Source organism: Passer montanus, unplaced genomic scaffold (assembly GCF_014805655.1).
Source record: "Passer montanus isolate IOZ18808 unplaced genomic scaffold, ASM1480565v1 scaffold80, whole genome shotgun sequence".
Lineage (NCBI taxonomy): Eukaryota > Metazoa > Chordata > Aves > Passeriformes > Passeridae > Passer > Passer montanus.
In genome coordinates, this window is record NW_024373257.1 from 1,091,194 (window position 1) to 1,235,372 (window position 144,179).

The 144,179-nt window shown below is 40.3% G+C and overlaps 1 protein-coding gene across 5 annotated transcripts; it reads left to right on the forward strand.

Moving 5' to 3' along the window:
* The first annotated feature begins 10,262 nt into the window (after positions 1 to 10,262).
* ZPLD1 (zona pellucida like domain containing 1) lies at positions 10,263 to 111,071 on the forward strand. 5 transcript variants are annotated; one of them, XM_039732770.1, is made up of 14 exons: positions 22,146 to 22,262; positions 29,501 to 29,559; positions 53,420 to 53,540; positions 80,947 to 81,060; positions 89,679 to 89,792; positions 95,004 to 95,224; positions 97,502 to 97,683; positions 98,310 to 98,382; positions 101,420 to 101,517; positions 102,116 to 102,196; positions 103,011 to 103,182; positions 104,509 to 104,617; positions 107,588 to 107,617; positions 109,503 to 111,071. In XM_039732770.1, the coding sequence occupies exons 5-14, from the start codon at positions 89,687 to 89,689 to the stop codon at positions 109,676 to 109,678; spliced, it is 1,248 nt and encodes a 415-aa protein (XP_039588704.1). In that variant the 5' UTR covers positions 22,146 to 22,262; positions 29,501 to 29,559; positions 53,420 to 53,540; positions 80,947 to 81,060; positions 89,679 to 89,686; the 3' UTR covers positions 109,679 to 111,071. The 5 variants fall into 5 exon arrangements, with proteins under 5 accessions (XP_039588705.1, XP_039588704.1, XP_039588703.1 ...); XM_039732769.1 differs by lacking the exon at positions 53,420 to 53,540; XM_039732771.1 differs by lacking the exons at positions 22,146 to 22,262; positions 29,501 to 29,559; positions 53,420 to 53,540 and adding an exon at positions 10,263 to 10,524.
* The last annotated feature ends 33,108 nt before the right edge of the window (positions 111,072 to 144,179 follow it).

Genomic DNA, 144,179 nt, shown 5'->3' on the forward strand with positions numbered 1-144,179 from the left:
TTTCTGAGATATGCTCATTTACATCAAGATGTGCTACCCAATTACTACGGGGTCCTTTTATGGCACTTTCCTTTTTAGATTGTGGTGGATCTTACACATGTGAACTTTTATGTGTGTGTACGTGAGGTGCATGTGTAAACCTTTACTGTGGTATGGGAAGAGGAAATGTATTGTTTGCCCATTTAAAGAGAAGAGTCTTGGGGGTTTTTCCTCATAGGAAGTAATCATGCTTTGTAAGCATATTTCTTGTAAGTAGGTATGCTTGAAATGTTTATACTTCACTTTCAAAAAGTAAACTACTCTGAATATAATATCAGTTATACAACACCTGCGTGACTGCATTATCATTTGAACTGATGTGGAAACTATTTTTAAAATCATCTTTGCTTTCTGGTGCAATAACTTTCTTTCTGAGGTACCTGAGAGATACAAGACTGTTCTCACGTTGGGGAGGTTGAAAGTAACTGAAGAGGAAACAAGGAGATTATTTATATCTCTATTATAGTACTGAGACAGAATTATGAATGAAAGCAATCTGGAAGCCTCCAGAGGATATTTCATTGCCTCTTAGTCTCCTTTCTCTTCTGGAACAGCAGTAAAACTGTATTGTGAGGAAGCTGGCAGGATGTGGCTTCAGTCAACCATTAGGGTAGATGTGAATTTGTGAATCAGAGGCACAGACTGAAATTTTGCTCACTTCTGTTTGGAGACAAGGCTGTAAATGTAGAATAAACTCCTGAGTGACATTGTGTGGGCCTATATTGTCAATAGTGGGTGGCTGTGCTTCTGTCCAGCTGTAGAGGTGTCATCTACCAGAAAGCATTTCCTTATTTCAATATGTTTCTTCTGTTCTGTGCAATACAGCCTGCTGAGGTAGGAAGGAGTAACCTGCCTTTATAATCTATCTACATCTGTGAATGAACTCTATCCTGAAGCTCTTGAGGTGCCAGTCATTTCCTTATAGAAATTACTCTCTTGGCTTTGCTAGCTGACAGCTCCATTCACAGTGTCTGCATGCATTTGAGCTGGATCATGGGGGGTCAGCCTGGTGAAGGGTGGGTGGAAGGGAAAAAAAGCAAAGTATTCACCCCAGTTCAACTGGTACATTAAAAGAAAAGCACAGCCTTGGTTTATAGCCACAGTCATCACCGGTTACAACTGTTGTTAAGAGAAGAATTACATTCAGCCCCTACAATTTGAAGTTAGAACCAGATCCATTTCTTCACCTGATTTTTGGGTGGAAATAAGGTCAGAAACCATGCATGTCTCCAAGAAGCAGTTCTTTGGGTGAGCATGGCCGAGCCATCCCACCTGGAGCCACCCTACCTGGAGCACACATTAACAACTCTCAAACTGTGTAGTTTTCCCCTGTCAGGAAGATGTGATCTCCTGTGGGAGCTTCACTTTCAGCCACCCTGGGTGGCAGTGACAGTGTCACTTCTTCCCCAGGCCTGGTCCTAGGGTATTTTCCCCTGTGATTGAGGGAGGACTGAGCAGAGTGTCTGTAGAGTTCTGAAGCCTGAAGAAACAAATTCTGAATGCCTGCTGAAGTTGGATATTACTGCCCTTCTGAAGCATGACTTTGCCTGGTGCCCTTCTAGACCCATGTGGAGGCTCTTCTGCCTGGGGTGAACTTCTTATGTCAGCTTGCCTTCAAAAACCCCTTCCCTCTTCCTTGAATTAGGATTCAGGATGAGAAAACATGTCCTTTTCCTCCAAATAGATATTTTCTAAGAAATTATTCTTTTTGTTATCTTGGTCTGTCTGGCCTTTCTCATGGTTGGCTTGGCCTGTGTTCCACCACTTTCATTCTGACAATAAAAAGCAGTTATCAGGTTTAAGTTGCTTTATGCCTTTACTGGAGTTTTACACTCTGATCTAGAAGTAAAATCACAAAGCAAACATTGCAGAGAAGGTTACAATAACATTCTGTGGATTTCAGTTTGACACAGACCTATTTCTGCTGCTCATCACAAGATCATCTAATCAACCAACGTCCACCTCTAATCACATCAAATGGATTTCACTGTTTTGATTGCTTTTGAAACAACAGAGCTGTTGTGTAACAGCCTGGGTGTGTGGGAACTGACACTCCTTGAGCACTTGAAGCAGGGAGCAGAAGAAGAGAAGGCATCAGAAACTAGCTTGGTGAAGCCTTCTGTGGTGTAACCAGCAGAGCTCCTGTGGGGAACAGTGAGATACACTGTGAGGGCTGGAAAGTTCAGGGAAATAATGTTTAGCAAAGTATTGTCACTGTCACTTCACTACTCATTAGCTCCTGTCCTACTGGTTCAAGAGGGGACTTCAGTACTAATCTGGCAGGGCTGATCTGGTCAGGTTGTGACCTGCTGGCTCTCCATTTCAGCTGATTCCAACTCCTGTAAAACATTCAGCCTTCTTTTTTGTTTTCCACTGTTAACAGGTGAAGCAAGTTTCTATTTATAACTGTTTTCATGGACTTGCCAAGGGTTTTCTACTCTTGTGGCAAACACAGACTGACCGTGAGCATGAAAGTTGTCCTTTTTTGCTGTGGCTTCTCACCGTTTTAGGTAGAGACATTGTGCAATGCACCTTTTGGACTAAAGTACACACAGGGTTAGGTATTAATCAGCCCAGCCTGTTGTCTCTGCTATCTGACAGAATGTTTTGGGTTGGAACAGACCTTAAAGATAATCTAATTCCAACTCTCCTGCCATGGGCAGGGACACCTTCCACTACAGCAGGTTGCTCAAAGCCCCATCCAGCCTGGCTTTGAACACTTCCAGGGATGGGGTATCCACAGCCCCTCTGGGCAACCAGTTCTAGTGTCTCACTACCTACACAGAAGAGAATTTCTTCTTCATATCTAATCTAAATCTACCCTCTTTTGATTTGCAGCCATTCCCCCTTGTCTGACCATTACATGCCTCTGTAAATGTCCCTTTCCATCTCTCTTCTAGGCCCCTCAGGTACAGAAAGACTGCATTAAGGTTGCTCTGGAGTCTTCTCTTCTTCAGGCTGATCAACCCCAAATTTCTGTCTTGCCATGCCAATTCCAAGCCTTTACATGCCAGGTAAACGGCAATCTAGTTCAGTCAGAAAGATCTGCTTTTAAACCCAAATCCAAGTTTACCACAAATTCATCTGGAGCACATTGGTAGCAGAGGGTTAGGAGCTGACTCCTTGCATTGGCAGGGTGGAGGAGACACGCTCTGCTCCCAGCTCAGCTGCATCTGGAGCAGTGTATCCTACTTTTCTATCAGTCCTGACTGCTGGCCTGCAGCAAACTCTGAATGACATATGCTGAGGTAAGAGAGAGGGAAAGCTTGGATCAAAGCTGTGTTTGAATGTTCTGGTAGGCTCTGATTGTATGTTTCAGAGGGAAAAGGGAGAGCTATGCTTTGTCACAGGCATGTTCAGAGGTAAACCTGCCAGCCGTGTGAAAGGAGATGAGACAATGTGCTTTGTTAAGGAAAACCTGGCAATGTGCCACAGACTCCTGGAGGCATCCTGCTCCCAGTTACAGTGCCACTGGGGAGGATTTGGCCCAGTTTTCCCAAACCCACAAGTGCCCTGCCTCCTGGCATGGTGCTCCCACGCTGCTTTGTGTGAGCCTTGCCCTCCAAACGTGTCACATTTGGGGCTGACATCACCACCAGCTCCCGTGAGAGAGTGAACAATGGCCATGTGCTGGCAAGCAGCAGCCCTGGTGCAACTTGGAAACCCTGTTGTCTAAGAGCCTGCTGTGACTTCAGGCACTTCCCCCTGGCCTTCCATCTTACAGGGGTATAATTTCCTAAGGGAGCAGCAGTTTCCTTCAACACCTGGTGGTGACTGAAATGCATGAACTGGGGCTTTCACACTGGGGGCAGAGGGTATTTTCTGGGTGGTGGTATCACTTCTCCCTCAGCCTGGCACTGCGATGAGGTGAGAGAGCTGTGGGCAGGCACTGCGGGTATGTGCCCTCAGAGATCTGTGTTGTTGCCCTACAGGTTTTGGTCCTCTGCAAAACTGGGTCATCTCCCAAGTCTGTGCCTGAGTTCCAGCTCTGGAAACACCAACGTGTGTTTGGACTTAGAAGAGGCAGGCTGTCTACAGACTTTGGGATAGATGCTGGGGATTGTAACAGAGCCCAATTCCCCTACAGTCTCCAAAATGAGACTTCCTGTTCCAGATCAGGGGTTAAAGGGGCTGTTACAGTGGGCAGGATCACTTTGGCTGGTTTGCTGGTTTCTGTGATACTTCTTTCTGCAAAGTTGTAGTTTCCCCTTTGTCATGGTTCAGCGGATAGCATTTGCCGTTCAACCAATAACAAAAAAATGTTATTGCACTCAGGTATAAATAACAAAGAGCTTAACTAGGATATGATCAGGCCTGTGAGTCTGAATAATGCAAGCTAGAGTGTTATAGATACAGGTTAGAGACATACATAGGGGAAACCAAAGACAACTAAAGTATCTGACAAAATAAATAAACAGAAGGTCTCAGCCAGAATCTAGAGAGCATTGCTGAGTCCCAGAGTGTGCCTTTGGTTCCACATGCTTTTTGCTTTTCTACTTTAGCTGCCAATGTGGTAACACCTAGTTCTGGGGCAGAGGGAAGGAAGGAAGTCCTGTGCCCCCTCAGTTCACAGAGGTTTAACCAGTCTGAGCCACAGGAAGATGGCTGCTTCCATCTCCCACCCCTGCAGGGAACAGTGGCAGAAGCAGGGAGGTGATTTGGGTCAGGACAGGGTGAGGAAGCAGGGCAGCTGCACAGCCCTGTTTGGTGTTAGGTCCATTTCCTGGGGACTGGAGGGGAAGAGGGGAGGGGACCTGCTGGGTCCCTGCTGGGTCCCTGCTGGGTTTTTTGGAGGCTGGGGTGTCCCTCCTCTTGCAAGTTCAGCTGCATGACAATGAACATCTCTTGCACAGCCCTGTTTATAAGATTTTGCAGCAGAATCTTACAAACACCATCAGCTTTAGACCTGCTTGGGTGCCTGGTAGGCAAGCACTGTGGTGTCCTCATCCCAGTGCCCCTCAATGGTTGCTTTTTTCCCCCCTAAACTCTTCTCATCTGTCCTGTGGTAGGTGCCTACATGTCTTGCACATCTGTTTCTCCTGGACACTTAAGGATTTTGTGCAATTTGTCCCCTTTGCAAAGAATTTTGAATGGCTGTGGGTGTGCAAATATCTTTTTTTGTCTCTCATCTCAAGCCTCTGTGGGCAGCAATTGTGTACAGTACAGCACAGATGCAGTCTTTAAAAAATAAACTGGCTACCTGCAGGCAAACAGTTATGCTGGCACACAGGAAATATCATATACTGCAGGATCATCTGCCTTGCCCTGTTGTAAAGATATCTCCTTGTTTGTGCATGGATGAGTGTCCTGTACCCTGGTGGTGCCTCACAGCACGTTTATGAACACCTCTCATTCATGTGAGTGGCATTCCATCAGGAAACAGGAGCAATACTGGGCAATTAAGATAATCAGCTCACAATGGGAAATGTCACAGCACCATTAAAAAAAATTCATAAACAGCTCACAGGCTGTAAATATTTTTCACATTGATTAATTTTAATTTATGTTTCTGACTCATTATGCAGTAAGCATAAGATGAGAATTAGATCACAAGTTAATAAGATCAGGATAAGGAAAATGGAAGAATGTGCAAAATTTTCTCATAATGGATCATACAAACAAGCCTCAGTCTACTATGCAGTGATTAGCATTGGCATATACAATAAATATAAGAAGGTGGTCTGTGGCATGACCATACAATTTGGCAAATCCAGCACAAATTCAGGATAATCCACACTGTCCACTTTTGAGGAGAGACCAGGAAACAGAAAGCGGGAAATGAGGGACCATTAAACCCTAACCCAAATGTCATTTGGCTTTAGATAACAGTGCTGGTATCAAATGTGCAAGATGATTTACTCAGACTTTTACTTTTGGTTTCACAAAGTCTAGGTATGCCTTTAATTTTGAAGGTGGTGGTAGATTGTCAGCATACTGCTCCACCCACAGTGAAAACCACAGTTCAAATGGCTCTACCATGAAATAAACAGAGGCTCAAGATCTGTCTGGATGACTGGTTGATTTCTACAAAAATGATCCAGACCTCAATATGATGATAATGTGACACAGATATTTATAAAATAACCATTGTTGTGCTTGTCTCTGTAGCTCCTTCTTTCTCTGGTTGAGCACCTATTAAAATGTCAGAAACTATTTACTAACTGCTGTGAATCTATACAGTGTTTGGCTTAAAATATTGTTTCTTTAAATTTACCAAAACAGTGTGAAGTTAAGGTCAGTACAACAAGGATGAATGATGTTGTTAACTGAGTATTTCTCAGCCTGTGGATTTTAATCCACGATGTGTAAAGGAAACACTGTATTACAGAGTGACTGCAAGTGATGTTTATTAATTATGGAGTGAGGGGGTGGGGGCTGGAAAATGTGACTGAGTCATAAAATCCCAAGCTTTCCCAAAATTTGGGTGTGTTCAGAAGCAGAGTTTTCATCCCTGTGACTGTACATGAGACAACTAAGATGGTCTCATTTAATTCTGGAGAGACGCTTGAAAAACATCAATATTTTGAACCCAGTTTCTCACAAGGCAAGATGATAAAATCTTTTCATAAACCCCGTCTTACACAGTCCCTCTCCCTGGGCACTGGCCTTTTTATTGCTGAGGCCCATGGAGGAAATAATTGCCCCACACCTCTCTTAGCCTAGGATTTGCCAGTGTGGGATTTGTCAGGCTGGGTAATTAAGGCTGCTCTTCACAGCTGAAGTTCACTTCCAGCTCATGCTGCACAAAAACAGCTGGTGCTCTCCCCGAGTGGACAAGCTCTGGCTGGGCATGATCTTGGACACCTTTGAGGAGTCTCACCCTAAATCCAGCTAAGACCAGCTGGCAGTGCCAAGCTGTTCATCCCTGTGGATGGAGAAGGCACTGGCAGCACCCAGGGCAGGGCTGGGGGCTGCAGGTGCTGCTGACCCCTGGTTGAACAAAGAGTTGCTTTCCTGTGCCAGGCCAGGGGCTGTGGGTTGTTGTGCCCATTGGCAGGAGGTGTGTGTGCTGGATGTCACCTCCCATCTGTGCCTGGCCAAGGAGGATGCTCAGTGCTGTTGCCTCAAATAAGTCATTATTCCAGAGGAGGCTCAGCTAGAGGCTTGGAAAACACCCTCCCATTTTGGCACGACTTGTTTCTATGCTGGGACTTCTCAACATTATGGGGAAATGAAATGAACACGAGCAAAACAAACTCTGAACCTTGGCCACTGCAATCCAAAATAAACAGGGCGTGGGCATAGTGATCCCACTTGGATTTTTTCTGCATCCTCCATTCATGGCTGGGAGGGAAGAATTAACCCCACTCCTGCTAAGCTGCCCTGCCGACCCTTCCAGGCAGGAGATGGGTGTGTTGCTGCTGGCATTGCTGCTGGTGTCCCTGCCAGCCACAGCCACAGGGAAGGAGCTGTCCCCTGGGGTTGGGTTCTCATGCTGCCACCACACTGTGTGAGGTCCTGCTGATGCTGACTGCACCCTGTGCTGTCTCTGAACAGTGGGGAAGCTGCACACTAAATCCTGTTCTGATGCTGACATTGCTGTGCAAGGTCCTCTACTGCCTCTGTTTTGGGCTACTTGCAGGTCCCGTCTCTCCCTTCAGCCCTCCCCTGTGTCACTGGCATAGTTGTTTTGTGATAAGAGAGTGGTAACAGGGCCAAACATTCTTTACAGGTAGGTGTGTAACTCTCATGGTGTGTCTTTGCTGCAGTCCTCCCAAGGAGTGACATCTGCCTTTGCTCTCAATGAGTTGGGTGGCAGATCCAAGCTGCCACCCTAAAACACTTCTCATCTGCAGTCTTCTGGAGTAAGGATAGGGCATATTGCTGTTGGATCCCCAAAACGTGCTAAGTTTGTGCATCTGCTGTTGAGTTTCCTGATCTCTGACTGTGCAGCAAGGGGAGGAGTTGCAGCTGCCCTGCCAGAGCCTCTGGGTGTCCCAAAAATCCCAGAGGTGTGCACCGGCCTGCCCAGAGTTCCTTGGACTGAGATGTTCAGGCTGACCAGAACTATTGCTGATGCTCTCTCACAGCAGGGAGAAATATGACTATTTGTGCTCTGTATCCCCCTTTTTATTTTGGTTTTGCCAAGGTAGGTTACTACTCTAAACATAATGGGTTTAGGAGCTTCACCATCTATTTTTCTAACCTGAGTTATTGCATTTCCACAGGTCCTGATAATGAAAAGCTGCTGATGGCAAGCTCTGTGCATTGACAAGAAAGAGAAATGTGTTTAGGAGCCTAGAAGATTACATAAAAAGAGAGGTAACCCTCAGTATCCCAAACAACAAAGTTCTAATTTAGAAAAATGTTTATAGAAGACAGCCTGTAGGTCAAAGTCCTGGGGGAAGAGGTCCATTTTGTAAGGATTTTCACAAAAGACTGGACAAATGACTACAGAAGGTATTAAGAGTGCCAATCTGGCATTGTGTTGATTGATTGATTCTCATGGAATTATTTAAAAAACTAATAAATAAATAATATAAATAAATAATAAATACAACAGCTGTTAGATGGGCCATGCTGTCCTCTGAGCTGGCTTCCAGGGCAGTAAACAGGATGACCCAAGAGGGAGTTTTTATTTCTGTGCTTTTAATGGCTGTATCAGTGTTTGAGCTGAACTGAAGAAATCCATACTGGAAGAAAAACTAGAGTCCCTGGCTTTTTGCCAGCCACTTCTCTGGCTGTCTGCTTCTCTGTTCCCAGAACTTCCCAGAATTTAAGGGTTTCAGGCCCAGGCTGTGTGAGGGAAGATGTGCCAGGAGCCTGGTGGTGAGGAGCTGATGAGGGGACAGAGACCTGCCCACCCAGCACATGGGGCATGACACAGCCATCAGCCAGGGAGCCCTTGGCTTCCACACCACCAGGGAGTCACAATGCTGAGAGCAAAGGGCCAGCATGGGCAGATGTCCTGCATGGCTGAGGTTTTAAAAAAGTGAATGGACTGTACGTGACAGGAGGACTGGAAAATGCTCGTGCACAATGGCTTGTTCCAATGAATATCAGAGTTTTTCAGTATCAGGCAAGCATGAGCACTCTGTAGCACCAAACCTAAGATCAGAGTGGATTTGGCTGTCCTGTCTTAGGGCTTATGCTTCTATGTATATACTGATTAACACCAATTTTCATGCTGGCTGACTCACACCTCTTAAGCAATCATGTTGTAGGCTTGTTATTTTTTCCAGTGTTTCTTTACCCATGCCTAGGATGTCCAACCAGTAGTATGGAAGCACATCTGGACTCTCAGTATGATGCTTCTTGGGGCAGTTTCCTTGCAATTGGCCAATTCTTATGGGCTAGAAAAACAAACTCTGTAAGGATTTAGGCCTTGGTGTTTGGCAGGGTTTTTTTACAATGAGGGTCGTCAGGCACTGGAACAGGTTTTCCTGAGAAGGGAAATATTCCAGGGCTCTGAACAACCTGTCCAGTGGATGATGTCCCTGCTTATTGCAGGGGGCTTGGATGAGATGACAAGGTGTCTTCCAAACCAAACCCTTCTGTGATTCCACATCTACTTTCTCATTCATGTCCATGTTTAGTTCTGAGCTTTATCAGTGGTGAGTGTATCCCACAATTCTTCCATAACCCAGTATTTCTAACACCAACACACACACATTAGCAGCTGAGCTTCTAAAACTGATCTGAACATACATGTTTTTACAAACTCAGGTTTCACTTGCCTTTGGTTTTGATTCTTAAAAGATACCTGCTTTGAAGCACTTCTGAGCTCCGGGAACTTAATTTTGTTTTAATGAGAGTCCAGATTGTCTTAATTGCATGATACTTGGCACTGCTAAGAAAAACAGTAAGAATCACAAGACCTTTGCCAGAACCTCTGGGTTATTTTTTATGTGTCTTACTCTCCAGCCCAGTTTTCAGGAGTGGCTGACTATTACTGATTTCCAGTTAGTGGACATGAACTTTAGTCATGAGTAACTTTGTTTTCTACATCTGACATGACCCACAGTACCTGGAAATTCTGTTTATTTTTCAGGGATAACATGAGAAACTGCTTTGTCATAGCTGACTCATAGCCTCAGTGTTTATAATCATGGTGCTAAGTCCCATCAGTTCATTTAATGCTCACACGTGAGCACGTGTGTTTGCGGGTACACATTACTGCTAGGAGATTTCTCCTCCCAACCCATGCTAATTACACTGTCCACTAATTCAAAGTCTGAGGGATGGGGGAAGGCAGAGATGATAAGTAATCATGGACTGGAAAACTTGTGCTGTTTAAATTATAATAGTATATGTCAAGAAACAGGCTAATTTTTGGTTATACTCCATCGGAGCAGGATTCAGTGTCTCGTGGAGTCAATGGACTTGGCTTTGTTGACTCCAGCAACACAGGATACTGCTTCTGAAGGCTGACCCACCTCCAGCTCAGACAAAATGGCCCCATCTTTAATGCCATGAGATTTTTCTGCAGGGTTGAGTATTTCCAGGCTCTCTTTCCCATTATTCCAGGGTAATTCCCCTTTGCTGGTAAGTCAGCGGCACTTCTATAAAGGAACTGGAGAGAATGATCTCAAATGTCCCACTTGGTCTTCGTTGGGAGGGAGAGGCAGCAGTAGGGCTGAGGAAATTGGAAGAGACTTTGGATAGTTACATCAATGTGTTGCAGAAGGAAGATTTGCCTTTGAAGAAGAGTTAAGTGGGTTCTGAGATGCCTCCTTTGGGTTATAAAAGGCCTGGAAATGCATTATCGCATTTTTATGTTCTCATCTAGAGGGATGGAACAGTGACAGAAAGATTTGATGGGACCTGCCCCTTATGGCTGTGGCCAAGAGAGTGCTTGTATGATTCTCTTATTCTTGTATGATTCTCTTATTGGCTAAGAGAGCAAGTGGTGACAAAAACCTAGCCCAAAAGGTATGATTATTCCTCATTTCTGCATGTGTTCTTCAGGCAGCAAGTACCTTTTCTTGTGCTGATGCTGTGCAAAATTTTAGTGAGGCCTTATTTATTTTTTCCTGATTTTTTGTGAATCATTTGACTCAGCCGCAGCTTCTTTAATGCCCTTGTTTTTGTTTTTTTTCTAATTCATCCATGAAGAGGTAAATAATTTATATCAGTGTGACTTCAAAGGAATATTTGTTAATTAATTCAAAATACCTCTATTATTTGCCTGTACCCATTGAATTGGTAGTAGCTATGGACAGACATAATGGCCCTCTCTGAGCAATTATAGTTTTATTTCCTTCTGACAAAATCCAGCCCACTTAAAGAAGTGTTTGAGCCTGGGCCTTGGTTTTGCTACAAAAGAGAAGTACTCTTAATATGCCTTAGTTAGCATTTGGTGGGAGCCTAGGGAAGACAAAGCATTTTTGTAGCTGTGACTCTGGATAGTGAGCTGAGCTACTCAGCCTGTTAACTATGGACAGCAGCATGAACGGGACTGACCCTCGAAACCACTTTGATTTTGCAGATTTGTTAGGTCCACAGACCTGGAAATAAATCTTTCAGGTCTAGACAACACATACAGGTGTGAAATAACTTTTTTTTGTGTGCTGCTTGGCTGCAGTTACAAGGAAGTTCTGTTCCTCTAAGTGTAAGCAGAATGGAATTTATCTTATTGATCATCTCTTGTTGAATGCATGTAGCCCTGGCACGCGGGACTTGCCATACATAGCTTAAGAGAACATTTTTTCAGTGCCTGTGCTTACAAAGGTATCCTTTCCTTCCCGCTTCCCAAGTGCATTTCCCCCCTTCTTCAGTGTAATCTGTCCTGCTGCTGCCTAAGGCTTTCATTATCCTAGGAATATGATCTCAGCCTGAAACCCAAACCAAGATGTAAACAAAAGAGCAAGTGGCAGAGCAGTTGGTTTGGGGTTGTTCTGTTTTGTTTCTCCTTAGCCTGTGTTGTCTGTTTCTGGAGAAGTCGCCCTTGTGCTTAGCATCTTGTTTCAATTGCTGAGGCGTTCCATATCTTTGAAGGGTTACCTGCACTTGCTTGTGGTATGCTGCTCCTAATCACCTCCGTTCACTGCTGACACATACTTGGCTCGTTTTATCAGTCTGTGATCTGGAGGTGGGGGCAGGAACCGTGGTGCTTTCCTGCGATGGCAGGTAGCAGTGAGAGCCCGCACACGGCCTGGCAGGGCGAGTCAAGGCTGTGGAAGAGGGGAAGAAAGAGCGTGTTCATCAAGTACAGCTCTGCCCTTAAAGCCACTCTGGAGAGTAACACCGCTGTGGGGAGGACAGTCTGGGTACACTTGTGTGTTGCTGGCCAGCCATGGGGACAGGGTGCCTCCTGCCAGCCCTGGAAGTCTGGGAGCCCCCTGAGTCCCTCTTGCTCCTGTTCTCCCTCTCTCCTCACCTATCCATGGAGCCCAGCCTGGAAGCTGGTTGCACCAGCCCTGACCGATACTCGAGTCGCTGTGGTGTGTTTGGGAGCTGCTTGGGAGCGAGGGCAAGCCCGGGGCACTGAAATGCTTGTTGTTGCAACACCTCCTGTGAGCTGCGCCGGTTCCAGTTCTCGCACTCCTCCCCGCCTCGCTGACAAACACTACAGGAATGTGCCAAGCCAAAGTCTCTGGGTTTCTGTTTAAATTTTCACTTTTATTTTGACTTCTTGAATAAAAGAAGCTAAAGAGATGCCCAGTTTTCTGGGCTTCTAAATAAGACAACACTGTGCCGCTGGTGTATCTTCAAAAATTGGCCATGGAATTTTAGGTCTTCCTATTACTCCAGTTAGAGGGAGCTTCCTTCTCAGAGAGGAGGTACTCAGCTCCTACAGCTTGTGTCCTGCACGTACATTAACAAGAGCAGCAAAATCATTAGCTACTCCCAAAAGCTTGGCCCAAGAATTTAAAATATGCTGTCCAAGAGGATATGAAGGTTTGAAAGACAACTTCTAATGTGGCTTCTAGTGCGGTCTCCTAGGCAGCACAGAAAGGCAAACAACATATGTTATGAAGCTGTCTTGAAAAAGCAAGTGTAATTCATATGCTGTGCTCATGTTCCCGGTGAGATCTTCCATAACTATATTGATGTTAGCTTGATCAGTTACTGAGCTTTCATGAATTGATACTAGGGGATTTCTTTCTGCCTTACAACTGCCTGATCAGTGATTTAAAGTCAAGTGAAGGCTAGGATTTCAGTGTCTGCAAGACATTTTGCACTTGGGAATGTTTTCAGCCATTGCTTCTAGCTTGCATACTTGTCTTCTGTAACCTGGATTAATGTTTTCTTTCTTCAGTCAACACCATCATTGAAGTAATGATGTTAAATTAGTCATGATCCAGTAACTTACAACATGGGATGTTTTGTCAGCACAGAACATTGTATGTTTTAGATTGCAGGGTAGGAATCCACTCACTCACTGTTTTTAATTAAAAAAAAATAAATAGCACAAGTTGGGATGCTTTCTAAAACTAACAAAAATACAGAAAGCAAATATGATTATTTTCAGGGTTCCAGCTCAAAGGGGCAAAGGTTAAAGATTGCAATGGATTGAAGTTATTAATTAACAACTACTTACTGGATTTTTCCTAATTTATGACTTCATGTATTACAACTCTTTTGGTAAAACATCATATACATGCCCAGTGAGTAATCATACAGTATGAATTGACAAAAAAAAAGAGCTTAGAACACAGCAGCTACAAATTAGTAGAGTCTCTTCTTGACTGGAGCAGGTCAGAATTTACTCAACAAAGCCCTTTGTTGAAAGAATGACTTCTCAGTTGTTTTAATAAAATAGAGGAATCACCCTGGGTGCTGGACAGGAGTTGGCTCTGCCAGGGTGTGCTGCCCATGCCTGGAGCAGGGCACAGCTGTAGTGCTGGGGGCTGAAGGACAGCTCCACAACTGGGCCAGAAATCAGCTGCATCCTTATTAGGGACACTTTGTGTGGCTCCCTCTGTGACTCCAGGTGTGGGTGACGGCTCTGGTGCCATGGCTATGCTGAACTGACTAGGACACACTCTGGAGGGACAAGGAATTGCTGGGCAAGGTGGGGGCCCTCATGGGAGACCCCCAAGAGACTTGTGATGAGCTTAAATAAAAGCTCACTTTGTCTGAGCTTTTATTTAAACAGGACTGTGCAATTTGAACAGAATATTAAACCTCAAAATGACTTTGAGAGCATCTGCTTCCCCACGTGTCTGCAGAATTTAGTATTTAACCACCCTTTATAACCAGGGCATCATGAATGTTTGTATCCCCTCTAGCAGGAGGGGAAATGGAGAGGGAGAGAGGGAGGTCTGAAAAGGGAGTGTGGAGTTGGGAAGGTGAAGACCAAAGGGCTCGATGAGGCTTTTTGTCTCCCTGGCATTTGGAGAACTTTTCTGTGCAGGGGGGAACCCACAGTCCATCTTGTTGTGATTCAGCCATATTTCAATAATAGATGCAATTTCAGTGTGAGAGGCTGAAACATGCCTGGAAATCTGTTAGTTAGACAGTGGCCATTTTACTTGTGGGGGTTTGATCCTGGACAGAATCCCCAAGGGATCAGGATCCTGCAGGAGGTGGATTTCCATATCCGCCTGATTGCCTCTCTGCCTCCCTTCATCATGGCTATTTGCAGTCACTAATAACCTCATAACTTGCCTGTAAGGCATTGTCTTTGCCTTATGGATTAGAAGCTGAAGTGCCGCACAGACAAATGACTTGCCCAAGGTCACGCAGGAAATCACTGTGTGAGCCAAGAACTTAAAAACCAGCATTTCTGAATCATGGCTTTAACATCTCTGCACCAGCTTTAGCCTGGTTAAGGCTGGGTCCCTGCACAGAAGGAAAGAGTGGAGAAAAGCCCCCAAAAGCACAAAACATATCAAAGCCCATGTTCACATTCTTTAGTGAGAAACTCAAGCTTTGCTCTTATGATCTGACTCTTCACATTTCCCCAGGTGTCAGTCACTCTGAAAAGCATTTCCCATTGTGTTTACTTGGTCAATGAATGAACCTTCAGGGTCACGAAGCCTTCTTGCCTGCTGCCTCTTGGATTTTTCTTTGTTTTCTTTTCCTTTTGGTGATGTTAGAGGGCAGGCAAGGGAGGGACCTCAGAGGCAGGCAGCCAAGGGTGTGAGCAGTGCCAGGTTACATAATGGCTTTGCTGACATGGATTCTCGTAACTGCTGCCTATTCCTGCCCTGCCAGGAACAGCCCATCAGGCGGCAAGTTTTGAAAGTCTAATCAGTCCAGACCAATAATCTGTTGGCCCATACAGGGCTGCAGGAGAAACCCTGCTCATATGTGTGTGTTTTCTGAGGGAACTTATTAATTAAATGTAATAATATTTAATTATCTTGGTAATAGGTGGCTGGGAGCTACAGCAGTCTGATGAAGCACATGTGAGAGGCTGGGGAGGTTGGAGTGATCACAGTGCAGGAGGGAGGGCACAGGTTGAGCTCAGGGGGGGATGCAGGGGAGCTGCTCCCAGGAGTGCCTGACCCCAGGGGCAGGATACTGGTGATCCCGGGTAAGCAGTGCTTCATTCTGCTCACATCTGCTCAGTAAAGGGTATGATTCCCTTTAATTTTTTTGCCTACCTTCTCTTTTGTTTACTGATGGTCTGCAGGGGTGGAGTTGCAGGCATTTTGAAGTGCCCAAGCAAATCCTCTGTGTAGGTTCGAGCTTTAAAGCCATGTGAACATGCTGGATACACCACTTTCTGATGTCCACAGGATTGGAAACTTTATCTTATTTCAGTAATTGCTTTAAACAGGATGCTATCCTAAATTTACTTCATTAAGCAGTCTAGCTCTTTAACTAACCGATGAAGCAAACCCTGATATCTCATTTCTGCATTTTTCCTGCCCACTTTTAGTTCATTAATTTATCCATGCCTCCTCCTTGTCACAATGTCAGAGAAGCATCTCAAAGTCTAGTGCTCTGAAGGTGACTATTCAAAGGAACAACTTGATGGACATACTGAAGTTTAGATATATTTTGAAGTCTTCTACCAAAAAAAGATATTAGGTTCTGAAAGCCAAAATGTCATTATGGAAATATTTTGGAGAAAATGAAGTTTGTTCATGGACTTTTTTTTTTGAATTATCATATTTGTTGTGATTTGTAGTGGTCTATATCTGTGATAGAGTTGCAAATGATTTCCCTGACTGGGATTCTTTCACAGGCTTTAGCACTGAGCACATCTGTGCATTTTTTCCACATCATTCCTTGGTTTTAAGAAATTTGTGTTTTCAGCAATTTGGCCATAAAACGTGGCCACTTCCATCAGGGTGATGTGAAGAGCAGGTGAATTGTTTGGAAGTGCTCTTGACTCGAGCTTTGCTGGGGCACGGGCCGTTGCACAGGCTCTGAAGTGGGGCTGGACAGAACCAGAGGGCAGAGGTGGAGGTGCTCAGTGGGACTCAGCCCCTTCCTCTGCTGGAACAGACCTCAGCTGCTGTGTCACTGGGGAAGAGGAGGCTTCATCTGGGCCTTTTGTGTTGACACAAAGGAGCCTTGCATTGCTTAACTGCCTTATTTGAGGCAATACTTCACCTCATGGGGAACGTCTCCGACGTGACAACATGATTTGAAACATCTGTTTTGTCTTTGTGGGCAGCATGCTTAGGGATGTTGTCCACTCCTCCTTGGTGTGAAAGAGTGTGCAAGCTTGCCAGAATCCAGCCTTCTACAGACACTAAACACAGTTGCTGTGCAGCACTTGTGGAGAGTATCACAAATCCACAAATCTTAATTTTTGCACTCTGATGTCAACCAACTCATACCCATAAAACCAGGAAGAATAGATTGTAGTTTTTTAGAATTTTCATTTAATCAATTAAAAAACCCTAAACATCTGCTCTAATGAAGATTTGGATATTTTTCAGGTAATGTGAAGAGAAAATACCTGTGACAGTAGGGATGAATTATACTCTAAACACCAGCTGAAATTTGCTTTCGATGTACTTTGTAGAAAGAGCTCCATTCACTGGTAGAGCAAATTTCTAGGCTGTTATTTGTGATGACTCAATCATGAACTAAAAAAATGTCAATTGGAGCAACTACACCAAGAGAAAATGTGACTGCCCTACTGGGAAATTCTGTATTCAGTGCAGAAGGACTTGTTTCATTACTTATTAAAATAAAAAATATTTAATGGTTTACTAATCTCATGCATAGAATATATTGGTTTAGAGAAAAAGTATTTATTGATGTGAAGGGAGTAGGACTGGAAGGTCTTTGAAAGAATTTGCTGTTTGGCTCACTACAGGTATGGCTGATGTATACAGCACACTTTGGTTTCAGTATGACTTAAAAAAATTTCCGCTTTGACCTAGAAGTGACCAACATCAGTTTTGGTTTTTTTTGTCCTGACCAAGTCAGCAATTCCACTTCCTCCTTTGCTCTCCACAAGGAGCAAATGCCATAGAATCATAGAATGGTTTGGGTTGAAAGGGGCCTTAAAGGTCATCTTGTTCCAACCCCCTCTGCTACAGGCAGGGATACCTTCCACTAGACCAGGTTGCTCAAAGCCTCAGCCAGCCTGGCCCTGAACACTTCCAGGGTGGGGGCATCCATAATTTCTCTGTGCAAATCAGTTCTCAGCACCCTCACAGTAAAGAATTTATTGAAATGCTGTCTTTCAATTAAAAATTGTTACTCTCCATCCTATCACTACACTACCTGATGAAGAGTGCTTTCCAGTCTTCTGTTCAGGCCCCCTTTGGGTACCACAAGGTTGCTATAAGGTGTCCCTGGAACATTCTCTTCTCTAAAAGCTAAATAACCCAAATTCTCTCATATGGGAGATATTCCAGCCCTTGCATCCTCTCTGTGACCCGTCTCTGGGCCTGTCTTATGCTGGGGACCCCAGAGCTGGATGCAGCACCGAGGCAGTGGGAGTGGGGGTGTCTCATGAGAGTGGAATAGTGGGGCAGAACCACCTGCTTCAACCTGTTTGCCACACTTTTGATGAAGCCCAGGACGTGGTTGACTTTCTAGGCTGCAAGGCTGCACTGGCAGGTTGTGCCTGGGTTTATGTTCACCTGGTGCTGTGCAGCTGGCTGTGTGCTAGTGGGGCTCTGGGGGGTTTGCTGTTCCAGCAGGCACCAATTACCTCCTTAACAAAAAGTTCACCAGTGATGGTCTGGAGACACTCCAAGTTAAGTATTGTAGGCTTATCCATGACCATACCATTCAGAAAGAGGTCATAGTTCATTAATTACTCTGTCATACATCTAATGCAGGACAGGGCCTGCCTAGTTGCTGGCCTGATGGGGCTGTGTGTGCAGAGATGCCTTGGCTGGCTTTGCAGGAGCTGGTGCTGGCCCTGGAGGCTCTGCTGTTTCAGCAAGGCACTGGAGGGGCTGGTTCTACATGCTGGATGGCTTTCAGATCCCAGCCAGGCAGGACCCATGTGGATGCCTAGGATTCTCTTGGCTCAGGGGTCTCTTTTGGCTGCTCCAAACCAAGTAGAGACAGAGCTGTTTCTAGAAAAAAGAAATGCTTTGCACCCACATAAAATGGTTACAGGGTCATCCTTCTTACTTCACCTGGGCTACTCCACTTCTGCTGACTGTGGACCAGTCCTTCTGGCTGCCTCAGTCTGAGACTGGCCAGCTTGCCTGCTGCATGGCTGCTGGGTAGGAGGGTGTAAGAGCGAGTGGTGTGCCTGTATGATGCTGTGGTAGTGTCTGGTGTGGCCCCAGTGTCTTGTTCTTCTTGGCGGCTCCTGGGCTAGCAACTCTGGCTACATGGCCATGCAAGCAAGCATATGGTGGAGATATAAATTATAGAAACAAATTCTATCTGAGCTTGAAATAACTGTGTCATGCTTCAGGGCATCCAAGTCACAGTCTAAATCTGATTGGATTTACTGCCAGTCATAAGAATTGATTCTGGCAGGAATAATCAATACTGCCTCTTAATTCTCTTGAATGGTGTCAACACATTCGTGCCTAAGAGACACATTCCTCGTATTAAAGCATGGCAATCAAAATAGTTCAGTGCTGAATGAACATATTGAGGGACCTAAATATACAGATCTGTGTGCTTGCTCAACCATGATGAGAATATGATCTGATTTTGGTTCTGGAGTGAAAACACACCCTTCTCAGAGGCAGATGGTCTTGTCAGTGCAGGTAGCTCTAGGCAGAGCAGAGGTGCTGTGTGTATGTTTGTGTTACCTAGCACGTGGTGGCAAGGAGAAGCTGTGCTGGTACCTTGTGGCCTGGATTCAACTGGGAGAGATGGAGCCCTTTTAAACATGGAGCCTCTTGTAGCCATACTGTTTAAACCTGCCTTGTCCATGTGTTGGTCATAAGGAGCTCGCTTGAAGCTCAGGTTTGGAGACCCTTTGGGCAAGTATGTTCAGCAGTGCCATGGTGAGCACACCTGAAGAGCTGCACCAGTTTGTCTGGACGCTGTCCTCTCTCCAGGAGTGGCCAGGTAAACAGGCACTGTGGTGGAAGGCAGAGCAAGGCAGGTGTGCATGTCACTGCTCCCCTCATGAGGGGATGTTCACAGTAACTTCCTGAAAGTCACCCAAGGATTTCTGTCATGCATTTGGTCAGGGTTTTTACAATATTATGTGATCATGTGGTTTTACAGTTTTCTCTGCCTTCACGGGGAACTCCCCGTGAGTCAAGGTCTTAAACAGCACATAACCTCTATGAACAATACAATGTTTCCCACTTCCCTTCTCTTCACTTTGTGCCCCGACCCTCAGAGCTGGGTTGGCAGTGACAGGAGCCTCAGCTCCTGGCTCTGATGCAGGCTGGCCAGGGGCTGCACAAGAACTTCAGTCAGGCCCAGCATTGCAAATGATGCAGTGCCTTCAGGAGGGGTTTGGGACAGATAAAGAGGAAACTTCTGCTCTTAGATATTGCTGCTGCTCTGTGCTATAGATCTGGGACCTTGCTGTGCTAAGTGATCAACAAACAAATGTCCCAGCTCCTGGCACGCTGTAAGCTAAAAGAATTCTGCCATGAACTCAGGTAGGAATCCAAACATCTACGCTCTCTGGCTTTGCAAGCAATGATTTGCCAAGTCACTTAAGGAAGTGAAGTAGTTTCCAGAGATTCTGCAAAGCTGCTCTGGCAGATATTTTATTAGACATCTTTGCCAGGAAACTGAAGCAATACCATGATATGGTAAGGACACTTAACACTCTTCCAATATCAACATAGTATGAACAAATAGCCAACTGACACAGAGCTGTATGAAAAGATACACATCAAATATATGCTTATGTGTAATGGATGACAGATACTTGTCATAACCTTAAGCATAAAAAAATATGTTGCTATCTGGACCAGAATAATTGTTAGAAAAACTCTTCAACTGCATTCTGAGTATTCTCCATTTCAATGCTGTTGAAAGCCATACTGTAACCAAGATATGAATATTTTAAATGATTTAGCTTTACAGATAAGAAAAAGATTGGAGTCATAAAATGAAATTCTTGTTATTTTCCCCATGTCTTCTTGAAGTAGTACTGATCAGCATTTTGTCAGCTTATAAGTTTTGTATAGCATTAAGTGAAGACTTGAAATTCTACTAGAAATTCCTTTTTAAAAGGAACAGATTTTAAATTAAAACAGGGGTGCAGAGCTTTATCTGCTTCAACAATTGATGTTAGTAAGTGGAAACAAAAAGTCACCTGAAATTTCTTGCACTACTTAATTTGCATTTCTGGGATTTTTATAATAACCAAATATGCATCTTGTAAGGTGTAACTGAATTCAGTTCATGCAAAGAACATGGTACAATTTTTTTGTTTTGCAACTTTCAAATTTGCTGTCTTTCTGACAGAAGCATATAATTTTTCACATTAAGATAGGCCCTCTGCTCTCTTCATTGTCTAAATAAAAGGCAGAAGCTGACACTTGTGTATTATGATATTTATATTGATGCAGCTTTTGATGCAAAACCATTTTCTTTCCCTACTTAACAGGCAGCTTCCTTTATGTGGTACTGAGAGCTAGACAGTGAACCCCAAGTGATTGTAATACTCTCCAGACACTTCAATTATGTCACTTTTTTAGATTTCTGATGTGGAACAGGATCATCCAACCTGCTTGAACAGCCATCCTCCTCCCTTTCACAACATTTAAAAAGTTTTCTTGAAAGGTGAACTTGTTTCAAATGCTGTAAATGTTGAACCAAGAATGTCTGGGTAAATCAAATAGCAGAGATGCCTTATTTATCATGAAGTGAAGGAAGTTGTGATGGATTCTTGTATCATGAACAAACTGGTTGTCTTCCCATCATCCTGGAAGTGCCCTAATTTCATAGCATATACCTCTGGGGCAGAAGGAATTCAGCATGTGAAAGCTGAATGTGTTGAAAGTTCATTTGTGTTTTTAACTCAAAAAAAAATGTTTGTGGAAGAGCTGTTGAACATACTCTGATATGAAGGAATGATTAGCAGTGGCCAAGAATACAAAGGCCCTTTGCCTTTATTGCCTGGCATAATTGTGTACTGGAGCTCTCCAGGAGAGCTGGGATCTGCCTCCAGGGCAGATGCCACTCATTTATTGGAAAGTACACCTGCCTGTTGCAGAACTGTGGAAATTAAGCATGCTAGCTTTGTTTTTTGAGAAATGGTGGGGCTGCAGGGAAATGACAAGGCTTTATAAAGCACTGTGTAAAGTTGAAATCAATGGGTAGTCTGGCACTGTGGCACCCAGAGCCTCCAAGGATTGTAATTCAGTCCCAGCTGCAAGCTGGCACCTGTGGGGTGGTGGTCAGGACATGGACATCACTCCTGTTCCATCACTCTGGCTGAAAGAGATGGGAGCAGCTGTGCTGTCATGCCTCACCAGTACTGGTGGGATATTGAGGGGAGGATTCTGACAATGAGCAGCACCCAGGCTTGGCCCCCTCCTGCCTCATGTCACTTAACCCAGTTCTTCCACCTCCTTGTATGCTCAACAGAGTAGACTCTGCACAAAGAGCTCTATCTGAATTCATATTGATTTTCTTCCAATATGGGCTTATCCCATCGTGTAGAAAGAATAGATGTTTTAAATTGAAGAAATAGAAAAGAATGTGGTGGTTTCATTTTCAAAGCTATAGGAAATGTAGATGTGGTACTAGGACAAACAGTGTTGCAGCTGGTCATTGTTGGTTGCAACACTGAATGAGACCCAGCTGGGTTAAAGCTCTGGCTTTTCCACCAAAGCAGGTGCCTTTTGCCCTTGCATGGTGGGCAAACAGGCTGGGAGTGTTGGAGACTGCTGTTGGCCAGCTCTCTTTAGCACCTTCCTCCCTGAAAGCACCTCTTTTGTTAAGGCACTGGGGAATATAATGAGGAAGTGAAACAGGTAAATATATCTTTACTCATCCTCCTATTGCTGTGAAGGGAATTTGAATGCACTTTTGAAATCTGCGTTGACACAATTCCACAGAGTCTGAGGTAACAGGGGTCAACTTCTGTTGTGCTAGCATGTGAGTCTTGAGATCAGCATGGCTGTGAGCCGTTTGAAATATTTCACTTGGTATGAGGAGAGGTGAATACCAGGGTTGTATGGCAGGTCTAGCTGAATAAGGACTCCAGTTAATATCTGCTGAAGATTTTCAAAGGGAAGTATTTATCCTTGTGCCAAATGTCTGTACCTGATATGTCTGACCTTGGGTGTTGTGTATTTCTCCTCTAAAACACGAGTTTTGAAATGCTGCTGTTCTGATTTTCTAGTTCTTTTTTGCCTGAGAAGAGCAGGTGTGGGTGTACTTCTGCTCTGTTTCAGTGCACCACAGTGAGAAGTGAAGGCAAGCAAAGCAAGGCCCTGTTGAGGGGTGAGAGAGGGGAGACAAGTGTGGTTCTGCCTGGAATTCAAGTTACAGCTTCTAACCCTGGAGTGGCTTTATTTGGGTAGGTCAAGGTGTGTGCAATTGGCCTGCCAATCAATCCATCTCAAATGCATTAAAAAATGCAAGATAGAACTCTTCCACCTAGAAATTGTTCTTATAAAAGTGTGGACATATACACAGAGAAATAAAAAGTTTTGGGCAAAAAGTCTGTACCTGCTGGATATCACAGTAAAAACCAGAAGTGCTCAGTCTCTTTAATTTTTATTAAAAAAATAAAGAAGCCTCCGTTTAACAGCGTAACAATGTCCTCAGAATTCTTTAGGTTATGGTCTCAGAGCAGAGGGACCAAATTATTGAAAACTTTAGCTTTGCTAGAAGCAGAGAGTGTGGCTCAGCCGGTGGGCTACTGCAGACCTTATCTCTCGCTACAGCAACCTGAAAGGAGGCTGTAGTGAGGCGGAGGTTTGCCTCTTCTCCCAAGTAACTAATGATAGGATGACAGAGAATGGCCTGAATTTGCACCACGGGATGTTTAGATTGGATATTAAGAAACATTTCTTGATGAAGAGGGTTGTCAGGGAAGTGGTTGAGTCATCATTCTTGGAGATATTTAAAAGATGTGTAGATGTAGCACTCAGGGACATGATTTAGTGGTGGACTTTAGTGGCAGTGCTGGGCTAATGGTTGGACCTGATGATGTTTAAAGGTCTTTTCCAGCCTAAATGATTCTATGATTCTAGTTCTATGCTCTTTCTGAAGGTTTTCAACATTTAAGGAAAAATGAGGGAAGTGTGTGTACATCACAAAGCTGAAAGCAAGGTCCCAGGGAAGGGAGCAAGAATACACTTTGGATGTTCTTACTAGACAATTTTGAACTTAGAAACATGGTGGGCAGGAGGATTCTGTTTTGGAGGAAAAAAAAATCCTTATTCTCTTCTTTCATGTAATCCAGATCAAAATTTGTAATGACCTATGCTGAAAACAAACCCAAGTATTGAGGTGAAAATGCACCATTCTGTGGGGTTTCCTTGTATGTAAAAGCAGAAAGTTTGAGTTGATTCTTGGCATGCAAAGCAGAAAGCAGAAACAAGCTGTGAAGGGGGTGAGAGTCATGAGATGGCTGAGCACAGTTTTGCTGAAACTCTGTAGTACTGGTAGAATAAAGAGTAGGGGGCTTGACATTCTTCATGAAGTGATCCAAGCAGGCTGTAAAGAGTCTCAAAGAAAAGGTTGCATCAAAATGAGAAGTGAAAGGGTGGATGTGTACACACTAAAGAAAACTTAAAAAAACATGGTTAGAATGAAAAGGAAACTAATCCACATACTTTGATTAGGAATGGAATTTTCTGCTGTTTCCCAGACAATGCTGGCATCATGTGGCCACTTTATTTAGCTTGCCTTGTACTAAAATATTTCTGAAAACTCATTGCTTTCTCAGCGTCTTTCTGATTGGGATTCCTTTAAAAAAAAAAGCTCATGAACACTCACAGTTCAATGCTCATGGTGTGACTCCTGGGGATGTCCTGTTCAGGGTGATGAGCTGGACTTGATGATCCTTCCAACTCGGAATATTCTGTGACTGTGACTGCTAAACTCAGCTGTGTGCCTTGCCTGGATGTCCTGTGACACCATCTCCATTTTCTATGAGGAAATGAGAAGTCTTCAATTGGTCATTTGGGGTCTTTTACTTTCTGACCACTGATCATTTTTAAAGTGATCAGTCACCCTCTTTCAACACACAGAACAGTTTTTAGTTGTGCTTGGCTTTTGAATCTAAATGAGAGGAAGAAATTGCCATGTGCATGGCAGGCTGTGCTGGGAGTGTTTTCCCACTGTGGGGACGTTTGTAAGGAGAGGGAACAATGTTAAAGAACAGTAGGTTTGCAGGAAGGGAAAGAAACTGACACAGCAATTCTTCCCAAACAGGAAGAGTGTGGGGTGTAAGAAGAGAAGTGAAGCTCGTTTTTGAAAGCCCAGGAGTAGGAGAGATGATGCAGGGTCCAGGACATAGCCACACAAGAAAAAAGGAGTTAGAACAAGGAGGAAAGGGAGCTGCAGTGATGCTTTTAATGTGTTCTCTGCAAAGGAGTAACATCCTGTTTAAGGATCTTAGAGGAGTCTTCTGTAACTGCTGTGAGAGAAAAAACTGTGCATGTAATTCCAAGCTGAGCTGATTAGTTAAAAAAATCAGGATATATGGGAGTATTTTTACATCAGTACTACTGGTATTTTTGAAGAATGGAAACCTGAGTAGAACAGCATCTAATACTACTTGAAGTAGAATCCTCTTACACTGACCATCTTCAAAGAACTTTGCACAAGTGGTCCTGAAGCTCAAGTAAATAATGCTTGGGTAGAGTAGCTTTAATCCATGATACTAGCAGCTTATTAATGTGCATATCAAGTAACCTGGCAGAAACAGAATCTATTTGGAGGAGTTCCTCTTTGAAGTTCTGTACATCCAGATAAAATGGAGAACTTGTCAATAAACATAAACAGTTGGAAAAGTATTTCTCCCACTTGAGTTTCAGACTGTGTAAGAGATGATGCAGCAATATTAAATGTATTATGAGACAGAGCAAATGTATAATTGCACACATGTACAGGGTAGTGGTGCATGCTTGTATATATTTCTGTATTTATAAACACTTGTGTGTGCATATATATATATGTGCACAGACAAATTCTTTTATATGAAGTTTTCTTTTAAAAAACCTCATACAGGTAAAAAAAGAAATGGAAGTATAATATGTAAAATGACTAATAGAGCTGTTCAACCTTGTAAAACCAAACAAGTCTTGGTCACAAATAAGTGCATTGTGTCTGGATGTCTGATAGCAGCAAGTGGAAAGTCAGTTACTAGGAAACATGTGCCTCATTCCAAAGTATGCAGTGCTTGCTCTATAAATGCAGACATTTGTTTAAGTAAATATTGACTACAATTACGGCGCTGTCTTAATGTCTTTTATGAACTTTTTACTATGTGTTTAGGTGACATGAAATCTTTAATCTGGATTGATTGAGATTTAATGTTTAATCTTGTTCAGATTTGTTGCTCTTTGTTAAGATATTTAGCTTGGATTCTGACAAGACTTCAGCCGGGAGTAGGATACAAAATTCCATAATTCATGATAATAGACTTACTTGGGCATCTACCCTGTGATAAGTAAATATTTTTGCATCTAGGTGATGATTCAAAGCAGAGCACTAAATTTCTTCTCCTTTATCACTTGGAATATAAGTGCAGTTTCCTGGGAAAGCTTTCTTTATCTAGAGTAGACCCAGGAAAATCAGACTAATTGAATTCAGTACTGCAGATCCATGAATGTAGGCTCTGCCTTTCTGCGGCAGATACTTTTGTGCAGCTCCTATCTAAAAGGGAAGACACTTTTAATTCTTTGGCTATACATGGTTAAATATAAAGAGCAATATATGCACATACCTATTCTGTGTGAGGTTTGCTAGATCATTTGTTCATAAAGGCTGCTTTTTCAGCTCTGGTTCTTAGAAGTTTTGATAAAAAGACAGTAAATGTGTGTGCTGTTTTATGTGCTCTTTCAGTGCAATTTTAATCAGGAGACTGTCTGCACTGTTAAAAGTTGTTGGGCTGGATACAAATTGAACTCACCAGTATGTAGAGGTATTACTGTCAGGAATATGACTTACTGGAAGCTATTAAATACATTTTACTGACTGTTTTGAAAGGGTATAAACGGCTGAAAAGGAAAATTAGAAAATAAGTGTGGCTGGGGAGAAGATAACAGGTTCTTCTGCTTAAATGTGGAACTAGGGAAAAGGTGAGCTTTTTGGTAGATTATGCTTTCTCTAACAGTAGCTTCTCAGTTCTCCTGGTTTGAAGAATTAGAAATTCATTCCTTAATGTTTTAGAGGCTTTTGCATAGCTCTGTGGGTGAAAGTGGGATGTGTCATTTACAATGACCTTAATCATTTTGGGCCACAATATTCCTGGTGTCTGTGTAGTTTTACCAGAGCCATAGAGAGCAACCCCTGGCATGTGGACGTGAAGTGCATCTTCACAAGGCAAACAGGCTTACACCTCTTTCTGCCACAGAATGAAACTTCCTTTGGTTGTGAAAGAAAAATAGTGAGCTGTTTGAGGGTTTTTCTAAACTGTCACTTCCCCGTTTCACTCTGGTTTCTCAGTGGGGGCAGAGCAAGTAATAGCTTAAGATACCATCAAACATGATAGCAAGGCATGCTTTATGTTCTCCAGAATATTGTCTATGAGTATGCCTTGCAAGAAGGACTGATATATCCCATGCAATGAAAAAGCATGGCCAGAAATGGACAGTATTAAAATGTTTGTTGTTGCTGATTTTAAATCTAAATCTATTTTCAGGGAAAGAAAAAAACTGCTATTTTTTTTTTTCCTTTTCAAGGGGAGGAAGGAGGAGACCTTCTTAGCTAATTCAGATCATGGTTTCCTACCTAGTTTGTTAAAGATTTAAAGCCCTAGGGGGTGCGCCTCCAAGTATCTTTGGTGACAGAACTCAACAGAGAGCTTTCAGCCCTAGTTTGTGAATGAGAAACATCACAAGAAGTAGAGCAATCACTGAGTAATCAGCTCAAATGCCCCATGGAAAATTTGACTAAACTGGAAATGATGTCAGATTCCCCCATGAACTAAACTACTCTTTCCTTAAACTTCTAAAGAGGTCAGCACCCTGGCAAAGGCAGGAGAGTGAAATTGCTCTTGCGATAAAAAAAACCAAACCAAAAAATCCCCGAGCCCAAAGAAATCAGGATTTGTAAGACTGCATTGCTGCAGGAATTGTGGGTTTTACTTTTTGGGGGAGAGTGGATGAAGTGGTAGAAATTCAAGATCAAAGCATTATTTAAGGATAACTCTGTGGCTATACATTCAGGCTGAATACCCCTATTTTCCTGCGTTGTATCTGTTGTTACCCTGTTCAAAAGCAGGCAGGGAGGAAGGTGGTGCTCAGTTAAGTGTCATGAGAATTTAACAGCCCTGATTGAATACGTGTGAGCATCAGCAGGAAGGAGGATTGCACTTGACTCAGGCTGGCGCTATGCTGACAGAATGCTGCCTGCTCAGGAGACGATGAATAGTGAGATACTCCCTCAGCTCTGGAATGTGGGAAAGAAAGGAGTATTGAGGGAACTGTGTGACTTTAAGCAACCATTTAGACAGGCTCTAGGTTTTAGATCTCATATGAAAGGTAGAGACTGGCAGAAACATGATGCCTGTCGTTTGTTGCACTGCTCTGGAGTGGCAGAAGAGCAAGCAGGTGTTAGGGCTTGGGCCAGCTGCTTTCTGGTAGCCCTACTGGTTGCCTTGCTACAGGTGGATTTGGTCTGTGGGACTGGAGGCTGATGGAAAGGCTTGCTGGGCTGCTCTGTAAAATGCAAAATATGTACCAGCCTGAGGGAGAGAGTGTGGGAACTATTCCTCAGTGGTGAGGCTTGGGAGTAAGTGAAAACAGGTAATACCACAAAGGGTAGCAGGTGTCTTATGGATCCTGGCTGTGGACTGACTTAGTGCTGTTGGAAAGTATTGGAGGGAGAGTTTAGCATTAACAAAATCCACCCTGGTTTTCTGGTAGAGGCACACAGGATTTTTTTCTGCTTAATGCATCCTTTCTCTTTCCCCTTCTCTAGCTGTGTTTCTACCTCATTAGCAACTTACAATATATTTAACATTTTTAAACTTTCTTTTGTGTCCTTGCCATGGCATGTGCCCTTTTAAGCAAGTCACTGTGAGCTTTGTAGGCAGTGTTGCTTGTTCCCCACACAATTGCTCTGCTGCAGTGAGGTTTGTGAAACTGAATGTTTGCTGCTGCTGTTCTCTTTCCCCAAATATTTATCATAAGATATATCAAGTCTGTAATGAGATATTCAAATTTAAGAGGTGGAATGAGTAATGGAACATGTGAAACATGGAGCTCTTTCATCTATGAAAGAAATCTGGATATTTTGTGTTTCTAACGTTTTTCCTTGGTATGCTTGAGTTATCTATAATTTATAATCAACCCTTCCAACATTTTTAATGAGAAAAATACCCCTAATATATAGAAATAGCTTCAATATAGTGTATCTTACCCTAGTAATAAAAACATTTAACAATATTTTAATCTAGTATTATGGAATACTCTCGGATATTTTTTTAAATGAACATAAAGGCTGAATGCTGGAAGATGCTCTGTGAAAACAAATTGTATTATTAATCAAACCAAAACACAGAATTCCTCACATAGTGATTTTAAAATGCCCAAGACAGTCTTTAATTGAAATGTTACAGAAAATAACGGAATGAGAAACTGTGTACTTGGTGTTTAATTAACTTTACAATGTATGTTCAGAAGCTTGTTAGATGGATCAAAATGTAACTATAGGATATAAGAGTGTGTTGGCAACATAAGCCCATTTATGTGTTGTCCAATAATAAATTTCAACTTAGATTAATAAGCACCTTCTTAATTAAACAGTCTTCCTTTGTTGCATGCTGAAATGGCTGATACCAAGTGCCATTTCCATTCATTGTCTCCCATTAACTTCAGTACTTGCTCTTCCTTATGAGCATTATCTGTCACACAAAGGAACCAGGTTTTAACAATGGTTTTTCTCTCAGCACCTGTCATGTAGTTGATTTTTTTTTTTTTTTTGCATTCTCTTATCTAAATCCAGGCTGTACTTTGGCCAAATGGTTTTTCTCTCAGCACCTGTCATGAAGTTGATTTTTTTTTTTTTGCATTCTCTTATCTAAATCCAGGCTGTACTTTGGCCTTCTGTGGTTGTGAAAAGGGTGCAGATTTAAAGAACTCCCTGGAGGTAAGCACCAGAATGGCCTTGTCCACTTTGTGATTTTTCTCTGTGTCCTTTTCAAAAAAGCTAAAGGAGAATATCCAGTTTTGTCAAAGGGTCCAGCTTGTGGTCTTGCAGTAGTGATGGATAGTGGATGACTGGAGAGGAATATAAGGACAGGAAAAACCTATGATGATGCATTCCTGTTATGTTCTGCCTGAATCACATTGCTGTGACTTTGTTCAAGCTGTGGATCTCCACGACTACTGAAGCTACTTCCATAAGTGGTCAGTGCTTGGGCTTTCAGGGCTTTTGCCCCTGTGCCCTCTGTCCTCTTGGGTTAGCAGATGTGCACTCCCCTTCTACCATCACAGCAGCTCCAACTCTGTAGAGGCCCAGCTCTGCCCTGACATTGCTGTTTTAGTTTTGTCCTCACCACTTCAGCACTGGCTGGTGAAGCCCCTGGCTATGTCTAGCGTGGTGGGGCCACAGACTAAGTCAAAAGGAATTAGTTTCTTTACACCTGACAAAAGGCTCTTCACTCTTTTTTAACTTTATAGCAAGTTGTGTGGGATGGATTGTAGCACAGGGCTGGCACCCCTCTTGTTATCAAAGTAATATAGCATGCCTTGGGTTAGAAGGGACCTCAAAGTTCATCTCGTTCCAAACCCCCTGCCATGGGCAGGGACACCTTCCACTGGACCAGGTTTTCAAAGCCCCATCCAACCTGCCATTGAACACTTGTAGGGATGAGGGTCTACAACTTCTCTGAGTAAGCTGTTCCAGTGCCTCACCACCTTCATTGTAAAGAATTTCTTCCTCAACTCCTATCTAAACTCGCCCTGTTTCAGTTTAAAGCCACTGTCCTAGCACTGCATGCTCTTGTAAGCAGCTCCTCTCCAGGTGTCTTGTGGGTCCCCTCAGGTACTGAAAGGCTATGACAAGGTCACCTCAGAGCATGTGCTGGGCTTCAGAACAGGACAAGGGACAATAGTTTTAAACAAAGTAGCATTGATTTGGAATAGATGTAAGGAAGAAGTCTTTAAAATGAGGGTGATAAACCACTGGCATGGGTTGCTCAGAGAGGTGGTAGATGCTATTCCTGGAAACATCAAAGGTCAGGTTGTGCAGGGCTCTGAGCACTCTGATCTACTTGAAAAAGTCCCTGCATCTTACTTCAGATGGATTGGATTATATAGTCTATAAAGGCCCTTTTCAACTCAAACTGTTCTATGATGCACCCCAAAAAAGCAAGGGAGAATGCTGAGCAATAATCTGGCTCCTGTTCAAGTACTATTTGATATCTGAGGCAAATGTTTAGCAAGGCTCCTCTCTAAAAGAAAGGGTATCTTACCTACACTCACCTACAGAATTCAGGTCAGGGCTGTCCCGGAATCCCTGCTATGGGCCATGGGCTGCCATGGGAGATGACAGGATACCTGTGGGGTTTGCTGGACTAGGGGAAGGGAGGTGTCCTCAGGACGCAGGGTAGTGTCTTACCTACACTCACTTACAGAATTCAGGTCAGGGCTGTCCCAGAATCCCTGCTATGGGCCGTGGGGGATGACAGGATGCCTGTGGGGTTTGCTGGGCTAGGGGAAGGGAGGTGTCCTCAGGACGCAGGGTAGGTCAGCACCTGGGGTGGGATGATAACAGTGAGGGCAAGCAAAGATCTTCCTCTTGCTGAGATCTCAGCGACCTGACCCAGGTGCATAGCAGTGTTATCTTGCAATATCCAGAGCTGTCTCTGCTTTGTATAGTCCTTAAGCCCTTTTTGCTTTTAATGGGCAGGGTCCTGTTTCTGTTGGTACAAGGGTACCCCTCTGCTTTGTATCTTCTACTTGTCATTAAGCCCTGCTTTTAATGGGCAGGGTCCTGTTTCTGTTGGTACAAGGGTACCAAGTGAGCTGAGTGTGGCCTCTAGTGGTCTGTTAATATCAGATACTGAGAGTCAGGACTTTCTGGACTGGTGATCTGCTGCTTTCTGGGTGCTTTGTGTTAATTAGGGTCTCCCAATCTGTGAAAGAAAAGAAAATAACCACCAGACAGGTGGAATAAAGAGGTTGCTTGCTATCATGCACCTGCTCAGGTGACGTCAAGCTGCACTGAGGGCATCAGTACTGCATTAAAAGAGCTGCCACTATGAGATGTGCTAACTTCTTAAACTGGTACCACAACTGGATCTCACTGCCAAAGCATTGGTTCTTTTAAATACAGTAGAAGCGTTCAGTAACCTAAAGGCGCCACAACTGGATCTCACTGCCAAAACATTGGTTCTTTTAAATATACAGTAGAAGCGTTCAGTAACCTAAAGGCTCTAATAGATGAGAACGTTTAGACAAGGATAAAGTAAATATTAAACTACAGTAGCTGTAATTTATTAATGTTTACTTCTCTAATTTGCCAAACTCTGTTGTAGGGTCTTTAGCTCTCTGAAGTTTTTTAGCAGCAGACATCTGGTCTGGGTGTCAGAGGATGCAGTTTCAAAATCTCCAGCCCATCTCACTTGGTCTATAGCACTTTCTACTGTCCTCCACAAGAGAACTACAGAAGCCAAACTGCTCACTCTGAGTGTATTAGGAATGAAAGGAAGCCCTAACTCAACAAGATGCATTCCCTGAAGGACAGATTTAAATGATAAGCAATAACCATGCTACCAATCAGCTTATTTGTTTGTCTGCTATCTTTCATTTTAATCCCAAGCAGTATAAGTATCTAGCAGATAAGGCAAATCAAGTGGCATTTCTGTTTTGCTTTTAGTTTCTTTTAGTGCTAGGGGAATATGTTTCCCACCTTTCATAGCATCCTACAACAGATGTGTTCACACCTGTGCTTGCCCACAACTTTGATATCTTGACATTGAAGAAAGTTATTCCTAGTGCTTGTTAAGTACAAAACATTCTTTGCAGTAAGAAACTTTCACAATTCTGTACTTCTGATCTGTGGTGCTGACTCACAAACATGAGAAAACTGTAAAATTGTGCTGGTGAAATTGTCCTTGGACATCCATCATGCCCCTGACTCAGATGTTATTTCCCTCTGAGGTATCTGGCCTGGCTTCAGCTGTGACTCAAGTGTTTATGGCACTGAACAGCACAAATAACAGCCTGGCCTACTGAAGAAAGCTGAAACTGGCACTGATTGTATATGAATATGCTGCAGCTAGGCAGCTACTTTGTGAGAAGCTGAGTCATGCCTGCAGCTGGCCCAGAAAAGTCTGAGGTAATTGGGAATCAGGCATGCTGCAACTCACGCTTCTCCTTTCTCCAACCACAGCCCTGTGACATTTCAGTCCCTCAGAAGCTAGGGAGAGCTTCCTCACCCTGCAAGAGATGGAAACCTGGAAAACAAAAAAGAGCTTAATTCCCCTTCTATCTGCTGCAACTTAATCTGTTTGCAGTGGTCTCTGTCCTGTGATTTGTGCTGAGAAACTCATGCCTGCTAGAGCACTGTCAGCATCATGAGGGTACATTTGAGTTTTCAGAAGTGTGTAACAGAGAACTCATAACAGTGTTTCTAAAAACTGGATTGAGTATCAAGGCTTTCTAATGGTGTACATTGACTTTTTTTCTTCATATAAAAAAGGTTTGATTTTTTTTCAATCACTTTTTTGTACTTGTCTAATAGGGACATGGATGCTCTCACTAGTGAGGTTAGGCATCCTTGGAAAAAGGTGATGTGAGGATGCTCTGAAAAAGTATACCTTTTGCCCTTTTTGTTTTTTCTTCCTGTTGAGGACACGGTAAAGGCTTCAACAGCTGCTTTGTCTTTAGACAGAATCTGCCTCATCTCTGCGTTTTAAACCAAGAATAAGAACTTTTTGGGGTTTGTCTGAAAAATACAGTAGAAACCATCTTAAAGTGTTAACATCTGCAGACTGTTTTTTTTTTCTTTGTAATGAGACTGGGAAGTGGTGATGTCTCAGATAACCCTGAAACGATATGGCTGGCAAAAGCTGGCTTGGGTGAAATTGCTAAACTGCATTTTAGCCATAAAAATCTTCCCTAACTGATTCCTACAGAGCTTAGGAGGTTGACCGTGAAGAATCATGTTTTCTTCATCTGTGTAAACAGCATTTGGAATAAAAAAAGTATTCAAATGGCTGACTAAAAAGTGTCAGTAACTGGCAAACTGGAAAAACTGCCTCCCTGTCTAGCCTTCCTGATGGAGCTGCTTTTCCTGGTGAATAGGCTCTGCTGTCACCACCTTCTGTGAGCAAATCCACGCTCAGAAGAGGCAGGGTGTTTTATCCTGCATGTGTAGGATAATGCTGATCAGTCTGGGGCTGGGAAAAGGATCTGTGTAAGGAAAAGGACAGGGAAATAGGATACAAGGCAGGAAAGTAGACCTTTGTTTGAGCAGTGTTTTCTAACCTATCTGTTCCTCACAGGCATAAATTTAATATGGGACTTATTTTATAGCAAGAAACTATAGTACCTTTGAAGTCCTTTAACTGAAGAAAGTTTTGTTACATTTGCCTTTTCTCTGCTTGCTCAGATCTTGGTTATTCTCATCCAGTATTCTAATTTCTATATGAATGGATGCTTCAGGGAAAGGCAAAGAAATAAAATGAACACCTTAAAATGTAGTACAAGTGTATAAAGTGTGGAGGGCTATGCGTGAGAAATGCTTCTTTGTCTGCAAGGGTGATCTGCCTGTGCAGTGAAGCATGAAATTTGGTTATCATCTTGTTCCAAACTTTATTGTAGGTTGTGGAGCTGAAAGCATTATTAATGTAAATAAAATGATTCAGCCTTTCCTAGGTAACATAGTACTCTTTAATTTTCAGAGGCAGAGAGTCTTGCAGATTGGTTCTGTGCATCCAAGCTGGCAATTGTTTTTTGCCCCACAGCTTGCTTTCACAGTAGCTGTGGGATAAAGGACCCCCAGAAGGTCTTTGTGTTCTGACCCAGTGCAAGTGAAACTGAATGCTTTTAAAGACAATGGGGTTTTTTTCTGTTTTTGTTTTGTTGTTGTTTTTGTTGTGTGCTGATCTCTTTAAAAACAGAATCCCCTGCGTGTCTGGTCCGAAGCATCCCTTTTATTGTGGCGCATCAGAAACACATGGTGTGACTGTCAGAATATTTGGCAAATGCCTCAAGTCCAGGCTAGTCTGCTCCCTGGGCTGGCTCTGCAGAGTGTCAGGGGGAAGGAGCAGGATCAGAGCTGCAGCCGAGCCTGCAGATGGCAGCAGAAGAGCACCGAAGGCAGAGCCCTGTCCCCTCGGCGCAGCAGCATCCCCAGCTCTGCCTCAAATGGAAAACTTCAGGCATTCTCCACCGAATCCTTCTGCGAGGTTGAAGAGTGAGGGCAGTGAATTCAGATATTCAAACCGTGTGCGAAGGTGTTGGAGTTCAATGCTTTGCTGACAAAAAATAACACTTTGGAAGAAAGTGAACTGTAAAGAGACAAAAATCCTTAAACACAAAGTGCATACTAATAATGTATTATAAGGTGATGTCCTCTCAGTGTGTCCTGTTATTGCCCTCAGTAAATACTGACAAAGGAAGGTGTTGTTTCCCATAATGGAGTTCTTAACTGTGGTTATGATGAATGCTCTTGTTCCCAGACTGAGCTCAGGGATGCCTTTGGCAAAGCAAAGAGGGTACCAATACAGACTGGGAGACACCCAACTCCAGAGTAGCTCTAACTTCATACTTAACAATTTCTCCCTTGAGACATGAGATCAGAAATCTGCCCTCAGACAGAAAAAGAAGTAACACAATGAATGGGTTATTTGACTGTTGTGTAGCAGGGGCTGTTGCTGCTGCAGCTAAATGTGAATTGCAAAAGCTGTAGGACTCTCAATATACCTTGTCCTCATTGCTGTTCTCCCATATGTATTACAAGGTGGGAGGCAGGCTTCAGCTCTGAATTTCCATCGCTTCCAGGATGAAGCTTATTCTGGGAAATCTTCAGCCAGCTGCTGAAGCTAGCTATGAGCCTCTTTTGCATGGTTAGCTTATGTGCCAGGATCCAGCTCTGGGTGTCTGTTATGATTATTTATTATTGTGGGTGAATGTAATCATTCTAGCAGGCTGAAGAGGCCATTTACTGTATATAATAATGGCTGATTTTATTTGTTGGTATGTTTTACTGTTATTAAAAACCCTCCCAGCAATGGATCTAGTGTTCTGGTATCAATCAAAATAAGACTGCTATGTGAAAAGGTTATTGCCCATGCAACACAGCTCTTCTTCAGCAGTATTTTTATTATGTATTTTTATACACATGCAGGTGGTAGTACATAACCTCTGGAAAATGTGCAATTAAACAGTATGCGCACTCTTTTCAGAAATCATGCCAATATGCCAATTTTTTCTGGAGTCATGTTTCTGGTAGTGGTTTCTCACAATCACCATAATAATTGAAAAAAAGGGCAGTGTTCTATATAATGGGGTTTATCTGGCATATTGAGCAGTAGTACACAGCTCAGTGAACCCGTGTGTAGCCAAATAACTCTAAGGTGTGGATGTAGTACTTGCTGCCTTGAAAATCAGCTAAAAATGGAGTTTGCTTTTAGCATAAGGGTAAGTCAGCAGGATGGGTGCTTTGTTTCGTGTTTATCACCTGCCCTGTTGACCTCTAAAGCACCAGACAGGCAGCTGAAAGGGTATATTCTCCCCCCTCCATATATTTGCTTTAAATAACAAAAAGTTTTATCTGGCTCCTGATATTTTACAGCACTGTCAAGTCAAAATAGTCAAGTACTTCTAGCCAAAAAAAATTATGGTGAGTTTCAGTACTGCCATTGTGTTGCTGGTTTCCTGATCCAAATTGGTTTGATATTTAAGGCTGTCACAGTATCAGTGTGTAGGAGCAAACAGAGTGGGTCCCAATACAAAAGTTCACCTGTGGTATGAGAAATGTAGAGTTTAAACATGTAGGTTTGGCTTGGATAGAGAGTGAAAAAAACTGTCTCAGAATAGTACCTGTTGCATAAAAGATGTCAGCAGATGTCACCTGAAGTCTTTGATGGTTGATCTTGATCTGTGTTGCTTAAAATACTTATGATTTTGAGAGAATGACATCTGCAGTGGTGACAGCACTTCTTGGCACAAGAAATATCTGGATTTGAATTTTAGTTTGATAAAGGATTCCAAAATTTTTTGCTTAGGGTAGCAGATCAGCAGAAAGGACAGAAGGCAGGTCCCACTGTACATTAGCTGGAAGTTAGACACTTCTCTTGGAAGCTGGTCTAGTCATAAGGATCCATACATCCAGAGATGCTTGGCTGTGTTTTGTGTTCAGTTTAGCTGTTCTAAGCACTGGGTCACCCTAGGCTATGCAAGTGAAATCACACTGAAACCATTGCTTTGTCACAAAAAGTCTTAAGATTTCAATTCTTTGAGCTCAACTTTTTGTCTCTGTAAAAGTGGCCATCAGCTGGGGAGGAGAGGGGAGTGGCTGACTTGCCGTGGATTGAGTGATTGACCTTTGCAAGATTGTTTTTGGAAAAATTTCTGAAGTAATACTCCCATCTTTGTTCCTTTCATTTTAGATCATGGCCTTGAAATATGCTCCCTGAATGCTGTCAGAAGCTTAGCTAGTTTTCATGTTGAAGCTCACGGAAAGTGGGCTCTGCCCATGTGGTCAATTATGATTATTCATTGTTGTGGGTGAATGTAATCATTGTAGCACTGAGAGCTGTGTTCCTGTGTTGCTCATGTGCTGCAGTACCTTGACTTGAGCTACTTCTAATCCAAAATCTGTTTTCCACGTTAGCTTGGCTTGAGACAACAAGCTGATATGGCACCTTGCAGAGATGTCAGCCTGTGTTGCTTATGTGCTGCAGTACCTTGACTTGAGCCACTTCTAATCTGTTTTCCATGTTAGCTTGGCTTGAGACAACAAGCTGATATGGCACCTTGCAGAGATGTCAGTGTGCCACAGTATATAGCAATGATGATATCTGTCCCTGTAGCCTGGCTTACAATGCAAGAACTCTGTCTTAGGTGGGATTCTGTTTGTGAGGTGTGTCTGTAAATTCAGGCACTGTTGACTGGAAAAAAAAAATACTGGCAATTGCTAGCAAAGTACAGATTGCTAGCAGAGGTTGGCACTGAGGCAAGGAGCATTGGAATTACTGTCAAAAAAGTTTTTAAAACAATAGGACCTCCCAGAGTATTCACTATTTCCAGAAGATCTCAGGGTGAGTCCTTTGTTCTACTTCTCCCTGCACAGCATCTTTGTACAGGACCACTGTAGGTTACTAAAGGTGGAGAAGGACCTTGAGATTGCATGGGCCATCTTGTGAAGACAGAACGAACTCTCTGAGCCAGACAAGTGTGTTTTAGATGAAGACAGCTATACAACAGGTGCAGAGATGAATGGAAATGAAATTCATAGTATTTACAGTGGTTTGCCTTCAAAATGGGAGAACTAAGTAAGCCTGGAAAGTGTGTTCTGGAGCCTATATTGCTGGGAAGTTACAGAAGATGATTATTGAGTGTACTGGTGCTGGATGTTAAATTTCCTGGGCTCAAAAGAACTGCAGGTAGCTTGGAAATGACAAATAACTTGAGAAACCAAGAAAATTGTGCGTAATAGAGAGAAATAGCATAGAATAGAAGGGAAGAAGAAAAATATAGCTCAGCAGAACAAGTATGAGATACTTTGCTTAAGCTGGAACAATGAATTTCACAGAAGCAGGATGGGGGAGTAACTTAGTGGATATAACTCAGGGAGGGGAGTAAATCTGGTCTCCCCTACAAAAGAAGAGGTAGGGAATGGTAATTTATCACAAGTAGCATATGCATCAGTAGTGTTATGACACCAAAGAAAGAGGCAAATATATTACTAAAGTGTATAGCATACAGGATTACAGTCAATCAGATGTGCTGAGCAGACATACTGCTTCACACTGCTGTCCTGGCACTGCTGGTGTTCTGTGAGCTATTCTGTATGGAGTGTTCAGGAAAGATGTGATCTCCTGGGGACGCCCCAGCAGAGAGCACCATCAGAGAGCTCTGGCAAGCTTTGTGACAGGTTGGAGCAAGCTGATGATGTTTGGCTCAGAACATGGCATTCCTCTTCAAAGTGTTGTAGAGGAGGGCAATGATGTGTTCCCTGTCTCTGTGGTGGGTACAATGACACCTGATGGACCTGAATTGCTGCCTTTAGCTTAGGCAAAGCGTTAGGGGAAATCTGTGGTGATTAAAACGTAAAGGATGGGAAGAGGGACTTAGAAGGACTCAGCAAGTCGAGGTATTCAAGAACAGAGTAAGCATCTGTCAAGAGTGACACCAGAAACACACGATCTCCCCGTTATTTGGGCTACCTTTGTAATTTTTTTTATTTGAGCGCTGCCTCCATTTTTCATAATTTTAAAAAACTTGTTGGATATTTCCCCCCCATTTGGAAACACACCTCCACCCTGTGCAACCCATCCCTTTCCCACACAGCCGCCTCCCGCTGCTCGCCGCCCTTTCTCAGCCGCCGAGCTTGCTAGCGCCGCTCTCGGGGCCCTCCCCGCTGCCGTGGGACCCCGCGGGGCCCGGCTGTGCTTCCTTGCCCCTGCCCGCCCTGCCGAGCCCCCGGCGGGCTGCGGGGGCCGGGCCCGGCCGGGAGCCGCTCCCGGGAGCCGGGCGGGCGCCAGGGGCCGCTGCCGGGCCGGGAACGCGGGCCCGGAGAGGCGGCGGGGCCTGGCGTGAGGGTCACGGGCAGGAAAGCCGAGCTGCTGCCCGACGGGGGAGCGCTGGAAGGGGTTTCCTGGGGCAGGGATGTGGTGGGCTCTGTGTTGACAGGCGTGTTCAATCAGTAAGAGAAGGCTTGCTGATTCCTGTCAGTTATTCACTTTCCAAACCTTAGAAAGCAGGAGCATGATCCCCTGGTTGTCCTTCAATCCCCTGGTCGTCCTTCACAGCCCTACTATTTTTTTTTTTCTCTTTTCTTGAAGATCCCAAGTTCATTACGAATGCTAGTCCCGTTTTTCCAATTAGCTGTCCAGGCCTCTGAGTGTTACATAGCTGTCGCGCCCCTTTTCACACCTTCATGTTTTAGACTTTTTCTGTCCCCTTAGAACGAAATTTGAAGCGTCCCTTAGGTGACTTTTGAGAACTTGGTCATTGACAGAGTAAACTTGCCCTGTACTGGCCACCTCTGCTGTGAATTCTTAATACTGAGCACTTGAATAGCTTAGCATGTGGCAATCTCAAATGCAATGTGATACGGTTAACACCTATTGCTCAATATTATGAGAAGATGCAATTTTGTATGAGCCCCTTCAAGTCCTATCACCTTCTAAGCAGCTGGGAGCAAATCCTCAAGATTTATGCTGTTTTGCTTTGTTAGGTGGTTATTCTTAGGAAGAATGTTTGGGATGTACTCCAGGTCTCTGAGAGCAGGATTTTGCATGGTTGAAAGACCTTTTGGTTTTACTGCAAACTGGTCCCACACTGCAAAGATATCCGCAAACTGTGTCATCCCTCTTGTTCCCTGCAAATGAAAGGAAGCATTTTGCTATTAATTCACTTTCAACTCCACTTAATATGAATAATAACGATCTCATTAAGGGCTGACAAACCTGTCTATTTTAGAAACTTTATTTTAACATGGGATGATTTGAATTTCCATAGATAAATTAGGTGTTAGCCTTGAGTAAGTACAAATTTGTAGATAATTAAATTCAGGATTAGTGAGAGAAGAGGTGAAAAATGGGGGTCAGATGCAAACCATCATGAGTCAGAAACCGTCAGTTTTGCTCTTGCATTTTTGTACTGTTCAAAAAAAAAGTTTTTGATTCACTGGTTAGAACAAGTTTCTAATAGTTTGGTGAACTGAACTACTCATTTCTAAGCAGTGTCTTGTCTCAGCGACAGTGATAAATTCTCTCACTTAACTAAAATTTGCAGACTAAAAGGTTTAAATATATACTGAGCTTTATGGAAATGCTCCACAGACACCTAAAATAGGTGCAATTCAATTTAGTTTAGGAAATGTGTATATATATATGTATATAAATAAATAAATAAATATTTATTATTTTTTTAAATAGGGGGATATATTTCTTGAAATTAATTTGGGATTTCCTTATGGAGGGTGCTTTAAGAATTAACGTCTGTTTCTTGTGCTCATTGCCTATCTTATTTTTTGGCAGCCATTTTGTATGGGTGATAAAATGGGGATTCAGCTTAAAGTGCTTTGAAATGGAACTGTTATTCTTGGAGTCAAGTAAAGTGCTTGAGGTAACATGCAAAATTCAGGCAGCTTCATTGTTCAAGGAATGAGATAATCATTTATGAGAAGTGCAGGATTTAGAAGTTGTTTCACCCTCTAGCAGATTGCAGTGGTCCCCATCTTGAGAACTTTTTGTGTCATAGTTAAGGGTAAATGCTGGAAAATGTAAGTTTGCACACTTCCAATTTGAGCAATGAAGAGCTTTATTTCTCACTGCTGGTGGAGCACCATTCATGCAAGTCTATACCTTATTAATGCATCATTATAATGCTACTGTCAACCTATAGGTATTAAAATTGTTAAGAGATCTAATCCTTCTTTGGATTTATTTTTGTTACATAAAAACGTATGTGACTTGTAAGTGTTTCAGTGGGAGTTACTTAGTGCCATGCAGAAGAGAAGTCTGGTGTAGGGGCCTCTCCTGCAGTTTAATCTAGGGGGTTTGGAGGAGACATCAGAGCCTAGAAAAACTGTGTTGTGCTTTGAGTAATGGAACTTTTAAGCATTGCTGAAATTGAGGAGTTCAATTTAGTTTAGGAAATGTGTATATATATATGTATATAAATAAATAAATATATATTTATTTATTATTTTTTTAAATAGGGGGACCTATTTCTTGAAATTAATTTGGGATTTCCTTATGGAGGGTGCTTTAAGAATTAACGTCTGTTTCTTGTGCTCATTGCCTATCTTATTTTTTGGCAGCCATTTTGTATGGGTGATAAAATGGGGATTCAGCTTAAAGTGCTTTGAAATGGAACTGTTATTCTTGGAGTCAAGTAAAGTGCTTGAGGTAACATGCAAAATTCAGGCAGCTTCATTGTTCAAGGAATGAGATAATCATTTATGAGAAGTGCAGGATTTAGAAGTTGTTTCACCCTCTAGCAGATTGCAGTGGTCCCCATCTTGAGAACTTTTTGTGTCATAGTTAAGGGTAAATGCTGGAAAATGTAAGTTTGCACACTTCCAATTTGAGCAATGAAGAGCTTTATTTCTCACTGCTGGTGGAGCACCATTCATGCAAGTCTATACCTTATTAATGCATCATTATAATGCTACTGTCAACCTATAGGTATTAAAATTGTTAAGAGATCTAATCCTTCTTATGGATTTATTTTTGTTACATAAAAACGTATGTGACTTGTAAGTGTTTCAGTGGGAGTTACTTAGTGCCATGCAGAAGAGAAGTCTGGTGTAGGGGCCTCTCCTGCAGTTTAATCTAGGGGGTTTGGAGGAGACATCAGAGCCTAGAAAAACTGTGTTGTGCTTTGAGTAATGGAACTTTTAAGCATTGCTGAAATTGAGCCTAATGTATCACTCCACTGCTGGAGCAACAATAACACAACCTGGAAGTAGCCTTTTAGCAGAGGAAGTAATGATAAAAGTAAAGCCAGGTCACAAAATTTCTCAGAAGATACAATAGGGAGAGGGGTCTGGTGATAAGCAACTTGGTTGTGTTCTCTGGGTAGAAGTGAGGAATGCTTTCATTCCTTGGGGAGCACTATGGACTAACACAGGCTTCAGCCTTTAGAGTTACCTGAGGTACATGGCTTTGGGACCTTGACTCTACACTAACTTTATATTCGTTGAATTCTCTGTAATTACAGAGTCCACACACCATTTCTGGTAACAAGAGATCAGTGAATTGAAGAGCCATCTTCAATTTTCATATTTACTGTTTCCCTTAGTATTAGGTATCCCCAAAGTGCAGAAAGGGGTTTGTTGTATGGGTCAGGCACCATGACAAACATGGTCTTGTTCCTCTGAAGACCTCAGGCATACAGCTGGAATTTGGCTGTTTGCTGAGGTTTCTTTGGTTATTTTTAGAAAGAAGACATCCATCTTCTGAGATACTGAGACTTCATTCTGTATCTTGAAGGGAGTAGGGGGCACATAAGTTTCCAACAGAGGGTTCATGAACCCCTACAGGAGTGAAAAAATGTAACTGCTATCTTCCTTTGTTTCTGATATCCACAATTTTTATGGCAAAAAGCTCATTTCTGTTCTGTTGGAAGAGCTGAACCTTTGCTTTAGTCCTCACTTAAAAAAGCCCTAACCAATGAACCAACCAAAAAAGCCAACCAAGCTGCTGCACCCCCCTTATTCCCCCCCACCCAGTCTCTCCAATAAATAAAACCCTAAAAACTGAAATGCATTTTGCCACTGTGGTAACTTGCAGGTTGAAGATCATTGGAGTAGAGGGGGGAAAACCCCCATCACCTGCACAGTTTCTAGCAATTTATTTATTTTCTTGTAGGAGAAAGTGAAAAGTTTCCCACAAGATGTAGGGGTGGTAAGGAAAAATCAGTGCTCCACTACATATTTCCTAGAGGTATCAGTGACCTGGTTCCTCCTGCAATATTTCAAGATTTTAGGTGGGAATCTTCCCCTACTATCCTTCAGTTCCCAGTCCATCAGTGTAATGTCTACCGTAGCTTCCAAGTTTCTGCCCTTCATCATTACCTGGCTGTTTAAAAGGTGTGAACTGTGGAGAGTTACTGGGTGGCAGTTGTGTGGATGAGAGCTGAATTCTACTCCTTCTCCAAAAATCAGGAGCAGAAGCTGGTGAGTAGTAGTTAGCATGTACTGAGGGACCTGAACCTTGTCAGAGGCTCTTGAGAGAGGCACCTGGCCAGGGCAGAGTAACACAAGTAGTTGAAGGTGGGCAGGTGCCATTATCATAGTGCTGTGTTTGAGGATAACTTGTCCCATGTCTTGCCCCCCTGAGGATGAGAGAGCTGCAGGGGTGGCAGGAAAGAGTCTAAGAACTGCTCTTATGGGAATGGCGATTCAAAGAGGAAATGCTTTTTAGAATGCACACCAATTCCCTCGGCTTCCTGCTGATGCTTTGTAGATGTAGTCTGCAGAAGCAGGGTTACTTCTGGATTAGCTGTGCCCTTGTGGTGACTTCCATATTTACAAATTTGGTGGAAAATACAGCTGAGGATGAGAGAGCTGCAGGGGTAGCAGGAAAGAGTGGGAAGGCTTCTCTTATGGGAATGATGATTCAAAGAGGAAATGCTTTTTAGAATGCACATCTCTGCTTCCTGCTGATGCTTTGTAGATGTATTCTGCAGAAGCAGGGTTACTTCTGGATTAGCTGTGCTTTTGTGCCCTTACACCAATTCCCTCGGCTTCCTGCTGATGCTTTGTAGATGTAGTCTGCAGAAGCAGGGTTACTTCTGGATTAGCTGTGCCCTTGTGGTGACTTCCATATTTACAAATTTGGTGGAAAATACCTAATTATGAATAGTCATTTTATGTCATTAGAATTACTGGATTTTGTGCCCTTGTGATGACTTCCATATTTACAAATTTGGTGGATAGTCATTTTATGTCATTAGAATTACTGGAATTATATGTGGAGATTGACCTTTTAAGATGTAGTGGAAACGAAGCCAGGGTACAAAACCAGTAAATTAGGACACTTACTTTTCATCACTTGTCTGGAGTTTCCATTGTGCTGTTTACAGCAGTGTAAGAAAATGAGAGTTAGAAACTAAATATATTTCTCTGTGATGGTACAGTTTGCAATAATTTAAGCACAGCCAAAATTTCCTTCAAATAAAGGAGAGGTTGAGGCTTATGAATTTACTTATTTTAAAATTGCTCCTGCGGTTGCAGTAAGTGCTTGGAAAGCAAGATGAGAACATTATTAGAAACTTGTCCCTTGGGGCACATCTTTTATAAGATTACCACTGGGAAAGAGCTGGTTGGGAGGGAAGCATTTAAACTGAAACAGCAAGGTCAAGAAATATTTTTCTAAGTAATACAGTACTGAATGTCCAACCTGGTGCCTCTTCACTGTCACAAAGAAATCTTTTGCTAGGCAGAGTGCCATTTATTTCCAAAGTGCCCTGTCACCTCCCTGACTTGTACACTGGCAGGATTTTTCCTCTCTAATTTTTCTTAAGGCATTAGGCATAAGAGTCTCCAGCTGAACCTATTCAAACTGGGTGTTCTGGTGAACCAGGATGTACTTTTTGGCTTTTCAGCATTCTCTCCTTGGCCATTTATTGTCACATGGAGACCTTTCTTCATCTCACTGAGAGTCCATACAAAACAGATTTTCTCTGTTTTCAGCAGCACTCCAGCTGTGAACGTCTCTAATAGGCTGTAGCATTGAAGAGGAAAGCAGGAAGAGTAGGCTGTGGGGAGGAAAGGAGGTGGTGAGACCTGTCCTTTGGCTTATATGATTCTTTTTTAACTGGGTTTGGTCTTGTAACTTTTTCTGACTTTTGATGTTTTATTAAATCTGCAGAAAAGGTGACTGGGATTCCACTGAGCTGCTGCAATTTCCTGCCTGTGGATATAAGGATTGGGATCTGTCTTGCTCCAAGTGGTTTTTGTTCTGCATCTAAGGAAAATCTTCTGTGGGATATGTGCTGGCTTGCAATGGACAATGTGATCCTCATTCATCTTTGTTTTTCAGTAAAGCAGTGCTTTCTGAGATGAAAACCTTTCCTGACAGCATGTTTTAAATATCTTTCTACCTATTATCCTATTTTCTTTCATGAGGGTTGAAAAATATTTTTTAAGACATTTTTGGATTACTTTGCTCATTTAGTTTACTGAACCTCTGACCCCAGTCTGGGTGCTGTACAGAACTAGGCATGCTCTCATCAGGTTCTTTCAGATCTTGTGTATCTGTGAGGGTTTTTTTTTTTGCCTTTTCCTTGGAATTTCCTTATACTGAGGTGGTAAAACAGAGCAGCGCCTCAGAAATGTCAAAACAGATGTAGAGTATCTGGGATAGCTCTGGGTTTTTTCCTCCCTTTCCTCAGTGAAAATGTTTTTCTGTTTTAATTATGAGCCCTGGATGTGCATCTTGAGATTTGCAGCATCTGGAGCATGCTGCAATGATTTCTGCTCTGTGAGAGGCATGCAAATAAGCGGCAGCTTAAACTTGCTCCCCGTTCCTACTGGTATCTGTGTCACTTCTGCATGCAGGCTGTCTTCTCAGCCCATACAAATATCTGCCTCCTTGTGTCAGTGTAAGAGACATATTTTCAGGCTCCCTTAGATTTCGAGGCAGAAGGATGGATTCTCTTAGGGGAAAACCTTACATGGCTTCAGTGGTTAACTTGAATTAAATGGGTATTTTCTAATTGGATAAACTCAAGTGAGTCATGCAGCTACATAAAATAGGGGAGGGAAGATTGGCACTGAAATGGTTTGTTTATTGCTAAAGCCCATGGATAATATTCTTCATAGTACAGTTTTCACTCCCACTTCCCCATCCTGTCCATCACTTCATATATTGCCGAGGATAGCTCTAAATGGAACAGCTGTGCCATCTGCCTCCAAGATTATTTCAGTCCTCACTGTTTTGGGATACATTTCCTAAAGTGTATTGCACATGCAAACATTTAATTGAACAAATGGGAAGCCTCTCCAGTTAAGAAAGCTTTGCAAATGACAAGTAGTGTCCAATTTCCATTCTAATGGTTACACTGGGGCTTTAAAATATGTGTGAATTCATCTAGCAGGGGCTGGTGGTATATTGGAGGCAGATGGCTTGGTTCTGCAAAGAAGAAATGTAAGTGGCTTTTACTATAAATCTTATTATTTTTTTTGGCAAAGGGTTGACACAATAAAGATGTGACTATTACTGAGAGTGCTCTTTAATAATCATACTACCTTATGTTTTCCCTCAAGAATATGGTTAACTGACTAGAAAAATCTATTCTGAATTTTTATGTTTAACTATAACAAACAGTTTAGGAACACCCTTTTCTTCCTCTAGGAACAAGATGGAAAAGTGGGCAGGTGATTAAATGTAAGGCAAACACCAGACCTTGCAGAAACACTGCAACCTCTGGAAAGGTGTTGGACCTTGTGAGAACTGCAGCCCAACCATGCTCAATGTCCTTACCTATCCAAGGACCTTAAGACCAAGCTTAGACCTCACCTTCCCTGTAGATTCTCAGATTTTAAGGCAGTTAGGAAGTGGGCAATCATAAATATTTGAAATGTTTCTCTTAAAGCTGTGCTGATGAGCTTTAGGCTTAAATGTCTGATACATCTTAATGCTCACGAAAGCTCAGCCGAGGATTTCTCAGTCATTTGGCTGAGTGGGCAGAGACAAGAGTTGCTGAATGCAATGGAGATGAACATACCTGTGGCATGAGTAATGGGGGAAGATCTTCAGAATTTTGATAGTGCTTGTCTGAATTTGCATTCAATGAATGCCTGGAACGAGGATGTCTGATGTAGGTTCGCTGTTGTCTGTGGCTTTAAGATACTTATGATACCTTAATGGAATAAAACATGAACAAGTATAAATTTGTCAGTAAACTTAAGTGCACAGTAAGAACAGATCTTGTTAGCAGGAGCAGTAAGGGTGAGCACCCCAGGTTTGCATAACTGAGAATGTCTGTGTGTTTGCCAAGAATTTGGTCAAAGCTGCATGGTCATCACACCTTTCTTCTCAAGGTTTACTGAGCTACACTTATTCCCTGACATTTTCCCTCCAAAATAAATTCTTATAATTTTGTTTCATGCTAGCTCAGGATTTGGATGTATGTGTGTATTTTTCTGGATTCTGGTGTTAGGATTGGAAAGATGTTACTTGGACAGTTTTCGGAGCTCTCTTTGGAAAGTTGTGAACAGCAACTGAGCTCTGGAGTTCATTTAAAGTTTATCATAAAAAATAAAGTTAAATGGGAAGAGAGAACTAAATATGCTACCTACCCTGGGGACCAGCACTTGACATTAAATACAAAGAAGACTGGAATTAAATCCTAAAAGTTGCAGTACCTATTGAAAAACCCACAACTACACACAACCTCCAAATAACAATTATCCAGTATAAAATCTGGGCTTATGTGTTTGAATTTGTATAAGTTAATGAATACTTGCATATATCCTAAATACCAAAATATACTTGTCAGGTCTTCTTTTATAAGAACAGACTGGATTATTGAGTCTTCAAGAGGCATTTTTTCATTGAGACAGGTTTTACTAGAAAAGAAGACAGACACAATGAAACCTTGATAGACTCCTTAACTGGGGTAGTTTTGGCAGACACCAAGCTAGTGTTCATAAGCCTTCTCAGTGGTTCTAATTCTAGCTGTAATAAGCAGGTATTGACTTTGTTGTAATCAGCATCAAGATTCATTGACTGGAGAGGTAAACAGTGGTGAGAGCAAAGCCAGGGTCAATACAATCCTCAAGGGATGGTTAATCTCTGTGGGCTGAAAAGGAAGTCAGTATTGATAGTATTACATGATTCCAGTGTAAAAAAATTCTTTTATATGCATGCACAAAGGAAAAGAGGAAGGATAATCCAGAAATGTAGTGTAGCTATTTCAATGGACCCTGTGTGTAGCATTCAGGTCATAAAAGTTGATTCTTTTACTAATCATATTCTAAATGTAATTTTTTCTTGTGTTGCAGTCTGAATTTGGATCAAAAGCAAACGAAGGCTCTGAGACAGGGTGACGATAAGATGACACTGCCCAAGTGTTTTTTCTACTGGGTGGGCATAACCCTGACAAGTGCTAAATATTGTCCTCTTTATGTACCTGACTGTTGGTGTTGCTGTCTTTGCTTACTGCCAAATAACTAGGGTGCTTGCTGGTTCTCAGGCTCGAGAGCCACAGTTGTTACAGCAAGGCAGGATCTGCCTTAAAGCTGGCTGGTGAACTGGTCTGTGCAGACCACATCTTCTGGTCAACCTTCCTAAACAATTACCTGACTTTTAACTGAGCCATGGTTTTGAACAGTGCATGGCTTTTTGTGTCCTCCTGCTCCCTGCTTGTCCCTCCCACGGCTTCTGTTCAGTTCTTCTTCTCTGGTCCATCTCTGTCTCAGCTTGGGTAGAAATCTTACAAACTAGCTTACTTGATGACGATTCCATAGTTTTGAATGCCATTTGAAAGCAATGGTGAGCTTTTGGAGATCTTATTTTGGACAGGCTCTTGCAATTCATGATTTGTACAGTACAGCAGTAATATGGCACAAAAGAACCATGTGGTCACAGGGATGCCAAATAACTGCTTACGAATGTCTGCAAAATGTGAAGTCTTGCCTTTGTCCTAGGGAGGTCAGTGGTCTGAAGAGTGCTTCTGGGCTTCAGAAACAAAAGCAAATCCATTTTGAGAGCCCCCTGTAGCATTTACCCTGCTGCCTGTGTCTGAAATGGGATTGGCCTTCTGATGAAGCACCCTGCCAGCCCTGCTGCTGTGGTTCATGAGTCACTTTTCTTGATGTGCTTTCTGAGGGAATACTGCCAGCTCCTAGACAGCTAGGTAAAGATGGCCTTTCAGTAGAAAACAAAATTGGCTGTTCCTGATTTGTGATTTGTTATTCCTCTTGTATGGGTATAGCAGCTTAAAGTTTCACTCATTCACTTGGGGAGTAGAAATAAAGATGTGTGACTTGGGAACCTGCTCAAACACATTGGATAATAGGCAGGGAACAGTAAAAGTGAACAAGCTCGCAGGCAAACCCTTAAGATGAATTTCCTTCATATAAATGATGCAGTGAGTAATTTGCACACAGCAAAGATATTTGTAAAGGATGGATTTGGTTTTGAATGACTCAACAAAGTAAACATAGATTTGGAAACACTGGCCCACTTACTCAAAAAAAGTAAGTGGACTGACTCTTCTCTCTTAGGATAGTCTGCAAGTTTCAAAATTCACATGTTTTTAGAAATATATCAAACTCCTCTTTTTGCACTTAGTAACATCTACTTATCTACCCATCAGTCTACAAACACATGCACTTTTTTCATTAAAAAAAGTTAATTCAATTCTTAAATAGAAAATAACTCTTAAATAGGAATATAACTTGTGATGTAGATAGAAATGCTTTACATATGCTGTATTCAGATATATGTACATACAACAAAAATATTGAGGTAATTCTATAAAATACATTTTTAAAAGTATGTGTCAATAATAAAAAAGGAAATACTATCTTTTCCACCGTTATTTGTCCCGGCTGTTCATCTTCAAACAGACTTTCTGTAGGTATAACATCCTAGTAGGACATGTTTTGAAAAGTGAAATTAGCTTCAAGTGTGGCTCTTATTTGGTATTATTTCAGGTTTATCATGGTACAGGATGGAATTAGATCAATAAAACTAGTTTAATATGGTGGCAATGTGGTTCTAGCTATTGTAAACTTTGCCAGCTCCTGCTGTCCTTTTATTCCCACCCCATTGTAGTGGTCTCCAGCTACCTGTTTTTCTTTAAGAGAGAACTTCTATCTAGAAAAACTTGCTTTGTTGGCTCTTTAAACGTTAAAGCAATATTTTTGTGCCATACACTGAAAATTCCACAAAATGTGAGCCAGACTACTGAGAGGTGGTTTTCCTTGATTTTCTACAAGTTAATTTCCTTCGCTGAATGTTCCTCTCTGGACTTCAAGGTAGTTTTCCAGCATGGGCGATTATCTTCAATCCAGCCTTCTTATCAGAAGTTGGGTAGAGCTCAGAAAGACAAACTGTTTTGTCTTTTCAGTGCTGTCCCAACCCAGAGATTTTCCTAAAATGAAATGTTGCATCCTATATTGAGAAGCTCAAAGAGAGAGGGCACTACTATTTGTCTAGATGTATGATAGAAACAACTGTAGCGAGATAAAAACCATGAAATAATTGAACATTTACATCCAAAATTAATAGAGCTGACAAACAGGAGCTGCATAATTGTGACTAACTTTATTAAACCTAAGGTTTCCAACAGTTTTGTTGAAAAGAGAAAAAGAAGGAATGATACTTCTGCAAAATATTGAGGCTTTTGCTGTTGTGGTAGTGTTTTTTTTTTTTTGGTTTTTTTTTTTTTTTTTAATTTAGAGGCTGAGGCTTTTGGTGTTGTGGTGGTGGTTTTTTTTTTTTTTTTCAATTAAGAGAGGGTGTTGCTTGTTTTCATGTAGCTCTTTGAAGTAGTTTCCTGACATTCTGTAGTCATGGGATTATATCCCAAAATGAAGAAAAAAACCCAAAAAAACCTGACACATTGTGTCTACTATCATGTTAGGGTTTCTGTTGTCTGACATCTCTATTTAATAGTAATAATGATAACCTCTGTTACAATTTCTACAGAAATTGGGCAATTCCTCTTTCCTGAGCTAGAATTAATTTTGTTTTAGGCAAGGAAAAATTGAGCATAATAGTGATCATTTATAGAGAATTCCAACATTTAGGAGTAGGTATTTTACTGACAAGAAGATATTTAAAATAATTTGATAGAAAATACTTAAAAAGCCTTATGTAAAAAAGCCTTATGTAAAACTTCGTAGGCAGGAAACTGTAGCCCTTGTGCTCATTGCTATGTTTGCATATTGTGCGTGCTATAAATTGTGAAATATGTGTCCTCTTAATCTGTCATGCGAATATTGATTTGTCAAAAATTGATTGGCAGCCCATCACAGATTCATGCATCTACTTTTTACCACAGAATGGTAGCACAGTTTTGTTTGAAAGATTCTTGCACGATCCAAGTTTCTTTTTTTCTCTAATACAAATGAGACTGAGATATGTAAAACCTGGTAAAAGGGAAAAAGTGCTTTTTCTAAAAGCCCAATATTTCAATGCAAAGTGTTCATTTGTCCCAGGAGCTACTTGCTGGAGATTTTGTTGCTGTTAGAACTGAATGGATGTTCCATTTCTAGGCTCACAGCAATGGACCTAAAGAATGTTGCACCATCATGACTGTGTAAGTCACACATGTGGCACTGGACTAAAAAATTCATGTGCTGAGCTCAATGTTAAACAGCTTCTACCCTGTGAATTCCTCACATTTGCTTTTAAAGTACATACTATCCATTTTATGTAAAGAGCAGATGTGCATTTCCAACATATGGTGCAATCAGAAAAGTCCAGAGGACAGTAGAGTACACATTACCCATATTTTATTAGGGTTTGGAGCATATTGATAGCACATAGAGCAACTCTCTCAACTTTTATGTGTGGAATGTCCCATCTCTTTTCTTGCAAATTACAGTTAGAAGTTGGTAACAGTTTCACATTACTTCCACTTGGCAGAGACTTTGTTCTTTCCAGGTTTCACCTACTTGTGTTCTTCAGGATAGAAATTCAGTAGCTATAGATATCTCCCTGCCTGTCTCTTCCCTTGTTTTAACTTTTGAAACAATGTAAGAATTTTTTTTTTCCTGTGTGAAAGCCAGATATAGTTTTATTCCGTTAAGTTCTCTTGGACTTCCCTCACTTCTGAGTTTCCTTCAGGCACTGAGGGCAGCCTAAGGGTATTGTAGGTCTTGTAAGAGCCCTGTTGTCTGAATTCAGCTTTGTTGTACTTTGGTGGCAGCAGTCAGCACCAAAGTGGGTAAGATGTATTGCCCACATTGCAGGCTGTGTTTATAGTGTGTTAAATCTAATTCGGGATCCTTTAGTCATGAAAACCTCCTGTTCTGCCTGCGGGCTAAAATGTTATCCAAGTATTTTTTTTTTTTTTAGTTTATCCACATCAGAGACTGATCAGACTTCTGCCCTTGCTAGCTTGTATTTGTGGCTTCCTCCTGTGCCCTTCACAGTGAGAAAAGCAGTGTAAATTTGTTCTCATCCTGAGGCAACATTCACCTGGGTATGCCTATCTGTTCCTGATCCAAGATCTTGGAATAAGAAGTCTTCATTAGGACTCGGAGGTTGGAGAAGATTTTCACTGAAGAACTCTCTCGTTGTTCAATCCATAAAAGTGGCCAGAAGTCAAAAAAGCTCAGTTAAAGTTGAAAAATAATCCGTATTTCCATGGAGTTTTGATTATACCATGTATCTGTTCTTCACAGGTACTGAGCAGTCCAAATACAGTTGGCAAATGAGGTAACTTCCAATGCTGTCTGATCAGAAAGCTTCTGAATAATGACCCTGTAAACACATGGAAACTCAGTAAAAAGATTGTTTGCAGTCTCTCACATGTGGGCATTGCCAAATGCTGGGGCTAAATGAAAATAACTGGCAGCTGCATGCAGAGCTGTTTCCTCATCATAAACATATGGACAGAGCTCCCAGAGGAGAGTAGAATGCAGTTTGTCAGGGTTTGAGATGACCTTGTTGATTTCCACTTGGGAAAATGGATCTGGTTGGGCTTCTCTGCCCCTCTTTTATTTTGTTCCCACTTGCCTCAGAGGGTTAAGCTGGGGGGACCAGAGAATCGTGTATCATGACTTGTTGCCCTCTTGGTGTAACTGCAGGAGGTCAAGGAGACAAGACTGCCTGCAAAGCTCCTTCTGCAATGCCTGTGCACTGCTGTCTGTTCTCTGTGTGCCTCTGCACTTGGCTCTTGCAAGCACTAAATAGCTGTGACAGACTGATGAACAACCAGATGAGCAACCTGTGGGCAAAGGCTGGTAACTAAACTCCTGCCCTGGGCCTTCTGCTCATATAAGATGGGAACTGGAGGAATAATAGCAGAGACTCCAGGCTCTTGTGTGTCCCCCACCCCCCAACTTATGCATTGTCTTTGAAACACTGAAAAGGGATTTCTGGGGCCTTGTCTGAAATATGATTTCCCTCCTGTCCATTACCCAGGTACTGCTATTACATGTGTATCAATTTTCATCTTTCTTTCTTTTTTTGTAAACCCCCTTTTATTACTGGGCATTTCTGTCTGTCTCATCTTATAGGTGTGTGGTGGGAATCAACTAGCCTTTTGTTTTCTGCAGATGGAAGGAATATGATACCAATGTAATTTTCTGGTATGTTACCAGAATTAACATATTTCCTTCTCTGCCTCTTCCCCAGTGTTAGAAGAGTGATGGAAGTGTTTTGCCTCGGTTCTCTAAATCTGTGGCAGGAGGCATCAGGGAGAAGTATATAACTGCATGTTCTGCAATGGCACAAAGCTGAGAGAAAAGCTGCAAGGGTAATGTTCTGTCCTTAATCTAATAATGTTCCTTGTTCAGTATTAGTAGAAAATTACTCTTTCTTCATTCCTTCATATTGCTCTGTAATAAACAACAGCATAATACTGAAAATATCAAGTAATTTAGTAGGTTGAGGTTTTGTTGCAGATAATGGATAACTATGCACAGGAGTATAGTAAGTCTTGAATGACAGTTTTATTTGATTACCAAGCCTGAATGCAATGTTCCACGGCGCTGCTTTACTGTAACACTCTGTCATGATGTAGGGAGTCTGACTGCCCTCAGATCTGGTCGAACAGTTCCCATTCTGTGGCCTCCTGTCTCATCAAAACTGACAGACTATACCCCAGAAGTGCTTGGGTGGAGCCTCTGGAGAAGATTTATGTACAATAGTGAGAAGTCCTGGTAGACTCAAACCCACCATCCCCACCTAGTTCAAACCAAAACAAAGTCTCTGAGACAGTGCTAAAGAAGTTAAGTTTTGATGCAGTTTCCATTTTCAGGTGTGATGTACTGCTCAGACTCATGCCAAATACTGAGCCATTAAAATAGGTTCTGTGGTTTCATGTATTTTCTTTTTTTTTTTTTTTTTTGATTAAATTAAGGTTTTTTTCAGGTATCCTTGCATTTTTCCTTGGTTTCATTGTAATGATCACTGAAGTAGTTTCTAATGGAGTAGAAAGATGGCAAAGTACTTTGTTTCCATTAGAATGTCACAATTATTTAATAATTATTTTGCAGACACAGATAGGCAGATTGAATGTATTTCTTCTCTCATGCCCATTTTTTCCATTCATCCTCTTACCACCGTGCTACTTTGGCAGGGTGACTTTGAGCAAAACAAGAAGACATTTGCCAGCTTTCTAATGAAGCACTGACACTGTCCTTTAATCCTGCCCTGAGAGAAGTCATGGTATTTTGCTTTTGTTTGATAGGAGGCAGCCAAATGTTGTGACATTTTGTGATGTGTGGGAGTGGGAATGAGATTTTGTCCTTAGGCACTGAATTAGTTAACTGTTACATTTGTTTTGCAGTCAATAAAGTTCAGTCTGGGTTTGCTGAACACCCTATGGATGTGGAAGGGGTTGCAGTTCAGGTAGTTTGCTGTTTTCTTTGTGGAGATTGTCAATTTTACCAAAGATCGTATTGCACATGATTACTTTGTTGGGTTTGTTCACAATTTGCTGATTTCAATTTTTAGATTTTTTCGTAAGAAGGTTTTTAAATTATTTTTTGATTCCTACATTTACACATATTTTAAGGAGGTATAAAGTTAAATGGGTTTCCAATTATGTTTTTTGGGTTTTTTTCCCTGGTTCTACCTCTTTGACAGAGATCCTGGGACAGGTGGAACTCTTCTCAATTATAAGATAAATTGCTGGAATGCTCTGTGCTAAAGATTGAAGCCATATAAAACTACTTTGCTGGAACACCACAAAGACAAGTGGTGTTACTATTTGCTTGTGCTAGAGAGAAAGATTTGAGGCTCTAGAGGTCATTTGGGATATGCTCCTAACACCACTGTCAACTCATAAGACTGAGTAAAAACAACGTTGGATCAGGATCACGTTTTTTCAAAGTGTGCTGTAAATGGTCAGAATAGGGGCTTCTCTGTATCCCAACCAGTGGATATAATTTATTTTGACTTTCAAAAGGCTTTTGTTATGCACATTCATAGAAGATGGCTTGGGCAAAATGTGAGAGGAAGGGGCCCTTTGAGAGAAGGAACAAAGGCTGAGAATAAATAGCTAATTCTCAGTGTGGAGGGAGGTTAATAGTGGGGCACACCAGCTAAGATCTTGAAAGGAGTACTGGGAGATCAGAGAAGCTGTTTTAGAGAGTCCATCACCTACTCTTTAACATCTTATTCACCACTGAAGCTAACTTACACTTCTAAGGAAACTTCTTTTGTCTCCCTAATTAGACTGAACGTTAAAAAGCAGCTGGAACTTCTGCAGCTAAACTGAGGCCAAGTAGATGAATATTGAAGTTTCAGGGTCCTATGAAGGCAATATAAATACAGTGTGATGAGGGCACTTGTTAGGTAGAGCCTTCTCTCAACACTTGTGAAGGGAATGCAAGTTTGCAGGATTTGATTCATGTTTTATAATTCTAGAAAAGGCACTTAATAGGGAGAACCAGCTAAACTTTTTATTTGTCTTTGAAGAAGGTGTTTCTATACTGTTAGGCCCAATAACATCTCTTGACAGACACCAGCTGTTATATTGTGTGTTTTACTGGTTGATTTATTTAGATCACATCAGTGCATTGAGCAGCCAGTGAGGAGACCAGTAATACGCAGCCTGTGGATACAGACCACAGATGAGAATTTTGCTCTAAGGAGCTGTAAGTCAACATGAAAAAAGGATGAGCATCACCTTTTATTTATCCACTTATGTGGATTTCTCTAATGTGGCTCATTTTGTACATAATGAGGCTCATTTTCGCAGAATGCTGTGCTTGGATTATGCATGTCATGTGTTTGAGGAGAAGAGATAAGGACTGGAATGAAGTAAGGAATAGAACCTGATTTACTTCTGGTCCCTTTAGATTTGAATAATACTTACTAAGTCAAGTATTTGGCCCTAATTCACTTGGCAGAATGAGCTCTCTGTACTAAGGCAATGTGCTATATATACCTCAATGTCCTGTATTTGTAACCAGCTATTAATGTACTGCAGTTGAGTAAATAATACACAATTAGGGATTCATCCTGCAAATAGAATCTTGTTTTTCTCCTTTGGAAAATACATGAGCAGTACAGTCATCTTGGCACCAAGATCTGCTTAAGTGTAACACTTGCTTTTTGCAAATAAATTCTTAAATTCTTAATTAAGACTTAAATTCTTAATTTAAGAATTTAAATTTTAATTAAATCCTTAAATTCTTTTTTTTTTCAACCGTATCTGCTAGTGTGACTCAGTAGCATAAACATGTTGGAAAGTGGATCAAAAAATGTGGTCAAAGGAAGTCTTCTGTCTATTTTGAGACTTTAACAAATATATAGATATATGTATGTATTAAAGTTCTGTATATAGCATTCACACAGATCTTAACTTACTGTTATTTTACTCAGGAAATTGCTGAAGTTATCATGTCTTTGAGGTATTTGGTAATATGCTGCCTAAATGAAAACCTGCTTTGAGAATGGCATATTTTTTTATCTGATGTGTATTTTTGGTCAGAAAATGTATCCAGAATGCAGCCAATGAGTGATTGCCCTGATGATGTAATGGCCATTGGTTCCTGAGGAGAAAGCGGGTGGAGGTGACAGAGCACTGCATGTACTCCACTCTATTGCCTGCATTTCATCAAGGCTTTAATCAACTCTCCCTCCCCCCCTTTTGTCTCAGAACATCAAACTGATTTTAGAAAAAAGTGCTAAGCCGGGAAGAGAAATCCATTCTTTGTTCTTGAGAAGGTGACAGTGAGCACAGATATGATCCCCTGTGCAAGTGCAGGTAGAATTTCTCTAACATGGCCAGATTTGTTTATAGTTAATAATGTGATGGGGGCAGGACATGGCTAAACTGTGTCCATGTCACTTCAAGGGATTAAATTGTGCCCACTGAAATGAAGTGCACAGCTTGCTCACAGGAGGTAGGATATGGACCTGAGTGGTGGAGAAGCTGGTATTACATGTGAGAATGTCAGGCAGAAAGCCACTGTAGCATTAAGTGTTGATTTTTAAAAAGCTGGATTTAATGAGTTAAGTCTTGTGTCTAGGACCTTGGTCATGGACTCCTTTTCCTCCTTTGGGTGTCTGGTGTGTAAGGTGGATGCCTAATAGGTAAAACAACACCTGCACAGATGTAAAGACAGCAGGCTTTTATTTTTTTGGGTCCATCCTTAAGCAATGGATAAAAGCATCCATAAGCACAGAGAGCAAAATTCAGATATTCAACAAATACTATCCATTCAATTAAGCAACAGGAGGAGTTTTAGCTTAATTGTTAAATTTCCTTATGACTTTGGGTTTAAGTCACCTTCTGTTACTTTCCCTTGGTTCTGTTGCATCTAGATGCAATATCTTATGTTGGAATGGCTGAGGAGTCTACTAAGACCATCGGACCTGTATTATAGAGAGCTGACACACATCAGAATTCTAAGTTGTGTCTTTGGTGCCAGTAATCTACACAACCCAACAGGCTGTGACTGCATTAAATTGCTATGATTTTTGACAGAAGAGACCTTGTTTGCATAAATCCTGTGAATACCAATGGGAGTGTGATTACAGCTTTAACAAAGGGAGAGGTTGAATACAAATTTGGGAGGGCCAGAGAGTGTTTAGTATCTCTTATTGTTTTCATCAGAATTCTAAATCTTATTCATGCTGGTGACTCTGATCTTTATATCAATGCACAAAAAGAGAAGAACAGAGGAGCAGAAAGACTCTTCTCTTTTGACTGAAACACTGATTTTGTTATCGTGTTACCAATGACTGTCCATTTGGGATATTATTCAAGCACAGAGATCAGTGCTGGCATTTTGTAAGAGCACTTAAATGTTTGGAATACATTTTCCCTTGAGGGAGATAACCTACTGCAAAAAAGTTAGATTCAAAAGAGGAGATAGAGAAGGTGGGATTTTGCTTTGCACATTGATGCTTGCTGGCTGAGCAGTTCTGCCTTAAGCTTAAAGCTACTTGCATTCTTTTGTAGCCCTCTATACTTAATAGCTGGGTTCTGTTTTCTATGTCAGGTTTTGTTCATGAAACAAATTGGCAATTAGCCACTGGCTGAGGCAACAAAGCATATTTGTTTGAGATTAAATGTGGTGATTGGGATGTGTCTTGCTATTTGGTTTCTTTTGAGATCAAAAATACCAGGCTTGTGGGGTTTTTAACCAAATAGGTGAAACAGACTTCTTATTATACTTAGACTACCCCTTCAATTTTATTTTCTATGTTCCTTATTGCCTCTTGTTGCTTCAGGGGTGGTAGGGGTGCCTTCCAGGCAGAGCTGGACAAACCTGAGGAGAGGGCCCACAAAAGCCTTGTGATGTTCAACAAGACCAAGAGCCAGGTGCTGCATCTGGGTTGGGGCAATCTCAGACATGAGCCCAGACTGGTAGGGGAATCGGGAGCAGCCCTGTAGAGAAGGACTAGGGTCTTTTAATGGATAAAATTCTGAACATGAGCCAACACTGTGTGCTCACAACCTAGAAAGTGAACCACATCCTGGACAGTATCAAAGGCAGTCTGGCCAGCAGGTGTAGGAAGGTGATGCTCCCCTCTGTCATTGTGAGAACCTCACCTGGAGAACTGCAGCCAGCTCTGGGGTCCTCAGCACAAGAAAGATTGGAGTGAGCCCAGAGGAGTGCTGATGATCAGAGGGGTGGGGAACCTCTCCTGTGAAGAGAGACAGAGTTGGGATTGCTCAATCTGGAGAACAGGTGATTTCAAGGAGGTATCATTGTGGCCTTCCAGTAACTACAGGAGGCTTTATAAAAAAGAGGGACAGCAACTTTTTACATGTGCATATAGTGAGAGGACAAGGGGAAATGGTTTTAAACTGAAAGAGAAGACATTTAGGAAGAAGTTCTTTAATCTGATGGTCATGTGGCACTGGCACAAGTTGCCCAAAGAACTTTTCCATGTATCATAGAGGTACAGGATTTAGATGCGCTTTTCTAGTTCTGATCACTGGTTGATTAAAGTTGTTTAAGAACTGTCCTGACTGCCTGGAATTTTCCATATGCAAAATTACTCTCCATATAGGCAATGTAATGGTATACTTAATCATAAGTACATAAACCTACTGACATAGATTTTTCCCATGGACTTACACAAATGGACTGGGTCTATTTCTGTCTTTTTTCCCTGTTTATCTTCCTTCTCCACCTTTCCAAGTTAGAAGAGCTGCCAACAAAGGACATTTCTTCTTAAAGGAATAAGATTTGAATAATTAAAATAACCTTTTTAAGAACTACCATGGGTCATTAAATAACACTGTAGAGAAAACAGAAATATAAATAGCATTATTGGTTTATGCTTTTATCAATACATACTGCCTCAGAAGTGAGCACTTTACTTTAGGTCATCAGTTTTGACAACCCCAAAGAAAGAGTTGTTAAATGAATGTTCCTAATCAATAATGCAGGGTTTCTAGGTATACATCTTTATCTTAGTTACCTTTTTTGTGCCAAGTGTATGGAGTGCCATAGGTAGCAGATCATGTACTGCAAAGGAAATACAAATAGTATTGATCTTATCCAGTTTCTCCAGTGAATGTGCTGCTCTGTGCTTTCATATTGTTTCCAGCACTGTCAGTCACATAAATGCTATTACGGGATCATAAGCACAGGAACAAGAATACTTTTAATGCCAATTGCCAGTCTAACAGTAGGGTGCAGTTGTGTTCTGTTGTCCAGTGCTATTTTTGTCACAACACTGACAAAGATGGATACTTCAGCAGTGCTCCTGTGGGCTCCAGCTGATGCAGAGGTGCCTAAATGAGAATGGGCAATGTAAAGGACTGGAGAGTGTGTGATGCATGTGTGTAGGAGTGACAGAAGGCTGCAGGAGGTGGGAGGGAGTTGAGGAGAAAAGTCCTGCCTTTTCCTGCCTTGCCAGTTCCTTAGTACCAAAATCCAGTTGTCTTTAGGTGTCCTTGCAGCTGTGGAAGAAGCTGGACTACACTGTGCTGTGACCCCTCTTTGTGGTTGCACAGGTTACATGACAGCAGTTTGACACAGCAGTAGGTGCCTCACTGGTCACAGGAAAATGACAGATTGCTGTCCAAATATTTCACTGTATTAGTCCAAGACTTGTTCTGTGTGATATTTCAAAGCAAAATGATCTTTGAAACTATTCTTGCTCTTCTTTTTTGCTTTCCAAACAGAATGATGTTTATAACTAAGGAAAAGTTGGTGTCCTCTGTTATATAAAAAAAGATAAAAAGATTAGGAATATTGAAGTAACTCATGTCTTGCTGCTCACTTACTGCCGTCTTTTCTCAGATTGCTTCAGAATTAAGATGGTGCTATTTCTAAATATTTTTCAGCTTTACTGGAGTTACTAAAACTGGAGTTTTAGAGCTGAATATCAGCTATTTGCAAGTTCCTAGTTTTGACTTTCTTGCTATACAGTGACATGGCTAAAATGTCACTGTACAACTTCCATGGCTGTTTGGGGTTCATTCTGATTCCCAGTGGAAAACTTATGCCCTAACATGCTGTCACCTATTTAATACCTTGGCTTTTATCTGGGCCTCTCTAAGCTCACTTAAAGGAAGTCAGTGAAAACTTGCCACAGTCCTTTATCGTATGTTGGTTTGAGTAGCACTCATTTGTGAAGGGAATTCTCCTCTTCTTCACATTTTATTTGCTTTCATAGGAATGAGAGCCATGAATATCATGTGAAGCCTAGATCCTAACACAAAGAAATAAATGAAGGCCCCCTGGCCAGCATTCATTTCTCTCTGATCTTCTTCCATTTCCATAGTTTGCAACATAACACCTTCCACACACCTGATTAATACTCAGATTTTAAAAGTTGAATCTTGCAGATTTTCAGCTCTATACTCAACAAACCCAAACCAACCAAACAACAACAACAACAAATATATATACATAATCAAACCAAATGAAGCATCTTGAATTTCTAAAGTACTGCTTTCTGTAGCCAGAAGTAGCCAAATGATGGGCATCAATATTTAGCTTGCTAGGGGAGACTGGTGTTTTCTGTAGGCAGAATGAGTTTTTCTTGTGTGCAGATAGTGGGGCTGTCTAAATATATGGAGGTTAATACCAAATGAAGCATCGTGAAATTCTAAAGTACTGCTTTCTGTAGCCAAAAGTAGCCAAATGATGGGCATGGGCATCAATATTTAGCTTGCTAGGGGAGACTGGTGTTTTCCGTAGGCAGAATGAAATTAGTGATTAATGAGTTTTTCTTGTGTGCAGATACTGGGGCTGCCTAAATATATGGAGGTTAATCATGGGAGATGTTGAAATAAATAAACAAAAAATAGTGTACAATCATCACCACTGTTTCAGGGAATGAATGGGACCAATGATATGCTGGATCTTTTCAAATTCTAAGTGGTTGATTATTACATTTAATGGCATACTTGTTTCACCTTGTTACTAGGGTTTATGGAGCAATAATTTTAATAGGGAATGAGTATATAGCAAACATTCTGTAACTTGAATTTGTCTAGTTTTGATTTGAAATGTTGCTTGTATAAGCCCCTATTGATAGGCATGAAAGCAGATATTTATTTTCCATTTGTTTGATGAAATCAATGGACTTGAGGAATGTGCTTCAGGTCAAAACTTGACCATCATGTCCAAGCCAAGTGGGAAGCATGAATACAGCTTGAAAATAAGCAGTGGAGAGAAAACATGATTGGGGGTTTGCCTTGCAGGGTCCCTATTAGAGATAGTGTTTCTCACTTATTTGCTTTTTTTTCCATGTGAGAGCTTGCAAAGGGGCCCATCTTGTAAACTTCTTGGCAGGGCTTTTGCCTGGTCCCTCTGTGGGTTGAAGATATGCATCTGGCCCAATCCCCATTAGCTAATGGGAAAAAAAGAAACGCTGTCTGTGGGTCTTAGCCCTGACAAATCAGGTTCTGAGTGCCTGCCTGAACTCAGTAGTTACCTTCCCAGCTCTGGATCTCTGGAGCTAGGATCTTCCCATGGAAACAATCACCTGCTTTGGCTGGCACTCAACTTATACTGAATTGCATGAGACCAGCATGAGTGGTCTTGAGTGGTCTTTCAAAGCATGAGAGCTGTGAAAAGCTACTTACACAGGAGGTAATGTGTTCTTCCTCCTTTCCTTGTGGAAGGAAATAGTGTCCTCTCTTTGCAAGCATCTTGAAAAGCCTTGGGAAAGACCTTGCAAATGTTGGCTTTGTCTTCTGTGTTTAGGAGCAGGAAAAAGGAGGGGAAGGAAGCTGTCCTTCCCCTCCTGCTCTGACTGTTGGAGGGGAAATACAGCTTATAAATAATGAAACACTGGATACTTACATGAGGCGTGACATAAACACCTTTCTCTGCCTATCTTGCAGGTGAACAGTATTGTGGATTTTTGTTTTACTCCTAAGGAAAAATGGGGGAAAGACCCCAGAGGTGCCAAGACTATAGTACAACCTTCACACCTTGTGGCAAATAGTAATGGCTATAGACACTTCAGGTTACACAAAGTCTGTGTCATTTCTTGCTGGCATGTGGCACAGCTATCATTTCTCTGCTTGGGCAAGGCTGTCTCATCAATCAGTGCTTGTGCTGTTTGCCCAGGCTGGGAAAAACATATTGTAATAATGACAATAATAATAGCAATCAAAATAAGAGGGCTGCTAGAGGAGCATGATGGGCCCTCCTGTTGAGAATGCATTGTAAACATATTGACAAATGGAAATGTACTTCAGTCCATTTAATGCTCTGTTTCCTTGAATACATTTTGATGATATAGGACTGCCATGTCTTGTGCGGAGTGGAGAGTTGCTTCATGTTTTGTTCCATTTATGTGTGCTGTAATTATGGAGTGGAAATAGAATTTCAAGTTGTCTCTCACCTGGAGTATGAATCTTCTGCTCAGTGCAGCTGAATGCATACATGCTTGTTTTCACAGAACCAACAAACAACTACATTAAAAGAGTGTTAAGGCTGTGAAATAAGTGTGGAGAGTAAGAGATGAGGAGGAATCTCCAGCCCAGTGATGTGGGGTTTAAAGGACTATCAGGCTACTGAACCACATTCCTCTGCTACTCAGCAGAAGTTTAATACTTGGGGGTATGTTTCTGTGCTTATTTCATTACTTGAATGGATTTTCCCTGGTATTTGAAGTCCTATGTCAGCTGATACTGGCGGGCTGGTGCTTCTCTGGATATTCTATGCTGTCTTATTCTTTGAAATAACAGAAAGCAAATACTCTTATGAAATGACAAGGGTGTGTAGGCAGTGGCTGCCATGCATAAGAAACACATGTAAATTTATTCATATAAGCTTGTACTTGATGTGTACATTGTATAGTTATATACATCTATTCAGTTTATGCGTTTGGCTATTGTCAACCATATATTTGCGTGTAAAGAAATACATGCTCTTTACTGACCACTGTTTAGGTTTTTTTCAATAGATTGTATTGTGAAAGGAACCTGAATATGAAGAACCCGGCCTTCAAAATAGCTGCTTGAAAATGTGGTGATTTTTATCCAAGAAATTTAAATTTAAATAACCCATAAAGTACCTTTCTAGTTAATGCAACTGTCAGAATTCTGTCTGGAGTTGTTGCTGTTCACTGCACATGTGGTATTGTGTATGCAACTCCAATGGAAGATCCTGATTTAAGAAAATTGAATTAGCCTCTCTTATGGGGCTAATAGTGCAAATTGCTGTATTTCTATCATATGGAAGTCTTTCAAGTACAGTTTCACAAATGGAAAAATAGTATAGCATTGTAAATTAGGCATGTTTTGACAACTGCTTTTGGGTTTACAGAATTAATTTTGAGGCTTGGCAGGGCTTTTCTTTGCATTTTGAATGTTTGTTCTTTTCATGTATTCTGCCTGTTTGAGAGCACAGTTGTTCCTAGAAGTTAATGGAATTTAAACAAACACAAATGCAGTAAGATTTTTCTAGTTAATTTTCCCAATTCTACTTCTAGATAAAGTGTATCAAATTTCAGCATATTTGCTCATAATATATTTAACTTATCTGATCCTCAAATATCTTGGTATTTCATAATGAAGTACAATTTTTTGAATCAGGTTTTTTCATCTTGTCCTTTTTGTCTCTAAGGACATGAATTTTGGTTTAATTTTGTAATTATTCCCCTTTTTTTGTGTGTGTCTGAACTCTTACCTCTTTCATAGAGCTGAAGCACTTGATAGGTGGTGCCTGAAAAAGATCTGGAATAAGTGAGTGCTGCTAGATCCAGCAGACAATGTTCTATTGCTGTAAAGACCAATCAGTTTTATGATCAACTTTGTCAGCTGTTAAAAATATGCTGTGGTTTGCAGAGTAAATTTAAATAAGGCTGTACAATAAATTTTCCTGTAATGCTTCTGAATTAGGCACAATTCTCAGATTGTAGTGTCAGAAGCGAAAACTGTAGGGAGACATTTCTGCTTAAGCCTCTTCCTTTCACAAAGGAAAGCTGTTCCATACAGAACTCACACTTATTACTGAAGTCTGAGCTTTGTTAGAATAACTTTTGTCTGAAATAAATAGCTCCTGTCTCCATCTTAATTGTTGCCAACTGATTTTATTTATTTTGGTTTTTGAGGTGGGGAGAGTGTCATGTTCAGTCCCATCAAAATAGAGAGATTTCCTCTGATCAAATACGTTGTGTTCTACCATTTGTGTCTTCGGACATACTCAGCTTCTCTGCTGATTTGGAACTTAAACCATAGACATAATTAACCACTAATGAGGTATGACTAAGAGTTGCGTGCCTTACTCCACTAATAATGTATGACTAAGCATTGTGTGTTTGTTAGTGTTCATCTAATTACAAATTTGATATTGATCATTGGAGTATTTGATGAATATTGTATTGTTTGGGATAGCAATTTAAGGACACTGTTGTTCTGAAAGCTGACTGTGAAAGATTATATGAAAGTAAGGACATTTGATTCTGTACTTGTGCCACTTATATAAGGTGAATAAATTCCTAAAGGAATTGCATATATCAAACCTGCTTTTGGCTAATGATCTAAAACTCTGACTACCATTTAATATTTTTCTGCCAGCACTAAGATCACAAAACGAAATAAAAGAAACACAACAACTTTTCAAGGAGGAGTTAGAACCTTAAATAGAGCAGGAGAGGTGTTCCATTGTACAACACAGAATATTACTGGAGTTCCTCTGGTACTCAATGCAGATTTGAAGTTAGAAGTCAAGTTTATGCTGTTCTGAGTCTGAATTGCAGCCTAGAGGGGAAACATACAAATGTTTCTGATTGTGGTGGAGATACGAGTAACAGAATTCATTCTATGCAGCATGATACAGAGGACTCAGAATTTTGGTTTTGGCATTTATAAAATGTGATGCTGGTCATTTTTCTGCCTGCCATTAGATGTAGATGGTTCTACACTTTGGTACTTTGCAGGGCTTGGAACAATACCAGTTTTCATGTGAGATATTTTTGCTGGTGGCGTTTTTCCTCTACTGTGCCTTTGCTTCATTGGTGTTTGTTTTTCCTGGAGGTGTTTAGTGACAACTCCAGCAAAGAGACTTCTCAGCAAGAACACTTGACATGGTACAATATCCCTGTTTAATTGGTTCCTGTGAGAGCATTTCCAGGGCCCTGGCACAGGTACTTTGCAGCTGAAAATAAATGGAAGATGGAGCAGAGTATTCATCTGGAGGCTGCTAACTGGAGTAATTAGTCAGCATAACAAGGATGCCATGACATTGGTGTGTTTATATCCCTCTGGTATATATAAGGCAAGTAAGAATATTTCTGATTATTCAGTAATTTGACTTAAGAAATCAAAATAAATTAAGAGTAGCTCATTCCTAAAATGGACTTTTGGATGATGGATAAAACTAAACATTATCCACAGTCTCAGAGGTACATCTTTTTGTATTTGCTTGATGAAAGAAATAAGAATCTTAAATTTGGGAGCAGGCCAGCAGCTGTGCTATGCTCAGTCCATGGGATGATGGGCTCCTGCGTCTCCCATGCATGAGCAGCCAGCCATGCCTCATGGCCATGTGAGGCCTGCTGCCTTTCAGGGAGACATGGGTAGCAGCTGCAGTGAAAGGCAGCAGGAAACCAGGCTCCTTTCCTTGGATGTTACTGAAAAGGAAGGTCCAGATCTCTGGCTGATGGGTGGAAAATCACCCTGTTCCACCTGTGACAGCCCAGCCCCACCTGTGTTTGGCTGGGTGAGTATGGTGGCATCACTGCCTGGCTCACAGCAGGGTCTGGGAGAAAGCTCTGTGTGATCCTGCCTGGGGCTTCCAGAAGGGCCTTGGATCTAATTCCTTTTTTGTTTTGTCCAGGGGCACTGATGAATCCCATGACCAGGTCTGCCTCTTGTCCCCAGACCCTGGGATCTGGTGCTGAGGGCCACCAGGGCTGCTGGCTGCCTTGCCCTGCCCTTTGCTGCTGCCTGACACTGTGTGACTCAGGTGCCCAAACATACTGTGGGTCTTTGTCATTGCTTTCCTGAGGAATCAGGTCCTGGAAACCAGCATTTGATTTGCCTGTTTTTTTTATCTAAGGTGTTAGTTTTACAGGAGAAATAATGTTAGTATTTCTGGTAGCTTGTGACAGAAAATGTCTCCTTGATATCTTGCTTGCAGAGCATAATGAAACAATGCCATGATGGCCCAAGACCTTTAGTAGCATAATAACTGTGGCTTTCTGCACAGTGGGGTCTAAAACATGGTACATATGCCATTTCTTTTGACAGACATGCAGCACTTGAAAAAACTGGGTTTTCAACTACAGAATGCTTCTTTACAAACCTGAAATGTGCTGGTGGTATGAAATATTTTTAGTGAAATGTTAAATGAAATATAGTGAATGTGGGTACCAGCCAGTCCAGCTAGAACAGTCCTACATGTAAAACAACATGAAACATGTGCAATGCTTTCCTTTGTGAAGGGAGGGGAGAAGGTGGCAGCCACCAAGCAAGAGCTTGGCTTTAGAGGCAGTGGAAACAGTGGTTTGTCTTGGGGTCATCATGCCGCAGGACTGTTTCAGAGGTGCTGGAGCAAGGCTAGGAATGGCTTGGATTTGTTGTGCTGTATGAAAGCATGGAGAAATTATGATCCTGAAAAATCAGGACTGGTGGAAACTTCTTTTTATTTTTTTCTTTTCTATGACAATTTTAAAATTAGGGAGGTTTTTTACAAGTTTTATTCATGTTACCCACATTAACACAACATCTCACCTTTCAGTGAAGTCTCCTGAGTGGAGAAGAGAAGAATGGCTACATTAATATGTTGCAGTAAAATGGGAACCTAAATTGATGGAGATCAGTGGTACAATCTTTTGTGTATCAGGAAAATATACAAACCACGTGAGTTCTGTGAACAACTCAACTTGATTCCAATCAGGACTGGTGAAAACTTCTTTTTATTTTTTCTTTTTCTATGACAGTTTTAAAATTGGGGAGGATTTTTACAAGTTTTATTCGTGTTACCCACATTAACACAACATCTCACCTTTCAGTGAAGTCTCCTGAGTGGAGAAGAGAAGAATGGCTACATTAATATGTTGCAGTAAAATGGGAACCTAAATTGATGGAGATCAGTGGTACAATCTTTTGTGTGTCAGGTAAACATACAAAGCATGTGAGTTCTGTGAACAACTCAACTTGATTCCCATCAGGATGTTCTTCAGAGTTTGTGGATTCCTTTGTGTTTTGTTCTCATGTGGAAGAAGGGAGATTCTTGTGGCAGCGACCAAAGCTAATATGCTAAATATGGAAAGTCTTGGGAAAGGTGAATTTGAGGAAAGTAGTCACAATCTTGTTTAACTGCCTATACCACATTACCTTCCTGCTTCCCTCTTTTCAGAGTACTGGATTGTGTTGCTAGCTCCTCTGTACCAGTGCTGCTTGTAGATTACATACTTTTTTTTCACCCTCTATGCTTGCTCCCAAGGATTTATCCTTTTGTCCTGACCTACACAAGACACATAGGCACTTCCATCTTACTGTGCTCCTACTTAAGTGTTTAAAAGGCCTCAGTCTGGATTTAAACTGAGGTAATTTTTCTCCCAGATAAATAACTTAAAGATACAGGTAATGAAATAAACATGTAAATATAAGACATCGTAATTTAGTAGAGCCACTAAATCTACTTCATCAACTATTTACTAGTATATTAAGAATGCACATGCATAAAAATAGACTGAAGTCTCAGCTAAGTCTCTGCCCATATTTTTCCTAATACAAATATTTAGATAGAAAACTTAAGTGGTTTGAAGTGGTAGGTTGGCTGATAACTTTTTTCTTAAGGGCATGGGAAAATTGTGTGACGTAATTGTTACTCCTATAGGTATATTTTAGCTCCCATACTTCATAAATTTATCATGCTAACTTAAGTCAATAAATGAACTCAGATGAAACTTATTAAAATCTAACTCTGTTCACATCATTAATTGCGTGACGTTTCATATCCCTAGAACAAGCATCTCTACTGTAGAAGAACCTGCCCACAAGGTCATCTGTCCTTGCAAAGATATGGATTATAAATTTGGCCCAAGTATTTATGCTGACAGTCATTTGTGTTCTTCTCTTGCTCATAGTTCATAATATTTTTAAAATTATAGTTTTATGGAACTTATTTTAGCCCAGTATGAGCATTTGAGTTATTTACAAGCTGAGAGCCCTTGCCTGGTACTATTAATGTAGATTTTTGAAATAAAGTAATGAAATGCTACAGTTTAGAGTGTGGATAGAAACAATGTGAGTATAAATAGAAGTAAGTGAAGTCTGGAAGTAATTACTTTCAAATATTGGTATGCACACCCAGTGAATTGATCTGTGTTAATGTGATTATCTCTAGGCAGTGTCTAAGTACTGCAGTTCCCTTCTGTGAAATCTAAGTTTTATCTCGTTGTGCAAGCAGATGAGGCCGCTCTTGTCATTACACTCTGTGTCTTGTTCCAGAGATTGGGCCTGCCTCTACCTTATTGTCTGGTGGCTTGCTGATTGTATTTATGCTCTGCTTGTACTCCTCTAGGTTGTGAAAGTGCAGTTTTAGCTGTCTGTGCTGCCTGTTCTTTGTTCACTCATTGCTGCCTTCTTCTGCACTGATTTGGGTCTGTGCTCTTTGCAAGATCCTTTGTAGCTTTAGATGTTACAGATCCTTCTTTGTGCAGTACTGATATAGTTGCCTTTTCCCTATAATCACTGATGTGTCCTGCTTAAAACTTGGAAGATTATCTTCATTATTTTGCTTCCTCTCAAACTAGGTAAGAAATCCTAGTAAATATTTATAAATATACCTGTTCCCCTCCCTGTTAAGGCTCGCCTGAACACATCTTGGCTGGACTGCTCATGGTCTAAACCATTTCTCTTCCATTCCCAGAAAAGATGCTTCAATGTGACAGGAAAGAGCATGGAAAGGCTGGGAGCAGGGGCTGGGTTTATGGCTCAGGATAGGATTTATCTGGCCTGTTTTCCCTGCTGCTCCAAGACAAGAGCCCAAGGACCACAGCTCCTCATGTGGCTGCGTGGGGTCTCATGGCTTTACTGGATGTCCTGTCTGTAAGCCACCTGTTCTCGTGGACTGCAAATATAATTACTAAGCTTTTGGGACAGATGCTGTCATCTAGGTGTTTATGCAGTCTCTGGCACAAGAGTAGGATTATTACAGTAGGAAGAGTTTATAATCGTTCATGGATTTTATAGAGAGTGCTTTATCCAGAGTTTTAGCTGAAAGAAAATAGAAATACAAAGCTGAAAGAGAATGAAAAATGTTATTTATTTAAGAAAAATGAATTGTAGCGTGGGCTTTTTTAAACTAGTGCATTATGTTGTATGTTCTTTCCATGTGTTATTTTTATTCCCACTTATAATGTTTGGAATTAAACTAGACAGTAAACTCTCCAAAGCAGAATTGTTTTCCCAAATATATTTGTCTTGCAAGTAGCAGGCTTTCATCTTAAGAGAGCAGCTTCTTGCATAGAATAATAAAAAGCAATAGTAGTTACTTTTGTTTGGAAGTAAAGCTGAAAATGATGTGGACTGTATAGAAGAAGTGTAAAAACAGTAGGCTTTGTTTATGATCTCCCTTCCCATGTGCTAGCTTAAGCTATAAGCTACAAGTATAGCTGTGGTCTGTGGATATACAGCTTTAAAACAGATATAAGATCATGTCCTGATGCATCTGTTCAAAGATTGTTACAATCATTAGTGATTACAGCTGTAGATAATTTTAGTAAGAGTTTTCATCTCATTTACTTGAATTCCATATTTTACTACTGAAAATGTTGCCATGAGCTTACATCACGAACGTGACTCTCTGTCTCCTATGTGATTGTCTCAGAGATTGTACACGTGTCCTGCTGAGGGAAAATAATTTTTTTATGTATAAAAAGATTTTTTACATAAGTAGAGTTTGTGTGTATGTGTTGGGCAGATTTTTAAAGTCTGATTTTCATTTTCTGCAACTCTGCAATCTGATATGGGCTTTCTAGTTTTCTTTTAAGTTAATCATAGGTCTGCAGCTCTTCATTGCTACAAGGATGCTCTTGAAGCTGTGATTTGTATTTTATTCAGGAATAGCATTGCTAAAGTTCTTGCTTCTTCTCTGTTTTGTCACCCATTGTTATTCATATGATCTTTTCTCTGTTCTAATTTTAAAACTGTCTGCGTTCCAGTTTAGCTGAAGTGTTCAATGTATTCCTTTTTATGTTACTTAAAGGTTTTTGTATTTCTTAGTGGCTTGATTTCAGAAAGAGATCTGACAGAGCCAACTGGCTGAGAAATGGATTTCTCCATTTCACAGGAGAACTTCCCTACACTTATTTTAGAAAAATGATCTCTTTATTTCTCCAGCACCCCGATTTGAAATGGAAATGAAGTTCCAAATGTTCTGTGGAATTCAGTTTCTGAAAAAAATATTTCAGATGCATCAAATTAAAAAAACCTCTAAACCCAAACTCTGATGCTGTTTTAATGATTTATTTAACATTTTACTTGTGATATTTTCAACAACCAACATGCTAATGTTTTGATCCCTTTAATCTGATTTTGTTTTCTCTGCTCAAAAAAAGTGTAGAGGAAAAGAATAAGTACCTTTGCAAACAATAAAGTACAAGAGACTCTCTAGCCACAGTGTAAGAATACACAGAAAAAGAAATAAAACATCTGTTGAACATTGCTTTGCCTAAAAAGCCATGTTTTGGTAAGAATTGTTTTCCTTGTGTAGCTGGTAACAAAAGTGAGAGTCTGTGCCTACCCCTGTGTCGTTTCAGCCATTGCTGCTCAGAGTCCAAAAACCTGACAACACTTGTGCAGGTTGTGTGGGCACAACACAGTGTGTTTTGTCCATGTAAATGTGCTGGGTATTCACCTGATTAATGGACAGTTTTTTAAAAATGCTTGGGGTCCCCTGCTGCTGTAGCCTGGCTCCCATGGGTAGAGCTGCATGTTTGAAACATGCTGAAGTTAAACACTGTCTCATCTTGCATGATAAAATTTCAAACCATGTTTGGTGTGGTTAGTGTGGGTCCTGGGGCTGAGCACAACAATTTCTTTATCATAGAAAGACAAAAATATCCTTTTACACCCCAAAATGTCTTTCTTGGCTGTAGCTATGCAGTGTGTCTTCAGTACAGCAAGCTTTTTGTGCTGCCACACGTAACTGTGAGCTGCAAATTCCTGTGGTCTGTTACTGCTGCATTTAGCAGTAACAGTACTTTTAAATCAAATTACTTCTGAGTGGTTCTCTTTATTAAAGCACTAGAATGAATAAATAATTCAGTGAACTTGATAGTAAGGAAAGAAATAGAACAAGTGAAGCTGTAATTCTTGAGAAAATATATTTTTCTCAACTTTTGACTTTATGGATTCTTTTAAAATATATTTAATAACAATTTTTTTTTTGCAGTGTTTTTGTTTAATGTACTAAAATCTACTTTGATCTGTTGCTATGGTATTTAATAGGCAATTCTGATATTTAGCCTACAGTATCTTTCCATAATGTACAGACTAATGAAGATTTGCAAGCATTCATTTATTCTATGTTTTCTCTAGAAAATATGTATGAAATTTAGAGCTTAAACTTTGTAGCTCTTTGTGCTTGTTTGGCATGGAGGAAGATGAAAATTAAGATGTGTGATGCTGAACCGCCAGTATGTTTTAATTTTCACTTCTGAGAAGTTGTCTTGCAGGCCCTTGTACAACAGCAAAGATGGGATGAGATCACAGGATTGGTAGGTTGGAAAGGGCCACAATGGGTCCATCTGGTCCAACCTCCCTGCTCCAGCAGGGTCATCCCAGAGCATGTGGCACAGGGTTGTATTCAGACAGGTCTGGAATATCTCCAGTGAGGGGGACTCCACAACCTCTCTGGGCAACCTGTTCCAGTGCTCAGTCACCTGCAGAGTAAAGAATCTCAGAGTATTGCAGACAAGGGCAGTTCAAAGTGGGAATTAGTTTTACCAATTCAGATGGATCTGCTAAGGTCTGGTGATGGGCATGTTCAGCTAGTGAGCAAAGGAAGGAAGCATCAGCTTCGAGTTCTCTCATTGAAGAATGTGGGGTACATTGTTTCTTGCCTTGGGAGATAAACTCTGCAATTAAAAATACATGTTCAAACAATTAAAGAGAGAGAGTAACAGGTTCCTTCAATCCCACCACTCAAAGAAATATCTGATCTATTTTGACTGACTGCTAAGGTAAGGGACATAATCCTCATTCTCCACTGAAATGAACAACTTAGGGAATGTCTAACTTGTTCAGAGATGTGACAGAATGGAAAAAAGAAAGGATATGTCCAAAAATTGAAGCACTCCTCCCCCTTATAATTTTGTGCCTTTTGCTAGAGAAAAAATGATTTTGAAGTACTAGTGAATTTTGGAGTACAACACCAAATTTAAACAGAAAACAACAACTCAGCAACCTATTCCCTTTCCCCAAACTATACCATTTTTTAATTACTCTACTCTCTAGCAGAAGATAAATAGCTCTTGAAGATAAACAACATTTTTTTATTGAATTTTGCCCTGACAAACAAATAGCTCCCTTGGAATCCAGCCAGGTCCTGGGATGAAGATAACTCTTTACAAGAGAAAATTGTGCCTGCTACACAATAAAGAGGTGATGTAATAGACAATTAATACCCAGTCAGTCTAAATTGCTGACAAGTGCAGGGTGCAATCAAATAAAATGAAAGCACTAGAGGGTGAAACAAGAGAGAGGAGTTAACATTGAATTTTGTACATATAAGTCTAAATACAAATTATAGAGGAATTAAAAGAACGTAATGTGTAGAGGAGTCAGATGACAAGACTGATTCCAACCTTTCTCCTGAAAAAAATCCAGTGAGTGCTTTTAGCATAGGCCATTTATGGATTGGTGATGCATGGGTGGGAGAGGGAAACAAGCCCGACTCCTGGTAGCAAGAATGTAGATATGTATGTGGGTTTTGTGTGTTGCCATAAGAGAAGAAATCAAATGTCAGCTTGAATGAAAAGACCATGTTTTTAACTTCTGTTATCCCTCTTGTGATGCTATTTGTAAAAAAGTTTGGTGCCTGTGATAGAAAGCTGCCTCTGCAGTAGCTCCTCTCTGTTAATTCAGAGATCTGTCTGCTTGACTAAGGTGTAGAAGACTTAGGTTTAATTCCTCTCTAGTCTGAGAGTGTTATTTCATCTTTGTTTCTTAGGACAGTGCTGTAGGCACTGATCTAGAACGTATGCTGAACTAGATTATTTTCTCATTTGCTGTGGTTGACATTAGAGTCTTCATTTAACCGTTTCAGTATGAGCTGGTGGGGAAAAACCCTGTTGCTGCTAACTCAGGTGTAAGTTTTGTCCTTTGACCGAATGGAGTGGTCCCCAAGGTGGAGCTGAAGGAGGGCTATTCAGGCTGTTCTCCTGTGCACCGGGTAAATGCCAATCCTCTGGGGATGGAGTGGGATGAGAACACAGTCCTGGTAAAACCACAGTGATGGCAGCACAGCTGATTTTATCATCAGCTTATTATGATTAGCTCTTTGCCATATCTGTGGAGATGCTCAAGAGGGGAAGGAAATATTTGTTCAACAGGGCACAAGAATGCTTTAATTCTCAGCTTTGATAATGACCATGAAATATCCATCTTGAGTGGATCCAAAGTCACGTCCTTTTTTAGCTGATGCAAACACTAAGCTGGGAACTCCTCCTTGCACAAGGAGAGCTGTTCTGGCACAGTCCCTTCTTGGAGGGAGCCTGGGGCAGAAAGGTGTTCTTGTGCTGGGTGCTCGTAAATGATCTGAAGATGAGTGAAAATCGATGCACCCTTGGCAAATTATGATTTGGGAGCTCATTATCTCTATGTGAAACTCATTTTCCAGCCTAGTGATTAGGCTTATAAAAGCACAATTTTAATATGCCTCCTGCCCTGTTTTTAATTCCCTGGCTGACAGTAAAGAAAATTCCGACCAACTCTCAGGACAATTTATACTCTTCTTTTATCTTGATGGCATATTGATCCTGCTGAACGTTCCTTCTGCAAAATAATGAACATGCATCTTAAATGCAGTTCATAGGAGTTGTGTAGTAAGCTTTTTTCTTCCTAGGGGCAGTTTGCTGCTTTTGTATTCTGAGAGCAGGTGCAACCTAGGAGGAATGGGTCAAGGCTCTTCTGTGGAAAAATTTTTCTGATCTCTGTCACTCTTTTTTACTCCTTTATTAGAGTTTCCTGACATTTTAATGGTCTTAATGTTTTGAAGTTTTAATCTTGCATTTAATTATAGAACATTATCCTAGTAACTACAACAGTGACTGTATATGGCTGGGAAAAATATTATCTAAAATGGTCTTAGAAATCTGTCCATGAATTAACTAAACATGGGAAACTCTGCATTTATTTCACTAACATTGCACTTGCTTTTTTTTATTTTCTTGAAAATAAGTAACCTAAATCCCCCCTGCCTCCAAAGATAAGAAACTCCCAAAAGAACCTTCTGGTGTAAGGTAAACTGGTCTCTAAAGCTGAAAAACCCACTTACGCCAAAGGAGGCACGGGGAACCATTTGGCTTGGGGAACTTCACTGGTGTATTAAAGTACATTAAACTCTCATCCTACCTTACTTGGTGATTGCTTTCCTTCTTGGAGAAGCCCCATGCTGTGGGTGCATACATGGTCTGCAGCAGTGCTTGGTCAGGCAGCCCCTTTGCCCAGTTCACTTTGGGCTCTCACTGAGCTGGAGCAGAAGCTGGGAGTATCTGCATGTAATTTTTCACCATTGTGAGCAGGGCCTGACTCTCTGAAAAGGAAATAAAGGTCTCAGGATTTGTCCCTGGAATAATGACAACTTCAGGCATATTTCTTTGCAATGCAAGCTAAACTACCTGTATTTTTCCAACAAATAATTATTGCCTCATTCATGCTACACTCTGGAGGCGAACAGGCTTGCAATCATATGAATGAGGTAATCTTTCAGCAACTTAACACTAAACTTGAGAACAGATGAAATAAGGAAACCACTTAGAGGAAAATGACCTCTCTGTGATAGCCCTTTCTCAGAAATAGAAGATTTGCTGTTCAGCACCAGCAAGTGTGTAGGGAACCAGCTGAATGGGAGAATCTGTCCACTCCTCTAAGTACTTAATGGGACACTTATTTCCCTTTGCTAAAGAAAGGCTGGTGACATCTGCATTTAGTTGAAGAAGCTAATGGCAGAGGGAGACAAGGAAAAAGGCTATGCTGTAAAGCAAGAGGACCAGGTGAATATTCCTTTCAGGTCAAATACACCCTTTCTTTCTCTTCTGAGGGCTGAGGGGGCCTCTGCAGAAGAAAAAAATGCTTCAACTACTGAAAAATTAAGAATAATCTAGGACAGGAATAAAGACTGTAGGTTTGGCTGGGAGGTGGAAATGTGTTCATAAAGGAGGGTACCTCAGGTGATACATGCAAGTGTGTAGTGTTTAGAATTCATCTAATGCTACAGAGTGTGCATATTTGGAAATTGTAGCCTTAAAAACAAACTTGTGTCTTCTGTGTGAAAACTGTAACTCTCTATGACTGGAGATAAGATAGCAAATGGTAATGTGGTGATTTTTTTGGATTTTTTTAAGATTTGGAACAAAATAAAAATTTTCGGTATAATCCAAAAGGAAGTTGAATTCCAGATTCATTTTCACACTGAGCTGTCAAGTCTGTAATTGTCAACACAAAAACTCTTTTTCAAAACAGCCACAGGTGAGCTGAGGTAATCTATGGTGTAGATGTAGTTCAGATGTAGGTTCTGCCAGTAGGGGTTTAAAAATCTAAAACTAAAAAGCGGAGTTGTGAAATAAAAAGGAATTTTCAATGAAGAAATGAGCTGGTTTTAATGCTGTTCTAAAGCACAGGGAGTATGTATTTGTTAACAATAAGTAGGCAGGTTTGCATAAATCCAGAGAAGCTGAAGGAGTCTTATGTGTATTTTTTATTCCAATTCCCAATTTGTAACCACAGCCATTTCTAATTCACATTTATCTCTGCTAATACTGAAATATGCTGGTCTTGTGATGTATATTGCTTTATGCTAGTAAAACTAACAGGGATTTGTCTACCCCAGTTTTGTGGTCTGTACCCAAATGAAACTGATGCCGGGGTTATTCACAATCTGTTCAGGTCATGTTTTTGCCTTTGGTAAAACATTGCCTAAACTGGATTTGGGTTCTCTGATGTTTCAAGGCAGGTATACTTTCATGATCATTTTTCTCACTTGTGCTCCATGTGCTGCTAATAGTTTGCATTGGAGACATTTAAATTACAATTGCTTTGGCAAGATAGAAAGTGAACTAGATGGTTTTGAGCTTGAATACTATTCAGTTAAAACTGGTGTGTGCTTTCTCTAGATGCCGATAATGTAAACAGCCATGACAATTTTTAAGCCATATGTTTGTGTGAGTATATTTGATTACAGCTAGGGAGGAATCTCTCATGCAGTATTGATTTTTCAACTTATTTTTTTTCCTTGTGGTTACAGCACACATTGATTTGGTACAGTAAGAATTATATAAGTTGTTAATCCAGTTTAGCTGGGGTTTGACTTAAATCTGATCTTTTAGAAAATAAACTTGGGTAGTAATGTGAATTGCTTATATCAAGGGGCTCAGTGTGGACTTAATACTGAGAAATGCCTGGAAAAGTAAGTGTGTGTGTGGGGTTTAAATGCAGATGAATACAACTATAAGAAACACAAAGCAACCGGAAGGAGTGGGGGCCTGTTTGGAGGCTTCCAAAATTTCACTCTCAGAAGAACTGAATGTGGATGATGATGTCTTGGGAGGAAATCCATCAGAATACTCTCAAATATAAGCCTATACATAGATATATGTCCCAAAAATATGCCAAAATTTGACAGGTTATTTTGTCAGAAAGATTTTCTTGTTTGTGTTTTGACAGCTGAGGTTGTTCTTTAACTATATTTTTTTCAGACGTATTTTAAACATTTGATATTGACATATATTCTACAAAAAGCATATGACTAGAAAAATTACTTATCTAGTTGTGCATAAAAATTCCTCTGTTCCTAAACAATTGAGGTGTGCTTTGGCTGAATTGTTCCATTAGAAGGTCGTTTAAACTGCAGAACTCATTTCATGGACGCTCTAGCAGTCACTGTGCACCTTCAGAGCTCATTTCCAAAAAACCCAGAATTCCTCTTCACAGAGCAAAGCATTTCACTCTTAAACTGAGAATGGACATTTCATATGACTTATGACATTGAAGAATATTTTGTTTTGAAATAGCCTCTGTGGTTCAAGCTACTAATCTAGCTGAGGTTTGTAGAATTTCATATTAACAGTGAAGTTCTGATGTGGTCTGTGTTTGGTAGAAGTAAGTTTAAGATAATTCCAGAGCTGTCTATTAGAGTATAATAGTGATAAAGCCCGTGATTTTTAAAAATTCTGATTAATAATAAAGGATGATCTCATCTATCTTATTTTTATTAAGATAATTGAAAATCTGACAAAATATGTAGTTGCATTGTGGGCAAAACAGCAGTGGAATTTGGCTTGCATGTGAACTGGTTAAAAGTCTTTGGACATAATCTTTTATTTGAAATTTGTACTTCTCTATTGAGTTTTTCTATTCTCTTGCAGTTTCTCTGTCTCTTCACAGGTATTTAGATATAGGTAGCAAGGTGTGGGGGCGTTCTAAGTTCTAGAGAAGAGGGAAAAAGAAATGTTTTTCTTATGTGTTATACCATTCTATATGAAAAGAAAAAGTTCCTTAGAAGCTAATAGATAAAATTAGTAATCAAACTGTGTCCAAATTTCCTTGAAAATTATGGTTTAGAAGAATCAGCTTGTCTGATTTCAAATAATACATAAAATATGAGTGAGATGGTCAGAGGGATTTGTGGAATGGAGACAGATTTTTAATTTGGAAGTGAGCAAGATGTCTCTTAATGAGGTACATTTGGAAAGCTTATTGTGATCTATTCATAGAACTGTAGCGTTATATTTGTTCTGGCCAGAATAGCTGTTGGAAATCTGAATGAATATTATAAATGAGTGAATAATATACAGGGTGAAAATAGTTTTCCTTATGAATACTCTTAGATTGGAGAATCAAATATTTGGAGGCACATTCTCTCAAGGATTAATGGTGAAATAGTCAGGTTTTTTGGTTTATTTTTCCCTGTCAAAGGATTCAGGGATTTCTTTTTTTTGTTAAATATAAAGAGTAGAGAAATAACACATTATATAGCAGGAGAATTACTGAATTCTCCATAGAGAAGTTGAAAAAGAAACTTGGATTTTTGAGGGCATGTGGTATATCCTTCAGGTCACTTATAGGTACAGTGTTATAGCAATGAAGGGCTTGTTTTTTAAGAACAAGGGATTTTTAAAAAATCCCTTTTAAGAATAAGGATGTTTTGATTAATAGCTTCCTGTAAACAAGAGCAATTGATTAATCATGAAACATGTTGGGTTGTTTTTCACCCTGCCTATGGGGTTGTAATAGATTGAGGGGAAACCAGCTGCCCTTCCAGGTGGCAAAAGATGCTTGGGGTTGGGAACATCTAGGTAACCACTGTTTCCCTGAGAAGGTTAAGGTGAGAGGTGCTTGTCAGCAGTGACTTCCACAGGGGAGCATGCTGTGACCTGCTGGGATGAAGGCGATGCAGCCACTGTGGGCTGTGCTGCCCAGCTGGCTTTTAACTCACCTCTACTCACACGCATGGTCAGGTGGAGGTGTGCTCACCTCAGCCAAGCTGTTCCTACAGCTTTTGGGGAGAACTGTCTCCCAGAAGAGCACAGCCACAGCTCCTCTGTGGATAGCTGCTGGTGAGCAGCTCCTTCAGTAAGGCTCACATAATAAGGATGTGTCTCGCAGTCTTGTGCTTTGTCTCCTTTATTTGTTGAAAAACAGTCTTCAGCAAGGGAAAGGTGGGATGACACCTGTCAGGATTTCATCATGTACATACTCCTGCAGAGGGAGGAAACCCAGATGTTGCAGAAGCTGTGATTGCTGTCGGTGGCAACAGAAATTGCACTGTGATTTATGATGATTTGATGTTTTCAATAATCTCATCTGAAGAGCAAAAGGCAAGGGATTGCTTTTGATATTGGATACATCTTAATGATAAAACAACATAAATAGAGTGTCACATTTTGGAAACCTACTCAAGGTTAGGTTCTTTAAATGCACTTGTTTGTGAAACTGATATTACATAGAGAAATTTTAGTTTAGATTTGTACGACATTTCAGCGTTAAGAGGAAAATCTGCTTTCCTCTGTCACTGCCCTGACACTGGAGGATGATGGGGAGGAGGCGAGTCAGTGCATCATGTTGGTGCTGGTTCTGCCATGTCGGCTCTGTGGGGCCTGCCTGGGTTGCTGTCAATGTATGCAGTGTGCTCTGCAGCACTTTGATGCTTAAGAGGAGCTGGCCAAAGTGGAGAAATGGCAGAGACAGGGCTTTTCTCTTCTGAAAACTGCCCTACATTCCAACAAATCCAGGCACCTCAAAGCTGTCTCTATCATGCAAAAGCCTACAAACTACTGTTTTCCCTGGCCAGAGGTGTAACAAAACTTTCCAGGCATAGATGGTTACAATATAAACTGAAGGGAGGAGGCAGAAGGAGGAAAAAGTCTAATGCCAGAAACAGGACTTGAACACCCCCCTCCAAATCCCATAAATAGAGGAGTAGATATTATGAAGCAGGCTTAGTTTCTAGCAGCTTGATCTTTGCCTTTGTGTGCACTTGGCTTTGTGTGCATTGATGTCCTGTTGGTAATTATCATTCTGTTGTCACCTATATTCATGATGACACCCCTATATCACGTTTTCATCACAGCGTGAAATGTCGCTCTTTTTGCTTTTGTTTTGTTTAGTACTATGAGTTTTGCCCAGAGCTGAAAAAAAAACAAAAGACACTTCTCACAACACACAATGGTACATTGATAACCTTGCAGTTTAGTTACTGATCCTATCTCAATGCTTCCATCTCACTCCTTCCTCCCACCCCTCTTTTTAATCAGACAAGGTTTTCCCTCAACAAGCTGATGACAGAATAATTTCTTCAGGTTGATTGTTTGCCCCACATGGTCCTCTGGATTTCTTCATACAAGTGGAGAGAAGCAGATCAAAAGCCTGCAAGAAAAAAAACCAGGCAGAGGATTGAAAAAAAGCCACCATAAAGAACCTACTCAGGTTTCATTCTGATGATGAACAGGCTTGTAAAGTATTCTGAGACCTGTCAAATTTTCCCATCTGAAATCCAGACCTATTTTATAAAGAATTTTCATAATGAGTGTCTCTTTTCCTCCATCCACAGGCTCAGAGTATTTTCTGAAAAAGTTCTGCAGGGCAGAGGAGTTGAACAGTTGATCACATGCAGGAGCACGGGATAGATGGAGTACAGCTGACTCAACAACTACAGGGGATTTGGGTAAGTGCCCACCATGTCAGCCAACTAGGACTTACTAAAATATTGGTTAATATCTCACAGTATTCATTACTTTTAAAAAGAAATTCTTACTTTATCACCTGTCAGACAAATATAACCTCACTAGGAAATCTCAGTGGTAGTTTGTTGGGGAAAAAGTAGGCAGGGAATGGCTGATGCAAACATGAAGGGGTTAGCTCCAATTGGGATTGACTTTTGCAAGTTAGCTTTTACCTAAGGGTAAACAGACCAGACTTGTGCTTGATACAAGCATGAAGGTGTTAGCATCCAATTGGGATTGACTTTTGCAAGTTAGCTTTTACCTAAGGGTAAACAGACCAGACTTGTGCTATTAATGCTAGGTGAGGAAGGTTATAAGCCCTGTGCAATGTGGAGGCTATCAGTGGATGTCAAACCCACTCGTGTTGCTTTCAGGAGGGAAACAATTAATTGCTTGAAGGAGGCAATGTTATCCAACTTGTGGTGTCAGTCAGCCTGTTCCCAACAGTCATTGCATTGATGGAGGAAAATTTTGATAAGCAGGACTTCTTATCTGACTCCACTGCAGTTGAATGACAAGAGTTTGTTGATTGGGAGTGACATTGTTTCTGGTCACAAAGCTGGCTGGACATGGTAATTGGACCACCTTTGTTTATTTTTAAAGTAATGATAACAGTGATATATTCTTCAGTGCGGATCACGGGGATTTGAAATCAAGTCTTTGGTTAAGCTGATGAACCGATACTGTCCAAATTGACATAGTTACTATAATTGCCTTGTGTACTGTGGGGGAAGCCTTAAGAGCTGCAGGAGATGGGAATGCTGGCCCTGCTTGCATATTCTTGGTCAAAGAGTGGTTTTACCAGTGCATGATGATTTGGTTTTTTTTTTTCAACTAGATCTTCAGCAGTACACCTTGGGCTTGTTTTACAGGTTGGCTCAAAAATTACTTCAAATCTTGTTTTAAATCCCAAATGGCTACAACACAGACTCAAAACATGATGAAAGAAATAACCATAAGTGAATCTCTTCCATTTCACAATATAAATAGTTTTTCTTTTTTAAATACAAATTTGGGAACAGAATCTCTTTGATTTCATAGTTTGTGAAATCTGTGGCATTACATACTTTCTTTGACCAAGATATTGGTAGCATTACTTACTGCTAATTTGTTTAACTTTCGATGATGAGATAAGGTTGTACTCTGCAGTGTTATTCTACATCCTTACTTCTTAGTTGTTTCTAAAAGCAAGGAAATTGAAGTAATCATGATGACATAAACTCTTGGTGATTTTTGTGAGGGAAGTCTCATTTTACTGGTAACAGATGGCTGCAGTATAATCTACTTGCTAGTGACATCAAGCATTATTTTACTGAAGATTTATATTTATATTGCTCTCTGCAAAAGCATAAAAAGCATAATTAAGTAGAATGATACTCATTTAGATCTTTATCTGCCCATGTGATTGCAGGGCTCTGGGGTCAGGCAATAGGATTAAGAGCATCTCATCACTAGATCAGTGTGTTTGACTCCAGACCATGGTTAGAGGCGACTGAAGGCCACAATAATGTGATGACACTTCAGGGGCCTCTATCAGATGATTTGACAGTCTCTGTAAATTTGCTAACTGATGGAACCCCCATAATGATCAGTGGTCTGAGAAGGAAATCTGTAGACTGAATGTGCACGTGTGGAGAATGTATTTAAGCTTAGGAACAATCTTAGTTCCAGGTTTTAGGGACAGTCTTTGTACATTACCTGTGCAGGGGATGTGACACAGCTTTTACTTTGTGTTTCAGTCCAAAGTGATGCTGGACTTGCTTTAGTGTCAGTGATTGTCTAATTGCAGTGTCTCTACTGAAAGTTAAAGAGAAACACAATGTAGACCAGCTGCAATAGAGCTAAATGGTCCCATTTTTTTCTCACTATTGGATTAATTAGACAGTTTCTTAAACACTCTAGTTCTGTTCATTACAGATACTTCTATATGTGCTTGCCAGCCTGTAAGTGAATGTGGCACAGCTGGTGTTTATCCGATGGCTCTTGTTTTGTAATCAGCTTGTTTATAGTATTTTGTGGCTGAAGTAAGAGAAAGAAAATCCAACATGATTTTTATTTTAGTTTTATGATGTGAGTGAGGAATGCAGTGACCTCAATAGGGAATCTATGAATGTTTTCAGTTGGTTTATGATCCGGGTGTTTCTGTTGCATCCACTGAAGTTGTACTAAAGAGTTTAATCACAAAATTAAAGAAAAGCAGCACACAACAAACCAAATTATGTGGATTTTAATGATTAAAAGGAGGTTGTGATTTGTCAGGAACATCCAAATTTGAGCTAAAGTGATCTTTTCAGACTAGTCACTGCAATAGTCTCCAAATCTTATACTGAATTTCCTTTCTTTTTTTTCTCAGGTATCTTGCTGATGTCAAAGGTTTTCTGATGCAGTAGACAATACTAAGCAGAGCTATGGTGAAAATAATATAGAACCATGTAGGGAGAAGGTATCACATTTGAAGAATATTATTTCACTTGTGTATGTAGGAAACACTAGAAAAAATCTGCTATTTAGCACAGAATAGTGGGAAAACAGACCTCAACACTTGCAAGTGAATAAATTTAAATAGACCTAGTAAGTCAAGATCTCTGGCTTGTTCAACAAATAGTTGTTTAGAATTGTTTATACTATTATAATTATATTTTCCCAGTAGTCTGTCTTCTTGGAAGAAGATATTACACTGCTTTGTATAAATCTCCTGGAAATATTTAATAAAGGTGTAGCATTCACTTGATCACTGTTCTCTTCTTACATTGTAAATATGCAGATAACTTAGTTTCTTTTCAGACTATATTTTAAAAAAAGTCAGTGCATCCAAGGATTGAATGTAAAAATAAACGTACAATGTTTAAAAGTTTATTAGGAATGTTTTGAAGTGTTAAAGGGTAGGGGTTGTTTTTGTTTGGTTGTTTATTTTTTTTAAGGGCTTATTGGTATTATGGAACACCAAATTATTTCCCTGGTCATTAGGCAGGCAGAAAAACTGTCTCAGCTGGATTTTTGCCTATCTGAGGCTCTGAGTTGAACTTCCAGATGGACCTGTACTAGTGCCTCTCTCTAAACACACCTGGTTTTATAGATTCAATAGCTGTAAGCCTTCTCTTATTTACCCAACATACACATTTATTTCTCACTACAGTCATAAGATTCACAAAAAATACTGAGCTGTGAATTCTGGAAGCAGATGTAGGTTTTCACCTTTTTGGTGTTCAGAAGGGTTTAGAGTTATTATTTCAATTCATAAGCACATTATTTATTGCTTCCGTATAAATGTTTTATGATATTGAATATGAGTTGCCCATTGTAGGGTGCTGGTGAAAATCTGAGGTCTTCCAAATCAAATCTGATGATTTTCATGTGGCTTCCTTTTGTGGAAACTTAACATCTCTTTCTCAGACCCTTTGGCTTTTTTGTTCTGTGAAAGAGATTATTGTAAAAAGGCTTGAAAATAACAAAATTATTTTAACTTACACTAGAATTTTTTAAACTTTTGGACCAAATCAAAAGCTTTTTTTTCCAAAAGCTGCAAAAATTTCTTGAGTCTCATTTTCCTGGGACCGTCTGGGTACCCACTTGATTCACAAAACGTCTTAGCATTTGAGACTTTAGCTATGATTTAGAATTGGTCAGGGAAAGCTCCTGTTTGGTTCTGGTAGTATTTTGATTAAGGAGGCGTTCCAAACTTTGTCCCGATATTTAATTAGAAATCTAATATATTATGGAGCTAATTCAGGATTCTTTTTTATAAATCTCCAGAACTGAGGGCTAAAATATGACTAGAAAATACATACAGGTCATTCTGAGGCCAGATAATTGATGGTGAAGGCAAGTCTGTGCCCGACTAATGGGTGTTTTAAATCATGGTCTTTCTCATTCAGTCCACAACTGCTGTGTTCTGGAGAGCTATGAGAGAGATTAGTTTACTTATTTAAAACAAAAATATTTTCACCTTTTCCATGTGTGAACAATCAGCTGGATTTATACACCCTGAGGTGTACTGATTTCTGATGTTCTTAGTTTTATTATTTCCTCATATATGTCAAATTATTACCTTTTCTGTGAGCCTTAAACACTGTAATTTTGGGAATATACAGGCTGTTCATAGGTTTAGTAGGAAACTGTTGAACTTCAAGGCTCATGTATCTGCCTTTGTGTGTTTGCATTTGTCATGTACGTATAGATATGTGCGTGTCTGCACATTTTTATTTTTTCTATTTTACAGATTTTTCTAGGTGTCAGAAATGTGATGGCACTATGGGGTGAAAGCACAGAACACTCTAAAAAAAGATATACGTGTTTCAAAGTCTCAGAACTGAAGATTATCCACAAACATAGAGAAATTTTGTAGTTGAAATGTGTCTTAAAGTTCTTTGCATATCAGTTACTCCTTTTCTATAAAAAAAACCTTTTAAAAAAAGGCAATTATCACCTTTTGATAGGCTTATCTTTAAAACAGTTGCTGTAAAGATCTAAGTCCTGTTTTATCTGCATCATAAGATATAAAGTGGAAGGCGATAGTGAAAATGAGCTGGACAATTTATTTCAACAGGATGTACAAGTCAAAAGAGAAAATTCCACTGAAGAACTTGAGGTGGAGAGATATTCTTCTGGTTTTGTTTACTGGGTTACTTTTAAGTGATGACAGTCTTGTGTGTGTTTAGAAGCGAAGTGGTTCTGGAGGATCTGACATTGGCACAGTAAATGCACTTCACAACTATTCACATCTTGGGTGCACATGCAGAAACATGCAAGTCAGAAGGATGAGGAATTGTTTTGTCATGCAAAGACTGAGGTGGACTTGTTGAACTATGTAATGATAATTTGAAAATATTTTTGTGAGCAGAAGTAATGTTCCTATTCCATTACTTGTAGATACCTGCTGTACCTTGCTAGACAAAGTTTAGACAGCTACTAGGTATGCTAGGCATGTGTGAAAACACTTGCAAATATGGCACCAGCTTATTATGTGCTCATCACATCTATAATTTTCTTTCAGAAATTTTTGTTATTACTATTAACTATTCTTTTTGAAAATGTATCCAGTCAGAAGGCATGAGGATCACCATATTATTCTGCTGAACTGCCATACCCTGTGAATTAAAAATAGAGAATAAGCAGTGGACTATAGGAAATTCTTATAAAATATAGGAAGAATATTTGAAATAATAATGTACTTAGAAGTTGCAACTGGCTCACAAATGCAATTCATTAAAAATGTAGGGCTGAGTCAGTGAATGTTGTTGACAATGGAAAATTTTTGAAGATCTTTTTAGAGAGGATGGGAGAGAAGAGAAATGAATATCAGGTCATGACAGAGGAAAGAAGAGGGAATTTAAATCAAACTATAGCTTCTCAGTGGAATTAAATTCCTAAACTGACAGCAAAAGCTTGTGATGTTTAAATCATCAACATCTTTACTTGGGAATTCTCTGCAGGTTTTCTGACATGATGAAGTTTATCAAAGCAGGGACAAGGGCTTTGTAAAGTGATATCAATTAAAGTGAGGACTGCCTGTTGCAACTCTGACCTCTCTGTACTCTTCAGCGATGAGCAGCACAGAAGAGCAGGGCCTGAGTCTTGGTACATCAGTGAAACATGATATGGATTTGTTCTTAGGAGTTTAATGAACAGAAAGGGTCAGATTTCCCTTACAGTATATGTTTGCATCTTTTTAATCCTGGAAATGTTCTTTACAGCCGAATATGTTTGTTGTAGATCAAAGAAGCCTTTTTTTTTAAACCACCAAGAGCTGCATTCCTCAAAAAAGGCATACTAAGAATTACATACTAAATGAAGAAAAAAAGGCAGGTGTCTTCCTCATGAATTTCACTCCAGGGTTATAAATCATCCCATTCCTGGCACTTGCATGCTATCTTATGGATAGCATGGATTTTTACTTTTGTATTTATATGCCAGCAATAACACCATGTTCCTGTTACTATTTTGCTAAAACTTTGATGCTTCTATAATTGTATTAAATGGTCAGCCATATTGGTAGGGTACAAAACTTTTGCTTAGGATGCCTTATACATTTGGAAGGGCTAAAGTTCAGAAATTTCTGTTGAGAAATAGGTTGCTAGGGGCCTTTAAGACCAGACTGGAAAAGCAAGAATGGCTGCCTTAATTATGTCTGACGTGGGCAGATGAGTGATATTGGCCTCTCAGGATGCTTTATAGCCCTGCAGTTCTCATGGAAAATGAAAAATAATGCATATTCGTAGCTTATTTAAGCAAAAGCAGCAGGAGTCAGCTCAATTGGTGATGTGGATCTTCATGTTGATTCATATGCAGATGAGTCAATAGCCCAAAAGCAAGTAGGACATTTTTGGTTGTGGTAGTATCTGAATTGTTCTGAATACAGCTAGAGAAATAATGCTATAAATACTTAATGTCTTAATTCAGATTTGTTCCTTAGCAATCATCTATCCTTCCTCCAAAATGCAGCAGTTTAAGTTATGTTTAATAATTAAAAGTTTAGAATTTATTCTGAAGCTCTGCTTTTCATCTAAAATAATAATTACAGCTTTATCAGTGGCATCTTTCATTTATTTTCAAAGGTTTTTTTTTTTTTTACTAGCAGAAAACCACTGTGGATGTTAGAAAATTAAACTCAGGTTTAGATCTTGGTAAATTGCCCTTGATGTATCCCATTGTAATGGACATCAGAAAGCAGCCCATATACAAGAGAACAGTAATACCCACTTTATCGATGTAACTGCTGTATGTACAAGCAGAAGTAAGGCTCCAGAACACTGGAGAAATGCCAACTTTCTGAAAAAAAAAAGATGTTTTTTTCAAAATAACGTCTGCATCTTTATAGTAAACAAACAAGCAAAACACTGCTGTGCTTCTCCATCTGAGAGTGATGGACAGGGTGAAGAGATCATGAAAATACAGAGGTTTCATAGCAACCCAGTTGGAAATTTTATTTTCTTTCTTATGTTTTCACAATTCTTCATCAACATTAGCCGCAAGTGCTGTCAATCTCCACAGGAATCTAATGGAAAAAATGTTAAGAGTCAAAGAGTGCTTTTGTTTGGAATTTAGTATCCACCTGAAACAAAAAGGAAGTTACATTGTTGCTGTAACTCACTCGTTGAGAAAGTTGTGAAGAACTAGGTTGGAGAGCTGCTTTTGGATGTGATAATAGCAAAAGTTACACCTGGCTTCCCAAATGTGCATGCTTAGCTGGAAGCTCGTTTCCAATTCTGTGTTTTATTCCGTGTACTTCCGAGCAGAATTACACAGGTATCATTGTACAATTGGACACACCTTTGACTTTTGAGAAGAATTTGGGTCAGTGTTTACTTGGAGTTGATCTGTTCATTCACAAAGCATGTGGGAGTGTCCTCTAAGGGTCTTTCTTTCAACACAGAGCATTAAATGAGCCCGGTTTGAAAATTAGTGAAAGCCTTTGGATTATTGAGGAGAAGCAGCTCAGGCTGCTGGGTAGCCTTGAAAGATCCAGTAAAAAGTGAGTGTTTGTCTCAAGTGTTCTCTCCACGTGCTGGGGCCAGCTCTTAGCAATGCAGAACAGTCCCTTGCCGTGTCAGATATGGCTGCATTTAGGTGTGTTCCAATCTGGAGTTTGCACATGTGCCTTATCCACTTGGAGAGAGGTGATCTGTAGTCTTAGAGGAAGAAATTTCCTAAATCTTAGAATTGCCGAGTTCCTGTCTAGGCAAATGGAGAACATTGCCACATTTGCGGTGTACATCAGCAGCTATATTTTCTGGAATGACAAAATCTTACCTATATAAAAAACCCCAACAAAATAAACAAAACAAAAAATTAGTGTACTTGGATTTACCGATTAAAATCTCAATATTTTGGGATGCTTTTGAGAGACATGTATAAGAAGGTGGGCTTTTTTTGGTTGTGGTAAAAACCACAGGTGTTACACCTTGAAGCCTTTCCTTGCTAAAGGAATCATTACTGAAAACACTTGAAATTCTTGTGTTCTGATTGCCAGATACATTTCAAGTAGATGCAAGTATCTGTACCAGCTCTTTGTATGAAGCAAACTAATTGCATCAATTGTATTAAGCAATTTAATTGTATTTGTGCTGCAAAGAACAAATGTTTGGCAAATAGATACGAACCAAATTTTATTCTAGGATCTTGATCCTGAGAATTGCTGAGCTAACCATTTATTTCTATGGTTTTTCATGACTTGGAACAATAGTTTAATCTTAGCCAAGACATCTTTCTTAAGGAATTTTACACTGAAACATAAAAAAAAAAGGTTGGAATTTAAATATTCAAGGAAGTCTAAACTATCAATATATTTTAGGGTTGTTTTTTTCCCTTTTCTATTATCCTTGAGTGCCTTTTATTTTGCCACAAGTTATGATTGAAAGTTGTAGAAGTTAATAGAAATTGCACATTACTCAGGAGCAGAGAAATGGTCCCTGCTGTCTGTGACCTCTTTCCCACAAGCTTGTGAGCTTTATCCCCAGTTCCTTTGCTGGAGACCATCGCCTCCCGAGCTATAGAATGTTTGCAGTGAGCATCTTTAATGCAGTGAACAGATGTGTGTAATAACCACTCAGTGTTTTGCTAGGTTTTGCAATGGAACAGGTATGGTTGCTGCTCCTGCTGACGATTAAAGTGCTCCCAGTGACTGCTCAGTTCAATGGATACAACTGTGATGCTAACCTCCATAGCAGGTTTCCTGGTAAGTATTTAATAGAGTTTTTTTCTAATGGCTTCTTTATTGTCTTGCTTCAAAGCAGTGCTTATTTTTAAATACAGAGCTTTAAATCTGTCTAAGGCCTGGGGGTAGGACTCCACATTAAGTGAGTGTTAACTGTTTTTGTGACAATGAACTTGCCTAATGCTGCACTTTACTTCCTTCTTAATTGCACAATGGGTCAAATTCAGCCTGGTAGCAAGGCAAACAATTCCCCTCACACCAGTGGGGCTTGACCTGCTTTTGCCAGTGCTCTAAACTGTCCAAGACATTTACCAGAGCTCATATTATTGTAAATGTTCTCTATAGATTTAACACTCTCACACTTCTAACTGGGTTTTCTTTCATGTTTAGGTTTTATAGTTTTCTTTTCCTAATTAAGAGAATATAATTATATCCTTTTAGTAAAATAAAGAAATATGTGTCTATTTTAAGCAAAATTATCTTGATGGCAAAATTTTAGTGCCTCACTTCAACATTAAGGCCTTGCTTGGGGACAGGTGAAGCAATGAGTTTTGTCTATGGATGATGTATTTTCCTTCCTCTAAGAAAATGGGAATGAAGTAATTTTGGGGACATTGGGTGTTCAGAGCTGTTAATACAATGAGAAATAGAAATGAAATGTCAGTCTTGGTGGCATGGTATCAGGGTTTACTCAGGCAAAGGATCCTTTTAGTTTCTATTACATTGCTGATCCTTCCTGCTTCAGTTGTATCATGGGCAGAATAATAATAATAAAAAGAAGGCTGTGAATACTGTCTCTCTCACATCTTGTTTTTCTGAGATAGCGATTGAATTGAATAGTTCAGTAATGAACACTCAGTGTAGTATTACACTGTAATACCTCTCCTGTTGTTGCTTTCTGAATAATAAAAGTTTGGTTTTTTTTTTCAGGAAGGGTCAGCTTTTTTTATTAAATTTAAGTCAGCAGAAGGCAGAAAGTCGGTTTATTGATTCTTGTGTGACTATCACACTGCTGGGTGTTTTGTTGACATAAGGACCAACAGTGGGTTTGATTCTTTTCCACTTAATCAATATGAAGAACAGAGAAATAAGACATGCAAAGAAGATCAAATACACTGTCTCCATTGCTAGAGAAAATCACACTTTAGCTGAGTATTTTGCAAGCTACTTTTTAATATATATGTATTTCTATTCTATTCATAATATATATATATTCCACTTTGTAGCATCAATTTTTGCAGGCTTGCCTCTGAAGTGTGAGTGAATTTTGCCCATCTGCTTCAGAGCTGCCTTTTGAGTTTCTTAGGTAATTGTGGCTTATCTGGTCCCCATTTCAGGCTTCTTGAGATGTTTGCAACAGATAGAGGGAAGCTTCTGTTCCTCTTTCTGTGTTTTAAAATTTTTCTCTGGTCATTTTTTGCACCTGCTCTGTGCCAATGTTTGTTTGCAATGTGATACCTGCGAATGGAATTCATCTCTTATTGAGGGTATTTAGGGGCCTCTTGCAATTCTGCCTCATAAAAATGAGTCGTATCAGATTCCATGTCTGCCAAATCTCATTGACTGGGGAGAATATCTGTTTAGGCAAACAGTTTTTTTTAAAGTAAATTCTAATCACCCCTCACTGGCCATATGAACTGAGAGCAGAGTCCTTTTTCTTGTTTGACATAAAAGATTCAAAGGCCGGGATTTAATCAACAGTCTTACTGTTGATTTTGAGAGCTATGAAAGAAAATAATTCTGTTTGTTAGTTGTGTATCTGAGATGGAGGTAAAAGCCAGGAACCCCTTTTGCCCCAAATTTGACAGATGTGATTTTCAATATGCAGAAGAGTCTGCTATGTAATGAGCTGGGGCTAGTGGACGTGAGAGGCTGCTGAAGAGGGAGAGAGCCTCTCCAGATAGAAGGGGCTCACTCTTCCTGTGCTGGTTTCCCCAGCACTAGGCTCAGGAGAGGTCAAAAAGGAGAACTGGTATTTTCCAAAGTGTGATACTACTCACAGAACCTTGTTATGGGTAGATTTTTCTTCCTGCTCCTTATTCGTTCCACACAAGGAGTCTTTCTTGCTGTCAGCTGGAATTCCAAGCATGATATGCAGGCACAGGAGAAGCCATTGGGTTTCTTTAAATGTTGATAAGAAACAGAAGTTGTCTTCCACAAAGAGGACAAATGAAGCCTTCCTAGAGGAACCATGGAGCTCATCCATTTTTCATTTGTTTGTGCTTTTATCATTCATCGCTTAGGTGACTTCTTGCATAGGAGTAGTGCTGCATAAATAGGATGACAATCAAGCAGAACTTTTGTTTCTGCAGTTTGCAGGGTTATTTTAGAGTGCAGCTATGCAATAGTCATCAGGGATGAAGGGAAAATAGCCCCATTTTTGGATGATGACAATGCAGTGATTTTTTTTTTGTACCAAAGCTAGATGTGTTCTAGAGAATATATAATTAGGATAGATCTTGCCATCATTCAGAGAGCTTACGCAGGACAAAAACTTTAGTTCTGCATTGCAGTAGAGCATAGTTTTTAGAAGGCTTCTGGGGCATAGAGCCATAGCAGTCTGTCTCCAGTTGGGACATGCAGTTTTGATTCAGGAGGTTCTTGTCTTGGGTTCATGTTGAAAACTTAGTACGGACTGAGGAAATGTTGCAGCTTTTTCACATACACTGTGCATTTTAATTCAATATCAAAGCAGTGATTTGATCAAAGAGGAGATTCATGAGGAGAAACTGGTTTTGGACTACATGGGTCTTTTCATTCCTCTTCTGATGGAATGATTTTTATTAATGGTGATCTGTGGAAGCTCTTGTCCTCCCAGGGTTTTTTTGATGCTTGCCCTGGGGTGAGTTGTCAATGTGTGGAGGGGAACAGAGCAGAAATGGGCAGTGGAGCTCCCAGCATTTACCCCCATGAGTCTGCCCATAATTCAAGATGGTCTCTGTTTCTGTAGGATCTGTGCACCTCTTGGGCTTTACTCTCTTGCATGGGAGACATCCATGAGCACCTCTGGCTATAGATAGCTGGTGTGATTTGAGTCAGAAAGAAAGCAAGTAGTTTTCCTGTATGGAAACTCTGAGGGCATTATAGTTAGGCTTCATCAGCTGGGTGCTGTAACCTTCAAGCCATCGTTTCTCTGACTCAGAAAATCAGAGGCTTTTAATGCAGGAATGCAAATACTTTTTGTTTGTTTATTTTAACTTATATAGGAACAATATTTACCTTCCCAAATTGTCAAGAAATGTGCTAGCTATTTAACATCTAAGAGGGCATTAGATCTGTTTGGGACTGGGTTCAGTTAAATTTCTGCACAAAAAATGTTTTATTTCTGGAATGGACTAATTTGGCAGCAATACTTCCTCATGAAGCAGTGGGCAGGAAAGGTTAAGTCTGGAAAAGTTGTGTATCCTCCTGTATCACACAGAAGTTGGTTTTATACTGTATGGTTTCATTTACCATAATGTCAAATGATAATTTTGCAAGCAGTAATGATAACTTAATAGGTAAAGTTATTATTCTGCTTTCTGAAAAGGCTTGAAGTGAGTTATGAAATTAACTGAGCTACTTTGTTACATCCTGCAATTCGTTATGATCTGACTGTGCATCAGTCCAAGGAAACATAAATGCACACTTTGCCATTCCCCTTTTTGTGCTGGCCTCTCTACTTTGGTACGCTCATTAAACGGATGGTAATAGTCCTCCTGCAGGGAAAAATGAAGGCATGTTGCTTCCTGATCTTTGTGTGTTACATTAGTGCAATTATGATTGTGTACAACCCAGAAGAATTTCATGCCAAATCACTTCAACTCCTGTCTTGCCTCCAGTACCTTTCTGCCCAAATTTATATCCAGTGAGTAACATTTACCATGGCGTTAGCTCAGGACTGAGTTTGGCCTGTTATTTCTGCACTTGATTGTTTTGGTTTGAAAGCCACCATTAAAGCTGTCTAAATTAAACTACTTGTGCTCCTTTACCATGAGGGAAGAACTAGTTCATTGTAATGGAAATTTTATTTCCTCTCTGCTGTGACTACGAAGTGAAACAATTCATTTTAGCAGGCTTAATGGTACAGTATTGACTGAAGTTGTTCTACCATTTTTAATAGCCCTTAATCTTTAAGCAGATGTAATAAATTAGTTCTATAAAGGAGTAATGTCTGTGTTTAATACAATGCAGTATGTGTTTTTGTAAAGCACTAGGGTGAAACAGCAGAACAGCCCTCCAGCCATCTGTGGGCGAAGAAGACCTTAAAGAAGAGCAATGTTAGAGCTTTAAAGCAAAACAATCTGTTGCTTGTGTCTGTATCTGAACCTGATGCTTCTCTGTTCAGAATGTAAAAATCTTTAGAACTTTAGAATAAAAGGTCAAATTGGTGAAGACAGTTTTTTTGCTGTTCAAAAATTGATCAGTTTTAATGGCTGCTTCTTTTGTGTTGTCATAATGCACAGAATGAAAGATTGCAAGATGCTTTGTGGTATTGATCATAGCCTTTCAAGAGCCAACTGATTTTTCATTAAAGCTCAAGTTGATGGTTCTTAAAAAAACTCCAAAGCCAAAACCCAGGGAAACCCAACCTTGGAGAGATCATAATAAATTACTCTGATATGCTGTTGATTGTACTTCAAAGTCTGCACAGTTTGAGACTGTGATCTCATGCAAAGTGGACTCCAGACAATTCAGGAAAATGTAGCCAGTTTCCAAGCCAGAGTGGGCTGGGAGGCAGAGCTTGGCCTTCTCTATTTTTCAGAATTGCTGGAAATTTCTGTTCCGGAGTGGGCTGCTTAATCAGACTCCAAATATTTAACCACTTGATGTTTTCTACTCTGTTGAAGTGTTTCATTTTATGAATGTGCTACTAAAAGATTTGCTGTGGGATTAATGTATTTCTTGCTTGGTTACACTGTGTTACTGTACTAATTTTTGTTTTTTTCTTCAGTGAAATGGTAGAGTCAAATCTGTTCCTCAGATTAATGCAATTCCTACCCTTATATTTTCTTGAAACTGAAATCTAAAAATTTATTTGATTGGAACTAACAACGTTAGACTAACTGCTACGATAGTTGTATAATGATTACTCTAATGCAATTCCTACCCTTATATTCTAATATTTTCTTGAAACTGAAGTGTAAAAATTTATTTGATTGGAAGTAACAACGCTAGACTAACTGCTACGATAGTTGTATAATGATTACTTCAAATTTTCTTACAATGTCTTTCCCTGTGTTTTTCTTGCAGCTGAGCGAGATATCAATGTTTTCTGTGGAGTACAGACAATTACTATGAAGATAAATTTTTGCACAGTTCTTTTTTCTGGTTATTCTGAGACAGATCTGGCACTGAATGGGAAACATGGGGATGCCCACTGCAGGGGCTTCATCAATAACAATACCTTTCCAGCAGTGGTCATTTTCATCATCAATCTGAGTACTTTGGAATCTTGTGGAAACACTTTAGTGGTAAGACCAAATCAAAGTGAAATTATAGCATGGCTATGTATAGATAGGATCAAGTGAATGCCCTTGACAGCATTGTATCTTTCATAGGTAATATTTACTTTGTCTTACCCAGTTAGAAACATTGCATGCATCAAAGAAAACCAGAGAAAGTTGGTAACTTATAATCTTGATTACTATTGAGAAAATATGGCGGGACACACATTTGTCCTCATATTAGAAAGTATAATTTGAATTTAAGTATTTTTTGAGTGGAAGAAAGATTTTTCCAAGGTGTTTCTAAAAATCTTGCTGACCATGCCTTAGATTTTGCAGAAGTGGAGAGTTTCACAGTGCATGTGTATCACATTTAATGATATCAAAATACTTCTGAATAACTTAAAAAAAACAGATGTAAAAATGTATTATTCTCAAGGCTTTTATTTTGTCCAAATTTCTTATTTGTACTTGATCCCAGTCAGTTTTTATAACAAGCCCCCTGTTTTGTTGCTAATAAATTTGCTGAAATGTTGGTTATGATCTGTGGCCTTTGTGCCCTACGCTGAGTTTTCTTTTAAAATTTCAACAAAAAACCAGTTCAGCCAATTCAAGACTCTCTTTTCCAGCTGTAGCACCTCTCTGACTTGCAGTAGAAGAATTTTCCAGGAAGCAACTTCTTCCTGTTCCTGTGTAGCTGGTCAACTTCCTGAACTTGCTATTTATCATAATTGTAGGAGCTTGATGTTTAAAAAACAAAACAAAAAGACCCCCCAATCTCATACATCCCCCACCAGGCTGCACTGAATACAAAGACAAAGCAGCTGCTAAAAATATAACAAAAAAATATTCCCCCATCCTCTCTGTTTATTCATGCTGTGTCCCCAAATAAAGACAAAAATGGAGCAGGGAGCATTTCTTATCATGTTCTCCACACTGGAGTTTTACAATTCCCTGCATTTCTTGACTGTGTTTCACAGCAAAGACCTTCAAGCTAATTTTCAATAAAAGTGAAGGAAAGACAACAGTTTGGGCAGAACTTGTGTAAAACCCATGTCTTTTTGTAATACATCAGACTCAGCTTTTTAATTTATAGGGGGTAGGGTGGTGAGGAAGTTAAAAAGGCTTCAGTTGTATAGCAGTGATTTAGCCTGTAGTGTTTAGGCAAAAACTCTATTTTCAACATTTTTGTGCCATTTAGAAAATTATTAAGTATGCTATGGGCAAAATGCATGCCTGCTTCTGTCTTTTAAGTGTGTTTTTGGTAGACAAAGAAATCTAAATTCCTGCTGTTTGTCCTGTGCTACTTACTATGAAATGTTACAACTCATGCACCTCAGGATGATTTTTCCATAATGAAATGTTTTTTTTTAAGAAACCATGTGTTTTAAAGCTACTGAGAACATCTGTTTTGCTAATACAGTTCTACAAAAGAAATGCTTTGGTAGAAGTCCAGTGCCATGTTAATTTGCCCTGTTTTGTCTGTGCCTACTGAGCAAGGAATTTGTGCAATTCTCAGTTGTTTTCAAACAACCCTCTTATTCAGATAAGTAGCTACAGATGGAGTGAGCCTGGGCTAATACCAGCAGAGAAATGTCCCTCAGTTTTCCTGAGGACTGTGTGTTTTTTTTAGGCTCTGCACCTCTGAGCTGAGCAATACAGAATAGCACATGCCCATGGATGCAATTCAGGTTGCATTGGCATTAATTTTGTATTTTCAGCCCTGTAATTTCTGACAGTTTATAGCTTATATTTAAGATTTAGAAAGGTATAATATAAACAAAGCCACACACTCAAAGTTCAACTATTTGGCTTGTGTCTGCATATAAAGTACCTTATTTTTGGTGTGCCCAAACTGAAGCTCAACAGTGAACAAATATTGTTTCTGTGAACAAAACTACTTGTGTATTGGCCTTTTTATTGGATATAGAAGCTCATTTAAGGTAATACTTTTTAACAGTAATAGAAAAGTTGCTTTAGTTTTTTTCCAATAAGTGGCATGAATTCATTGGGAATGTAGACAAAAAAAGTACTTACGAAAAAATATGCTTCCAAGATTCATAGTTCTTTTCCAATGTTGCTCAAGTCTGTTCTAAGAACAGGGATACAGCTTGTAAATTTTATATGCCTGATTCCAAGGAGGTGAAAAACAGAACACAAGGAAGATTAAAAATAAATTAATTCTTGAAAATTTTAGTGAAGATATTTCAGAATAAATTATGGGCTAAACCATCAGTGTCCTTCAGTTTTTTTTTGTTATACAGTTAATTTCAGCTAATAGTAATTTTCTCTCTTCCTCAATAGGTATCCTCAGCTCGAGGTATCAATGCTTATGGAAATACCTCAGTGGTACAGATAGGTAATGTTTCAGGCTATATTGATACACCAGACCCACCAACGATTATCAGCTATTTGCCTGGGCTTCTGTACAAATTTAGCTGTAGCTACCCACTGGAGTACTTGGTTAACAATACCCAGCTTGCTTCGTAAGTGTGCTTTTTCATTTCTGTGTGTTTCATCCCCATGTTTGTGTAAGCATCTATATGTGCATGCCATAACAGCATTGTCCATGTAGCAATTTTGGCTGGAAAGGAAAAACACTAAAATAAGGTGTGTTGCAAGGAAAAATAAAATTCTGTATCATCATTATATGAGATAATATAATTTATGAATACCTGCTGTTATGAAGATGCCCTTACATAATGCAAATGTAGGTTTTCTTTTCAAAAATTATAGCAGAAAACCAAAACAAAACAAAAAAACCCTTCATGAAATAGTTTGTAAGCTTGTAGATATAGAATACAAGAGAAAATATTTCCATGAGTAAACCTTGTGCATCATGTGAAGCGAGATCCATTTTGTCACTTTGCCTCTCTGCTAATTATTTTTCTGATTTGTGTTTCCAGTAGCATCCATTATTTTCTGCATAGTTAAGACTGTCACTATTTTCACTATAAATTCCTGTTTCTGAAGTTTATAACCCAAATGCATAAATTAACTCCTTGTGATATGACTCATTGAGTTTTTTAATGATAAAGTCTACCGAAGTATGCAAAAACAAAAATAAGGTATCTTTCTTCATAATGGTTTTTGGTTTCTGGGTCTGTTGTAGGTCATCAGCTGCTATTTCTGTAAGAGAGAACAATGGTACATTTATCAGCACTTTGAATTTGTTACTTTACAATGTGAGTATAGAACACAGTATGACCTGGACTGAATTAATCTCTCCTCTATGTGGATACAAACTGTTTTAGCAGACGAAAGTATAGATTCCTCTTCATAATTTGCTGTTTCCTTCCCACTTCTCCCATGAGCCAAGCCTTTCTTCCAGGCATCTTTCATCTCTGAATTCCTTCTTCCTTTTTGTTTGCATGTACCTGCTGTCTTGTGTTTATATGGCTGGTCTTTGAGGACAGACACAGTCTTTTTGTCCTGTATTTATACAGTTCCTCAATTTACAGCTCTGGCTTTCAGCTGGTAGTGCCATGTGACCAATCAATTGTAGCCATAACAATCATACTCCAGAGTGCATATTTTGTTTGCATTTATTATGTTTCTCTGTGTGTGCATAGGTGCTTTGTGCTTAAACAGAGAGTGCTCTGTAGAATTCTGTACAATTATTCCAGACCTATTCCCATAGCAATGAACTGTAGCACTTTGGCCGTGGTATTTTTATGTTCAAGCCTCATCAGAGTATTTTGATCATCTGTGGTTGTTGTCAAGGATGAATCAGTTCCAAATCTATATCCTGATTCATATGTTGCCTTGTGGTGTGGACTTTAAAGTTTTTAAGGGTTAATAATTATGACAGTTTTCATCCAATTCTTCTTCCTTATGTTTTAGATAATTTGAATATGCATTATTGTAAAAGCTTTTACCATGTAAATGGGTTGGTGACACTGAAACATGAAAAATGCAAGGACCTCTACTTAACATTAATCCCTGAAATTATATTTTTGTGTTGATTAAAATTTTTACTCATACATTTTAAATACCTTATTTAAATATCAATTTTTCAATCTATCAAGCATCATTTTTGTAAATTATGAATCCGATTTTTTTTTGCATTATTATTCATGCCATCGTGTTGCTGAGTTATAATTCATGCAACTGATTTAAAAGTCAATGCTTTATGCTTTGAACATAATGAGCTATAAATATTGCAACAGGACATTTTTCAATGGCATTCTCTAAAAAATCATGTTTGTTTGAAAGAGCAGAGCCCCAAATAACAACCTATAATCTGTTAAAATGATGATTATAGTTCTCTCATTTTTAAATAAACCATCAAAAAGATGGGGCAGAATGAAGATAGGCAAATTTCTCAGTCAAACCAAGCATGGACCACTGTGTGCTGACTGCCTTTCAGGGCTCAGTTCAGCAAACAGTCAGGAATAAATGCTATTGATGCTCATATTGAGCACATTTTTTCCCTTAGATATCCCCAAAAGCCAAAATGTGCTTTCATCCTGCCCACCCCTTTAAATTTACAAGTTGACCATGAACAGTGGTGTCTTTTCATCCTGGTAGCAGTCACATTACTTGCCCTACCAAGTAGCATTGTCAGTGAATAATTCTGCTAAGGCTGGCAGATTCCAGTGGTGGATATGCCCTTCTGTACATCACTTCCCAGGGCTGGATAAATACATGGACAGCTTGTGCACTTCCTGCACTGCCTGTTGGGAGTGCCTCTGGACACCTGCTGTCTTGTGGGCTCACTTGATCCCTGTTAGTAGTCCTTGTTTAGGGCCTCAAGGCTCATGTCCACCCTTGCTATCAATGAGGGGATGTGTAGAGATTTGTTTCTTGACTGTCTTCTCCAAATTTAGCTGTAGTGTTATTTCTTAATGTTGCCTCTTCATCTTCTAAGCTTACCTCTATCTTCTGTCACAAAATGTTGTTCCGATTTACTTTGTGATGCTAGTACATGTCATTGTTAGGAAAGATAAGAGCTGTTATGGTAGACTCAGGGTTTAATAGCAAAATGCTTAATGGGCTTTCACAGAGCCTAAGTGGCTATGTGCTTTTATGCCTTTTTGCAAATGTCTCTCTAAATGAATAAAAACTACTCTTAAAGAATAAAAGAGCAACTATGGAGTGTAATAGTGAGGGTCTTGCACTTTTTAATCAGTTGCAAAATGTGGCAGACCTAAGTGTTATAGAAATGTATAAGTAATTTGAAAGAAGACAAACCTACCTGAAGGCCTCTGATACTGCATAGATTAGATATTGGGCATGCTGTTAATTTTGGCATTTGAAAAAAAAAATCACTTGGTTTCTGGTGTAAACCCTCCTGTTGCTGTCATTTGCTGCTTGCCATGGTCTCACTTGCCACAATGAACCTGGTTGAAATCTTTTCTACTAGTTTTTTTCATATATATTGAGTGTTTTGAACTTTCACAAGAGGTCTTAATATGCTGAGTCACTGTGCTATCTGCATTAGCACTGTGTTTAACAAAGGTGACTTTACCAGGTAGTGCATTTTGATATTCTCAATTAATATCTGTCACGCAGATCTGTTTCCTTGCTTTGTTGCTGAAGTGTAAAGTGACATTAATGGTTTAGATTTTTAACAAAAAGCCCCGGTAAAACAGCTATATTTAAGTAGTAGTATATGGGGAATTCCCAACTTTTATGTTGAATACAGCTTTCTTGAAACAGCTCTTTTGAAATACTAGAATTTAAATGAAAATGTTTGTTACTTGTAGTTTTCAACAAGCCAGCTTTGACAGAAACTACATTTTGGCATAACACAATGTCTTTGTTCTCCCAGACTATAGCTCAAAATATATAACATCTCATGGATAACTTTGCTAACTCCAATAATTCAAATAACCTTGGCAACCTTTCCTGGGAAAGAGTGCAGTGTGACAACCCAGTAAAGCTCCCCTATTAGAAAACCAGAGTAGCTCTTATGTGTGCCTGTAAACTCTGGGAGACTTACTGAAGTGTCAATGAATGATATGTTTTCCTTAATCACTGATCCAAACACCTTATTAAATCATATATTCTCCCAAATTGTTGCATGGGGCAAAGCATCTTTACAGACAAACTTGAAGGCAATTTCTCTGACATTGCTTCTTGCTTCTTCCCTTACAGAGGACAAAGTAAACAATCATTCTACACAGAAGGGTCAGAAAAATTGCTGAGAGCTCAGTCTGGATGCAGATGGGTTGTTAAAATGAAATTTCTGTTACAATTGAGGCAATGTTTGTTTTACAGGATTCAACCTACAGCCAGCAACTCCTTATTCCAAGCACAGGTTTACCTTTGAAAACCAAAATATATGCAGCTGTAAGAGCAACCAACCTTGATGGCAGGTACCATAGAGGGTGTTATTTCTTGTCTTGCTTGCTTTTCAGCTCTTGTTACTTATCTGATTTAGAAGCTTCTGTCTTTCCTCATAGCTTTTTGTATTTCAAAATAATGGTTGGTGTTCAATAATCACTGCTCTCAGCTGGAGGATGTCAGGTCCTTGGCAGTGAATGCATATTTTGCTGCAGTTCTCGTTATGAAAGTTTTCCTGAATTAGACTTTAAATCCTATATTGTTGGTTTTTTTTAAAGAAAATCCAGGGGTTTTAAAAGTGGGGTTGGTTTTGATTTCTAGTCCTATTTGGCCATGATTTCTGAGAGGAGGTGTGCAGTGTGTGTTGGTGTGGTGGTTGACTTACATAAAACCAAATTATTTGATTTATAAAATTCTGCTGCTATGTTGTGCTGTGTTTAATCTTCTAAGTAGTTGAAGAAACAGGATGACTGCCGTGTGACTTGTTTAATACAGTAACTCAGTTTCACTGTAACAGCCTGCACTACCTGTTTGCATGCTTTTTTGTACTGTCCTTTCATCTCACCTCACTCATATCCCCCGCACTTGCATTGCCAGTTCCCCTCATCTATCCCTTTATTCCCTGCACAGGTGGAATGTTTTGATGGACTACTGTTACACCACACCATCTGGCAATCCTAGTGATGATCTTCGATATGATCTTTTCTTCAGGTAGGTCCTGTGCAAACCCAGTATTTTGTTGGTCCTTCTTTAAAAAAATAATTATAAACCTCTTCAATAGTGGTGTCTTAAACTGCCTGGAAATTTTAAGCATTATTAGTAGGCAGGACCAAGGGCTAGGCTTATAAATAGCATGTCAGAGCTTCTTTTTAGGTGAACATAAACATACAAGCAGGTGCCAAATCATAAGAATTATGACGGTAGAAAAGAATATATCCAAAGTAGTTCTACCAGAAATAACATAAATGCTTAAAGTGAATGGTTAAAGTGGCCTTTATTTTACCAAAGGTGAATGTGGTGAATGACAGTGATGTAAAACATCAGAGACTTCAGTCCAGGAAAGTAGTTAAGCAAATTATCAAATATAAATAGATGCTCCTATTTCTACTCCCAGTAATAACATTTATTTGAATTGGAACTTTGAAAACATCCTGGCAATATCTCAAATTAAATTTTATCCATGGTACCTAATGGAGAGGTACTGTCTTCATTTGGAGTTACCTGTCTGTACTGGTTAGCATACCTGATTGCTTCTTGCTTCAGGTCTCAAGTTTCTTTCAGCCCTGGAATTAAATGGTGCCTTGGTTATTGCTGTGGTGCTGCAAAACAAAACAAGTATTTTTGTAGGAATGTGTTTCAGCACAGGAACCTGCAGCCTAACAGGCAGATTGTGTCTGCAGATATTTTTATTTCCAAGGAACTAAAGTGTTGATCTTGCTGCTTAAGCTATGATATTCCCAGCTAAGAGCTTCAAAACACTAACAGAGCTGCTCATCCCAGTTTCACTCTTCTCTACAAAAACCAGCTGTGACAAGGACCCGCAGACAACCATAATTGAAAACGGCAAGAGTCAAATGGGCCGGTTTTCCTTTGAGGTGTTTCGCTTTGTGAAGCACAAGAACCAGAAGATGTCCACGGTCTTCCTTCACTGTGTGACGAAGCTGTGCAGAGCAGATGACTGCCCCTTTCTTGTGCCAGTAAGTTGTAATTATCTGGATATAAAATAGACATCCTGGAGTTCTGCATACAAGTGTTATGGAAATTTGGATGGCACAGAATGAAAGTGACTTGTAGAGACTGAAGTAAGAATGTTTTTTGTGTCTGAAGGAATGTGAAACTACTGTTGAAGAATATGGAAATGAATACTGTCATCTGGAGATAAAATAATACTAGACCTGTAAAATGCAGGTTATTGAATATATGAGAAATTACCTCTTTGCCTTATGGTCCTTAATTTTAAAAGTAACAAGTCTGAGATGGCTTTCAGGTTGATGTTCTTAGTATAATAGTAAGGTATCCATCATCACAGTGGATGAAGAGAAACATCTTAGAATATAGTTTATGGAAAAGTTAAAACTACAGAAAGTGCTGTTATACTGACAAGGAAAATTTGTGGAAGTTTCTCACAGTGAAAAAATACCATGCCCCTTAAAGTATATAATCTCTTCTATCATCTGAAAACTACTCTTGTGCTGAAGTTCATGATGTTATGCCCATTTAAAATTAACTAATTTTAGGAGTATCAGGAACAACAAATAAATTTTGGAATTAGAAACATTTAAATAAATATATAAACACAAAGTTCTGTGCTGTCTTCAGAACACTGCATTGTTTCCTACTGAATGACTTCCCATTTAGAATTTTAAAGTGCGGTCACTTCAGTATACTCCTGAAATTTTGTATGTTGTTTTATATTTTTATGTTACGCATTCACATAATTCATTTTGCATTCAATTTAGGTTCTGAGATTTTTAAAGTTCTTTCACAAGAAGCTGAAACTAAGGAAATGCTCTTGTTTGGAGCACTCTTGAGTACAGTAGATTAAGGCAGATGATAGGTTACAAACGTTAAAGGTGGATTCCAGATGAGAGTGTTGGAGATTGTTGTAGTGTGTCATTGCTATTTAGAACTCAATGGAAGATGTGCTAGCTCTCACTCAAGAAGCTTGCAAGAACAGGGATTGTCAAGCGAAACAGATTTGTTGGGGAAAACTGTCTGTTAACATAGCTTTGGGAAATTAACTACTGAAAATTTAATATACTATAAGATGGATCTTGTACACAACAGCAATGTAGTTTTGTAAACAAAGTGAGGCAAAATAAAATGGGAAGCCATGAATTTATAAGATGCACTTCTAGGCAATATTGCAGATGTTTTTATTGCAAAGTGATTTAATGCATACTAAGAAATAAAATCAAAGTTGTAGTATTGCTTACCAAATTGTTTGTATTACATCAGGAAGCACAAAAAGGCCACAGTTCTGTTCCACTCTTAATCTGTGATTGTTTTGATTGACCACTCAGATCTGCAGCAACAGAGAAAGAAGAGACACTGGTGGAAGGACGACTTGGCGCCCTCAGAGCACGTCGGGCAATGCTGTAATCTCTGCTGGCCCCATCATTACGAGGAGTGGTAGGAATAAACAATCTTTCTCTATGGACTGCAGCAATTTCAGAAACCTGGGGAAATGTTTTGCAGTTTAATGTAAATTTGAAGTGACTTTTTGCTGAGTATGTCTTTACTACTGCTGAATATTTTTTACGACATTTTTTACTACTTTGGTAGAAATTTTGAGGTAGTATTTTTGTTTGCCTCTCACATGCTTCCTCCTGCACTAAAATCACTGTGGGATACTTTTATACATATAAGGCCATTATAAAAGTCCAGACTCAGTGGGTGACTTCTTTTTTTGTCAGATTTCACTGGAGATAATAGAATTTAAGGTGCTATGTTCAGTGTTGCAATTTAATTTGGATGGATAATGAATATTCAATGTCACTTTCTATTCACCATTTCTTCCAGCTTCCCTCTGGGTTTTTATCTACATGTTGCTTAAAATTAATGCACACTATTCTTAGATTCAGCTATAAGAAAGAAATGAGAAAAAACAATGTAAATTTTCAACAGTGGGCCAAAATCCACTGCTTTAAATTGAGGGTAAAATGCCATTATATTTTTATTGCCAATTGTTTTAGGAACAAAAATAAAAGGCAGCTCTAAATGTAACCTGCAGTCTCTGAAAAAAAATTATATGACCGCAGTTAAAGTTTTACAAATTACAAATATTTATAAGTAGTTGGTGTTAAGCAATTGATCTTAGCAATCTTAGATTTAGGATGCCTGAGAGTAGGACTGAACCTGGTTAGGAAATCTAATTTAAAACTTGAGAATAAAATCCTTCTTTAAATATCAAGTAGTTGTACCTGTATACAAAGAGAGCAACTGACCCTCCAGAATAGGGAACCACCTAACAAGAGACCATTTCTAGAACACACAGGCTCCCTTATAAGCAGCATATCTGCAATGAAAATGAGTGGGGTTTTTTCATTGTACATGGTCCCATTTGAGTTGCTGCCATCTGATTAGCCAAGAAAAAGTGAGAGGAACTAACTTCAAAGTTGCATACATGAGTACATATGGGAAATGAATGACGGATTTGCTCAGCCAAACAAGCATGCTGGAGTAATGCTGCCTTAGGCAAGGAATGGAAACTAGATACAACTTCTTATACAAGCAGCCCCTGATAGGTAATATAGCTCATGATTCAAATGCTGTGGATGCTATTTTTGCAATTCAAAAATTTTTAAAAAAAGGATACTGATCAATTATCTTTAAATATTGCATAGCTTCAAGCAAAGAGATCTGATGGATGTTTAATGGTGCCAAAGAAAGTATAAACAATTTCATAATTTCATGAAAACTGCTGAGGTTGTTTAAATGAAATCATGAATAAGGCTGAAAAAGGAAAATAATTTTTTAGGTATATTCTAAAGGTGGGTGGGTAAAGCTTTCTTGATTTCACCATCTTCATAGTGTGCTTCTGGACCATTCCACTCATGCTGACAGAAGGATGGTTTAATGGGAAGTACTTGGGAAAAAAAGGGATTCAGTTCTAAACTCTGCCATAAATTTCATTATTGGCATTGGGCAAATCCCTCAATCTCACTTACATTTCCCTTTTTCTTTTAGATCGGAAAGAGGGAATTAGTCCTGCTGTCAATTCCCTTTGTGAAAATAAACTCATAAGAACCAGGAGGTTTATGAATAATATTGTTAACAAACTAAAAGGGGGAAGATCATGTAAGAACTTGACCAAAACTATCTGGATGATGACTATTTTTGGATAAATTTGGAAAATTTTGGATAGTTTTTTAAATTTAGGTAAATTTTGGATGAGGGATACCAGGGTGCAGTGCTGGCTTGCACTGATGTGAGGGTGCATGGAAGTGCTTACACTGTTTTCAAGGCCAACTCTGGTATAACTTTAGCACAGATGCATTTGTCCAGAGCCCATCAAACCTGGCTCACCACGGTCCATATGCCAGTAGTAGGACTGCACAGATGTGCCCTTCCCTCATTTAGGGTGGAGCTGGAGCTGTCCCAGGGCTGGCCTGTGCACATCAGCACCTGCAGAGGCTCCTCAAGGTGGCCAGGTCCCCCATGACCTGTCACCAGCTGCTCTGGCAGTGGAGCTGCTGATGCAGCTGCCTTGGAAGGAAGGGAAGAGTGCTGCTGCAGAAGAGTGATGGTCCTTCTCCCGTGTGTTTCTGAACTCATATTTCTAGCATTTGGCTCTTTTCAGACAAACATTATTCTTTTTTGTTAATCCAAAATAAGTCATTACAGGAGACGTACACAGAAGAAAATGCTTTAGTCTCTGTATGGAAGCAAAGCAGGGATCTACTTGTAAAGTTAAAATTATGTAGCTTTTGATGGATGTCTCACTTAAGCTTGGGAGACAGCTGTTCAAAACAAATGTATATGTGAACTGTGCTCACAGATGGCACAAAAAGCCCCTCAAACAGTCACAGGAAATGTAATTCTCAAATGGACACTGGTAAGTAAAAACTGAAGACAAAATACAAATATTAACCTGAATATAAAGCCACTATGTAACTGCCAAGAGGAAAATGAGCATGGCAAAAAGAGCTTTTGTAATAAGTTATGATTGCTGACGTATTTTTTCTTGTAAAACTCAAGTTTTTTCCAACAGAGCGATTTGATAATATGATTAAGTGAAGGGGCTTACATATAACATTGTGTTTATGCTTCTGTTCTTAATGAGGGAGACAACAGAACTGGCCAGCTTTTAAATTAAGAGATTCCTGATTTAAAGTGGTGTTGGTTTGTTTTTCCACAAGACATAAAATTTTTTAATTAATATTTTAATATCTCCTGATATTAAAAAGGAAGCAATGACATGCAATAAATGTTATTGACCATATTTTAACAGAGATGCTAAAAGCTGCTAGTCCATGTGGCACGTAGATTTGATGTATTTTTAAAATAAAGCTACAACTATTGGCTTTTCTGTTGCAAGAGGGGAGGAGATAGGCATAGGTATTAAAATATGACACTTGCAATTTTTTTTTTTTTATATAGATGAGACGCCAACCAACAATTCACAGCTTGGTAAGTTAATCAGAATTTCAAGAAACATAAGAAAGGGTTTATGAGGGAAGCAGAACAGAGGATGAACCATTTTGATTAATATCTATACACTGGGGTTTTTTTTCTTTTTTTTTCTTTTTATTTATCTTTGTTGCTTAAATGTGTCAATACCAACATGCACTGAAAAGAAAGTGATTGGTGAGTATGGAATTCTCAGTTTAATTTGGGCACTCAGCACCATCTACATGGAAACTTTTAATTCCTGTGATGAAATTGAAATGAAGATCTGATGCTACAGCATATGAGGGTGAAGGGTACATTATAGCCACCATATGCAAAACCAGACTTCACCAGTAAAATTTTCCCATGCCACACAGAAGTAGAGCAGGAAAAATGTTGTTATGTGCAGTCTAGCTTGGTTCACATCTCAAAGCCAGAAGGTCAGAGCTTCAGCTCTTTTCTAGCATTTAACCACACAAGGAGCTTGGGGAGAAACTTGGATGGAACTCGTGCCTTGCTAGGGCAGTGAAGGAAATAGACTGCAGGGGAGTTCAGCTCTTTAAGTTTTAGGGTGCTTTTCCTTTGGGCATTTGGAACACTTGTTTCAACCTATCTGTTACTATTCTCTGCTGGTAACAAGGAGTGGCTGATGGCTAAAAATGATGATCAGGTGGTGTATTGGGCCATTCCACCCTGTGTTTCTTCATAACAGGACTGAGTGGAACAAAGAATCCATTCTATCCTCTGAACTCTAGCACTATTTGTTCCTTTCATTACTGAGTGTAGAACATATAAAAGCAGTTGCTGTTCTTGTCTGTCATGGAGAGATCTCCCTGCAATTAATTGCTCCCTGGTGTGCTCCTACTCATGGATATAATTAAAATGATAAAAAGCAAATCCTTTATTTGCTGCACACAGTTTGCTGTGTTGATGACTGCTATGTTTCCTTCCCAACCAACAAAAGAAGCATCCTCTCCATCCCCGAGCAAAAGACTTTCCTTTGTCTGTTGCTGTTTCTGTGGAGAGCACAGAGGTAGAGTGAGGTGAGGTTACTGCTGTAGCAGCCAGAAAGCAGTTCAGTGTTGGGAAGGGGAGGGTAGCCAGATCAACAGTGCTGATTTCCCCTCAGCTTGGGTGAGGAGAGTGGGATTAATGGTGTTGAGGGCAGGTGGCTGCTTCTGGGAGGAGCAGTCTGTTTTCTGACATGAAGACAGTGTTGTCATTTCACCCCACTCTCCACCACTGGAAATGGCAAATGCTCATTGGTACTCAAATGCTTTTTCTCCCCTCCTGCTGGAAAACACGGTACCAGCTGTGGGTGTATGTGGCCCATTATTTCAGAATTGGTCCATGAGCAGCTTGCTGATCTACAACAAGTATTAAATATGTCACCTTTCCTACCTGAGAATTGATAAACATATTAAGAAGCCCTTTCTGAAGGTGTGCAACAAGCTTCCAGAATGTCCAATATCCAGTGCCAGACATGTCTGCTGATTTATATAGACTTTGAATTGAAATGTAGATAATGATAGTGGGGAAGAAATCCTTTCATTAACTTGATTAGGCCACAAATCCTTATACATCTACTTTGATAGTCCTTGGATAAGTTCTTGGATAACGCCTTGGATAATGATAGTTTTGCCTCGTGTAACTGGCAGATGAGGGATAATGCCTCAGAAGGCACACATCTTTATGCCCCAACATGACTGATATTGAAAGAATTAATAACTGTTTTCAAAACATACTTAGATAAGCTTTATCTAAGTAGACAGGCGCTCATTCTGAGGTACAGTGAGTTTTAGTTCCTTCATGGCAATTATACGGTATATTGGGTGTTGGAAGGGGTGTTTGGCACTCATGAGAGAGAAAACCAGATGTCCCCTGAGAATTTTTCTTCTCCTTGCAGCTCACCCAAATGGACCTCCTTTCCAGATGAACACGGTCACCAGTGCGCTGATTTCAGGCATTGTCGTCCTAGGAATTTCAAGCATTTTCTTTTTTGTATGTTCTCTAACCCTTCTGCACAGGAACTGGCCCAACAGTTCAGTCCTGAGTGGCATCCGAAACCCAGTTTTCAACTGAAAGTGATGATTTGTTTGCACTTTTTGTTTGGGGTTGCCTTTCTTGTCTGTGAAGTATGATTCCATTAAAAAGAAATATGAAGGCAACACTCCAGTGGTATCCAGCTTCTGTTCCAGCTATTCTGTATTTGTAGATTTGCTAGATGATGTTGTGTAGGCAAGCAGCAGTGACACTGGTAACAAGCCTAGAAAATGTTGAGAATCTCAATTGTGTTTGCGATCAGACTGCATGACATTTGCCCATGAATGTGCTGACAATAGAGCTCACGTCTTCATCTGCTCAGCAAGGTCTAAAAGCTGAAAAGGCTGCAGATGAGAACCTTTCCAAGTATGCCACTTCAATACAAAGGCTGACATATTCAGAAAAGTTCATAAGTTCATGAACACCTAGTAAGATAAGGATAACTTCTCTTTTGTTATTACATTTTTCACAAAAACAAGTGTGTCTCAGGAGGAATTTGTTTTCAGCTGTATTGGCTAAAAATAACCTAAGAAAGGCTAGGAACAAGTGACTTTTACTTATTTGTAATTTGGAAGTATTTTCTTAAATATATCTTCCATTGGCTTGTGGAGGTATCGTATATCAAGTATCACCCAAACTTTCCTCACAGAAAATTATTTTTGGAGCACAATTTGACAACAGAGTAAAACTCTCACTAATATACTAATTGTTAAGGGCAAGTTTTGCCCCGTGAGTTTTTCAGTTCTCAGATAAAGCTTTCATTTCCACATGAACAGTCATCAATCATCATTGCTTATTTTTTTAGCAGATTTTCTGTGTGAGTTAGATTTGTTCACTGCATGGATGAGGGGAAGAGGGCAACTTGAAGGATTACAGGCTACAAGCAGTACTGTACTGTTGCCTCTAGTTAATCTGATGAACATCAGATTTACCTGAAGTGAGTGTGAGTGGCAGGTGCCCTCAAACAGGAGCACAAGGCAGTGGCTTAGCTGTGTAGAATAGACAAAAATGCTGGTATTAGAGTGGCCACCGTAGACACAACATATTAAGCTGGACTGGATAGACAGTTGGGATTTTGGTCACACATACAGCAGTTAAATTTCATTTTTTGTGTACTGTACATATTGGCCTAGAAACACCTCATTGATATTTATCATCATCCTGTGTTAACTGTGTCTGTGTCTTCACTGATGTGACAGAACTGGCTAATGATCAGGGCTTTTTGGCTCTCAAGGCTAAAGACAAATACAGTCTTGTTCTCAGTTTTCTCTGACCCTGCAAATGCTGTATAAAGGCCTGTTGTTTGCAAATTCCACTGTGCTATAGGGCGGTATCCCTAACAACCAATACTGTGCCTGTTTTCCTCCAGTCTTAATACCTCAGAAACATTTTTGCACTTCAGGGGTTAGGTCTGATGACATGTAAAACACGATTGTTTAATAAAATTAAACATTTCAGAGTGGATGCTTTGTCTGAACTGTTTTCCTTCCCTTGTCCAATTGTTACTTTTGTACATGCTTCCAGGGACCTCATTCTACAAAAAGGAAAACTGGACCTGCTTTTTTAAGGTGGTTTGGTAAGAGCTTTCAATATACAGGATAAATTAATATAATTATAGATTTACTGACCTTTAAAGGAGTGTGGTAAACTCTGGAGATTTATATTCCAGCCTGGGGATAGGTAAATTCAGATAATCTATTTTAATTTACTAATAAAGACAACCACAAAATCCCATTAATGTAATTACTACTTAGTAAGAATCAGCTTTAGCTGCTTTCAGCTCTAGCTGAAAGTTTCCAGTGATGGAGATAGCCATTATCATCCTTAGAAAGTTGTTTCAGCAGTTAAATGATCTCTTCAATACTTTTTAAAATGCTTACTAATGTGAATATGCTCATTTTAACTTACCAGCTGTTGAAAAATGTCAGGCTTATGTCTGTTAGAGAGAGGGAGAGACCCTTTTTCTAACGCAAGTCCCATACATTTTGGCTAAGACCACAGAAAAAGAAAGTGAATGGTGTTGAAAGCAATGTTGCTGATATAGTATCATACTTGTGCTATTTGATTTCTCTGTGTTTCTGGAAGGCAGTTTGTTGATTTTCTATAAGGAAGTGTATTTCATAGTAATTAACAAAGTCTTGTTGACCACTTTTTTGAGGCTCAGGTTACCTATTACAAAAATGGAGTTGCTACTCAATAATGTAACATGCAGAATTTTTTTTTTTTAATTTCTGGAGTGTTTTGTTTTTGTGAAGAACCAGGTAAGATACTTTTGCTCATGTGGAAATTGCTAGGCACCAAAGGGTGATCTCCCTCTAGCTAAATTAGTGACAGAGTTCCAACAGCCATCTGTAGGAGTCATTACTGAGCTTGCTGTGGATTGTGCATGTATTTGTCTCCATCACCAATTAAAAGAGATAAATACATGTTCCTCCTTGGTAAAGAAACATGGAGAGCCACAGGTCAAAAATGATGCCTAAACCAAGGTTTATCCATTTACAGATCTGACATGGGAATGATTTATGAGTTGTAGGGGAGCTTAAAACTTGAGCCAGGCTGGCAGAATATTTCTAGGAAGGTGAAGACTGACTGAATTCATAAAAACATCCTCATCCTGGTTTGTTTGAAAGAAATATACAGGTATTAAGGAACACATGGAATCCATGATTTGTGACCTCACAAGTTTCAATTCACAGGTTAGGCAGAGGTTGAGTGGATGTGCATGAAGGTGACATGTTACTTTTTGAAAGGCAGGACGTCAGGTGAGAGGGAACGGAGAATGGAATGAAAATATAAGTTTTAAATGAATTACTGAAACTAAGATGACACTTTGTACCTTGTGTGAAGGATCTCTGGCCTGATACAAAATGGGAGTTTTGCAGGTGTTAAATGAAACAGAATTGCTAAGAGAATAGTGGCTCTGATAAGGCAAGCACTTCTTTTAGAGGTGCCTATTATGTGTGTTTTAATGTTCTTTTTGCACAGAGGTCAGGTTTCTGCAGGTAAGCACAGTGTACTGAAATATTCTCAGGTCTGTGACTCAGATTGTGGAGCAGACTGAAAAGAAACTGAAATTTTAAACTCAGTTCTAAATCCAGTAGAATTTAATAAACCTATAGAAGGGTGAAAACTTCCAAGGCTTTCCCCTTGGAAGAGATAAATGGCATATCCAACTGGAGCTGTGTATACCAGTGCCTGGGATAAATTCAGTTGATGTTTGAGAAACAGGTCTTGGCCGAGAAACCTGGAAGAAAATCACATTTCCTACTTCATTAAGCAGACAGTATTTCTTACTCTTGTTATCTCTTAGGCTCCACAAAGGTGCCAGAAGAAGCAGACTTGCTCTGGTTGAACTACTCACCTCTTCATCTGGAGGAGTCATAAGTAGGAGTGTTGTGGTAAACTAGGAAATGTTCCAAGTGTTGCAAATTGGTTCTTCCTCAGGTTACTCCCAGGTTTTATTTCAATGCCACTTGGACCTTCCACCATACCTTTCAGGAAGGAGCAGGTAGGATGGACGTGGAAGAGACATCAGAGAATAGCTCTGCACAGACTGGACCTGTGGTTGCAGTACTGCCATGGCTCTTCACCATAATTTCTTTTTTGAAATGTTTTATTAATTTTTATGTTACTAGTTAACTAACTCTTTCCTGGCATTTAAAAGACAATGTTTGTGTAATTAGGAAGCACACCCTTGAGATTAGAGAATTGAAAATATACAGTGGAAAAGTTGTTTAAGTGATTTACTTTGTGAAGAAAGCAAATTCATCATGTTTGGCAAATCAAGGAACGTGCTGGCCAGCCAAATTTCAAATGCTGCTATTGCACTTTTAACCTCTGCTTTTGGACTTCAGAGTGTAGCATGAAAACTACTTTGTGCTAAAGCAGGATGCAGTCCTGTTTTTGCAACCAAAAAAATACCATTTTGCAGGGGAAATCTTCACTTTTTGGAACTCATAAGATGGTGGTGGTTATAGACGTTCATTATTCTCACCTGAATAAGCATAAATGCTGTTTACATGCAGGGGAATCTTCACTCTTTGGAACTCATAAGATGGTGGTAGTTATAGACGTTCATTATTCTCACCTGAATAGGCATAAATGCTGTTTACATCCTGAACTGCTTGTGTATAGACTCTATGTCTCTGAAGTGTGTTTCTTGAACTTACTTATTTTGCGTAAATAAAACAAAAATAGCTTTGCCTCAGCATGTTTTCGACCCCTTTTTCTGGACTGAAGATTAAATCAAGAGAGGCCCAGTGTTCTTGCCAGCAGTCTGCCCTCTGAAGTGTGTTTATTGAACTTACTTATTTTGCATAAATAAAACAAAAAACAAAAATAGCTTTGCCTCGGCATGTTTTCGACCCCTTTTCCTGGACTGAAGATTAAATCAAGAGAGGCCCAGTGTTCTTGCCAGCAGTCTGCTACATTTCTTATCAAAAAAGAGAGGCTGAATGATATCCATTACAGACACTCTTCTAAGTGGACAAAGAAGAATCTGCTCTTGTGACTGTTTTCTCCTCAGTGTTGTAATCCCTTGTCTCTTGATTCCAGCTGAGCTTGAATCAAGCTCTATTCAGACAATTTTATTACTTTTATCAGGTAGTAATATGTCTCTGCCCAATGGCTGTTTTGAGGGACAGGCCTTATTTTAGTGTGTTTTTTTTAACTGATTTTTAAAATTCTTTTGTTTTTACTTTATGAGGAGGAAATAGTGAACTGGACCAGTCAGTATAATCACAAGCTACTTTATACAGCAGATATTCCTGATTTGTGTTTTCCCCTCTCCAGGTTCTAATAGATAAAATAATGATCCTGTTAATGCAAATGCTAATTGCAAATGACTGTTAGGGCAAAAATTCAGCGTAGGGTCTGTAGTGGATGACTCAGAGGAGCATGCACGCACAGTGGGTGTGTATTCTGCACAGGCTTGCCCCCATTCTGGAGCCAGTGCCATGTCAGGAGGTAAGTAGACTGGGCACCATCTCACTTCAGAGTCAAACCCTGCTTCTGGATGTTGGGGGCTGCACAGCTGAGTCAATGCCATGTGGTGGAATGACGCCCTGGGGCTTCCCTCCCTCACCCCAAAACACTGAGCACTGGGTTGCATATTGTCATCACAGCACTGCAATTAGTATGGGCAGAACCATGAGATGGGTGGCCAGGACAGGTGCTCCCAGTCAGCCTCCTCACCATGTCCTGGTGCTTCCCAGGCTGCAGGTCTGACTCTGGGAGAGCTCTGCACGTGCACTGGAACTTGGCAAAGTGGGAGCAGAGCTGTGGCAGTGCTGTACTGCTTGTTTGTGCTGCTGCTCCTGCAGGCTGCTGAGCAGCTTGTTCTTCTGCACGTGAACTGCACACAGACTTGCTCTGCTGGGAGCACCAATTAAATGCAGAAACAGAAACGTGTGAATTAGTGAGAAATCATCGAATAAGTCCCTTTCTGGATAATTGTATTTGTTTTCACAAATGAAGGCAGGGCATGGAGATGGGGAGGTGTCAGGACTGTGGCCTCAGGTACAAGGGCAGCAGCCTCTGCAGAATGGGCTGCCAAGATCTCAAGCCACAAGAAAGAGAAAAAACTTTATTCCATGTGTTATTTGGCAGGAATTTTTAATGTTTATGGTGTCTATGAAGCAAGCAAACATCTATGATATTGCCAGGTACACTCCAGGGCAGTTAATGCATAATGTAGGCTCTGTGGTATGAACTAGGAAGGACTGAGTCATCCTGGGGAAATCTGCTTTGATATCGAGCTTACATCAATATCATAGCTGTTCAGATTGAAACCTTAAGCACTCATCTACTTTTTTCTTGTACAGATCACTTCTACAGCAGCAATATGTGTTTTGCTTCAGTGGCACTTGGGTGCTCTCAATTCTGTCACCTTTTTTATCATTGCTTGCAGAACATTGCACAGGTACAGTGCTCACATAGGAACCCCTTCCTGGGAGCTACTATTAAATTAATTTCACTTAATAGAAGTGTTTCTGGTCTGTCAGGCCTGAAACGGCAGTGTGGCTTGTGCCTTCACTACTAATGTGAAACTTAGACATGCTTTGAGCTTTGAGTAGGGTCCTGTTTCAGTTGCTACCCCTAATTTTAATCCTCACAGTGGAAATTGCCAATAGCATATGATAGTGCTTTGTATTTTCTTAGCATTTTTCAAATCTTCAAATTCTTTAAGCCTATAATGTTCTTCATGCCTTCAGCAGGTGTTCTAGCTGCTGACTATCTTGTTGGCCCTCCACCAGACTTCTTCCAGTTTACTGATGTTTTCCTCCCAGTGATTAGAAAATGACATAGGTTACCTAGTTTGTGCAAAAAGTGGTGAGTAGTGGGTGGAAATGACTTCCCTCAATCTCCTGGCCATGCTCGTGTTCATACAGCCCCGGGCACTGCCGGCCTGCCTTGCTGCCAGGACCCACTGCTGGCTCCTGTGCAGCCTTCTGCCCACCAAGATCCCCACTGCTCTTCACCAGGGCTGCTCCCAACCAGCCAGTCCCCAGCCTGTATCACGGCAGGGCTTACTCCCAAACAGACAGAGGACTTTGCAGCTGTACTTGTTGAATTTCATAACATCCCTGCCAGCCCATTCCTCCAGTGCGGTGAGGTTCTTCTAAATGGCAGCCCCGCTCCCAAGAGTATTGGGTGGTGGTCCTAATTTGTGGCATTTGAGAATTTGACTGTAGTGTGGTCTGTCACCTTCCCCAGATCATTGATAAAGGTATTAAAAAGGACAATTTCAAGCAGATTTCCACAGTACTCTATTTGTTGCTGGTATCCAGGCAGACAGCGACTACTACCCACTGAATTAAATCATTCCTCCATTTGTCCAGCTGAAAGAGATTGTGGCTGTCAGTTCAAGGTTCATGTTCTGCTGATCTTGTGTGATAGGAACAATGACAATGCTACACAGCAGAGGTTGTTATATTGCTTATTTTTAATCAGGAAATTACATCAGGAATCCAATCCTGACAGAAAGCTAATGGTACAAAGTAAAGCACTAAGGAGCTATGCTCAGACATGCTGTGTTTTCTCGGAAAGGTTCTTATTTTCCTTGGAATGTTGCTTTGCCTCCTAGGTACAAGGTGAATAGTGAATCAGGGCAGTTTCAAGCAATGTTTGGAAAGGAGTTTGCTGCTGAGTGGAGCCCAATCTTCTTTACTAAAAAGTTTCCAGTGAATTGGTCCAAAAGACAATGGCTGTACGGTGAAAATGGTTGATTCTGGTTTGCCCAGTTGGACAGTGCTTCTGGGTCAGTCTCTTGCTGGGTATGGCTGGAATGACAGTTTAAATTGAAGTCAGGCTCTGTACCTTAATTCTTAACCTTTCTTCCGACCTCCAATGTACTCAAACCAAAGCCTTAATCCTTGGCATTGTTCCTGGTGCAGTTTTCCACCACTGTGTGTATTTCTGACCCTGCCTGCTGCTTTAGGGCTTTTTGGGGCTGTAACCCCAGTGCTCTGCCAAGACCATTGTTTCTGCTGCTCCCTGACTGGGTGGGTGCCTGCCTTCTCTCATGCCTGGCCCCAGCCTGCCTTGACTGCAGTTCTGCTTCTGTTCTCCCAGCCTAGCTCAGCCCTAAGCTGTGACTGTGTGGGAGCCACGTATGTATTATCCTCATTGTGTTTCTGGTTCTGAGTGTCAGTGTTACTGTCCCTCTTCCAGCTGGTTAAGCCAAACTCTTCTTAAGTGACTGTTGCCTTTTCAATTGCCATTTACTTGGGATAGGGCACAGGAGACCTCTGGTTATAGTAATGAAAGCATACAGTGGCTAACAGTCTAGAAAATGAGTTCTTGTTTTGGTAAATGTCAAACTTACTGCTCCTCTGGGTAAGTCTTAAGGAAATAAATTTTGATGCTCAATATATTGAGCATGGTCTGCTGCTGTTGTCATACTGGAAAGAAGATCTAATAGCCTTAAGGGGAAGAAAAATGTGTCAAGCCACAGTGACACATTTTACTAATATTTTTTCACTTGCCTCATAATTAAAAAATAAATTGAAATCTATCTGCTTCAGTAGCATTTTTGGTCTATTCCATTTTGGACTGGAGTTGTGCAAAAAATTCCACTGATACATTCTAATTTACATGAATATGCATACATCATGAGGGCCTTCTAGAGTTAACAAAATAAAGCAGCAAGACACCTGTTTTCTCAGAGGGCATCCCTCTTAAGTTCTTCCTCAGCTCTTTGTCCTTACAATTCATACAGGTTTGCTCTGATGATACAGAGGCTACTTGCCATTCTCACTATTTTACATGTTTTGCCATGGAAGAGGGCTGGAAAGAGACCTATATCCTGCTTCTTGTTTCTGTTTCTATGATTGACTGGGATAACTCTGCTTCCAGGTGTGTTTAAGGTAAGTATGGAGATCATTTGTTGTTGGCTGCCTGCAGGTAGAGAAGCTGAATTTTGCTGCTGTTTTGCCATCTGGAAAGAGCTTCCCTCTGTGAGGAATACCTCTGTAATGATTACCAGGCTGTGAATATACAATAGAATAGCTAATGATATCTGTATCTGGTTCCATCTGGTAAAAACAGTCTGGCCTCTCACAGTTGCCTCACAAACAGTTCCCTTTTGAACTGCTGAAAGAAACACTGAGTTGAGTACACTAGGAGGAGCATTGCCAGCAGGTTGAGGGATGTGATGCTGCCCCTTTAGTCAGCCCTAGTGAGTCACATCTGGAATGCTGTGTCCAGTTCTGGGCTCCTCAGGACAATGGATATGTGGAGCTCCTGGAGCAGGTCCAGTGGAGGGCAATGAAAATGAGTAATGGACTGGAGCAACTCTCTTATGAGGAAAATCTGAGGCAGCTGGGCCTGTCCAGCCTTGAGAAGAGTTTGCTGAGAGGGGATCCTGTCAGTACGAGCAAGTATCTGAAGGAAGGGTGTCTTGGCATCACCAGGTTCTTCTTGGTGATGCCAAGAAATGGGACCAGAGGCAATGGGCAGAAACTGAAGCACAGAAGTTCCACCTGAACATGAGAAGGAATTTCTTTACTGTGCAGTGACTGAGCATTGGAACAGACTGACCAGAGAGGTTGTGGAGTCTTCCTCACTGGAAACATTCCAGATCCATGTGGACACAATCTTGTGCCATGTGCTCTGGTATGACTCTGCTTGAGCAGGGAGGTTGGACCAGATGATCCACTGTGGTCTCTTCCGACCTTACCCAGTCCGTGATTCTGTGACATGGGTGTATTTTACAGAGATGTAAATTTTGTGATGTAAGCTGCATGCTTCCTTTTCCTAATTGATTTTTTTCCATCTGTACATGGTTTCCTTTTCTTTGAAATTTTGTTTTCCTATCTCAGAAGATCGCTGAAAACTTTCCTTTCTTGATAGCCATCATTCAATACCCTCCTCAGCACTGTTGCAATAGTCCTTCACCCTCTGACTTCTGCTGTAATATACTGGTCTCTCTAATAATTATATTGCTTCTGTTTCTCTGTTCTTTTTAAAGCTGCTAGGGACGGTAGAAAAGGTATCTAAAGAGGAAAACAATAAACAACAATCTGAATTTTTTTCTCGGTTGATTTTTGCAAGATACTCTTGATCAAGTATTTGCTGAGGTATAGCAATGAAAGTCAGGACTAGCAAAGTAGCCTTTGGGAAGGCTTTTATTTGAAAAAAGGAAAAATCTGTGTATCCTTCTATCTTGCATGAAATATCTCCTCTGTCTTTCTAGGCTATAGAGAATTCTTTACCTGCTTTTAACTGTAACTGGGTGACTTGGCTGGACAGGTTTTCTTCCAGTGAAATATAAACGTGGTGTAGTAATGTACAAAGAACACATGAACTGTGAAGGTTGTGAGGAGAGCTTATAAAACAAGTTATTTGTTACCATTTTATTAATTTAGTCATCTGAAGAGCTATGCCACTGTAAAACTGAGGAAATTGATAGATATTCCTGTGAGATACAACAGACCTCCTGACATCATGTGTTCTGTTTGACCAACCTGATCTCCTATGACAAAATGACCTGCTGATGAGGGAAAAGCTGTGGGTGTTGTCTGTCTAAACTTCAGTAAGACATTTGACACTGTCTCCCACAGAGCTCTTATGGAGGAACTGGCTGTTTGTGGATTGGATGGGAATGCTCTTTATCAAGTGAAAAACTGGCTGGATCTCGAGGCCCAGAAAGTGGTGGTGAATGAAACTAAATCCAGTTGGCAGCTGTGATTTTGAGGTGGCAAGAAGCACAATACATGATGGTATTGTGCAGGTTTGGTTGATATCCAAACAAGAAGAATGGGAAGAAAAGTTAGCTGGGACTAGTTCATTTCCTCCCATTCCAATGGGATCTGGCATCTAGTAATGTTCCAAGTCCCACTCTGTTGAGACAAGTCTGTACAGTCCTCAGCTAAAGGATTATTCATTGATGCTGTAGCATCTGTCTTGAGCAAGTGATGGGAGAAAGCTGAGATACAAAGTTATGGTTGGTGAACTATGTTGTGGTACTTGGGAAACCTTAATCTGCTCTTAGGGCTGGGTAAGACAGCTGATGTGGGGCAGCTACCAGAAGATAAATACCAAAAGATAAGTAAAACACAAATCCATGCCCAGCTTAGGGTGTAACTCCCTCCTGGAGCACTGGGAGGACAACTGCTGGCTTTTTGGAGTGCAGAGTGTCCATCTCCTGCTCTGCTGGAACAACACCTACGTGTGTTGTAGCATCTTTGTCACAGCATATCCCAATGTTTTCCACTGTGGGTTGGATAATGATGGAAAAGTGGGAAGGAGGCACAATTAAGATGAAGAAGCAAGAATGAAAAGAAGTTTTGCAGGTGAAAACTGGAAATGTGTAGAGCCTCAATCATTTCCTTGAATCCAGACCAGAGTTGTTTTAGGGACATATTGCAGCACCTTGCCTGTATGGACACATCAGTTAGATAAATATAGCTCCAGACAGCAATGCTTTGAAGTTATTTTACTGACAAAGGATTAAGGAGTCACACTGGTAAGTTAGCAAATAGTGTGACAGATGCAGAGATATGATCAGGTTTTGTTTCTGAACTAGCTCATTTCCAAGTCAGTCAAGGCAGCATGAGGTTCTGATGAGCAGCTGCTCTCAGTTTATGGTAATGTTGGTAAATTTTCTGAGGAGTCAATGGGAATCATTCAGGTTAGCACACTTAATTCTGCGGTGTCTGTGATGTCCATGTAAGATCAGTAAGTGCTCAGAGAAGTGCTGCTGAGAGCACCAGCTATATCAAAAGTTTCTTGGAGTAGAGTTGGGAAGAATACTTTTGCAGTTGTCACACTTGATATTTACCAGTAAAGAGAAGGCATATAGTGATTATAACGATCAACATTTGAAAATACAAATATATGGTATTTACCAGGAATTTATGTATCTGTATATAATGAATTAAAATTTGTGACCTTATCTCTTGCCCTCTTTTGAAAGATAGGAAACTTCTGTCCTGTGGCTTCTGATGACAGCTCAATACCCATTTCCTGCTGCTGCTGGGTCATCCCAGGAATGGTGGCAGAAATCAGAGCCCTGCAGCTCATATAATCTATCCTGATATTTTTTATCAGGTCTGTCAATCATTACAGTACTGTAAAGGCTATTTCACATCACCCATATGAGCTCTGAGAAAATGACTTTGTGCTGAGGAGTAATATCAAGTTTTGCTTTTATAGTGCTCTACATTGTACTGCAATATGAGGAGATTGTTTTTTCTTATTATCTGGTGCCATTATTTGCATTTTCCATGGACAAAGGCCATACAGATGCCCTTTGCATGTGTGATAAACTCCTTGGCACCAAGAAGGAATAAGCTGGGTTTTTCAGGAGCATTGACTGAGCAATTAAAAAGCCAGCTGAAAATGCAAATAGGTGTTCTCTTATATAAAAAACTTTTATTCTCTGTAGAAGTGTGTGCTGGTTTTGCACAAAAAGAGACAAACTGAAGAAGCAGTTTGCAGTTTTGAAGAGTAGAGCACTGTTTTGAATAAAAATCCTTATGTGTCTGTAGCAAGACAGTCTTCATGTGAAGGCCTGTCCTTCCAAAATCAGCCCTGCTTTCAAGGTGGGGATCCCCTGGCTCTGGGGAAAGGCAAGAAAGCTTGAGCTGGAGCTGGAGTTGTTGAGAATAATTGTCAAATACCAGTAAGTGACAAGAAAAGGAAAAAAAACCCACTTTTTCTTCAGTGACCTAGTCAGAATCCTTGGGGTTTGGCTCTCTTCTGCTTGCAGGCAGGTAGGGGCAGTAAATGAGTGGAATACCACAGTGAAGGTTTGTGTGGTACTGAGGATGTCCCAGGGCACAGAGGCCCAAGTGCTCTGCACGCTCATCTGCATGGATGGATTTAAAGGCTGTGATTTCAGACTTCATAACATCCCTGTTGGCCAAGGTAAAGACCTGTGTTTATCCCACAGTGTAGCAGCTGGCTCTTCCTAGCATCCCTCTTCTGGAACTCAGGCCTGGCCATGGATTTTCAGGTAAGACATCCTACCTGAGCCTAAGTGGCATGCAGCACCACCATTAGCGTGGTGTTCTTTCAATCTTGCTGCTGTGTCATAGGTTAAAACCAAAACTGCTGGAAGCCTAGTGGATCAGGAACTTTTTGACCATGCTGTTTCAAACTGAATTCCTGTAAATACCTCTTGCCTTTGCTTTTTTTCTGGTTTATTTTCTTGGAGCTCAGGGTGTGTGAAGGTATCAAAAGAGTTAAAAAAAGTTCTTGCATTTTAAAAAGGCAGCACTTCTGTATCCATTAAAAAGTTCAGTTAACTGTTTATAGAACAGGTTTAAGCAGTCTTGCTTGCCACTGACCTACTTTTTCATATTATTTACTAAGCACCTGAGATCTCTCAGCTGTAGAGGATACAGGGGAGATAGTTCATTGCAAAGCAATGATAACATGAAAAGGAAAGAAGAGCATTCCTTGTTATCACCTCTCATATTTATTGATTTCAGACCAACTAGATTGCCTTTGGTCTATTTAACCTGCAAGTCTGTAGTGTGTTGTAGAGCACCTCCAAAGCAGAAACTTAAAGCAGAGCACTGGTGAAGTATCAGAAAAGTGTTACTGCCCTGACAGACAGCATCAAGTCACAGAAAGTTGAGTACCCTGTATCAGGTATGGTTGTAGCAAATTGATTCTCGGGACCCATCACTGCACTACACAGAGTGAGTAACTGCTAAACCTCAGAACATGAGCAGAGAGCCTCGGAGACTTTCGGTCTCTGGTTTGGTTTGGTTTCTGATATCAGTCTGCCCTAGCTAGGAAGGCAGTGGGTGACACACACATGAGCCTATTGTGTTTCACATGTTTCTTGTGCTCTTGTTGTCCTGTGTGAGAATGGCAGGAGGGAAACTGTGTGCAAAGACCTGTTAATATTATCTGATGTTCTCCACAAAGCAGGGAGCAACCTCCCTCTCCACACTCGAGAAGACAGAAGTGGTTTTTATTTGTGAGGTGGTGGGGGGTGAAGTAAAGCAGAACAAAAAGCCTCAGCATGATAGCAATCTATGCCTAGGAATAAACATAGAAAGTATTGTATAGTGAAAAGGAAAAAACCTCTTAGGGATAGGTTACTCAAGCCAACAAAACTCTGTCAACATTAAATGATGTATGAGAAACTCAGAAGTGTAATGTGAAGACAGATGTCGTGCCAGTTACACTCCTTTGACTTCATACAACAATTTCTGTCAGCAGATACTGCAAAGTCAGTACCATTTCATGAGTTGCTATTGCTGTTCTAGGAAATTGCCTCTCTCTGGTTTTTATTTTTCCTTTGCTGGAGATTTGCCTTTTATTAGCCAAGATCCAGCAGTGACTGATTCTTGGAAGGGTGACATTTGAATAGCTGAAGCTACAGTGACCTACTTCTTGTAACAGTTTGATAAGAAGCTCCACAATGGGTCATGCCTCTAAACAGCTGTATCTTGCAAAAACATTTGCTTTGTGGGAATTTTAATCTCATCTCTGCCCCTTTGTATCTAACTAAACATGTGAAAATATAAAGGTTTTCCAATGAGTGAGTTTGCAAAACTGAGCTTGTAATGAGTTAAATGGCGCAGAAAGTGAGCCCTGACTGATATTTCAAAATATGAGAAATGCTGTAAAGTCACAGCAAGTTAACTCCTCCTTGGAACAGGGTGCAGGGGTGGTGGCAGTGTGTGTCTCTGTGGCTTGGCATGCGGGTTTTGCTCACACTGCTTGCTTACCTCCGTCTTCTGCCTCTGATTTGGAAAAGATCCTTAGCTGCTTGCACTGCTCTCTGCATTTCCCCCCATCCTCACACCTTTCTCCCCACTCCCTAATTTTCTTCCTTTATTTCTCTTGTAATCATGCCTTCTCTGCTTCTTCAAATCCAGAGTAAAGAGGAATCTATAAAACTCTATTGATAGTTTCAAATCAGTTTCTTGATTTTTAGATGAAAACTGGGTTCTAGCACTTGCTCCTCTTAAACGTAACAAACCAGAAAAATAATGTAGTAAATGTTTTATAGAGAAATTTAAAAAGGAAGAGATAAGTATATAATACCTTGATTCTCCCGAATTATTTTCTTTTTTTTTGGTCAAATAATGCTTAATAAATCATCCTAGAGTTAACTTTTTAGTTGGTTAATATTGAGGCTGTTTACATCAATAACTTACTGCTGTGTAAAGTAACAAATTTGCAAAAGGTTCAGGACAATGATCTTCTGGCTGTTTTTCAAATCAATAGGAATAAATGAGGCATTTCCATTGAAATTACATTTCACTCAGGAATAATTTTGTGAAAATAGGCTGCTACAATTAGAAGTAACTTAGATTAGTGATGATCCATTCCACAAAATCCTTCCCCCAAAAGAGAATGGACAAAAATGTCTCTCCACAATAAAAACACGTCCTCAAAAAAGATCTTTCTCTTTGTGCTTGTTCATTTGAATAGAGAAAAAAATCAATTTGATGTTAAAGCTTTTCTGTTTACAAAAAAAGTCCCCCCTCAACACAATCAAGTTAACTAATGGCAAAGCTATTTTTCTGCCAAGAGGCTGCATCATTAAACTGGGAATTAGACAAATGAGATCCTAATGTGTTTTAATAAAAACAATATATTTCTCCCTTCACTCCAAACCCCTGCAGTCTTGCATACTTTTTGTACTTATGCCACTGGCTATGTGGAGCTCAGTTATAATTGCTCACCTTATAATTCCTTCTGACACTTATACCTAGAGCAGATTGCATTACAAGGATGTAGATATATTCTGATTGCATGGGATATTTTTTAGTTATTCTAGAAATGTTTTCAGGAGAAATTAGGGTAGTTTTGAATGGCTTTTCAACCACGGAAAATATGAATCTGTTGTGCATTTTATGCATATTATGCACATCTTACTATTTCACATTTTTCCATTAAAAAAGTGCATTTCAGAAAGAAATGGCGATATGTAGGAATAGCATTTATCTATGCAACAGTTCTGTTCCTTGGGCTTATTGAGACATACTTATATCATTTTGTGAGTAAAAGTAAATGTTGTGACTTTTATTTCTTTTCCTTGCAGCTGATGCTCCAGAAACCTCCCCCATGAATGTGGAGCCAGATTCTTGTCTCATCCCCACACTTTCAGTTTAAGCCATTTCACTGAAATCAGCATTCAGGATCCTTTCTGGCAGTAGCCCAGGACTGGTTGCTTGCCTTTGGGCCCTGAGCTGGGTTTGATGCCTACCAGGCTGTAAAAGACAGGGAAACCGATGAAAGGGGGGTTCTCTCATCTTGCAAGTCATGTTTAACTTGTGAATCGTGTTTAGACGCAAATGCCTTGATACAAATCTTATAAAATTTTTACTTTTCCCATCTTCATGAGAGGAGTTAAGCCATGCTTCCTAACTCTACGAACCCATGCTCATCATCTCTTTCACCTGTTTGAAATTTCCTCTTATTTGTCTCTTCTTGCTTAAGCAAATCAGTTGTTTGATATCCCTGCTGGATTTTTGGCTTCCCTGTTTCATGTGGTTTGTTATTTCTTTTTTTACCCTAATATGCATGGTTTCTGTAAACTCCTTGGGATTTGTTTCCTTCTGTAACTTTACTAGTGTTTCACACAGGAAATAAGAAAGTTTCAAGTAGCAAGCAAACTCACATGTTGGCAGAGTAATCACAGAATTATCAAGGTTGGAAGAGACCTTCATGATCACCTAGTCTAACATGGGTCTTCAACACTGTTAGAGAAATGCTAGAGATTTATTTTAATTCCTCTGTGTGGAGTTCTTTTTCCAATGGGAGAAAGGATTTAAAAAGCTGTTCCTGAGTGTGAAGTGAGCAAACATTCTGCAGGGGAAGTATTGGCATTGCTCTTTCCCATTTCTAGTTCATGGATTTCACCTTCAGAGTGCTTTAAACACTGGATCAAACTGCAGTTCCTTGTCCTGTACCTTTCCCCGCTGTGCCCACTGCAAGCAGACCTCCAGTGGAATCCATCAGCTCCTGGCTGTCAGGACATTTCTCCAGGCTGTGGTGAGGTGCATGGGTGTGGCCTGGTGTTCCTCTCCTCAGCAGTCTTGCTCTTTTCTGGTTGCTGCCCTGAGGGAAAACATTTAGATGGTACCTTCCAAAAAACACTGCTCCTCTCCAGCCAGGAGCACTCACCTAAAGAAGCCTGGGCTGTGTGTGAAGGATGGTGCTCCTCATTACAACTATGGCCAGAGTTTGGGCCATAAAGGTGACCAAAGTGTGCCAATGGAGAGCATGTTCAGTGTATGGATGGGTCCTGCTGTCTGGCTTGGTCATGAAGAGGAGGATGTGGTGTTGCTCTTTTAAATGCTTGCCTGAGCGTCACATTTTAAAATTTTTATTTTACTCTCTGTGGTGAGAAAAGCAGACTGAGCAGAACTGGAAGGAAAAACAAAACCACAATGCGTCTGTCTTGGTCATGAAGAGGAGGATAATGAATGTGGTGTTGCTCTTTTAAATGCTTGTCTGAGCTTCACATTTTAAGATTGTTTATTTTACTCTCTGTGGTGAGAAAAGCAGACTGAGCAGAACTGGAAGGAAGAACAAAACCCCAATGTAGTCCTTGTGGTCCTTCCGCTGGTTCTCATAGATTTGAGTTCATGTAGATTACTGGTAGGGAAGGGAATGTATGGAGTTCAGCATGGAGAAGTATTTTCCTTTATGCATTCAAAGGCAAAATCCAAGGATCAAATGCATGCCCAAAGCGCTGCCTGTCAGTGTGATGAAGACTCTGAGCAGAGCCAGCACAGTGCCCAGGCATCCTGCCCACATGCAGGCAAAAAGCAAATGCCAGCTTTATACCTTCCCCCTGACTTTACCCCACTCATAGGGGTGGTGATGTTCAAAACCAACCTGACCTCAAGTGATGTTGCTGGGGGGCTGCTCAGTCTTTTCTTACTCATCCAGACAACAAGTGCTGCAGAATTGATTACATCACTGCTAAAAAATAGGTGAGGCTTTGTGTGTACTGATTTCCTACTAGATGTCGTTCGGGCAGGCAGACTTACTCTTCTTTGCTCTTTGTAGTTTCTGTGTTTTTTTAGACTCTTTGTTACCTTACTCTCCAAAGCTGCTGAGTTGTATAAAATATAAAAACATGCTCTGCACAGCGAATTGTACAAATCTCATCTCTACTTACACTGAGTTGGAGGTGAAGCTCATGACTTGCTCTCTGTCATGCTTCATCTGTCACAATAGGAACAAAAAAATGTTTCATGGTCTTGGTTAAAACCAAATATAAGCATGAAAATTGCCCACTAATTACCATCAATGTCAAGTAATTTTCTCCTACGCAGTAGTTATATTTGTTTATTATGCATGTTTATTGCAGTCTTCTGGCCAGTGCTTATGATCAATACCCATTAAGGAAGAGGATACAGAAAATTCAGGGTCTGACTTGCAAAGCCCAGCCAGAAGTACCACAGTTAAGTCCAGACTAAGAAATATAATGTGGTAGTATTGTGAGTTTTGTCATCCTGTCCTGGGTTCTCAGATACAAAACTCTCTTGAGTGTCTGAAGGCCTTTTATTTGGTGAAATACTGAAAGTCTATAAAATTGGTACAGTTTCGATAGTGCTGTAATTCATATTTCACTTGCTGGCAAATGGTGCAGCTCTGAACATCACTGAAAGTCTATAAAATTGGTATAGTTCTTTGGATAGTGCTGTAATTCATATTTCACTTGCTGTCCAATGGTGCAGCTCTGAACATAAGTCTCGCTGTTCATGCCTAGTCTTTACCTGTGGACAGTCTTACCTGCTCTGTGTTGGTGTATATCCATTGATTTTTTTTTTCTGTAAAAAAGTATCATTTTCTGGAGCTGCATGGTTAGGTGAGATTCTCAGGCTTTGTTTAGTGGTAGTGAGGATTTTGGAAATATGATCTCTAAGGGCTCAAAGAATGAAAGAATGAATGTCAGAGGTATTATTTTTGAATTTTATACCTTCTGACATCTGATGTGGCTTTTCATGGCTCCAAGAAGGCATTACAGCCTTAAAGCACCTGACACAGTTCCCTTATCATGTAAATGCAATAATTTTGCTGCTTTAACAAAAAGACATTTAAGCACCTCAAGCTGCATTTGTGATGCAAAATGGGTGTATGCTGCTTTTGTGGAACCAAAAAAGCCTGTGTCAATGTGAAAGGGTTTCCCTCTGCATTCTGCTGGTTTTTTTGCACTGGCTCTGGGAAATGGTACCTTCACACAGGAGAGCCCTAGGACTGAGACAAGGAGTTTTCTGCTCTACTTAAGACCTCAGGCTGTAATAGCTATTGTGAGATATATTCATTTAATTGTTAGTTTGGTGAATCTTGATTATATTTTTCTCCTTTCAGTAACCCAGCAATTTCCCTCCTTGCTGTCTCCCAGGGAGACTGTGCAGGAAAATGTTCCAGAACAGATGAAATTCTGACCTTCAGTCATCAAACTGAAGAGCAGATTTTGTGGCATCTCACTCGTGTAAGCAGAAGTGATTCTGGGCACCACATGAGTCTTTGGGAGAAGGCTTGGTTTGGAAAGAGGTCTTTGTGGGCTTTTTCTGTTCAGTCACGTGTGTAACAGGATCAACAGTAGTTCCCAGTAGTTTGATATGTGTTGCAAATTCTCTTCCATGAGATGGACCTTGCGGGTCCAGAGTCCAGTTTCTTTAAAAATATTTTATGTGCCCAGTAGTTCACAGTCTAAGTTACTTTAATCTATGACATTCAGGAAAGTTTTACTGGCATCCCCTCAGACTTAAGGCTCTGAGCCCTTACTGAAAGTAAATTCCTGCTCACTCTCTTGAGACCTGGATAAAACTGCCCCTCAAAGTGGTAGAAAGGGTGACTGTCCAGAACCATTTTGGCAGAAGGGTATAGCAACTAACTTCTGTTTAAGGACTTCTCACTGGGACACAATTGCACAACAAAGCATCTAAAGTTTCCAGAGCACAGTGTTATACTGCAGCCTTGGAGCCCAGGCAAAGCCCCCCTGGGCACTCGGCAGCTCCTGAAGTAGGTGTGCACTCCAGGTCCTTTGAAATTCCAGTTTTCATCTCTGTAAATCCCTTGGCAATACTTGTAACAAAATGCCTGTGTCAGAGAAATTTATTACTACTACTGACATGATAATACAAGAAGTCAGACATTGCTTAGAAATTTGAATTTCTGTTATAAAAATGCCTCTGTTAGGGCTGTGCATTACACAGTACCTGCATTTTCTCATTTAAAGTAGTATGTCATCCTCAGCTCTACTGCTGGCTTTCAGCTCTTCCCTCCTCCCCACCCCCACACCCTGTTAATAATTGGCAAATGATGGGATGTGATTACATGGCCATTTACAGTACTTATTAGCATTTCATTTATAACATTATCATATAAAACTGACTTAATTGCCCTCTGGGTGTAAACATTTAAATTTTGTACATGGCAGCTCCATTCACTTCTCTGCCACTGAGGAATACAGTATATTATTTCTCAGAAAAGAAAACACAAATTTGTCACGGATGGCTACATCCACTGTACGTGGAGAAGAAAGGGCTTAAAAGATGCTATGGCTCCTTGGGAGTATACACAAGGATAACAACATAATTTGCATTCAGGCATTTGCATATACGGTACAGTAATTTGGCATGGCTCCTTTGGTTTTTATCTCAAAGGAGGGAAGGATTGTCATTTTTCTAGTTAGTATCCTAAAAATCACATACCCTAATGCTGAAAAAAGCCTCCGCAAAAGCATCCATAGCTTTGTCACTGTGGAATTGTTCTCAATAGAGTATTTATTGGTCCTTTGTCAAATCTATATTTAAATATACCAATTGAAGTCTTGGCATTATTTTCTGTTGGAGGGTGTTCCAGAAGCTAAGCAGAGGTCTGTCTGGGGACTTTTCCTTGATGCTTGGTCTGAAATTTCATTGCATTTCTCCTTCTGTTCTCACCTGGTCTACCGCCTGCCTGCTCATTCAGCCAAGCTGGGCATATTTTTAGCCATGCATCTCCTTGTGAGGGACTTCTGAACCACTTCAGGGAGCTGTTGCTTTCCGCCTCATGGTGCTTTTTAAATGCCCACTGCCAATCTCTTCCATAACACTCTGCCCTTGCCTCCAAATGTTATTGGCCATTTTCTTCTGAGCTCTCTTTAGATAAGAGCTTGCTCAAACCAGCCATCAGTGTGCCAGATGCTGCTGTGCTGGGGCTGCCAGCCTGATCCAGAAAGCGCTGAAGCCATAGGAAAGCCTCCGTTGATTTTGGATCAGTACCATGATGAGGAACCAGGGAATAAGATAATGGCCCATAACTTAAAGCACTGAAACGTGGGCCTGCATCACAGTGGAAAGATTGAGTAGCTGAAGGGTAAAGGTCTTCCACAGCCATAATCAAGAGGCAACAGCAATTAGCTAATAAACATAAAAATAAAAATGAATCGCCAGAGTAATTTTTGTGGCTGGAGGAAGCTGAAGGCATTTTGGCAGGCTGGGCAGAGCTTAGTCTGGCAGTGGTGGGCAAGGAGCAGTGCAACTGGCAGTGCTCCTTCTGGGGTCTGGGGTGAGAGGAGAGCTGTGAGGGCTGCGGGGCAGAATGGGGAGCCATGGGGCTCCCTGAGGACTGGGGGGTTTAGTCACAGACTGACATGGTGTGACAACAGTTTGCTTATGTTGGAGTTTGGTGGGAGCAAAGGGAGAAGAGGACTGCAGTGCTGGTGGGATCTCAGCAGCTTTGGGAGGATTGGGACTGTGATGAGGGGGTCAGTGGGGGTTGTCTGTGCTCCTGAAGCTAGCCACTCTCCACTCCTGCCCCAGGTATGGGGAGGTAACAGCTGTGTCTGGAAAGGCAGGTGATAGGGCCAGTGGTGGTAGCATTCCTGAGAAACAAGGTGTTTTGCTTCTGTGGTGTTGGGGCCAGGAGTCATTCCTGTGAATCTCTCTTTCAGCAAAAGGCTGCGTAGATGAGAGATGGGAAGAGACTACCTGCAGGATGGAATCATGAGTGTCCTGCCTTCCTCCTCCCCACTATGCTGCACTTTCAGGCAGTGCTAACTTGTCTGCCCATGGGTCTGGCATTCAGAGGAGGGGGGCTGACATCTTTCTCAGGACTTTCTGGTCTCACCTTTCCTTCTGACCTATGTCTGCTTTTGCCATGCAGTCGTATGTCTTTTCTCTTGTTTATGCCTTGCTTGCTTCCCGAATCTTCCTGTTTGGGCATGATCCTACTGGCTTCCTCCATTGCCAGAAAGCCACCCTTGTGCTGTCCCCATCCCAAAAGTGCTGCCTCACATCCTTTTGCTCTTGTCTTTCCAGTGGCCAGCCCAGCGCTGGAGCAGTGGCTTCATACACTAAATCCAGGAGCGGGAAGATGAGGAGCAAGGTGAATTAACCCTGAATAAGGAGCTCCTTGGAACTCACTCGAGTCGTTTAAGTTGGGGGCAGTGTCTGAAGCTGCTCAGTCTCTGCTTTCCCACAGTCCCCCTGGGCTGGACTGAGAGCAGCAGGAGTTCCCCTCCTCTACAGCCCTGTCCATACAGTGGATTTCAGGTGACAGTCTGATGAGATTTTCCTCATCCCACCACCCAGCACTGGGACCCAGGAACAGAGCCATGGGAGTGGTCTCTGATTCGGGAGACACTGCTGGGTTATTCCACTGTTCTCCCAAAGATGTTGTTTACTGTTACCTGGAACACAGAGGGCCTCTCTGCCTGAGGTAAGACAAGACACAAGTGGTATCAGTGTTGTTTTTTCTCTTTCTTTGCAGTGTTTTCAGTCTCATCTGGGCTTCCTGAAGAAACTAGATAAGTTTGTGATCTTTTATCAAAGATCAGCAATGCATTTCTCCATGGCAGACTGAGCTAGCTCGCTGATATCCTTTGCATCAGCAAGATTGTTATTTCAGATTTTCTTTTCCTTCCAGCTTTTGCCCAAAACAGCTTGATTCATTTCAGTGTCTCTCTTACTGACCTTGCAGGTCAACTTTTTTGAATGTCCATGAGAAAAGAGGACCTTTAGGAATAGAAATGTCGTCGTACCTGAACATGCACAGAGAGGATGTGAAACACATTGTATTAAATCTTTTTCCATGCAGGGATGGGGAGAAAAATTATTTGAGGTAAGGAAGGAAAATAAATATGAAAAAAGAAGAAATGTGAAATGAAAGAGGAAGGAGAAAAGAATAAGAGATCACCCTCCCACGCAAAAAAATGATAAATGACAATTGCAGTGGCCATGTTTCCATGGCTAATTCCTAAGGATGCACTGCCACCTGCCAGCCTTTGAGCAAAACGCATGGAGAGAAAAAGTGGATTTCATTCCTAATTGCACTGTTCCTTGACTGCCTAAATTGCTACGTGGCCGATATATCCATTTTAGAGAGGAAACTGCAATCAAGGATTTACACATGGATTTGTACCCTTGCACTACACGTTATGCAGAGGAGCAGAACCCATTTGCAAGGTGGAGCACCCTGAGCCCAGCCAAGGCTGGCTGTGGTTGTGAACCAGGGCTCAGGGGCATGAAGCCAAGGCTCTGCAGAGCTCCTCTTGCCCTGTCCTCAGCTGAAGGTATGAAACATTGTGAGGGGGGAAGGCACAAGTAACCAGGGTGCTGAGGAGTTGATTTATGGTCTTAGAAGAGATTACATCTGCTGCATATTACAGGATTGTTAAATGGGAGCAAAAGGGGTGTGTTGCTGAAGCTCTAAGGTGACGAACAATGGAAGGTAAAGAAATATTGACTCAGGGTGGGTGCCCAGGAGTAATGGGATGAAATTTCAAAGGGAAACATGAGTGTAGTGTATTAGGAAATGCTTCCACATACTGAGATCTATCAAGCTGTGAATATCTCAGGGGAAACTTCTTTACCCCAGGCACTTTAAACTAGAATAGAATAAATGCTATGAAATTATTATAGAGTGAAGTCTTATAGTGGTAAGGGGATGAAATAGACAATCTAATAGGTTTTTATTTCCTCTCTGAGCTGACTCTCCATTGTCTTTCATTATGTAGCACAAGCTGTTCAGGCTTGCTTATCCAGCAGAACACTGCTTCTGCTATGCACACAGATGTGTCGTACCACACCAGGTAAAGGATGCATGGAGTACAGCTTTGCCTTGAACCTGCTGCAAGGCAAAGTAAATTGCATTTCTGATCTCTCAGCCTCTTAGTCCTGGCTCAGATTTAGCTTTTCTTTAGCACTGTGCAGGGTCCATTACTGTGAAGAAACTCATACATGTTTTGTTCAATAGATAAAAATACTTGTGTAATTTGAAGCAGTACATCAGCTTAAGACCTGATTGAGTCAAAACCAATTTAGCAAGGACAATTCAGTTAACTCCTCCTAAAGTGACATTGTCTTCTCTTGGTAGGGTTGTGTTGCATGTAAAAATTCAGAAATGCCTCTGGAAGTTAAACAAACCTTCCATTTCCTTTTTAAACTTTGAATGTTCTTTGGGTTGGGACTGAGATAAAAAGTAACTGTCTTGTGTTCGTAACTGAATGAACATTCTTAAGAGGCTTTCTTACAAACAATTAAAGAAGTGGTTACTTGTAAGAGTCTGTCTTTTTGCATACCAAGGTGAAAATTAGTGAAAATGATGGAAATACACAGTTGGAAAAACATGTTAAGAGCAGAATCAAACCATGATTTTTATCACCTGGTTAAATGAGTTCACTACAAAAATATTGGATACCAAGAATTTTTATTTTTTGTGTGTGTGCATTTATTCTTAAATACAATTTTAAAAGAGCCTCTATCACTTTTGTCATAAAGGCACCACACCAGCTGGCTGTGTCCTTACAAGACTCATGCATTAGCTGCCATCCTAACACTGTGAGTTTAACTGTCCTCTTCCCTTGTGAAACTGACAGTATTTTTTTCCTTTTTCTTCACTCTGGGAATCATTTTAAAACAAATTACACTTACAGATACTAAGAAAAATCTTGGTTTAAGGATACAATTACCATATGGTTGAAACTAGGCATATACTGAGCCCTATTTACCTTAAATGAATATTAAGAACATGTGCTTGTTTCTAAAAAGCAGTTCTTATCTGTCACTGAGCTTTGGGAACTGAGTTAATGGATTTATTCTTGGAAATGGGAAGTTTCATCTGTAATGAATGTAAGAAGAAAAATATTTGCAATTACCTACAGAGTGATGACCAAAGCTACCTCACTCTGAAGACAAAAGTTGGTGACCGCACGTGTAGCACCTGAACTGCTACTTTAACTCTGGTGACAACAGCAAAATATTCAGAGCCTCAGCTCTTGGTCCTCTGAACCAGGATTGTCATGTGATGGTATTTTCCACCAGAAGGTCTCTGGAGTCTGGTTTTTCTCAAACACAGCTTGGAGATCTCACACGCATCATGGAGTCCCAGCTACAGCTACAGCTTTTTTAGATTAAAAGCCAGCTGTGAAAGTCAGAAGAGCACCAGTCCCCAGCGTTCAGTGTGTGGAAGCTCACACTTCTCCTTGCAGTTCAGACATGATCAGTGATCAGAGGGCAGGTGTAGGGTAACCAGCTGTGAAAGTCCTCAGAGTTCAGTGTGTGGAAACACACTTCTCCTTGCAGTTCAGACATGATCAGTGATCAGAGGGCAGGTGTAGGGTACAACAATACCAGTCAAATTCCTCTGAACCACTGGATCACCAAGCACAGCGTCACGGCAGAACATATAAAAAATTAAGCTGGGCCTGAGCAGTAATTCCTTGTTTTAGAAGCTGATTTGACATTGGAGCAGATGGGAAATTAGGTGGTCCTTGCTGCAAAACCAATGTCTATCAGCCTTCTTTCAGGACAGGGGAACTGGGTGAGGACTGCTTTGGCAGGGAAAGGCAAGGTTTGTGCCTTGTGGACAAGGGACAAAGGTGCTGGAAAGTGTGTGGGAAGGAGGAGTTGATGAAAAGCAAAGCAGCTGTAGGGGTTTGAAGAACACTAGACGAAAGAACAAATCATCTTGACTGTATTGTGTTCATTGTTTTGCCTTCTGGATGGAGTGTGCTGTGAGTGGGGACACTGGGATAATTGAATGCTTGATTATAAAGTATTTGTTAGCATTTCTGACTTGGTTATGCCAGTGACAACTTATGCAGGAGGTTCTTTGATTTATAATCTCTTCAGGAGAGGAGTAAAAATGAATACCCACCTCATTAATCCCTTTTAAAATTATGTGTGGATGGGCTAAACAAACTTCTGTGGTTCTATTTCCTAATAAATAAGGAAATCATTACAAAAAGTTTATCAGCTTCACTTCGGTTAATCACCTCTATTGTTTCACTTCTATTGTGTAGTCTGCAAGAATAAATTAAACTAAATGAGCCTTTATGAAAGTCCTTTTTAACAACATTTTTGCTTAGAGTTTACCTACCAGCTCTGTAAAACTCTTTACATTTCCAGGTTTCCAGATGGATCTTACAACATCTATTGTGCTTGTCTAAATGTAGAGTAAAAAGGAAACCCTAGTTCTCTTAGATCTACCCTCTGGGACTAATTATACTCATTTGACTAGAGTAGCAGTTAGATCTGAATTATAGTCATGAATAAGTTAGATCTTAATTAAAGTCATGTTTGGGTGCAAAAGGCAATGTCATACATGCAAAGAAGCTGCTTTGTAATATGCGGAAATTAGTGTTAATAATAATTTGTGTATGAGATTTGGATTCCAATTTATTCCTCATATTGCTCTCTCTGGCACTTTACCCATTTAATAGTGCATCCTGCTCCTGTTTCCATGTTTGAGTACTCTCAAAGTAATAGAAGATAAAATATTGCTAAGCCAAAAAATAAAATGACTCACTCAATTCACATCAATATTTAAGGAGCTTTGTAATTGTCAAGGCCTTATCAGGTGTTTGACAATGTCTTGCATCTATTTGGAATATGTTGAAAAATTAACGATATTATAGTGTAGTGTAACATCTTTCTTCTGAAGACTTTCAGAGTTTCCCAGGAGGACAGCTTAATCTCATTTTTTTCCCCTGTTCTGATCTGTTCTCATCTCTCATAAAATTGCCAATAACACATAAATTAAACAGTAGGAGGGTAGGTTTAGATTAGATATCAGAAAAAAAAATTCTTTATTACAAGTGTGGTGAGGCACTGAAAGAGCTTGCACAGAGTAGTTGTGGATGCCCTGGAAGTGATCCAGGCCAGGTTGGATGGGGCTTTGAGCAAGGAAGGGAAGGGGTCCCTGTCATAGAAAGGGTTTGGAACTAGATGAGCTTCGAGGTCTCTTCCAACACAAACTGTTCTATGGTGTGTGCATACATAGCACACTTCAAAACACTGCTGCATTTGGGCAGCCATCAACCCTTGCTTTGCTTTGGATGATGGTTAAAGCTTCTTAGGGGAATATCTACTCCACATGGGAGACAAAGACAACTCAAAAGCATGGAGAACATGTGTAAGGCCAGTTAACTACACTGGGCTCAAAGATCAACGTGGGAATGCCACCTAGACCGAGGGATGCCTACGTGGATAACCAAAACACTCCAGTAAAACAGCAGCTGTGGCTGGTAAGTGACCTTTGTGATATGTTCCTCTTGCTGAATGGTGATCTAGGCCTTGTAAAGAGAATTGTCACCTGCTTAGTGTGAGCAGGTAGCCTGAGGCACAGTGTGAAAGCTTGGCAGACTATGACATGTTTTTTCCTTTCCTATGGCATGATTTCTGCCAGATGCTGCATCTAAGTATGTTAGCTGACAAAGGATCTTCTATATTTTTGTGACCATCCTGCCATATGTTTTTATTTCCAAAGAAAACTTTGAGAAAGTCCAAGTACTTTCTTTTGATATTCTCTAAGGAACATGTTGTTTCTTGAAAGAAGATGCTATCTTTTAATCCCAAGCAACTTATTTTTTGACACTTTGATATATTTATTTAGAAAAATAAGGAGGAGTTGAAGAGATAGAAAACTTAAAATAGAATAATCCTTTTTGACACCATCCCGAAAGAATTATTATTGCCTTGTGATAATTTTTATGTATCTGTATATCTATATCTATATATATATGTGTACATAATATATGCTGAGAAAAATTCAGGCAAGCAGGATACTCTTGTATTTGTTTCATTGCTCTGGTCAATGACTCAGGCTTTCTAATGAATAGCACTGAAGAGCCTGGGTTTGGCCCTCACAGTGTCCAGTGGGTGTGGATCTCTGGAGATCATCTTGGAAGAGGGATCTGGTGCACAAAGTTGCACTTGGGTGTGGGTCAGATCATTGCACATATTTAATTCTGTAGTCATGGCATCACTGCCGACATTGTGCTTGTGGACACTGCAATTCTCTCTCTGTGCTGCTCACTTCACTTGTAATGGTCTTTTGAAAGCACTCAATAGCCAAAATACTCAGGAAAAGGATGTCTAAGGCAATCTGGTTTAGGAGGAGTTGTTTGCACTACAGGTATGTAATGACACGCAAATATGGAAAATCTGGATGGGTTTGCATTGCAGCAAGGGAAATTTATGCCAAACACTGAGACAAGCTTTCCAACAAGTCAGCACTGAAATTGTCTATCCATAGATCTTATTACATTCTGCTTCACAAAGACTTTAGGAACAAATAAACAAAGAATGGTTTTGGTTAACTAGGTCTGTACTTGGCTACAAGATAGATTGGAAGGTTTCCTGAGGTCTCAATGCTTAGTTAAATTCTTTAAGGAAGTTACACACAAGATACCAAGGCTAGCTCTTTACAGAGGCTTGCATTTAAGATGTAAAATATCTTAAGGATATAGTAGAAATTTTAGGACTTGATCATATGGATTGTAATGAAAAATAAAATTATATAAAGAAAAATAAAAATATATAAAGAAAAAAATAAAGGTATAATTTAGACCTTTCTTTGTACCATTTATTTTTATTTCAGAGATTAAGATAATTTGGTAAAATGGAGGATGGTACTATGAATTCATATGATTTTTTTCTTTTTTACTGCTTTTTAATTTTTTTTAACTTGTGAAACTTACTCTTTTGGACACTATTACTGAGGTCTTGAATTTGACTGCAGAGGATTCCACTCAAATGAATGTCTATAGTTGCAGTAGCTGGGATGAATCCAATTATTAAAGATTTGAGCCCTTCTGCTTCAAGACATTAACTAGTCTTAAGCACCTTGGTTTTGGAAGAAATATCCTCTATGGGAGCATTACTGCATGACTGCCTGTGAGGATTTGGAGCACCTGCTGTTGGTACCTGTCAGAGACAAGATAGGAGCAAACAGACTTACTGTGTGATTCAGCCCAGCAATTAATTTTCTTTGTAGGAATCCAGTAAAGCACAGAGCAGAGCAAAGCCCTGCCACTTCTCCTTTGTCTTAGTCACTGCTTCTTTTCTTCTAGGAGAAAAGTAATTATTGCAGCTGGAGAATGTGAATTACAAATACAGGTAACATTCCTGTAAGTGAATGAGTCTGAGAACAATTCAAATATATAAAAATCTCCAAAATTTAGAAGTTAATTACAGGGTATGGGTGCTCTAAGATGAAAAGAAGTCCTGAATGTTTTGCATGGATGCACTGTGCCATGAGGGAAATGCAGCTGACCCTCTTCCTTGGCCTTGCATGTGATGTTTACATGAGTTACTCAAATTTGTTTCAAAGTCTGCCTTTTTTTTTTTTTTTGGCATTTATTTGTGGGTTGCCAACAGTCAGCATCAGTAATATATTTACTTTTTATTTAACTAGATATATCCCTGTCTGTTTCAAGGTGCTTTATTCCTGTTGGCAAAGGCAGACTCATTGTAACTCCCATTCATGTGAATAAACCCAAAACAAAACTCGGGGGCTGATATAATTAGAACACATTTATGCTTGTTTTCCAGCCTTGGTCTGCTGAACAGCAATTACTTTGAAAGATAGTTCCTGTGCCTTTTTAAAATTTCTTTTTCTTTTCCAGTGTTCCTTTTATTAAGTCATGGGCATGCAGTGGAAAGATGGATGAAGTGAAGAGGTACACTCTTTGCATATTTCTCAGCAGAATGAAAAAGAATACAGTGTACTATACACAATAATCTGCAAGTATACTAAGATAGCTGCAAAGAGTAAGGGCCTTGGATGGAAAAAAATTATTGATGAAAGAAGACTAGAAATAATGAGCATGTACTTCCCCAAGGGGATTTGAGATTGGATGTTAGATAACCTCATATGTAATGCAAACTAATGCTTCTTTAACAAGACATGGGCTTCTATCACTGTCAGTCCTTAAAACAGATTAGTTAAGCTGCTTGGGAAATGCTTAGGGATTCTTCACCCTGCTCTGTGCAGAGCAATGGACAAGGTTGCCTCTCAACCTCTCCTTTAGTTTTCATTAGTTTGTGTACACCTTTGTTGTGTCGTGTTTCAGCCATACAGGCACAATACTCTTCCAAATGTAGTCACATTTTTTACTTACAGCACAATAGTGATGGAAGCAGTCTAAGTAGGTGCACCAAGATACAGTTGCTCCTGTGGAAATGCCAGTCCCTACCAAGCATTGTCAAAGAGCAGAAGGGATGATTCTTAACTAATTACAACAGCATTGACAACAGGGCTCACACACAAACCAGTCTTCCACTTGCCATCTGCTCCATTGATGAAGGCATAAATGCTTTGCACTGGGACAGAGCTTTCATCTGAGGATCTTAAAGTATTTTACGAAGTGGAAATGTAAAGTGACGTTACCTTAATTGCACAGTTAGATGAGCAAGATTGCCACCTTCCTTAATTGCATGCTGATAGCATAGTCTGGAATCTTCCTGAGGAAGGATTAGGAACATGGACAAAGGTGGTTTTGCTTAACTCTTCTGGGTATACTTGGAGGTAAAATTGTTCTGTTGAGCCACAGGCCATATACAGGGGTGTGTGTGTAAGCACAAGTTTATTTCACCTGAAGTCCTTTACATAGTGCTTGTGATGTGATTTTGCTCTTGTGAGGTATTTTCTTTACAGAAGAGCCCTTGCACCCAACACAGCTATTCTGGTATGTCTGCACAACCAGCAGTGTCACTGAACTGACACGTTAGCATTGGAGCAGGTTAGTTTATGTCCTTGAGAAGGAGTTCAACACAGAGACAGCAGTTCCTGGAGACCCTTAGGTGAACAGCCCTATGGAAAGCACCACCGTTACTGAGCTAGTGCATTTTCTCTCCTTTGGCACAGAAGCAAAGGACTGATGGTGCTGGGAATGGAGTGACAGGCCCTCTCCTTTGCAGCATGCTTTCTACCAAAGCAGGCATAGTGTGCTTGTCAACACACATGTGTGCACCTCCTCCCTGCTGCAAATATTCATATGATGTATCTTAATAAATATATAATTTCCTAGCCTTTTTGCTGTACATTTAGGATCCCAATCAGGAGAAAAGTTACCATTTTAGCTGGTAGTTGAATAAACATGTAACAGAGACATCATGACAGAATGTGTGTCAGTGATCGTGCTTGTCAATGCACATGTGTGCACCTCCTTCCTGCTGCAAATGTTCATATGATTTATACGAATAAATATATCGTTTCCTAGCCTTTTTCCTGTACATTTAGGATCTTGATCAGGAGAGAAGTTACCATTTTAGCTGGTAGTGAATAAACATGTAACAGAGACATCATGACAGAATGTGTGTCAGTGATGAGCTTGTATTTGCTCCAGTTCCTTTTCAATATCTGTCTAAGCTAAAGTGCATGAAAGATATCAGAGTACAGCATGGAAGCTACATAAATCTGGTTTTGGACCCTAATAATGCCCTCCAAAACTTCCTTTCAGCAAGTCATTTCTCTTCCTGCTCTCATTTTTTAAATCCACTCTGCAGGTGAGATAAGAGGATTCTTTTTGCCCTTAAATTATGGCAGTTACAAGTAATCCTTTCTGTCTCTGTACATATGGGGCTTTTTGTTGTTTTTTTTTTTTTTTTTGTCTTTATTATTTTTTTTTCCCCCAAGGAAAACAACTATTTCATGCTCATGGAAACAAACCAGAGATTAGCTGCGCCAGAACAAAATATATGAGTTAACCTGAGGCAAAACACAACTGAACAGCAGCAATACAAACTTCCCCTCAGCTCTGGTGCCAAATGTCGCCAATGATAAACCTTTGCAGGCCATTAACTGGAAATGAAGTGTCCTTTATCAAGCTTCCTTTTTTATTAAAATCAGTAAATATAACTGAGCATCTGATAGTAAATAGTTTCCCTCCACCCATCTACGGATAAAGGAAGGCTCTGAGGGGCAGCAAGTACTCGCTCTCAGAAGAAACAATTCTGAGATGGTTTAAGGCAGCAGCTGCACTTGTGATGAGACAGGTCAGTGACATTAATATAGTTCCAATGCATATTTAAAGGCTCTCTGACCTACATACAAGTATTTCCAGGACACACACATTCTTATTCTAGCTGGCATCTTTTATGTGACTTGAGTGGCCCACACCTTTCTCTGCAGACAAAGGTGTTACCTCCCCTGTTTCTTGACTATGGGGAGGATTGGGAAGCTGCTTGGATAAGTTAATTTTTGGTGGATTGTAACTGGGAAACACCAGTTCAATTGCATAAAAGCCAAGCAAAAAGGTTATATTCATCAAATACAAGAATCTTTATTTTAAAAGAGAATGTCTTAGGAGAGGGATTTTTTGGTGGATTATAACTGGGAAACACCAGTTCAATTGCATAGAAACCAGGAAAAATGTTATATTAATCAAATACAATAATCTTTATTTTAAAAGAGAATGTCTTAGGAGAGGGATGTTGTTCAGAGAAGGGCAAGAATAGTGGCAGGGTGTGCTCTTGTTTCACCAGAGTAGGCAGAGACACTTGGGGACACAAGAGAGAGGTCAAATCACATTTGTCTGGTTTAGATTAGAGGCTACAGGGCAGCCTGGAAGAAACATCCCCGTTGCAGCTGTGCTGCTTTGTATGGATGCCAGAGAAATAAGAGCAGTAATTAGGCTCCTCACCAGGGCAACTTTGTCAGAGCCTGTGACTTGCACTAAACAGAGAGAAGCTGCTGAGACATCTTCAGCAAGTGTCAATTACTAAGCTATGTGGGCAGGGCCATAGACCTGTCTTCTCAGGTGGTCTGTGCCACTCAAGTCTTGGTCTTATTAAAGGCAGGAAAACTGTTGTGATTTGTTAAGAATTTGGAAAGAGGAGAAGTTTTTAAACCTAGAGGCTTATTTTCCTTCCTCAGGAGAATGGTATTTTGACTGTAGAGGGAGAATTTAGGTTTGTCTTGTAGGATGCTGGGGAGAATAAAGGATCTTGCCAACCTCTGGGACTAATCAGCAGTGTGGTGGTAGAATTTAGGTTTGTCTTGAACTTGTAGGATGCTGGGGAGAATAAAGGATCTTGCCAGCCTCTGGGACTAATCAGCAGTGTGGTAAGTGACCACCCTTCTCCAGGTGTTTGGGGATATATGAGTTTCAGATGAAATGAAAACTTCTCCCCAAAGCGTATCTGAACTATGTCACTGTCCATGTTTTCCCAGGGTCACTGTCCCTTGTGGAGCAGGGACAGTGTGTCTCTGCTAAGGGATTTATAGAGATTTCAAATTTGAACAGGGACTTTTGAAGTTGGTGTGTTGTCCCAAAGGGCAACATCTGCACGTTGAGAGTAAGTCTGAGAAAAAGTGGCATGGACGTTTTGGTTGCCCTTCAGGACCTGTAGGTAGGAGGATTTTTAATTTGGCCTGGCAGTTGTCTTGTTATATTGAAAACAAGGGGTGGCCAAGCATAACAGTGAGGAAGTGCAGAAGGGCTGACCTCTTTTATGACAGAGCTAAGAGAGAGAAGAGGTGGTCACTGACTAACTTACTCAGAAGAAAACTGGAGACAAGCACGTGATGGGAGAACTTGAAAAATAGTAAAGGGAAGATGAAATCTTTAATGGTATGCTGAAAAAGATTAAGGGAAGACAAGCAGTTTCTTACTTTTTGTTGTTTGACTCCAGGGTGAGTATTACTTTTTTGTGTGTAGCAGAACAATGCGGAGTCCCTAGCAGGTGCAAAGGAGAGCCCCTTTATTGCAAAAACCAGGCCTTTTTATCAGCCAGGCCTTCATCAGTTACATAATTTTGATCCATAACAAACATAATTCAACCAACCACTACACACCAAAATGTGAACACACAATGGTTATATAACTTGTTTTTCTGTCTCTAATTCAGCTGAGTCACTTTCCCATAGTCCTTTTCTACTTAGCTGTAAAAACAGGTCTCATCCATAGTTTTACAAGGCCTTCCTTTTGTAAGGTTATACCTATATGCAACACTTATTGTTTATTTATCGGGCTGTTGATAAAGACATGGCTGAAAATGACAAGACACTGGTTTCATCCCCTAGAAGAAAGGATTAAATCATTACTGTCATTCACATTTCAGGCAAAAGAGAAATAATCCTTCTGATGCCCACTCAAGGGAAGCTGGCAGTCAGAAGGACAGGGGACTGTGTTCCCCTGTTACTCTGAAATATCTAATGAGATTGCACTGTAAAATAGCCATGGAAATGTTAATTCTAAAGTCTGTGGTGTGCTGTGGAAAGAGAAAGTGGGAAATGATAAATGAGCAACATCGATCAAATATCAGCATGCACTGTGATTGCCAAGGGCTTAGGTAGATCTCTACTCCTTAGGGAAGTTCTTCCCCCTAAGAATCATATGAGAGACTACTCTGTTAGGCAAAAATAATACTGCAGAAATTTGCGAAGTGTTCATTAAGTACAATAAGAGCAGGAACTTTCTAAGTGACTGAGTGTCACTATGATGGATAGACTACAGTAGGTTATACTCAATAAATCCTCGTGATCTCTGTGTGCATTGTCATTCAAAAGGAATTATTATTCTTAACTAAATAGTCACTGAAAATCTAAAAGGTCTGCATGTCATGCACTGCCATGTCCTGAGTGACTGGGCTGTGTGACACAAGTCAGTGTGGAAATAAGAGAATTGGCACGCTCTTGGAACTCGCAGGGATGGGTCAGAGGGGAAGTGCTTTCCACGCATGTGGAGTCCAGACACAGCTGGATGGCTGTGAGTCATATCTTACCTCTAGAGCTTCTTAACATCTAGACACTTTCTTCTAGACCAATGTACAGTCATTTCAGTATGTTTGATGGGGAGAGGGAAAAATATAGAGAGAAATGGCATGTTTTATAAAAATGG

What these genes read in the sequence shown, in the direction of transcription:
- ZPLD1 (XM_039732771.1), top strand. Translation starts at nt 89,687, where the DNA reads ATGGAACAGGTATGGTTGCTGCTCCTGCTGACGATTAAAGTGCTCCCA. An exon ending in CCTCCATAGCAGGTTTCCTG is followed by an intron (nt 89,793 to 95,003) that starts GTAAGTATTTAA and finishes TTTTTCTTGCAG; the next exon opens with CTGAGCGAGATATCAATGTT. An exon ending in CTTGTGGAAACACTTTAGTG is followed by an intron (nt 95,225 to 97,501) that starts GTAAGACCAAAT and finishes CTTCCTCAATAG; the next exon opens with GTATCCTCAGCTCGAGGTAT.